This window comes from Panthera tigris, chromosome D4, assembly GCF_018350195.1.
Source record: "Panthera tigris isolate Pti1 chromosome D4, P.tigris_Pti1_mat1.1, whole genome shotgun sequence".
NCBI lineage: Eukaryota > Metazoa > Chordata > Mammalia > Carnivora > Felidae > Panthera > Panthera tigris.
In genome coordinates, this window is record NC_056672.1 from 6,465,825 (window position 1) to 6,610,003 (window position 144,179).

A 144,179-nucleotide genomic window follows, 5' to 3' on the forward strand; every position below is an offset into this window, starting at 1 on the left:
TATACAGCTGTACTTGAAAGGGCAACTGATCAAAAGATTTTCCTACTGTATACTTTTCACTTGTCTTTCTAGCACTGGTTCTGATAATGTCTTCTCACGTGTGCTGACGATCTGCATTCTCACCTGCCTGCTGTCTCGGTCATATCTTGCTATAGCATCTTTGCCTTGTGACCTCGCTCTGTTTACTGTTATTTACCAAGAGTCATATCTAAGAGCTATGCTTCTGTTCACATTGCTCGAAACCGACCTGCTTGACCCCAGTAAATAGCATCTATAGGCGTGCTTCCTAGGCAAGTATTAAAATTAAAACCATTCACGCAATCGAAGAATATGGATAACTGGAACAGGCCCTCTCAAAGCTCTTCTAATGCTTATTTTATGAACCTGCTATAGTTACATTAAAAAAACAGGATGTTAAGCAATCTGCTATGCAAAGAAAGGACTTATGATGGAATAATGATCGTTAACCACTTTTAAAACCATATTAATAAAGACTGGTGTTTCAGTTAGAAATAAGGCATTTCCTTATAGGTTTGGAAGACTGAAAAAGAACAGTATTCTAGGGCCTGCACCACCCAAGCAATCCCATATGGCATAAATACAATAGAAATTAACTTCTTAACCTAAAAAATAATACACAGTAATAAAGTAAAACAAAATTGATAAATCACAAAATTAGGTAATTTAATATTTAGGCTATAATGCGCATTTTACTAAAAATTTGATTCATATGAAGAGTTAAAGGCTATATGATATGCATATCACATAAATTTGATTAATATGAAAGTTTTAAAATTCTCTTGTCATTCTGAAATCTCTCTGAATGTTACTGTCAGCATCATGAAACACTTAGTGCTAGTTATCTTGAAATTAAGTACAACCAACCCAAATCTGGGAGTAAACGCCAAGTATTTTCTCAGATCCGTACTGTGATATTTTTCTCAAATAGAATGAAGCGTGTCACATATAACCCACCCTTTTGTCTGGCTAATCCTGCTGACTTATGCTTACTGTTATTACTTATTCTAATACAGAAAACCCAAAGATCTGTAATAAGTGGTACTGAAAAATTAGAAAAACTTTCATTAGAAATAATTTAAATACCAGAACTGGAGTGGATACAGAAATGGTCATAAAGAGCACAGAGTAGTTGATAGCAGTCTTAGGAAGTGCTTCTTAAAAAATTGAAAGATATGTTTACTACGATGAAAGGCTTTCTCTGCATATCCCTAAATCAGGGTGTGCGCCCCACTTCCTTGGTTAGGTGACAATACAAAAGAAAATAACTTCGGAATATTTATTACGTCGGTATTTCAGTTTTGTAGGAACATGCTAAATGCACGATGAAGAAAATAACACAGTCTCAATAAAGTGACCACGTAATGCCACCCCATGGAGAATGGCTCCCCAGGTTTAGAACTGTAGGTATTTCCTTATGTCTACTCCATAATAAAACTATTTAAATAAAATTTAAACATCAGAAGTTATAGTTGTGATAAAAATTTCACTCGACTTTGAAGCAGAAGTCTTGAGTCATGAGAAAGCACTCTTTCACAGCAAGTTATAGTATTACTGGCAGCATATACATAGGTGACGTGAAACGATCACTATTTCCCAAAGTAAGGAGCCATGGACGTATCGAATGATTTATATAAAGACTACATAACTTAATATACTGCAATATTTACAGAATTGTAGAAATCTAAGAAGACCTTTATCCTCATTTCTTAAGAATATTCATTTGAAGAAACATTTTGGCATTAATTGATACAATAATTACTTACCTATTTCTTGTGCAGAACCAACTGAACAGGTGCAGGTTAATTTCTCTTTATGTATAACCAGAATAAAAATTTAAACACTGCAAATCCTCAGTGAATAATAATTCTCTTGCAAACTCAGAATTTTATAGTAAGGTAGTCATCCCACTCTAAAAACTTCAGAATGTTTATATGGGATTACTCTCCCTAAAACTAAAAAGTGAAACATTAAGAAAGAAAAATTTAAAGCAATCTAGTTAATACCTTTGTTTTTAAAAACAAACAAAATGTTATAAACCTTTAAAAATCCACTTTTCAGCACTTAAGTTTCCGAAATCAAGCATATTATACGATGTGCTACTTGTGACTTGTAAAGTAGCAGCATGGGGATCTCTTAATTGCATTATGTACACAGGTCCTTGAGGAGTCTACAAATAAAAATCATATTCAACTTTCATCACGATATCAGAAATCTTTTAAAATCTAATATACTATCATTTTAGATGTTTTCTGCATTTGGTTACCACTAAAATGCTTTAAAGATAATGTAAAAAGCATTTCTTCCCTTTTCTTCCTTCCCACCAAAAAATTTCAAACTTTATGTATGAGGCATTTTCTTATATAATTTGCATTTCAAAGCCAGCTCCAAAAAATAGATAATCCAAAGCCTTAAGTACAAGTTTAAAAAAAATAGCGTATACCACTGAAAATAAAGTAAGAAACTATTTTCTTTTTAACTGAAATACTAAGTATTTTAAACTTGGTATAAATAACACACACAGACTGCCCCTCTACCATACCACACTCCTTACGTACAGCGTCTAAAGAGGAGTAGCGCTAAAACAAAGGACGACAACAACCAACAATTACATGTATACTCTCATTCTTCTTAGACACATACATTATGAATTTTCTACTGGCATTCTTGAATAAAGTTAACAAGCATACTTTTTCACCAATTTATTCTCATTTCTCCCTTGTATATAAGAATCTCTAACAAAAGGAAATGTCTTCAAGGATTTCTGAAATCCCTAAAATATTCTTTAGCAAAAAAAAAAAAAAAAAAAAAATCCTAACCTATCAGGCATCTCAATAAGCATATACATTTAAAAAACAATCTATTTTATGGCTTATGCTTCAATTTAATGCATGACCAAAGTCCCAGGGATTGAAGAATCTTATTAGCAGCCAAGAGCTAAACGGATGACAATATTCCTCACATTGTGATCTCAAAATTTTTAAAGAAAACTATTCACTATAGTCTTAGAAAAACTTGGAGATAATTCTATTTTAAAAACACACTTACCACGAACAAATACAAGGGAGACAAATAAGAAAATAGATTGTGTTGTATCTTTGTAAACTTGTTCCATTTCAAAATGTATTCTTTAGGGTCGGGGAAACTTCCTATACAAGTGAAACTAAATATTTGTTCCCTTTGCTTTGAAAAATATTTACAGTACATAGAACTACAAGCTAAAAGTGTACATCTGCTTATATTGCTGGCCAGTGATATAAATGAACAAGAACACAAGGTGCTTATTCAATTATCTGAGCATTATAATTTGTATAGTGATGTTATTGTAGGTCAACTATGGAAAAATTAGAAAACATTAATGAACACCAGCCCTTGTGTAAAACACCACACAAGATGCCAAGGTATTATACATTCACTGTGGTAAAAACTGTACATATGTATTCTGCGCATCTTCAACATTGCAAAATTTACATTACAATTTTTTCATCTTTCAAAATTCTGAGTTCAAAAAAGTCTATTTTTTTCTTTTGCCAGAGAAAAGTGATGTTAACTGATTGATTGGGTCTGTGAAACTGCTTATAAAATTCTTTGCTAAGGTCTTTTCATCAATGTCTTTTACTGATGTCCTCGTGAAGAAAAACTAAATTTTGCAAGTTTTGAACAGATATTTCCACATCTTTGCTGGCTAGCATCATGATGTACATAATAATTGTATATGTAATAATAGTCCACAATAATGTGAAATACAAAACTTTGTTCTGTTAAGTCTATTTTGGTCTCAGAGCGAAGTTCATTTCTTTCATCCAGCCATGTTGTCCCTTATTTGATCAACTCGAAGAGCTAGGTCTCTAAAAGAGGGGCGCTGATTTACATTATTGTTCCAGCATTCAGTCATAATCAAATAAATCTATAAAAGAGAAAGTAAACCAAAATTATAATGAACACAAGGTGCCATCTTTTAATTGATGAAGACATGAACGGAGAACTAGCTTAATTTTCCTATGTAGGCTTATGTCATGGCTATGCCTAGATCCACAGTCATATGATTATCCAAAAGCTTAGCAAATTAAATGTCATCAAGTGACGTGAAATCCTTGTGAAAAGGGAATGAAAACATCTGATGAATGTGGATAAAAAATGTTTTGTGGGGGGCGCCTGGGTGGCTCAGTCAGTTAAGCATCCAACTCTTGATTTTGGTGTGGGTTATGATCCCGGGGTGTGGGACTGAGGCTGACTTCAGGCTCCAGGCTGAGTGCAGCCTGCTTAAGATTCCCTCTCCCTCTCCCTCTGCCCCTCCGCCTCTTGAAAACACGGGCTCTTCTCTCTCAAAAAAAAATGTTTTTTGTTTTTTTTTTTTTGTTACCTCATCTGGGCATCCATCTGGTCTTGGTAATCTTCCATTATTCTTTAGGAGTTCTATCAAATGAAACACAATCATCTGTCCTTGTTTGTCATTGCCAATCATACGCATAAATTCCTGCAATATAAATCCACTTTTCAATAAGTTTTTTTTTTTGGTATATTTAATGTGAACCAGAATTCTTTCTCAACTTCTAGTAAATGTGAAAAATTCTGTATATGTATGTTTTACTATATGTTTGAAACCTTTTAAAAACAGATTATTTTGAAGATCAAACCTTCCTTTTAGTCATATTTCAGAAAAGACAGTGCCATTTCCATAACTATAATATATTTGACACAAATTCCCTGAGAAGAGCCCAAAAGAAGTGAGCTAAAGGATGTTTACTTTGGTTTTTTGATAGTTGTCTTAACACATCATATTATATTTCAGCTGAAATAAAATTTAGATTGTAAAAGAGAACATAATAAAAAGAACACAGAATGAATATTTAAGCATAAATGCAATGGAGATAAAATGCTCGTATGTACAAAATTCCTAAAATTAAAGTCTGAACTATGAGCTAGAGAAACATTTACAACAAACGCATCGCTTATTTAAATACAGAGAATTCTTACAAGCTGGTAAGAAAAATTACTAACATAATAAAGGGCAAAAGCACATGAGATAATGCACACACACATATACTGATTTCAAATACCCAAAAACTATGTACTCAATCACACTACTGGGAGAAATACAAATTAAAATCAAATAACTATAACTTCTATCAATTTGACAAAACTGCATAAAATACTAGCAAATGATAAAATGTATGCTCTTATGCACTGTTATTCGGAGTACAATCTGGTATAGCTTTTCTGAAAAACATTGTGAAATAATCAAAAACCTTTGAAAGAGTTCCTAATCTTTTACTTACAATTACACTTTTATTCTAAGATGATAAGAGATAAATATTTATATATAACAATGTTCACTATGTTCATTGAAGTATTACTTAGAAGACTGAAAAATGGAAAAGAACTGAAAAATGGAAAAATGGAAAGGAACTATAGCATGGATATTTACTTATATTAGTAAATATTTACCACAAATACGATTTCGAACTTTTGGATAGCATTTTATTGTAAGGATATAGTTTCTGATATTTTCCTTTTTTAATTATCCTTTATTAAAAAAATATAGAATAGACAGGGAAAACTATTTTTAAACGTTTAACTTTTTCAATAACTTCTGGAATGAATCAATTAATTAGGTTTACTAAAAACCTTTTGAAAATGCAAGTTAATTTAATGGACAAGTTTAGGGTTGTTTTGTTGGATGTTGTCTTCAAATCACCAATAAGAGGGTATAAAATGAGTCCTAAGCTTACTATTATTCTCTGGGAGAAGCTTTTCCCATGTTAAAAAGAGCCGACGGTAAATAAAAAGCACACTGACCGCTGGTGGACTTTTACTCTTCTCGATGTATGTGAAAAGTTCATACAGAACCACTCCAAAGCTCCAAACATCTGAAGCCACAGAAAACTTGCTCTCTGTCAGTGATTCTGGAGCATACCTATAATGTATGGAAAGCATTTATAAGACAGTTTCTTGAATTATAATAGCACTGTATGGTGACAGATGGTAGCTATACTTGTGAGCACAGTGTAACACAGACTTGTCGAATCACTACGCTGTACAACGAATGTAATGAACTAGACTTCGTTAAAGAAAAAAAAATTATGTGATATGCCAACTCTAAATTTAACCTGAAAATCGTTGGATTAAAAAGGGTATAAAGAAAAGTTAACATAAGTAGGCCTAAAGCTGCCATCCTCAAAAACGCTCGCTTGCAAGGTTGACAAGTGACTGGCGCCTGGGAACTAGATTTCTGAAGGGCTGCCGCAGCTCTTAAATGGTAAGGGAGGCTCACTGTGCCTGAAATGTTTCTGCAAACAATATGGTTTACAATGAACACCTGCCTTCCTTCTGGCAGTCTGGAATTGTGGTACATGCCAGGCAGAGAATTACATGTGTCCCGTGTGACTTTTCTGGGACAGGACCCTTGAAAGTTTGTGTTTTCCTCCAGGTGTTGCCTCAGATGGCTTTTCCCTTCACTGATTTTACTTTATATCTGTTCTCTGAAACGCATCACAGCCATGAATATGACTGTATGCTGAGTCCTAGGAGTCCTCCTAGTGAATCATCAAGCCTGCGGATGGTCTTGGGAAACTGCCAAACAAAGATAACTAAGTACCTTCCTGGAACTCTAAAGTACCTGCTAAGTACCTTCCAGGTACTGAAATTTAAAAAAAAATAAAATAAGCTGCTCTTTGCAAGCTAAAACTTGAAATGAATCGAGATAAGTTTCCAACTGGAAAAAAAAAAAAAAAGCTTCTAAACTGGAACAAGACTAAAAGCTATTAATATAAGCACCTGTTAATCAGAAGGGGGTAGGGAGGAGTGCCTGGGTGGCACAGTCAGTTGAACATCCAGCTTCTGCTCTGGTCATGATAAGATCAGATCATGATCTCACGGTTCCTGAGATTGAGCCCTGCATCAGGCTCTCTGCTCTTGGCACAGAGCCCGCTTTGGATCCTCTGTCTCCTTCTCTCCCCCTCTCCCCTGCTCACGCTCTCTCTCTCTCTCAAAATAAATAAACTTAAAAAAAAAAAAAAGTGGTGGGAGAAGGAAGCAAAGTCACTGGGGAAAACAGTGTCATTGTCTACTCAAGTCTCAACACTATCCAAGGGAGGATTTGGGCTAATGGAATGTGAATATCATGGTTCCATTGTTAAGTTATCCTTATTACAGAAAGCAACAAAGATCTGTTTTAGACTGGTGAGATTAACTATATGAATTATGCAAGTTTAATACCTCCTTCAAAATCCGATTTAAGCTTCCTCACTTCCACAGATCCTTCTCTGACTACTCAAGGTCTTAATGAGCTCATGTTACTCAGTTTCTATAGTATTTATTGTCGATAATATATATAAAAAAGCATGGTTAATTCTATAGTAAGTTTTTAAAAAATTCTTATCTTTAAATGTATGTTAGTTTTATCCCACAAATGGAATAAAACATTCTTGAAGACATTCTATTTCACCAACATTTGCAAAACAGTCTCTTCCTTTGGTTTTCATGAAAGCACTGTCTACAATTTCCTCCCTCATCTCCAAGGCTGTTTTCCTCTCTCCCATCACTTATGTAAGGATAAATACAAATCACAAAGGAAAAAAAAAATCAATTCTCCCTGTGGAAAATGAGGGAAAAGACTCTTTCTCCTCTTAGAGCATTTACTTTAGAAATTTATCATTGTAAATTCTTTGTGTCTTTTGAAATATAGGTAATTTTTTTTTTTAAAGCTTTGCTTAAAAGCCTCTTGCCAGCTGTATGATCCAAAAATGTTTCTCAAGAACCTGGGAACCACCTCTCCGGAACGTAATCATCACAGAAATAGCACCCAACCTCCCAGTTTTTGTGGGACAGTAAGAGTTTAACTTCCGGCAGGTGCCTCCTTCCAAGTTGCAAAACTATCTCCTCCCATAAAAATATGAGAAGTCTATCTGTCCTGTGGGTGATGACAATTAGTTAACACAGACAGTCACTTAAGATAAACTATGTGTGATGTCAAGTTCTCTTACTTGAGGACTAGCTATTGTTTATCTTGACAACATGTACGTAATGGGTTGAATCTGCTTGGCCACAGAAGGAGGTGAGATTTCTTTCTTGTCTTTACAGTCTCTTAGCAGATCACTTGTGTGATGCACATGACGCTCAGGGTTAAAGCTTATTCAGTGATAAAACTTTCTTTTCTATCTTTGTGCAGAGGTTTACTGAATTGGGAGGAGATTTCATTTCTAATTATATTTCCCCAACACTTTCCTTCTCCATTTTCTAAGTTAGGGTTTCCCAAGGTTCTATCATCAAACCTCTTTTTGTCAAAACTTTCCATTAGATAATATTCATCCACCTATATACTAATGTCTCCTAAATTTATAACCATATTTTTGAACTTTCTTTTGCGTTTCGACTTACTGAACATTTCCATATTAAATAGATTCTTTAGGCAAAGAGAACTCCATTCCCACTTTTCCAAAACCTGCTGGTTATTTTACTTTCCTTATGCATTGAATGCCATCAACAATTTAGCTTACTTCCCAGGTGGAAATCTTAAGATTTTTTTTTTTTTTTTTAATTTGAGAGCGAGAAAGAGAATGCACTCATATGAATGGGGGAGAGGGGCAGGGGGAGAGTGAAAGAATTTTTTTTTTAATCTTTATTTATTCTGAGAGAGAGAGAGAGAGAGACCGACCAAGCAGGGGAGGGGCAAAGAGAGAGGGAGAAAGAGAATCCCAAGTAGGCTCTAAGCTGTCAACACAGAGCACAACGCACAGTTCAATCTCATGACCTCATTGAGATCACAACCCGAGCCAATATTCAGAGTCAGACGCTTAACTGACTGAGCCATCCAGGCACACCCCAGGAGAAAGAGAGAATCTTAAGCATGCTCCAGCTCAGCGTGGATCTTCCATGAATCCAAAAGCCTGCTTCAACAGAAAAATATTCTAGCAGGAGCATTTTTCCTTTATTTTTAATTTTTAATGTTTATTTATTTTTGAGAGAGACAGACAGAGAGACAGAGCGTGAGCAAGGTAGGGGCACAGAGAGAGAAACAGAACCTCAAGTAGGCTCCAGGCCCTGAGCTGTCAGCACAGAGCCCGATGCGGGGCTCAAACTCACAAACCGTGAGATCATGACCCGAGCAGAAGTCGGACACTCAACAGACTGAGCTACCCAGGAGCCCCTAATATTTCACAGTTTTAACACACTTACTTCTAGAGTTGAACAATAAAGTCAGATTTTTAAAAAACTTTTAGTATACTTCCCAGAAATTGAGAAAAGGAATGACTTTAATGATTTCACTTTTGAAAATCAAGTGGTTTAATTCTTTACTTTCAATAAAATTCAAAAAAAGAACGGGTTTAATGAAGTTGCCAGGTAAGAGATAAATTTTAATGGTACTTCATTGTATACTTTTTTGCTCCTTATCTCAGAAAGAGTCACAGAAATGAATATTGTTATAACAAAACTCTTTCCATTCCTATATACTTATTTACACAACTTTTCTCAGTGTTCACATCTACAAAAAGGCAAAATAAACAGAATTTAAGCTGAATCTGGTCCCATGATAGAAATTAATATTCATACAGGGATATATGAACTAATCGGAGGGGAAAATAGCTCCATTTATCTTATTAAGAAATACCTCCAGGGGCACCTGGGGCGCTCAGTCGGTTAAGCGTCTGACTTCAGCTCAGGACAGTTCCTGAGTTCAAGCTCCACATAGGGCTCTGTGCTGACAGCTTTCGGAGCCTGGAGCCTGCTTGGGACTCTCTGTCTCCCTCTCTCTCTGCCCCTCCCTCGTTCGTGCTCGCTTGCTCTCTCTCTCTCTCTCTCTCTCTCAAAAATAAACATAAAAAAAAGAAATGCTTCCAATAAAAAACTTTAAACAATTATCCAATTTGTAATTTATTTATATTGCATTGGAACACTGTATCCTGATAATAACTTCAATGATAACCCAACCCAGAAGAAAAATGTAAATACTTCTGAGTTTTGTGGTCACAGGAAATTTAAAAGTTAATTTCAATTTACAGTAGTTCCCCCCCCCCCCCCATCCACAGTTTTGCTTTCTTGGGTCTCAGTAACTAGTGGTTAACCACAGCCCAGATGCAGATGATCCTAACGCCACGTCACAAGGCTTACGCCATCCACCTCACTTCATCTCATCATACAGGCACTTTATAACTCACAGAGAAAGGTGAGTTCAGTACAAAAAGATACTTTGAGAGAAAACAAGAGAGAACAATTTCACATAACTTTATATTGTTATAATTATTCTACATTATTAGTTGAAACAATGAGAGTGAAAACACAAATAACCTCTTAGTGTTATTATGGAAATACCTTTGACTTCCTGGACCCCCTAAAACGAGAACCTGGTGTCCCCACACTTTGAGAATTTCTGTTCTCCACCAAAAGTAGATCTCTCTTCCTAAAATATGAATCTCAACATGATATTCCCTTGGATGAGGCCTATAATTTCCTACCTACACACGGTCTACTGAATGAGGCTTGAACTCATCAACACGGCGCACCAGGCTCAATCCCTTTCCGGCCGCCATCACTCCCCGTTTGCTCTGGGACTGTGCCACTCACTTCCAAGTCCCTGCCCCTCCAGTTCTAGTCTTCCTCCTCAGGGAACACCTTTGCTCTTCTCTACCTGGTAAACTATTAATCAATAATTGAAATGTCACTTCCTGGTTGTAGTTTTCTCTGATTAAACCCTCAGGGGAATTATCCACATTCTTATGTTTTCCCATTATATTCTTCATTATTGGACTTATGATATAATGATTGCAATGACTGGCCACACTGCAATGACTGACCACACATTTGATTTTTTTTTTTTTTTTTATCTATGAGCTCTGCAAGGGAAGGGATAATGCGTAGTGAACCTGTCGGCTGAATATGCCTGCCACATCAAACATTTCCTTTTTAGTTCGGTTTTCTTAGTAACCAGGCACATTTGTTTGTTGTTGTTGTTGTTGTTGTTGCTTTTCTGATGCTGACCCTATCTTCATATCCCAAGCTCCTTGTATGGTGTTTGGAACAGTAGAAACTTAATAAATGTTTATCAGATTGTATTTATTAAGTATGCCCAAACTGCTTAAAATCCGTATAACTAATCTTTATGGATTTCTAGTTAATTCCATTTAACTTCTTTAATTTCTCATCCTGGAAAAAAAGAATTAAATTCATGTATCACTGGACATGTCCAAAGCAGATAAGTTTAGATGAGTCTTATTTTCTAGTTTCCTTATACTCTAAAAATAATTAGATGATGATATCACCAGGATATTCCTTAAAACTGTTATTATTATGAAAAATTTCAAACATACACAAATAGAGAACAATAGACATTCATTTCCTGCCTTGTTTTATTAGCCACCCCCCATCTCTACCCCATTGAATTGATATGAAGTGAATTATGGACATGAGAGTATTTCAGTCATAATTATTTCAGTATGCATTTCTAAAAGATAAGGGCTTTTCTTTAAAATACTCACAATGTCATTAAATATTACTCTTCTGTATAAGATTTTATTTTAATACCAGTTAATTAACTTACAGAGTAATACTAGTTTCAAGTGTAAAATATGGTGACTCAACATTTATATATAACACCCACTGCTCATCACAAGTGCACTCCTTAATCCCCGTCACGCATTTAACAACCCCCACATCCCCCTCTGATAACCATTTGTGTGTTCTCTGTATATAAGAATATGTTTCTTGGTTTGTCTCTCTCTTTTTTTTCTCCCTTTGTTCATTTGTTTCTCAAATTTCACATGAATGAAATCATATGGTATATGTTTTTCTCTGAGTTATTTACTTAGCATAATAATCTCTAGCTCCATCCACGTCTCGCAAATGGCAAGATTTCATTGATTTTATGGCTAATACTCCATTGCACATATATACCACATCCTTTTTTATGCACATTAATTTTATTTCTAATGACACTGGGGTGTATAAAGTGAAATGTGAAGTCTCTCCTAATCACATTCCTCAGTAGTAATCAGTATTTCTAGTTTCCATTCTTATTTTTTTTTTCTTTAGAAAGAGAGAGAGTGATCCTCTCTCTTCAAAGAGAGAGAGGATCTCAAGTAGGTTCCACACTCAGCAATAATCCATTTGTTCTAAATCACTTGTGTTTTCTTACCTAATTTCCTTCCAGACTAACAATTTGTAATAGCTGGGATAAGTTGTAAGATTTACAGATACAAAATAAATGAAGATAACTAACAGATATGGATGGGCAATGAACTTAGCAGTAGCTAACTAAATAATCTATATATTTCTAATAAGTCTGATGAATCTCAAATTTTCATAAATGGACAGTTTTAGTGTTTATATTAGTAATTCTAACTTGCAAGTCAGAAACCCAAAATGTAAATAAAACATAAAAATGCAAATAAAACCAAAACAAAACCCATCCCTTAACAGAAACATCCGATTTAAACAACATAATCTTAATAGTATTATTTTAGCAGATAAATAAACCAGAATTAAAGTCTATTTAGATTTTATCACAAATCAAAACATTTAAATACATTTTCAGCGATTCATCCCTATAAAACAAAATGCACCATTAATGAACTAAGACATAAAAAAAGACCTTGCATCGAAGCACAAATCAATAAAAACAACAATGTACTCCACATAAAAAGTCAGGTTTGTATGGTCCTCACAATTCACAATTCTAAGTGAAGATCAAAAATTACCTTTAGCTTTGGGCACCTAGGTGACTCAGTCGGATAAGCATCTGACTCTTGGTTTCGGCTCAAGGTCATGATCTCACAGTTTGAGTTGGAGCCCTGCATTGGGCTCTGTACTGACAGTGTGGAGCCTGCTTGGGATTCTCTCTCTCCCTCTCTCTGCCCCTCCCTCGCTCACTTTCTGTCTGTATCTCTCAAAATACATAAACTTAAAAAAACTACCTTTAGCTTCAAATTGCTATAAAATGTTCAGCTAATGCTAGATTAAAGCACCATCATGGTTAAGAATGCTTAGGGGAGCCTGGGTGCCTCAGTCAGTTAAGTGTCTGACTTCAGCTCAGGTCAGGATCTCCCGGTTCATGAGTTCCAGCCCCACATTGGGCTCTGTACAGACAGCACAGAGCCTGGAGCCTGCTTCAGATTCTGTGTGTCTCTCTCTCTCTCTCTGCCCCTCCCCCACTCACACTCTCTCTCTGTCTCAAAAATAAACACTAAAAAAAAATATTAAAAAAAAAAAAAAGAAAACTTAAAAGCACAAATTCTGAGAACAGACTATCTGGGTTTTGAATCCTAATTCTGCCATTTGTTGGTCTTTTGACCTTGAGCAAGCTATTTAATCTGTCTACACTTCAGATATGCTTAAAATGGACAGAATACATATTCTCCAAGGGTTGCCGTAGAGATTAGATGAGATAATCCATGAAATGCATTTAGCCCAATGTAAGCATGATAAATTTTTGCTATTATTATAAACATATAAATGATAAACTATGAATAATAGTAAATTTTCGTTAAAATATACTCACCAGAATATGGGACTTTCACCAGGTTCTTTCACTTTGTAGTATTCTTTGTCTTGTGGCAAGACTTTGGTTAAGCCAAAATCTCCAATTTTAACCCTGTTTTCATTCTCCACCAATATATTCCTTGTTGCCAGATCCCTGTGGATATACCTTTTTGTACCAAGATACTCCATGCCCTATGGATGAAATAACATTTTTATTTCAGCTAAGTTTTACAAAGATAAATAATTTAAATGGTCTTTCCTCTATATCTTTCCTTAATTATCAAAGAAAAACTCTAGAGGACTTTGTAACAATTACTTTAGCATGTTCTCTTTACTTACAACAAATAGGCAGGATATTAAGTACCTTGCATATCTGAGATGTATACTGCAGAAGTTTTTTATGATCTATCCGTTCTTTATGTTTTTGGAGATAATCTCGTAAACTTCCATATGGTAAATATTCCATAATTAATCTTAAATTACGCCGGCCTTTTAACATACAAAGGGGAACACAATATTTTACTTTGTCACATTTTATTGTTAAATAATAGAAAACAAACATACATAAAAATGACTTAAAAATATATAAACTCTGAGTCTAAGGTGACAAAACTTGATTATAAACTAAGTGATGTAATAGTTAAGAACACAAGCTTTTTGAATCAAAAAGTTTAGAGTAAATTCCTAGCAGTGCTATTGCTGGGTCATAGGGTAGATCTATTTTTAATTTTTTGAGGAAATGAGAAGGGCACCTGTTGGGATGAGCACTGGGTGTTGTATGGAAACCAATCCAACAATAAATTTCATTATTTAAAAAAATAAAAAAATAAATAAATAAAGTTTTGAAAAGAAGCTTTAAAATAGTTATGGTTTAATCTTATGTAACCCTTTCTGCAAACCCAAATAGGCTGATGAAAATTTCCTTTCTCCCCATCTGTAATGAGCAAAAAGTATCTAATTTAAAAAATATTTTCATAGAAGGGTGCCTGGTTGGCTCAGTCAGTTAAGTCTCCAACTCTTAATTTTGGCTCAGGCCCTGATCTCACGGTTTGTGAGTTCGAGCCTGTCATCAGGCTCTGCACGGACAGGTCAGAGCATGCTTGAGATGCTCTCTTTCTCTCTCTGCCTTCCCCACACCCTCAAAAATAAACAAACATTTAGCCTACAATCACCAAGCACAATCTGCAGTGGCATAAACACTTCTCTCCTTGGTCACTGGCATATTAGAAGTCCAGACCTTGAGACATTATAGGTTTCTATTACCCAGGATGCCAAGGACATACCTTGAGTTCAAACTAGGTTTCAATGGGCAACATACCAGCACTGTAGCACACTCCCTTGTACTTGACAATGTTGTCATGCTGCAGGGATTTAAGGATTTCGATTTCTCTTTCAAAGTCTCTCAGGTGCTCCTCAGTACTGTGCTGGAGCTTCTTCACGGCCACCACCTCCCCAGTGTTGTCTTGTAGAGGGTCATACCGGCACATCTCCACACTGCCAAAATTGCCCTAAACGGCACATCACAAGAGGATAGAAATCTCAAGTTTTCCAGAGAAATTACTAATGAAGTTTAATTAGGCGACATTCCAGTAGCTAGAATTAGCAGACATACCTCTAAGCTTACATTAGGCAACTTTCAGAATAAGAAAAGGAAATAATATTTCAACAGGTAGGTAGTAAATCTATAAATTTGATTTCTTCAAAAGGAATTATGGGCTGAAATATAAACAACTTCAAACAAACATTTAAACAAATCATGAACATGATTTATTAAGATAAGCCAAGATAATTCCTAAATCTCTATCACTAATTTCCAGGATGATCTTTGCTTCTTCACAATATACCCTTTGATATCACTGTCAGTGAGCTGGATGGAACAAGGAAGGGTCTGTTACGGACTGAGTGTCTGTGTTTCCCCCAAATTCCTATGACAAGCCCTAACTACCAGTGGGAGTGTACTTGAAGACAGGGCCTGTGAAGAGGTGATCATAAAGTGAGGCCTTACTCCGATATGGCTGGTGCCTTCGTAAGAAGAGGAAAAGACACCAGAGCTCTCTACCACATGAAGACACAGCCAGGAAGGTGGCCATATGGAGGCAGGCCAAGAAGAGAGTATGCAATAGAAACTGAACCCTGCCAGCACCTTAACCTTAGACTTTCAGCCTCCAGAACTATGAGAAATAAATATCTGTGGTTTAACCCCCAGTGTATGGTATTTTGTTACAGCAGCCTGAGCAGACTAATACAAGGTTGATTTATTTGCTAAAAGTGGAACTCGCAGTTGAAAGAATATGGACATTTCAAAGGTCCTTCACACATGCTGCAGCAGACACTTTTGAAGGGGTCACCTTCACTAGATTTAAGCTCTCATAAGCAGTGGAAAAAATGTCAATTTTATCATATTCCTGCCAACACTAACCATTGTTAATATTTCTAAATCTTTGTCAATTTGATAGGCACAAATCAATCTCACTGTTTAAATTTGGAATGCCTCTACTTTCTTTTGGAAGAAGAAGGTAAAGGCAAACACTGTGTGGGAAGAAAGATTTAGGACAGGAAACCAGAAGAGAATGAAAATGTTTGGAATGGGCAGGCACCACAGAAGAAATCAAATAAGGGAGAATAAAAGAACTATCAATTAAAACAGTCCTAAGTACCAGCTAATGTTGGAAATCAATTTGCAATGGAAACAATAAACATTTATTGATGTTTATTGATCTGATTTCTTTCTTAACAGTGTTCGAGAGTTGAAAACACAAATAGAAAAAAATAATTCAGAATTTTATTGTTCCTGCACTAGGAAATGACGGGGAAAGTTAAAAGAGACAATCATGGGAGGGAAGGTGACAGCACTGTGGATAGCAGCGGAAGCAGAGTGTAACCGCTGTACCAGGAGGTGTACCTCCTCTGGAAAACGAGAGTTGGATCTAGAAGGTGGCTCACAGGCTTCAGGAACAAGAAAGGGTCAAAGACACTGGCAATGACAAAGACACCAAAGGAGGATGTATGTGTTGGGAAGAGTCTAAAGATACGAAGTTATAGTCAAGAGGGAGATTTCAGGGTCTGAATTCCATAAGTAAGATTATTATAAGGGATTACAGAATTCAAACTGCACTCATTAACATGTTCACAGACTGAGATTGGGAAATTTAAAAAGGTATTCAATGGATGCCCCAAATAATAGCAGGAGTAAGGTGAAGATGAAAACAAGGAGTACCAAAAGTACTTGAAATGTGGATTACCAACCAAGATGTTGGCCAATGATGAGGAGAGACTAACCATATTCAATACATAGGACTATATATGATGCTGGAGATTCTAACTTTGGAAAAGTAGCAGCAGGGTCCAGATCTGTGTGTCCCAGATCTGCATCAGAGAGTAATAGGTAATAAAGAGGATTTCCAAAAAGCTAGGTTTTAACTGAGGCGACGAGTAAAGAATATAAGTATATGAGGACGTGAGTATAAAAGATCACAAAAATACTCATTTTAGAATTCTGATAGCAGAAGAAAGTTTTCACAATATTTTCTTAACTCTTTTTATGAATATTAAAATATACCATTATTTCTGTTGGTTTAAAAAATATGGAAATAGTCTTGAGTACTCCTTTGAATATTTTTACCATGCTGCTAATTGAAAAGAATAAAAGAATGCAGTACACCAAAAATTGTGCTTTTATAAAATGAAAAAGTGATGTGCACTTTTGTAGAGATGGTGTTTTAGATTGCTTCAATAAGGCAATACAAATAGCTAGACCACTGAACAATCAATTCTTTCAAATAAGCGAAGATGAAATTAATATTATATTGTCAAATGCAGCTAGAAAATATCTACATTAAAAAACTACCACTAGGGGAGTCTGGGTGGCTCAGTCGGGTAAGTGTCCAACTCTTGGTTTCTTCAGGTCACGATCTCAGGGTTCTGCTTCCTTGGCTTTGAGCCTGCCTGGGACTCCGTGCTGTCATTATGGAGCCTGCTTGGGATTCTCTCTCTCCTTACTCTCTGCTCCTCCCCCATTCACTTGCACACACGTGCTCGCTTTCTCTCTCTCTCCTTCTCTCTCAAAATAAACAAATAAATAAATAAACAAACAAACTTTAAAACTGAAAAAAAAATGCTACCACTAAGGACCATACCATTTTCTTTTAGCTTCCTACAAACTAAATTACTGAGAAATACATACGGTTGTAAATATATTTTGAAAATGTCACCCTTACAGTCTCCTCAATTTACATTATGTTTAAAATAATGTTAAATCCAAAGAACTGTGTAAAAAGCTAAAAATGTTATAAAAAACAGGGAGGGGGACAAAAGAGAAGAGACTCATAAATATGGACAACAAACTGAGGGTTGCTAGAGGGGTTGTGGGAGGGGGGATGGGCTAAGTGGGTAAGGGGCATTAAGGAATCTACTCCTGAAATCATTGTTTCACTATATGCTAACTAATTTGGATGTAAATTTTAAAAAATAAAAAATTAAATTAAAAAAAAACTAAAAATGTTAAAAATCAAAAGGAAAAAAGCTCTAAGCTGCAATAATGGGGAATGTTGTAAATATAGTACAGTATATTCACTTACAAAATTATGTTTCAAAAGAATATTAATAATGGGAAAATCCTGATATAACAAATGAAAAATAACGAGAATTATATATATATGTATATATTTTTTTAATTTTTAAAGTTTATGTATTTGAGAGAGACAGCATGAGCAAGCAGGGATGGGGCAGAAAGAGGGAGAGAGACAGAGAATCCCAAACAGGCCCTGCACTGTCAGCATGGAGCCCAATACAGGGCTCAAACCCACACAGCAAGACATCATGACCTGGGCCAAGATCAAGAGTAGGATGCTCAGCTGACTGAGCCACCCAGACACCCTGAGAAAATTGTATATATAGAATGATCTCCCTTCTGAAGCAAAGTTTGTGTGTATGTGTACAGAGACTGAAGTGAAAGAAATGCATCTGTATTTTCCAATTACTCTGCAACAAATACGTGTCGCTTTCATAACCGGAAAAAAGTCACTCTAAGAAAGAAAATATACTTTATAATTCTATAGTCTGATCTTTCCTCCTTGCTCATCTAAATTAGCGATGTTTTAATGTATTCTTTGTTACGTCTCTTTCTTAAATACTAGCACATATCGCTAAAATACGTTCATTATATTCATTATATCCATACACCAAGATCTAATAAACAACAAAGGACTGAAATTAAAAGCTACATTGTGTGGAGAGACAATGAATGTATGAATGCTATATGCTTCCAGAAAAGAGGAAAATTAATGACAGCTGGAGACATCTTAGGAAAATCTTTATGGCATAGATAACACTAATATGGCACTCACTATGTAAGGAAACACTAAACACAAATATTTCTTTCTCTTTTATTTAGGAGTATGCTTAGGTTACAAGTTTAAAGGTGTGTCTGTACATATTTTTACTTGTTTTAAGAAGAGAAAACTGGTGACGAGGGAGAGACTCACAAATGCCACAGACAGAATCTAGGGTAAGGTAAGTTCTGATTCTAAAAATCAAACTTTAAGATTTATTGTATCACTTTATTTATTTTTAATTCTTTAATGTTTATTTAGTTTTGAGAGAGAGACAGACAGAACACGAGTGGGGGAGGGGCAGAGAGCGAGGGAGACACAGAATCCAAAGCAGGCTTCAAGCTCTGAGCTGGAAGCACAGAGCCCGATGAGGGGCTCGAACCCATGAACCATGATAGTGGTTTAGATAGCCAAAAGATAGTGAAGGTACACACTTTGCTGTCTGGAACATTCATTTTCCAAAAATGGGTGAAAGCTTAAGGGGAGGTGTGGCTGTTAGAATACTGCTCCATTACCTCCCAGTTTATACTTCCTAATTCATTTCTACCCCTAAATCAGTCTCAACCGCCAGCTATGAGAAAGCACATCAATATTTAATAAAGAATAAATAAATAAAGGAGAAATACACAGTTTGGATTATATAATAAGGTAAATGAGGAGGGAAACACTATAATGATTTTTTAAGGAAGTTCAAGTATCTATTACTTTTAGAAAATAATGTAAGAAATCAGAAATTTAAATAAAAGAGTATAGTCTGAATAGGCGGATAGTAAATCATAGGTAATTACTGAACTAACTGTAGGCTTGTTATATTAACTTAAACTTTTTTTAAGTAACTCCCATCTATGAATATATGTAGATGCATCACATTTATAGGCCTAAGTGTTCTTTTATAAAAGTACATTTTAATAACATAATTTACATACATACTTAAATCTAGCTGAATTTGAATTAATGCAAATATTGAATGAATTATGCTTAAATTAATGAGACTTTAGGGTAATTATGAATAATAAGGAATTGTATAAAAAACAAAAAAATACCCCAATAATGTCAGATAATACTCCTGAAAATAATTTTATAATATTCTTGTATAGGTAAGTATACTACAATTCACTGCAGAACTGTTTGACTTAGAAATATTTATTGGGTAATTTTATTTTATTTTATTTTTTTAATGTTTATTTTTGAGAGACAGAGAGAGAGAGAGAGAGAGAGAGACAGAGCACGAGTTGGGGAGGGGAAGAGAGAAAGGGAGACACAGAATCTGAAGCAGGCTCCAGGCCCTGGGCTGTCAGCACAGAGCCTGACATGGGGCTCGAATCCACGAACCACGAGATCATGACCTGAGCCGAAGTCAGCTGTTGAACTGACTGAGCCACCCAGGCACCACTTTTCTGGGCAATTTTAAACAAATTCCAATCAAGTACTGAATAACAACATAGTGTTGTATCCTATTTTTTAAAAATTCTTACAACTAATAACCAAAATTAGGTAAGGGCCCTATTAATAGAATTTTACATGAAAAAGCAATCTTTAATTAGAAAACTATGTGATATCTCAAATAATATTGGTACAAGTGTCACTTGTACCAATTCACACATTATGAAAATTTTAGAAGTTGTGATCAGTATGAAATTTAATTTAAATAGTGAATGTACTTATCACACTGTTAGTTGCAATCCACCTCCTCCAGCTAAGCTATAAACTACCAAGACAATGGCTACATCCTATATCCATAGCGACCAGTCGGGCACCTGGAACTTAGTAAGAACTCAAATATTTGTATATTAAAGCCACATGAGGGGCACCTGGGTGGCTCAGTAGGTTAAGTGTCCGACTTCAGCGCAGGTCATAATCTCCCAGTTTGTGAGTTCAAGCCCTGCGTCGGGCTCTGTGCTGACGGCTCAGAGCCTGGAGCCTGCTTCAGATTCTGTGTGTCCTTCTCTCTCTGCCCCTCCCCTGCTCTCTCCCTCTCTCTCACTCTCTCTCAAAAATAAAAATAAACATTAAAAAAAAAAAACCCACATCATTTCAGGAAAAAAACTAGCAACTAGAAGTAACTCAGACCCTCCCAATGATGTCTGGTTCCTAGATTACCCTTTAGATTTTCATGCACTGGCTTAAAAATTTCTGACTCCTAAAGTGAAGGAATCTACAGTGGATTTTGGAATTTGAAACATTGTTTTCCTAGAAAATGCCCTTATTAGCATACAAATGTTCGTATATTCACGTTCATATTGACACCTGGGAAAATACAGAAGTATAAGTATTAAGAAGCTTATTAAAAATACCCACATCAACTGAAGATAATAAAATTTCACTACACATTGTTCCCTTTACTTCAAGTAAGTTGCATTTTATTTTCCAAAACCTTCTGTACAGTCTACCAAAAAACAATCTCTGGGAGATAAAATAATTCACATTAAAAGCTGGGATCTATGGACGAAAGAAATTAAGTGGCTTGTTCAGAACAACAGAGAAAAAATAATTTCAAGGTTTTCATGATTTTGTGACTAGTGACCATGTTACTAATCTAATGACTAATACGTCTGGTCATGAAAATATTTGCATATAACTAACAATAAATCAAGATGTATTCAACCACAAACATGTAAGTAATAAATATGTAAGTCATATTACAATACTTTCTGCCTTTTCCATAAGCAATTTATTGTTCCCAATGTAATCCCTGGTGAGAATAAAATAATCATTTTTTTATGTCTTCACAGTATATGATTTGCCCCAAAAAGACAAAATAGAAGATGACAATAAAACTGAAGCATACTCAAACAAAATCAAATATATGCGTGAGATAGCAGAAATAACATGGAAATAGAAATAGGGAAAGGTTCTGATCTCACAACTACTACGTAGTTGTCTGACCAAAGACAAGTTACTTAACTTCTTTGGACCTTAATTTTTCTCCCTGTGAAACGAAGAGGTTAACTAAGTCTAAAGCACCGTCTCCCAAACTCTTCTGGACAACGCTTTCTGAACTGTCCACAGAGAAATTTTAGGAGTGGGGAATTGGAGGAGTGGATGACGAAAGGTTTATTAAGTTTTGGACACACTGCATACTACCAAGAAATTGATGCTGTCAACACAGAGGTGTGGCCAAGATGCCCAGTGCGGTTGGCAGCCTTTAAGTTCTCTTCCAGTGTTCTCCACCTATGACATTCATGCTCTTCTACAATCCCTTGCCCTTGACTGTAGGCGGAATTTGTCAACTCATTTAAAATGAACAGAATACGGCAAAAGTGATGAGATGCCATCCCTGAGATTAGGTTATAAAAAGACCATGACTTCCACCTTGGGTGTCTGCTCTCAGCTGCCATGCTGTGAGGCAGCCCTGCAGAAAGGCTCACATAAGTGAGCTTGGAGGCAGATATTCTGAGCCTGTCAATAACCATGTGAGCGAACCTGGAAGTAGATCGTGCCCTTGCCAAGCCTTCAGATGAGAATGCAAGGCCTGGGTGACAACTTGATTGCAGTCTTGGGAGAGACCGGGAGCTGGAACCACCCAGTCGCTCCCAAATTTCTAATTCCTAAACTAGGGTGAAAATAAATGTTTGTTGTTTTCCTCTGTTAGTTTTAGGGTAATCTGTCACACAGAAACAGATAACTAATACACCCCAAATACCCACATCTTCTATTTCCAATTTGTAAGCCACATGGTACAGAACTCTACGCTAACAAGCTTAGGGGAAGAAAGAGAGCTTACCACTTTAATTGGACCTGTAAAGAACTAAGCTTTTCCTGGTCTTACTTAAAATATGTAGGCTATGTATGACTGTGTGACTTTTAGCAGATAGAAGACTGTCTTGCTAACGAACATGGTCCAGTCAGACAGATTATTTCTTCCTGATACGACTAGAAAAGGAGATAGGTAGAAAGGCTTACTTAGTTATTCCTTTCTCTACTGCATAACTGAAGTGCCTCTACCAAGAAAGACTCCCACGGTCAAATCAATAGGGGAAATACTAATTATCATCCTCTTAAAGATGTTCAATGCACACTACATGTAAAGTTCTGAGAGGTTCTTCAGTAAAAGGAGCTATTTATTGAACACGGCGTTTCTCCAACATGTGATGACTAAGCCTTTTTTCTATAGATACTTCCTAAAATTTTGCAGAAAGTGAAAATTAGAGAATCTTTAAAGCCTTTATTTTCTGAATAAAATGTTCTATGATTATACGTTAACCCTTTACACTTGATCTTAGCCAAAAGGCCGAGAAGCGATACATACGTTAGCTATGTAAAAAAACTCTGACACCTCACCTTGCCAAGCTGCTGTAGAAATTTCAAGTGTCTCTCTTCAAACTGTGTCGGGTCTCGGTCTTCAAAAGCTCCAGAAAACCCGAGGGTGCCTATCCTATTTGGCAACATGTCATTTTCTGTTAATAGCTCGTAATCTGGAGAGAGAAAGTACATGAGTACTGTGGGCTGGCAGATTACATCGTCTGGGCTAAAAGGTATGTATACAAGCTAACCAAAATAATCAGAATGATCTAGAAACACTAAATACAAATTAATATAGGACAACTCTAATAGTTTAAGCTATATTAACAAAGTCTTTATTACCCATAACTTAACAGGCTTTCAAAAAAGACTTTTGCAAAGGAAAATTACTTGCTAAAAACAGGCAGTTTTAGTAGTATTTTTAAGTAAGATTATATTATTTTGACTTCCGCGGTGAGAATGGTAAGTAGTACTGGAACAGGAAATACCTATGGGTCAGATATATGTACATTTAGCTACATATTTTAAAGGCGGAGCGGGCAAATAAAAACAAACCTACTTCATGTTTAGAAAACCACTCAACTATAAAATATAGCTAAACAAAAAAAAAAGAAAAATTGCTTTTAAAAAGTCAAATAAGCCAAATAAACTTATACAATATACATTCATTAATTGGTAAAGTAAAACCGGGTTATTGAAGAGGCCTCTGTTAAAAAGGGAGAGACTGCTGAATCAAGAAAACTAGAATATGTACGAAGTAGGAAAAGTCATATGAACATAAGAGACTAAGTCTAAAAGGCATCAATGTTCACTATATTGTACACTTGAAACTAACATAACACTGTATGTTAACTAACTGGAATTAAAATTAAGACCAAAAAAAAAAAAAAAGATATCGAGGAACTTCTTGTAAGGGATTACAAAATTAGTAAAGATTTGTTAAAAACTATGAAGATAGAAAGGGGACCCGGAAAAGCAGTAAGACTATTCCATCAATACATACCTGGAGTAAACAAACTATTAAGGTCTCGTATGATGGCTCTGAAAGAAGGTCTAAAATCTGGTTCATAATCCATACAATTATTAATAAGATTTGCTAATTCTGTCCACTTTGGTGCAGGAAGCTGGTGCCTATCTTCATAAAACTGGAGCTTCTATAATGAAAGAACCAGATGAGAAATTGTATAATGTGATAATCAAGCTTTTTTTTTTTTAAACATAAGATAGGCTAAAAAGTATCAAATCATAGGAAAGAAAATCAAGGGTCACAAAGTAAGTCCAACTTCACAGTGGATATAAACTCACTCTTTGAGAATCCAAAGCACTCAGAGGCTTGTCTCCTCCACTGCAGATTTCCCACAAAGTGGTACCAAAACTCCATTTGTCTGTTGCCAAGTTTAGATTTTTAGGATTTTCAATGCATTCAGGTGGTACCCATGGTATTCTCTCCTGAAGAACTTTGAAATGATAGCAATGAAGTATGGTTAAATAGTTCCCACAAGTAAATGATTCTTTAATATGCAAATAATTTCAAACTGATTTGGATAATCTGGTCTTTTTTGCGTGGCTGTGAGTTGTGTGCACCACACAAGCAAATGTACACATTTACGAGCCACAAGGGACCTTTGAGGGCATCTAATTCATTATCTCAGCTTTAACAATGACAACACTGAGACCCATAAAAACTGAATAATTTGCCTAAAGTCACAAAATTTGTTAGCAGCATGGAGAGAATTAGAATCTTAGACAACAAACTGTGGATCAACTAAACTTCCTTTCATTGAGCCATAGTGTTTCAACTTGTGTCCAACTCTCTCTACCCTTCCTAGGAGTTGTGCATTCAATAAAATTTTTTTCCCATAACACTTGTCCTAAATTGCCTTTTGATTTTTGTATTTCTTTACAATGCGTAAATAGTAAAGGTAATGTTAACATCATTCTGAGCTAACGATTCAGGAGCAGTGGCAATTCCAACTTGTACACGAAAATACAAGGACCAACAGACAGATGAATTACTTAATTATCCCAAGATATTCTGAATACGGAATTGATACAGGTGGTCTCTGCTAAGATCATGGAATTTCACAAGTAAAGGTGCTAGGGTCTTTTTTGACCTCATCAGAAAACCGTCATCCAAGGAAGGAGACAGAACTTTTAAATCCACCTTCTGGTAATCTGGTATGGATAAATAGAAAAGTAAATAAAATGATATAGAAGAATGAAGGATAATCTGCTGCATCTTTTAGTATATTTTGGTAAAGCAATATGAATATTTTTGCTAATGAAGAGATTAAAGAGTACAGGTTCCTTTCTCTTTCACCGTATGAAGAAATTTTCTCCTTAATTTCCATTCCAAAGAATGAAATTTCCCTTAATATAGGTTCTAAGATCCTATAACATTTTCCGCCTTATTGTCTGTCTTTACTGTCAGAGAAGCTATCAAGTTTCAATACTGTTGGCTCAAATAGGATACATCAAGGCACAAATGTTGATCAATTGACAGCCTACATCTAGTACATTCAATTAGAGAAACTAGCTAAGATAATGAAATACAGTTACAACATTATTTGTACCAAGAAAACTCCTTTCAACCATGTGACTGAAATTTTTACTTTGTTAAATAGAAAGCTAACAAACACAAAAGATTTTTTTTTCAAGTTTTAAAAAGTCAGAATTAGCTGAATAATTAAACTAAATAAGATCTCAAAGTAGGTAATAGGTCTTCTCAAAATTTTATTTAGTGACTGAAGGAAAGAAAAATTTAGATAATTTATTTGTGTCTCAAAGAATATATCAGAAATTTCACATTAAAAAATGGATAAAATCTGAACTTCCATACAAGCAGGGATTAAAACTGTTTAAAAAATCATTTTACAGTCCATGATAACATGCATATAAGAAAGGAAAAATGGAGACTGGGATGTAACTATAACTTAATTTGGATTGCTAAAAATGGTAGTTGAATTTTATTATTAATCAAGAACATGTCAATAAAAGAGTTTGAGAAAAAAATTAACAACATGCTTTTTGTACCACTGTCCAAATAGAGACGTGGAATCACTATGTCGTTCACCTGAATCTAATGTAACATTGTGTGTCAGCTATACTCAAACAAAAAAAATCAAAAAGAAAAAAAAGTTAAATGAGATTCCTGTCGAACTTACTGTCCTTTGGCAAAACTGTAATACTAATGCCAGGATCACTAAGTTTGATGAAAGGAGGATTTCCTGTCTTTCTGTCTTCTTCTCTGATAAGCAGAATATTTTTGGCACACACATTCCCATGAATAAGGGCTTTTTCTTCCTGTCAAAGTTAAATGCACATTCAAATATCAATCCACAAATATTTGAACACTTAGTATATCCAAAGTCCCAAAATGGATTTAAACGAACAAAATAGGGCAGTATTAACTAATAAACATTAATTTGGAAGCATGCTTTGACATAAAAGAAAGTTTTACGGCAGCACTGTGCTTTTTGTTTTACTTTTCAAATGACACACCAATCTGCACCCATGATGAAACAAAGATCTTAAAATTACTCAGTTCCACTTCATTTGCCAAAGCTGCGATTTTAAACAGTAATGAGTACTGTTCCTGTTCAGCGGCAGGACACGGGTGCACTCTGAGGGGTCCGATCACCGGCGGCCCCTCTGGTATTCTGCTCCTCTGGCAGTGCTGCTTTCTCACCACACATAAGGGCCGGTTGTCCACAGGTACTATAACAAGGTATTTTCTGCAGGGATTTTCTGCTATCCGTAGCTAGCAGAACGTGTTTCTGCGTAATTTTTTGTTAAATTCTCTAAACCCAACGGACACAAACTACAGACTGTCTACCAGCCCTTTTAAGAGAAAGGATGACAAAACTCTTTCAGAAATGATTTTACATAAATAAATATATGCCTAAAATAATCTCTTTCACCAACTAACAGATTCTTTTAAATGACTCAACGTTCATTCACAGATTTCTTTCTTGTTCCTGGGTCAAGATCCTTTCTACATTGCTTCGGAAGACAGAATGTTTTTGATAAAAAATTACACTTATTACTTACTAGAAAATGCATGGCCCATGCCAACTGTTTAGCCACTTCAAGTTTCCATAATATACTTATAGAATTTTTATTCTTTTTCAGGTATGTATCTAATGATCCAAATTTTACAAACTCCTGAACCAGAATATCTGCATTAAAATATACGAACAATAAGGCTCAAGTACAAATACAATAAAAATACATGTAATTTTAAAATTTCATAAAATATATTTATAATATATGAGTATTATAGGTAAAGAGATTGAATTATGCAAAATCTACTAATTTAAAGAAAACTTAACAACGATATACCATTGTATTTTTGGGTTTTAGTTTATTCACAAAAGCAAGACATAGGTATCTAAACAATTACGTATATATATATAATTTATAATATATATGTTATGTACTTTTCTTATAATGTTAATATACATATATAACTACTCCAGCATACCTCCATGTATTAGTACTGAATTATGGCTGCTTTTTTTAAACAAATGAAAGTTTCTCAGAGTTAACTTCTCTTGCCTGATACTACAGTAGCATCCCCAGTTTTTTGTTTTTTTTTTAAGTTTATTTATTTATTCTGAGACAGAGATAGTGCCAGTGTGAGAGGGGGTGAGAGACAGAGAGACAGAGAGAGAGAGACAGAGAGAGAGAGAGAGAGAGAGAGAGAGAGAACACTCCAAGTAGGCTCCGGGCTGCCAGTCCAGAGCCTCACGTGGGGCTGAACTTAAGAAACCGTGAGATCATAACATGAGCTGAAGCCAAGAGTCAGACGCTTAACCTACTGAGCCACCAAAGTGCCCCAGTGTCCCCAGCTTATCTGTGGTTTTGCTTTCCACAGCTGCAGCACCCATGGTCAACAGGTTCAGAAGCAGATGATCCTCCTTCCGACTTCCTGTCAGAAGGCAGTAGCCTAATGCTATGTCACAATGCCTACGTCACTCACCTCGTTCCATCTCATCACATACATATTTTATCATCTCACATCATCACAAGAAGAAGGGTTAGTATAAAATATGGTATTTTGAGAGAGAGAGAAATCACATTCACATAAATCTTTATTACAGTATATTGTTATTACTGTTCTGTTATTATTATTATCTCTTACTGTGCCTAATTTATAAATTAAACTTTATTATATGCATGTACGTATACGAAAAAAACATAGTGTATATAGGGTTGGCTACTGTCCTCAGTTTCAGGCATCCACTGGGGGTCTTGGAACAATATCCTGCAGATAAGAAGGGACTACTGTATTTAGACATCAAAACTTCCTGAAATTCTTCTTCTACATATAAAAATTTATAGCAATGTCTATTCTATTACAGGCATTAAGGAGAATGTGAGTTTGAACTCCATTCATCCTTTTAATTTATGCTGCAAAAAAGCAAAAATTTGTTTTGCATGGCTTTATCTTTAAAAGTATATTTTTAAAATAGTATTATGATATATTTTGCCAGAAAAACAAGGGTTTGCTTCTAAAAAACTCCTGACTGCCTTTAAGACATATAAAAATGTCCAGCCCTGTCAGTATTGACCAAGTTCCCCAAAGCCAAGACTATTTCTACATTAAGACATGTTATTTAATAATTAAACTGGGTTTAGGATTTATTTACAGTCATCTAGTACTAATCTGTAATATAATAAGCTCAGGTTCTCAATTTCAAATATAAATTTATTGAGATTATTTTATTGTTTCTTAAGCATAAACAGTAAGTTCTATAAATGAGAAAAAAAGGACTTCATCTTTTTAATCATAAAAAAGGAAAATTAAGATAAAATAAAAACCAAAAAAATTCAAGCAAAAAATTTCAACATGGCATCGTGATACATATCTTTAAAGAAATTCTGACAGACTTTCACACTGTAATCCATGTTAGCTCATGGCCTAGTGAGCAATTCGGGGCCTATGCTACATACAGGCCTATGCTTCACATTATTTGTTTTAAAATGCGTACTGTAGGTCTTACCTCAAATTGTGATTCTGCCTGATCTAATATTACAATTACTTAGTTCTCACTTGGTATACATCAGTTTTGGACCTTGCTGGGTAACTAAGACAAATTTAATGACTGTTTTGCTACCCATAGTTAATTTAGAAAACACAATCCATATACTGATAATTAAGAGCTGACCACAGGTAAATTTATGTCACAGCAAGTGTCAAAAAGAGAAGGAAATGAAAAAAAAGAATAAATATCTAAGAGTTACAATGAACAAAGCTTAATGAAACTATTTTATGCGGCACTAAAAACCTACTGTGTTTCACAGATACCAACTGACTGTCATAAGTTCCATTGTTTTCTGTGTCGTAAAAGAAAAAAAGTGCCAATTAAATAATGACTTATCATTGATTATATCACACATCCCAATTTCAGGTATTTTTAAATGTGAAAAAAGTGTTTCACAGGATCAGTGAAATATACAAGCAAGCATAAGAACTGGAATTACATGCTCTGAAACACTGTTGTCCGACTTTTTAAAGAAATGTATTCTTTCATCCCCCTTAATGAAAAATTATGAGAAACATCATTAAAAAAAGAGAGAAATTCAGAACCACTCTAGTCAGGGATAAGTGAGCAGTAGTCTCATTACTGCACTTAGGTTTACTCTCACTTCATCAACCCCCTGAGGTACCTAAATACCTCCACAGAAGAGATTTGAAAATCACTGTCTTTGAAAAGACAATCGATTTTCAAAAATATGAAGACATGTTATATAAGCATGGATGCATATTTACTCCACATTACTAATAGAAAAGAGAATTATGTAATTTTCTGAATGTAAACTTGGTTTTTATGAACAGTCTAAATTTAGCCATAGAATATATCAAATATCAACATCCAATCATTTCAGTCAGTTCCACTACAAATTCAACCTACAGTTTATGTTTTTTATGTAATTCCAAATAAATTTGTGCTAAAATGGCCAGTTATTCCAATGACATATTGAACCAGCCACAATCTGTATTGGTATGGTTAACAGAAAAGATTATAAGACATGTTTACTCGAAGACTCTGCTGTTTGGACATTTTGACATAAGGCATATTAACTGTTTTCTGCATTTTAATTTCACTCATTCATTTCCTTTTTTAGAAGACATTGCTGAACAGTTTACGATGTTTTTGGTTTCAACAATATTTAATTCCTTTCAACATGGTTTATACTGATACTTAATTACGATCCTGAAATTGAATTTTCTATATACACAATAGATGCTCTGAGAAAGACATGATATGAACATAAGGAAGCCTGTAGTTTTACTTACTTTCCTCTCCACAGACACATACTCCATAATTTAAAACCAGGTGCTTGTGAGAAAGCTGGCTCATCATGCTTGCTGCTTCAAAGAAAGACTAAGGAAAAGAAAAAAAACATACAAAAAATACAAAAGAATTATTGTTTGTGTCTAAAAATGTTCATAGGTCAGAGAGATCCCGTCTGTCATAAGAGAAATGCACTTTTTCCTTATTCTCAGGACACAGACAAGGCTAATGTGCTGTGGTTCCCTTAGATGGACTTGACACTTCTATCAACCTCGATGCTAGAGTTCATTCAGAGAAAGCCCCTGAGAAAGCCTGGAATAAGAAAATATCAGCGAGAGAGAGCAATAGTGGCACAGGGCAATATGAATGATACAAGATCAGCAGCCTTAGACCCACAGCACCTGGAGGAGAGAACAGAGGCAGACGCCAGAGACACTAAGTAAATGGACGAGAGCTTCAAAAAACTTCTCAAAGAATTAAGACTGATCACTGTGCAGATAAAATACCATGACAACTATGTCAGGCATGTTATTAATATCACTCTAACTCAACTAACCTCTGACTAGACCTTCTGGATACAGCTGTGAAGGATCACAACCACCAACACTGTGGTATCCTGGGTTAGAAAAACTTTCGCTTGTATGCTTCACGTCACCTTCCGCTAACATCATTTAAGACATGTTACTCACCACAAATGTTTATTATGTCATGTTTGGTGATGCTTTGCTATGTAAAGGACCCTGACAACTGACAAGCAGGTTTCTGCTGGCTAGCATCTCCAGATCATGCCCAGAGGCATCCGCATTTCACCTGAAGCATTCTTTAGGACAGTGCCTTTCAAAAATTTTTTTAAAAATAGATTAAACCATGGAAGAAATCTGTAGAAACCCATAAAGCTCTGGAGAACCAAGTTTGAAAGCCACTGGCTTAATATATGCATAAATGTAGTAATACCCATAATACAATATTATGAGTAATTAGTTTAGAAATAAGTTATTATTTTTTTTTTTAATTTTTTTTAATGTTTATTTATTTTTGAGACAGAGACAGAGCATGAGCAGGGAAGGGGCAGAGAGAGAGGGAGACACAGGATGTGAAGCAGGCTCCAGGCTCTGAGCTGTCAGCACAGAGCCCGACGCGGGGCTTGAACTCACGGACTGTGAGATCATGACCTGAGCCGAAGTCGGACGCTTAACCGACTGAGCCACCCAGGCGCCCCGAAATAAGTTATTATTTAAAAAATCCTATAATTCTCTACACCCCCACCCCCAGAAAGCATCCTCAGAAAGGTCCTTGGTATGTATACTTTTAAAAATTACAGTTTTGAAAAGCTGCATGCATGAATGTGCTGTGTCCATATGATTGCATATGTTTAAATGTCATGAACTACATGAGCTATACAAAGAATATACACACCTCTGAATAGTTTCTGTGTGCTTTATCCAGAACTTTTAAAAGAACTTCTGTTTCATGCAGTTGACCATAGTCTCCTACTTCTCTTCTTACACCTTTAAAAATTTTTGTAAAAGTGCCTTGCCCAAGGCTTTCATTCTTTAAAAGAAAAAAAGGAAAAATAAGAATCAGCAAAGATGAAGAAAATATAGGAATTAGGAAATATGTTTAATGACAAAGGGTTTTTAAAAATCCATAAGCAAATATTAACTGTACTTTGTAATAAAAGAACATAGGGATTAATGAATAAAGTGCATTTTGGTTCCACCATGTTCTTAAACCCCCTGAATTAGTTATAACTATCACTTTTTCATAGTGTCAGTGTTTACCTACATTTATTTACATACGAATATTCTTGTTTGCCTTTCATAATAGTGAAAGGCAGTACAGCCTGATCTGTGGAGGCAGAGTGTGGAACTCCTAGTTGCATGACCTTTTGCGGCTGTTTGGTCTCTGTGCTGCAGGTATCCTGGTTTCCTTATCTCAGGAATGGGGATAATCAATTTTGCATATTCTTGTTATGAACAATAAATTAATAAATACATGAAAGCACTTAGTACAGTCCATACCACATGGACTTGATAAGCGTTAGTTATTACTGCTATCACTAGTGTTTCTTGCTTATCCTTACAAAACAGTTGTTGAAAGACTGCACCCTGAAGTTGGGCTGTCGGTGTTCAAACTGAAGCTCTACTGTTACTAGTTTTGTAACGTTAGGTCACGTAGCAAGTCTCTGCTTGCTGTTATTTACAGGAAGATTCAAGTCTTTATAATTCTGTATAATTCCATCTATTGTATCCTTACGGAACTCAGACATCAGTTATTCTTCCTCATTCCACTCTCTGTGTCCCTTAATCTCTTTCATAATTTCCATTTCTTTCTCCCTATCTGCTGCACCTGAAAATTTTTCAGATTTTGCAATTCACTAATTCTCCCTTCAACAATGGATAATCTGCTCCTTATTTTGTTTTAACGTCAATGAGCATATTTTTCACTTCTATATTTTCCTTTCTCCAAATTGTTCTGGTCTTTTTGATAATGTCTTGGTTTTTTCCCCATGTTTTCCACCCATTTGTGTCTTTAAACATACATATATATTTTATAACCTCAATCTGAAAAGTCTGTTATATGAAGTTCTTAAAAGGTCTAATGTAGATGTTTGTTGGTCTGCTGACTCTTGCCTAATTCTGAATTATTTCCTTGAATGTTTTACAATTTTTGATTAAAAGCTCATGTTTATTTTCTTTGTGGGGATTCTGGGTGGCCTAGGGTAAGAGTATGTTCTTCCAAAAAGATTTTGTATTTGCTTCTTCCAAGCATCACAGGGTAACACTTTTATTTTAATGTATTGGCTTAGGGTTTCTCAGACTATGCAGATGGTATAAAGAAATCGAAACTGGAAAGCTTATAGTTACAAATTCTCAGGAGAGACTTTTTTTCTCTAAGAACCCAACAAAAGCAGACAACACTCCTTTTCTTCTCCTTTTCCTAGTGGATGAATTTTTCATACCCATGTTGTTTTACTGGGGATGTATTTATTTGAGGGTCCTGGTTTTATTCTGAGATGGTCTCACTTTTAACTCCTGGTCTTGTGGAGGCCTTACAAGGCTTGGCCCTTCTTCGTGTTGCTTGTGATCTTAATTCCCTTGTTTAATGAAACAAATCCCAACCCCCCAACATCATCCTGCAGCCCAAACATCAGCTCTTATGCACACTTTGTTTTCAGTTCCTTCTTTATTTTTAACTCCATGCATTTCCCTTACTTTCTTGAGAACTTAAGAATTAAGACATAGGTCTTTTGCAGAAGAAGATTTTTAAGTTTTAATTTAAGATTTAAAAAGAAATATTTTTAATTTTTTTAAGTTCATTTATTTTTAGAGAGAGAGAGCATAGCAGGGGAGGGGCAGAGAGAGAGAGAGAGAGAGAGAGAGAGAGAGAGGAAGAGAGAGAATCTCAAGCCAGCTCTGTGCTGTCAGTGCAGAGCCTGATGTGGGGCTCAATCTCATGTACCCATGAGATCACGACCTGAGCCAAAATCAAGAACTGGACACTTGCAGTGCCTGGTGGCTCAGTCAGTTGGGTATCCAACTTTGGCTCAGGTCATGGTCTCACAGTTCACGGGTTCAAGCTCCGTGTGGGCTCTGTGCTGATGGCTCAAAGCCTAGAGCCTGCTTCAGATTCTGTGTCTCCATCTCTCAACTGCCCCTCTCTTGCTTGCACTCTGTCTCTCTGTCTCTGTCTGTCTCTCTCTCTCTCAAAAAATGAACGGGCATGAAAGAATGGGAGGGGAGTGGACACTTAAATAACTGATGCCCAGATGCCCCTTGCTCATTTCTAACTCAAGTTTGGTATCACATTTTCACAAGAAATAAAAATATTTAAACTGAGATAAAATTTTGATAATATAGGTTATAATAGGATAGTTCCAAATGTCACATGAATATAATGTGGGATAGGAAATCAAGAAAACAGTTGTTTTACAAGGACAAAAAGGACAATAATTAGCATCTAATGACTTACAAATATCAAATCTTCATTTCTGATTTTGTGAAACACCATTTGGTTCACATTATTATGCCTCTGTAATGTTGGTGATGTTGGTACATCAGAAACGCCATTGGTTCTAAAGACTAGAAGATTTGATTTATCTGTTTAAAAAAAAAAAAAATGAAAAAAATATATATAACCAAACACACTGAGGATATAAACTGCTCCAAAGGGGTAAAATAAAATGTGTTCTATACATAAGAAGCACTTACAACTTGTTCATTTCTCCAACAAAGAGAAATTTATTTTAGGAATTTATTCATTGGGCTTTGATGCATTTTAACCAGTTATTTCAAACATTCAAAATTGTAATGATTTCCTTAATTAACATAATTTTTCAGGAATTTTAATAACAATTTTTAATAAACCTCTTATTTCAAGGGATTTATAATCTTACTATCGTTATTTTAAAAGTATAGAAATTAAAATTCTAAAAGAGTATGAAAGTTTTTACTTAGAACAACATACGAGATTTGGCAGAGGAGTCTTTCAGTAAGTGATTTTATACCAAGTGATTGTCATTTCTTAAATGTCATTTCAGCATTATGGAACTTCAAGTGACATATAGACTTAAACTGAATAATCCTATCTGAGGATCCTTATACAAGAGAACAAGACAAAATTAATTTGTGTTTGGAGCTGCTTCTCTCATATTTCTTTTGTAATCGATACACTGAAGATGCCTTTTACCATATACACAATCCATGACCAGTATTTTAATACTAACTAGAAAATTATTTTACCTTTCAACTTTGGGGGGCAGCATTTAGTAAACTGGAAAATTATACTGTCGGAGCGAACAGTTTCCATCTGGTAGCAATTCAAAAGATCTTTAAGATTACTGAAGTTCTTCTTGGTCCCGCTGAGGTTGTATTCTCCATTCTCATTTTTTGTAATCAAACAATGCTTATATTCGATGACATTATCTCGCTAAATAAGTTTAATTACAAAGACAGAGGGAAAAATCACAATGGTCGCCACAGTAATTATTGCGACAAAAATGTTATCACAGAAACAACCAACAGAACATTTAGACATATGAACTGTGAATCCTAACACAGTACTGGTATAGGGTGAGAGAAGTGCCTGGTTCCTCAAAAAGGTATCTGATGATAATACAAACCTTACATAATGGCTCAACAGTTGATTTTCTTAAAAAGCAAGTAAGAAAGCAATGATAATTATAATACCATCCTTAAAAACTTCCCATCATTTACAAGACAAAATCTAAAAGTAACTTATAAATAAGGACTTCCAAGAGCAGGCTTCAGCCTCTACCTCCAACCTCACCTTCTACCGGAGCCAACATATAACCTGTTCTAGCTGTATTAAGCGACTTTAAAAATTTCAAGCAAATGTCATGCTGTTCTCTACGTATGAATATACATCCTCTCCTTCTGAGCAATGGACTTTTAGACACTTCTTTTTTATTTAATTTTTATTCTTGAGACAATGCGAGAGACAGAGTGCAAGCAGCGGACGGGCAGACAGAGGGAGACACAGAGTCTGAAACAGGCTCCAGGCTCTGACCTGTCAGCCCAGAGCAGGATGCGAGGCTCGAACTCATGAACCGTGAGATCATGACCTGAGCTGAAGTCAGACGCTTAACTGACTGAGCCACTCAGGCGCCCCTAGACATTTCTTAACATTAGGGTCAAGTATCATCTTTTCTGTGAGGTACTCCCTAACAACCCTGACCCCATTTCATACGCAAAGATGATTGCCCATTCACTGTACCACTACTGTATTTGCATAATTAACTCTCCTGGTGATTTTAATATTTTCAGTTTTTCAGTGTTTGTTTTATGTGCTATACTATGAACTTCTTTATTCACCTATTTTTTGAGCTACTTATTAGCATATTCAACCTCCTTAAAACCACTTATGAAATGAAACTGACAAAATACCCCAAATCTTTCCTACTCCAAAAGCTCTTCCTTAATTGCAACCCTTTTTTGTTATTGTCTATGTTTGTCTATACTGACTAATTACAATGCTCAATTTAGTACTTCTTTGGTATATCTTCCTATTTTTGTTTTCCCAAAAGATACATTTCTTAAAGCAGGGTTATGCCATACACTCTCTAGTATACAGCCCTCATATTAGGTTGAGCAAATAAAGTAAACATAAAAAAAATACATTTTGAATTGATGGTTAAATATGTTGGACTGCTATATATTACAGTAAAAAGATACAATGAAATTAGGATAGATTATTAGTAATATTAAATGCTAAACTTATCAAGTAACCCACCTTATATACTTATGGACAATTAATCTACTCTATATGCTAAATATAAAGTGACTGAATTTTATAAAAATTAAAATAATTGAATAACCAAAACATTACTTTGTATACTTTTGTAAGTAAGAAAATTTTGGAAGCTGCTATAAAGTTTCTCAAGATTTATACTATGAGGGGCACCTGAGTGGCTCAGTCGGTTAAGCATCCGACTTGCACTCAGGTCATGATCTCACAGCTTGAGACTCTGAGCCCCGCATTGGGCTCTAGGCTACGGCTCAAAGCCTGGAGCCTGCTTCAGATTCTGTCTCTCTCTCTCTCTCTCTCTCTGTCTGCCCCCCACCCCACCACACTCACACTCTGTCTCTTAAAAATGAATAAACATTAAAAAAAAATTTTTTTTTTAAAGGGAGGGTTAATGGGGGAGTGGGAGGGAGGGGAAAGTGGGTGATGGGCATGAGGAAGGCACCTGTTGGGATGAGTACTGCGTGTTGTATGAAAACCAATTTGACAATAAATTTCATATTAAAAAAGAAAAAAAAATTTTTAATTAAAAAACAAAAAAAAGGGAAAAAGAAAAAAAAGATTTATACCATGAAACTGCCTTATAAGTAAGAGTATCTTTTTAGATATTTGGGGTAGTAAACAATGTTAGATGAGATTCAAAATTGCCTGTATTAACAGTGTGGTTTCATTGTAGTTTTATCCTTAAAACATATACATGGTAGATCATTATTCTTAATACTGGAAAACCACTAGTTGAACAAATTATGTTTATTTGTTATTGACCTATTTCATTCTAATTCTATAACCAATTACCATAAAAGGAAAATTTGCTTCTGATTCATTTGGTTCTGTGCTTTGGTAAAGATCTCCATTTTTGCAAAAAGAGACTTGAAGAGACTTGGTCAAATTCGACACGCTAGTAACATCCAAATGTCAAAAAATAAAATAAATTTCAGGGGCAACTGGGTGGCTCAGGTCATGATTCGTGGTTCGTGGGTTTGAACCCCCCCGTCAAGCTCTGTGCTGACAGCTCAGAGCCTAGAGCCTGCTTTGGATTCTGTGTCTCCCTCTCTCTCTACCCCTCTCTCACTTGTGCTCTCTCTCTCTCAAAAATAAATAAATAAACGTTTAAAAAAAAGAAATAAATACCAAATGAAAAGACATTATAAATAATTTTATATAAATCCTAGGAATTATATCTTATTTTTTTTAAGTTTATTCATTTATTTTGAGAGAGAGAGTGAGAGCATGAGTTGGGGAAGATCAGAGAGAGAGAGAGAGAATCCCAAGCAGTCTCCTCACTGCCAGCACAGAGCCTGACGCAGGGCCCATCTCACCAACCGTGAGATCATGACCTGAGGCCAAAATCAAGAAATGGACGCTTAACCGACTGAGCCACCCAGGCGCCCCCACATCTTGTTTATTGATACAGAATCTCTGAGCTTAACTAAGCATTATTATTCTAGTTATCATATCCAGAGCTGTCATTCTGAGTATTAAAAAAAAAGAAAAAATTGTAGATAAACATGAGGGGGAAATTATACAGGCTAAATAAAGACGTTACCTTTGCCAGAGGAGGGGAGTGGGATGGGAAATGAAATTTTAAAAAAAAGTTACCATTTATTGTGAAATACTAACCTCGACAGCAAAAGTCAGAAAATATTTATTAAAGTCCTTAGGACTGCATCGAAGTACATAGAGTCCAGTCTGATTACCTGCTTTCTTCAGTTTACTGATGGCAAAATCCATTCTAAAGGTAAAGAAGTAATTTGAATAATATAGCAAGTCCCATGACACTAAGACCAAAAATCTAAGAGATCAAAAGTCAAATCTAAAAGTCTCAGACTTTTTATAAGTCTCCTCTATTTTATATGCTTATCAATTACCTTATAAGGAAAAGTATTACAGTACTTTTTGCGATAAGTTCAAATCAATTTTTAACTATTTCAAAGCTATTTTGCGATAAGTTCAAATCAATTCAAGAGTTTTAAACACAAATAAAAGGTATAGTAAGATACAGAAAATCACTAAGAACATTTTGTTCATTTGAATTTTCTGTCTTATAATTAAAAATTTAGTTTCTTTAAAAACCACGTTCACTCCCAGAAAACTTCATTTAACTATGCAAACAATATATCATAAAACACTTATGTCTTTGCTACCATCGCAATTACTAGTATAAAAATTTATATGCCTTATTTTAGTATTTAATACCAAAGTATAATAGAAGACCTATGGCAAGTGACAAAGAGTACTGATTTTCAAATTTTACTATATGTTTTATTGAAGCTGGACATCTTGAAAGAAAAGTTAAAAGGTCATCTATATGAAAGCAGGAAAAATCTGTTTCATTCATCACTGTATTTCTCATACACAAACCAGTGGCACATATTAGGCACCCAGCAAATGTTCTATAAATAAATGAAAGAATGCTTGAATGGATGGATGAAGAATGAATGAATGAATGGTAGGAGTTTTTAAATACTAAATACGTAAGTTATAGAATGTTCAAGTAGTGCAACTTTTTCATAACAACCATACTTACTATAAACAGATTAGAGGTATAGACAGAAACAAGTCTTAAACATCAGTCCGGATACGTTTTTTGCAAATATTTAATTAAGGGCAGGTTAAGGTCAAGACACTTCCAGACTCTTTCTTCTTTACAAGTCTTTCAAGCCTGGTACCAATCCGAAAGTACATACAGGCTGAGCGATAACTAAAACTCGGGCTAAACAGATGCTGTGCGGGACACTTGGCTTTATCCAGTACTACAGTCAGGGTCTGTCCCTGTGTGGATCCATATGGAACTAGCAGCCACAGGGCACTATTTAGGTACAAAGTTATTAAAACTACATTCAGTTTCAAAACCCAGTCCCTCAGTTGCACTAGCCACGTCGTGAACGCTAACTGGCCACAAGTAGCTAGCGACTACTGTATTGAACAGCACAGAAACAGAGCGCTGTCACTTTCATCCCTGCACAAAGCACTGCACGCCACTCACTCATCTTCGAAACAGGGACATCACAACACATCTTGTGAACACAAGTTTTCAGTAAGAGGAGCCGGATTATCAAAAAATAATGATTACTAAATTTTGCACTGTGGTTCCTCTGCAGTATTTCAAAATTAATGAAATATAAATTGGATGATTTTTTTTAAAAAAAATTAACACTCAAGAGTTACTTAAACACACCTAGGCAGCTAAACACCAGGCTCAATTTAAGCCTTATAGGCTTAAATTAATTAATTAATTAAATTTAAATTTAATCTCAATTTAAGTCTTATAGGCTTCGATACAGAAAGCAAGTGACATCCTAAATGATTCTAATTATTATACAATCTGATTGCAAATCAACTTTTGTTAAGGAAAAGAAAAAACTACTTCTGTGAAATTAAGGTTAGTATTTTGTTCCTAAACTCCTAAACCTACGTATATCACTTCATTGTAAAAAATTCTTTGTCAGTATCTAATTGACTTTTTAAAAAAATTACTTTTAAAGTCTGTATTACTCACAAAATTGGGCCATGACAGTTGCTTTGTATATTTTCAAGCACCATCGGAGGTGCTACTTCTTTACAGAGGTAATGATGTGCATCCGCGGTTAATCTGTAATAGCCATCAATTAATGACACAAAGGATAAAGCTTCTCTTAATGAGCTTAGTTCAATTTCCTAAGCAGAGAAAAGAAAAGGAAATAGTAAGTATCATTTAAAAGGTCAACTGCATGTTACATATTGAAAATTCTCTCCACTCCATGTCATTAGATGAATTCTCTTAAATTAATTTTCTTATAAATTGCTCAAATGTCTTTTATGCCTCCCAATTACCCAATATGAATTATAAATTCTTATGTATGAGATTTTACACTCTTCAAATATGGGCTTATCACATCTTTCTAGTTCACTTTTATCCATAATTTTGCTGTATTTCCCAATACCCCAATTAGACAAATATGCCAGCCATCTCAATTAGAAATCTATCTGGTCTGATATAAAAGTTGGTATTAATTAGAAATAATAAGTATTTATTTTTACATACCAAGTATACACTACTAAGGTTAAAACATTCATGCTGTAAACTCGAATGTATATAGTATAAACTAAAATCATATATAGCTATGCCATGATTGTATCATACATACACGTAAGTGAGCATATAATCAGCCTAAAATGCAACATCTCTTACAATGGAAAAACCCTTATTTAATAGAAGCAACTTCGCCTAAAATCAGGAATAAGATAGAAAGCCCAATACTTAATACTGTGTTGTACTGTATTTAGTTAACATAATTAGGCCATAGAAAGAAATGTAAGACTAGCAGTACCTCTATTTGGAGATTATATGATTGTGTACTTGGGAAACCCAAAAGAATACAACTACTAAACTACTACATCACAAAGATAATTCACTGGGAGATAGGATATACAAATCAATAGCTTTCACAGATATAAAAAGTAGTCAGATTGTGTAATGAGAAAATAGACCCATTTATAATAGCAACACACACATAAAATAGTACCTAAGATTAAACTTAACCAAAAAATGTACAAAATCAATTAAAAGCAGAAAAGAAAATTAGTCAAAGGTTATAAAAAGACAATCTGCAGAAGAAGACATACCAGCAGCTGGTTTACAAACACGTAAGAGCTTGCTCAATCTCAGGTTCTAATTAAGCAAATTAAATATAGCACAGGACAGCAATTTTTATCCATCAGTTTGGTAAAATATTTAAAACCTGATAACATTCAAGGAATCTCCAATGAACATGAGGGTACCGACCTCTCTTCAGGGTAGTGACTTTGTTTCCTTTGGATACACACCCTGAAGTGGAACTCCTAGAACAGGATGCTAAATTTTGTGTGAAGTATATTTCACCACACTTTTAAAGATAAAAAGAAAGACAGGGCACCTGGGTGGCTTAGTAGATCAAGTGACCGACAGCTGATTTTGGCTCAGGTCACGATCTCACGGTTCGTGAGTCTGAGACCCACGTCAGGCTCCACACGAGCAGTGCAGAGCCTGCTTGGGAGTCTCTCTCTCCTTCTTCCTCTCTCAAAATAAACTTTAAAGACAAAACAAAACAAAAATTTTAAAAAAGGGTCTCCTGGGTGGCTCAGGCAAGCGTTTGACTTTGGCTCAGGTCACGATCTCACGGTTCATGGGTTCGGGCCCCACGTCAGGCTCCGTGTGGATGGTGCAGACCCTGGAGCCTGCTTCCGATTCTGTGTCTCCCTCTCTCTCTGCCTTCCCCTGCTCACTTTCTCTCTCTCTCAAAAATGTTAATAAACATTAAGAAAGTAATAACAAAAATAAAGCCAACAAGTCCAAATACCATCCCATAAAGTACATTATGTTACTACAGGATGTTCATATTAGCATCAATAAACTCTTCTAGAAATACTTATTGTTTTATAAACACCACATTTACAGAATGAAGGCATCCCCTGACAGAACCAGGTAAGCAATTTAAGAGCAGAGTATAAGGGAATTTAGTTCCTCCCTTTCAGTTAAAATAAGCAGGCTTTCTTTTTTTCTTTTTTTTTTTTTTTAAATTTTTTTTAACGTTTATTTATTTTTGAGACAGAGAGAGACAGAGCATGAACGGGGGAGGGTCAGAGAGAGGGAGACACAGAATCCGAAATAGGCTCCAGGCTCTGAGCTGTCAGCACAGAGCCCGACGCGGGGCTCGAACTCACTGACCGCAAGATCATGACCTGAGCCGAAGTCGGCCGCTTAACCGACTGAGCCACCCAGGCGCCCCAAAATAAGCAGGCTTTCTAACGACACTTATCATGCTGAGCACTGTGTGATGTACAGGATTATCAAATCATTATGTTGTACATCTGAAGCTAAATAACATTATGTGTCAACTATACTTCAGTAAAAAAGTTTTTTTAATAAAAAACAAAATAAGTGGGTTTTCTGAAGCTGACCAAATAAAGAGAAAGGACCATCTTTTAGAACCAATCACGTGTTACAGCTTAGGTAGGGCTAACCTGGGACTGGTTTACGTTTTGTTATGTGAATCCCAGAAAGCACTGTTTTAATGAGGCAGCATGACTGGCATTATGCACATCCCTACTGATAAAAGGAATGTCGTCAGGACTGAGCATTACAACGGGGAACTGACACAGCCCACAGCAAGGGAGTGGAGGAACTGCTAACTTGCCAATCATAAAAATGAGTGAGAAACACATTAATGCTCAAGACATTCTGGGAAGATTGTGCTGGTAGTGATACAAAAGCTAGCTGTACCCAAAAACTTGCTAAACTGATGTTTACGTTTAGAGTTATATTTAAAACTATCATCAGAATGCCTACAAGAAAATAACTCTGGTTTCAGGACTCTAAAGCACTTATTTCTGACAACTGTTAAACGTAATCATTATGTAACTACAGAGCAAACTCACCAGATTTTTACCATCTTGCTTATGGATAGTTACAATTCTACTTTCATTTGAGCCTTCTTGGTTTCCTTGTTTAATAGTCACATCAATGATATCAGGAAAGTCACAATATAACTGTAAATCCTATAATTAAGAGCATTTGAAATTAAAAACACGCAGAACTAAGGGAGCCATTTTAAAATAAGACTATGAAGGACATAACATTCATTCCAAATTCTTTAAAATAAAAAAGTATTGACAGCAACAGATCAGCATTAAATGGGATTCCCTCCCTCAATAGTCTAACCCTAAGACTTACTGTGTCTTGTTTACCAAGAACTAATTATGCTACAGTACCCTTCAATCCAGTCAACATGGATAGGAACTATTGCCAGAAAGTTGAAGTTTAACCAAGAAAGAATGAACGTAATCTAATAATAATCCAAGAACATAGATACGAACAAACTTAAAACTTGTAGTGTTAAGACTTAAAAAAATAACAAGTAGACATCATCTTAAAATCAATTAAAATTAAACTTTTTCAATTAAACTTTATGATTGTGCTTATTATCAATAATGGTAAAATTTCAAAAAGAGGCAAAACTACCTTAAAAATCACTTTTAGAATTCAAGCCCTTTTGGAAACTGTAAGAACACCATTAGTAATATTTGTCATAAAAAATAAATAAAAAACCATTTAAGAACAATAAGAAAAGAATTATAGACATGACCTTGATGGTTTCACAGTATTAAAAACTTCCACTTTTATCAATGAGAGAAGAGAATCGCAAGTTCATGTTTCAAATGAGAAAAATTACTTTGTTTCTATTGGCATTCACTTAAATTAACAAAGAAGGAGAACATATCATTAAGGATTACCTGTTCTGTCAGTGTCTCACTTTCTTTATGTTTCCCTCTTGACCACTGAATTCCACCGTTTCCAGTTATTACAATGGTTGCAAAAATCTCCTCACCTGAAGGACCTCTTCCAGGTTCTTTTACTTCAAATTGCTCTGTGTAGAAGGCAGACTGAAGTGTTTCCAGATTTATAAGATACTTAAGTTTCAAGTTTCTGGCAGTGGCTTTGCAATGGCTGAACTGCTCAATAAATCTGCGAAATCTATACCTTATTCTCTTCCTTGTCAAAATATGATAGTCTTGGATCTTTGCTCGAACACATTTTGGTAAGAATGTCTTGTAGCTATGGATAAAGAACACACAGAGAAAGACAAAACAAACTGGAACACAAATCTAAAATGAAACTGAAAGAGAAATTAGCACCTTTCTCCACGACAGGTAAATGCAGCAGTGCAGGAAGTAGTCAAGTGGAGAAAGGGGACAGGGCTGGCACCGATATAATATAAATCCTGAAGGTTTTGCCTGAAGACGTGAAAATATACAAAAATTCTGAGTTACCACAAATGTTTAGAACAGGATATGTTAATTTCCTTCCCCTAATGAAATGAAGACTTAGTCTAGTTAATAATGGAGTCTCTAAAAATTTGTTTTCTCTGATCATCTTACATATCATTTTTTGGGCACTGTGTTGCAAATACTTCCTATGATGCCATACACCAAAATGTATCTGAATTCTGGAAACTGTTACATTTTGTTGGAAGCCACTGTTGTTCCTTATGCAAACATATTTCTTTGGTATACATTATTTTCTAGGTCATTTTCAATAACTCCTAATAATTCCTTTGCAATCCAAATGATTCCACTTAGAAATGACTCTTTGGTAATTCTGCCTCTATGTAAAACATCCTAAAGAAGAGAGATAACTTCCCTCCTGCTCAAATATCTGACAAATGAAGAAAATTTTATTTCTGAAGGTACATTAAATTTCCATGCCTTCCCATGTGCTAATCCTTCTTCCCATCACCCGTCTCCTATCTGGTTGGCTCTTACTTATTCCAAAAGTCCCAGCTCAAGCATCATCCAATCCAGGTAACCTCTCTGAATGACTATATTAGATGGTCCTCCCTTTGTCAGACAGTATTCTGTGCACCATTCCATAGTATCACTTATCACTCTATCCTGTATTTCAGTATTTATAGCTAGTACTTGAGCTGACTCATGCTGAGAGCTTATTATTACAACAGAAGACTACTGAGCTCACTGCTAAAGAGCCATCATTAAAGTTTAAGTTATATAAGGCTATAAATAAATTATATTAAAAATATAGGCAATACTCAAAATGTATCACTTCCGAATTATTTTACATTTAAAATTTTATTTAACATTTTACTACTAGGCTTTTGAGGTTGTGTACCCCTCTCATACATGAGGGGTGAAAAAGACCGGCTATTGTTCGTCTCTTCCCAATTCTACATTCTGGCACGTCAGGTCGATACCCTGAAACTGGCCATAGACAGGCTTTACACCACGTATATCAGCAAAGACAACAAACAAATCACATCTTTGGTTTTTTCGAGAACTGGCTGTTACACATGGGCCAGCAAACCCCTGCTTTTCCCTTCCCTAAAGTACCTGAAGCCCCCGGAGGAACACTCTGTTCCTTACTTGAGTAGCACAGCTGCTGGAGACTCACTGATGTGGCAGACAGGGCAGGACAAACTCATAATCACCAATTTCAAACATGCTTGCAGCATTACCACCAGTTTTACAACACTTCTCTGGTTCAACACATTCTCCGAAGTTCTACAGCTACGTCCACCCTCTGAAATTTCCCCAAACCGCCTACCTTTCTTCTGCCTGAACCCTCAGCTGAATTCCTCCTTACTTTCATCAAGCGACTTCACCTCTCTCCTAGAGGTAAAAAAGCTTCTTTAAGCAGAGCCCCCTCAATATCCGGCTAGCAAACCTACAAACATGTGCACTCATTCCCTCCTCCTTCGCACCTGCTACAATAAATGATGTAAAGCCCCTTCTTTGATTTGTATTTACCTGGAGCCTCTCTCTTCCTCTCTATACATCCACCCTCTGGGATGTTTTACCCTCTTGATCCTCTTCAATCCACAAAATACCAATGTTGGCCCCACCTTAAACGTAAAATCTCTTTATCCCACATGTCCCTCCAGCTACGGCCTATCTGGGCTGTTTTTTAGAGTTTATACAGCCATTTCCACTTACTCTTCAATTCACTCCAGTCTAACTTCTGATCCATCATTTCACAGAATATGCTTTTGCTAAAATCAAGAAAAACTTCCAAGTTGCTAAAATCAAATTCCCACATTCGTCTTATTTGTTATTTTTCAGTAGCATCCTCCCGCACTGTTAAGGAGCAGCACCTCTCCTTAAACTCTCTCCCCTTAGTTTTCCTGATTTTATTCCTGTCTCGTGGGATACTCCTCAATCTTCTTCACAGGTTCATTCCCCTTTGCCTGGTGACTAAATGTTAAAGTTCCTCAAGACTTTATTATGGGCCCTCTTCTCTTATTTATACTCTCTTTCTCTCTAGATTCTCTATATCCAAATGACTCTGATATGTGTCTGCAGCACTGACCTCTAAACTCCATATCCGTATCTTCCAAATACAAGTCAATCTACACATTTAATTTCAATGTCCCCAAAGCTGCTTAAACGATGTGTCAAACCAAACTCCTGAGTCCTGCTAATGCCCCTAAAAGATCCTCTTACAGCGTTTCCTACCTAAGTAAACAGCACCAGTAGGCATCCTTGGTGCCACATTCTCCTTCAATCCCCATTATTCCATTCATCACCACATTCCCCTGATTTACCTTCTAAATATTTCTCTTAGTTGCCCATTTTTCTCATTACCAACTCATTACGAACAGCACCGCCTGGAGGAAATACTGTAATAGCCTTACTCTCTGGGCGACCAGCATTTTCATTTACTCTTTCCACTGTCTGATTTGTTTTCTACACTGGAGTCATCGGGATCTTTTAAAAATACAAATTTAATCATTCCACCCTTGCTTAATCCTCTTGCATATTTTCCGAGTGTTATTAACCTTGTCAACATAGCTCTAAGGTCCTAGGTTCTGGTCTAGCCCCTGCTTCACCTCCTGCTAATAACTCTTTGGGTTCTAGTCATACTGATTCTCTTTACTCTTCCTATGCTCCCTTCTGCTACAAGGCCTTTTCCACGAGTCTCCACACAATCCATCACTCCCCACTCTGCCCATTAAATTCTACTCTTTTTTCAGATTTTAAAAGCCACACTCTGAGGGCGCCTGGGTGGCTCAGTCAGTTGAGTGTCCGCCTTCAGCTGGGGTCATGCTCTCACAGCTTGTGAGTTGGAGCCCCATGTCAGGCTCTGTGCTGACAGCTCAGAGTCTGGAGCCTGCTTCGGATTCTGTTTGTCCCTCTCTCTCTGCTCCTAACCCACTCACATTCTGTCTCTGTCTCTCTCAAAAATAAATAAACATTAAAAAAAAAAGTCACACTCCATTTCTTTTCATAACAATTAATTATATATAAATAAGCAAATATATAAAATTTAATAAAAGTCTGGATAGCATAGAGGAGAGCCTCAGGAAGTACAGAATAAACACTGAAAAGATTTAAAAATAGAATCAGAATACAAAATGATTCTCACTTTATCTACTTCAGTCAAAAACATTAGTTACCAGGAGACTTACTAAATTTGGAATGCGATTTACATAAACATTTCACAAAAATGCAAAATACACAGCCATCAATGACTACTTTTTAATAAGGCTTTTGAAAACGTATTTGGATATAAAAAGAGGAGTTTAAAATAACACATACAACAAGGCTTTCTACTTTGATGCCTGGCATAAAGGACCCGGCATACATCCTGTGGGAGGGAATAGCATAGGAATGTGTGATTCCTCAACATGATGAATCCACTTCAGCGTCATACTATCAGAACTAGCTAGATTTGTTAGAAACATTAAATTTTTTTCAAGAGACTTAAAGCTATTAACTCTTGAAGCATAAAAACATTTTTCCCCATGCTTTTCTTATATTGAGTTTTTAGAGAATTCTAAACTTGAGGTTCCTAAAGGCTCTGAAATTGAGCCTTGGCTTAGAAACGATACTATTTTTTGTACTATGAAATAAAATCTGCATCTTATTATTATAGTTGGAGTAGGATTAGAAACTTTATTATTCACTTAGTTTTTTAGGAAAGGGAGTCCAGTGAGATGAGCTGAGTAGCTCAAGTTGCTATGTAAGTGGCCTTGATCCTGGCCTGATATTTACAAACTCAGCAGTCTCCTTTCAACTCTTTGCATTCTCGAGTTCTTTTCTTCCCACCCTTTAGAAACTTAGATTTTAAAGAGCAGATAAAGAATGAAAATACAAAAATCTTATGCATTTCCCTCACTTTCTACACTCTAACACCTAAGCCATCATGTCCAATTAGGAGTTGGCATACAAAACAGCATCTAACACACACACGCACAAAGAGCTGCACACACACGTACAGGTGTACACGCACACCCAGAGGCATGTGCTCACAGACAGGGACACATCTAACACACGGGTACAGACAAAGAGATGCACCTTACATGCGTTTTTTTTAAGTCTGGGAGGGAATATATATTTTATTACACTAATCAGAGATCCATATCCTAGTGGATATTTCTGAGAACAAAACAGTTTATTCCATTCTGTCAGCAACTTATCATTTATCTATTCTCCCACCAATCTTGAATAGTTTAACACTGAGTAGAGTTTCCTGATTATTTCTCAGAAATAAGCACTAAATAGGAATTCAGAAAACATCAGTTGAGTTAAACTATATTAAAAAGGCAAGCAATATAGGAATGATTTGCTTCAGGACAGGCAGATAGTATTTATCTAATATTAACATGTCATGACATAAGAAACAAAAGAAAAATAAATTAGACTACTTCAAAATTTAAACTTTTGTATTGGAAATGACGCTTTCAAGAAAGTGAAAAAATGATCCAAAGAATAGGGAATATATCTGCAAATCATACATATACTAACTTTCATCTGGAAACTTGTAACCAGAATTATGTAAAGAACTCTTACAACTCAATAATAAAAAAAATACTGAGTTGTACATTTATTTATTTTTAAATATTTATTTATATTGAGAGAGAGAGAAAGAGCATGCAGGAGAAGGCAGAGACAGAATCCGACATGAGGCTCAATCTCACGAATCATGAGATAGTGACCTGAGCCAAAACCAAGAGTCAGATACTTAACCGACTGAGCCACCCAGGTGCCCCTTGAACTGTACATTTTAAATAGGTGAACTTTATGGTTAAGGCCTAACAGTCATCTGAAAACAAAACAAGAATACTTAAAAACAAAGAGGAAACACATTAATTAATACTCTTGGTTTTGACCTGAGCCAAAACCAAGAGTCAGATGCTTAACCGACTGAGCCAGCCAGGTGCCCCTTGAACTGTACATTTTAAATAGGTGAACTTTATGGTTAAGGCTTTACAGTCATCTGAAAACAAAACAAGAATACTTAAAAACAAAGAGGAAAACACATTAATTAATACCCTGCAAATTGGGTACGTAACTGTTTTTAAGTTACTCCGTAAAGGAGCGACCAAAACTAGTTACTGAGAGAAGGACTTGAGAAATAAAGGGAGTTTTAACCAGATTCATAACACCCTCAAACTTTTCATCCTAAGTATGCAATATGTAAAACATAGATTTAGTCTTGAAATTAAAGAAAAACTCAAAGAACTGTTATAATAATATGTACCTTTAAAAGGAGTAGAAATTTTACAGCCATTAAAGCTGCGCTGGGCTGTAGGAGCAGTATTTCAACAAATCCTACTAGGCATGACTGTCAAAATTCAACATGCAAACGAGTAATTTGGAGAATGTGGAATGTGGATCACTTATAAAAGAATCTGCTGGATCAGTTATAAGATGAGTAAGATCTAAGGATCGAATGTAAAACACGGTGACTCTAAATGATAACACTATTGTAGAACTGAAATTTGCTAAGAGCGCTTAAACATTCTCACCAAAAAAACAAAAACAAAAACAAAAACGTAAATAAAAAAGATAATCATATGAGGTGATGGATGTGATAATAAACTAGATGGGGGGAATCCTTTCACAACGTATACATATATCAAACCACCATGATGTACACACACTTTCAATCATCTTACAATTTTATAAGTTAATGAAACTTCAATAAAGCTAATATTTTTAAGAGAATCCCCTGGAGAACAGGTGAAGACTGATATTTGTGGACTTCACTTCAGATTTACGGAATCTAAATTCTTGGGTAGCACTTGGGGCGCCTGGGTGGCTCAGTCAGTTAAGCATCCAACTTCGGCTCAGGTCATGATCTCATGGTTGGTGGGTTTGAGCCCCGCGTCAGGCTCTGTGCTGACAGCTCAGAGCCCGGAGCCTGCTTCGGATTCTGTGTCTCCCTCGCTCTCTGCCCCTCCCCCACTCATGCTCTCTTTCTCTCTGTCTCAAAAATAAATAAACATAAAAAAAATTCTTGGGTAGCACTCAAAGATCTTCAAGTTCAACAAGCACCTCAGGTGATACTAATTCAAGCAAAATACGGGTCAATATGTGAGAAATACTGCTTCAGAATTATGTACACACACAATCTGAGGATCTGCTATCAGAAATTATGCCTCCAGGTGTTCTTTTCATCCTTCTGACTTTACTTAGCCTTTTCAAAATAAATGAATCAAATAATTAATAGGTATCAAACCCCTGTGATATTTTGTGTAGTACTCCAACTCTTTCCATAATTTTTTTAAATTCTAAGATAAATCAGTACTTGGGATGTAATGTACAATATGATGACTATAGTTAACACTGCTGTCTGGTATACAAGAAAGTTTTTAATGGAGTAGATGCTAAGAATTCTCATCATAAGGAAAAAAAAGTTCTTTTTCTGTCTCTTTATTTGGTACCTATACAAGATGATGGATATTAACTAAACTTACTGTGGTAACTGCTTCACAAATATATATAAGACAAATCATGATGCTCTACACCTTAAACTTATAAGTGCTATTTGCCAATTATGTCTCAATAAAACTAAAAGAAAAGCCGGAAAAAAGAATTTCTTTTATCTCACAAAGTATGTGTTGTACACAAGGAAGAACAGTTACCCATAGAAGTTTTAACTGTGATAAGATCAAAAAGTATCAACACACAGAAAATACAATTAACTACAGAAAAACTCCCAACTGTTCATATTGATGTATATGGATTTGCATAAGGAAACTACCTGATAGAGCTATAGATGTCCAATGGGGTTTGATCCTTCTCTTTGGCTAGTCTCATCATATCTAACACTGCCATTCCAAGACATTCTTCCTGCGTTTCATGAGTCACCGGTATTTTTATCCATCCATGTAAAAAATCATGCCGCCACTACAGGAAAAAAATTTAGAAGGAAATATACCTTAAATTTCACTATCACATTTTAATCTACTATCGTATTTTAACCTATAATTTCTAGAACATATGCATTTAAAAAGAACGTCACCTCCTTCCTTGATGTCCAATTATTTTGCCATAAAATTTTAGTAAAAGTTTTGTCAATGGAAACTGATTTAAACTGGGTTCCCCATTATACAGTACATATGATGTCAATCTATTTCACTGCTTATATCTTCCCAAGTTATATCCCCTACATAAAAATTACCCAAATTAAAAGACATTAATTAATTAAATATGTCCTGAGTTCCACATATGTTCAAAGCATTATACTAAGGACTGTGTGAGATACAAATAGAAGTCTCCCTCAAGGAGACTAAAATCTAGCAGGGAAGCTAAACACATAAAGTATTATAACACCAGATATCTACACTGAGTGCCACACAACACATGTTTCAAGGACTTGAAAAGAAGTTGAAATTATACCAGTTGAGGTAATCCGAGAAGGTTTCATGGAAAATTCAAAATTTCATGTAGCCTTAAAAGATGAAGAAATTTCTGATACACAAAACAGGGTGATAAAATAGAAGGAATGATACAAAAACAAAGCACAAGGCATATTCACAGGTACAAACAAGTTTGGTTGGGCAGACAACTTATGTAAGGGAATAGTGTGGACTAAACCTTGGAAAACGAAGTTGGAGTCAAACTGAAGGTACCCTTGAATGACTTGATCCTAACAAGCAGCAGACAACCATTTTTTTAAAGCATCAGTTTCTCACAGCACCTTTTCTTAAAGCATCATGCCTCTTCCATTGGTAGCCATACCAACGATAATAAAAAAGTGCTCTAAGGAAATAATGTGTATTCAAGGAGACTCTGTAAAAGGTACAAATATGAGATAACAAGGACCTGATGTAGGGAACAGAAGACACTAAAAGAGTTTGAAAAAAAATGGTAACGTTATCATGATATAAAAAATGAAGAAAAAGAAAAAACAAAAATTTCAAGATTTTGGTCTAGATGATTTAGGAATATGGAAATCAGACTGAACACGTAATGGGAGAAAAGAACAGCAAAACATAAAAAGCACCAATATTCTAAAAAGTAATAGCAATTTTCTTGATAAGAAAGGTAAGAATTACAATATTAGCTGAAATACCAATGTTTAACCAAGGTTTTAAAGAAACAATATGGAGGGAATATACATTTTTTGCTGAGTATCTATGAATTCATTAAAGGTTGTCACAGGGCAGCAATTTATTTATTTACTGAGGTGCTATAAGACAATCCTCAGAAGAAAATGAATTTAAAAGGGACACCTGGGGCGCCTGGGTAGCTCAGTGGGTTAAGCGTCCGACTTCGGCTCAGGTCATGATCTCGCGGTCCGTGAGTTCGAGCCCCACGTCGGGCTCTGTGCTGACAGCTCAGAGCCTGGAGCCTGTTTCAGATTCTGTGTCTCCCTCTCTCTCTGACCCTCCCCTGTTCATACTCTGTCTCTCCCTGTCTCAAAAATAAATAAACGTTAAAAAAAAAAAATGTAATAAAAATAAAAAAAATAAAAGGGACATCTGATTTTTGGCTTTTATTGGCTTACCTTTCCCAAATCTATCTTTCTATAGTAATATCTTATGTACTTTATACTTTAGTGGCTGAACTTTTTTTAGTTATTTAAAAATCTCAACATATCTTATACTTTGATGATGGCACCAGTCAAATCTGCTTTATTTAGTCTATAATATGCATATAATCTCACCTGGTATCAATATGAGCTGGATAAGTTAATTACTACCTTATGTATTTTCTGGGCACAGATTTAGAGAAATAGAAACATGAATAGAAAATTACATGTGGTATTTATTATCTAGATACAACTTAGGATTCTATTGTGAAATTATTTTGCTGTGCTAGGTAAGAAAATTCTTCCTAGGAAGACAAAATTAGAAATCATCCACAATTTTTCTTGATCATAAGTATGAGATATCACAGTATTAATACTACGGTAAAGCAGCTGAATAAACAGTTTAGGAAAATCGTCTTCTTAATGGGATTTAAATTAGCATGCCACCAAAATAAAAACCAGTTCTGCAGCACAGGTGACATAATCATAAAAGAACATAAAGTCATAACCTCATAGTATCTATTCTCAAAAGCCTATCTCTCTTTTTAATGGCTACTGAAACAAAGGTTTTAAAAGCTACTGAAGCTATCTAAAAGCTGGGTGGTGGTCAAATTATTTTTGACAAGAGCACCAAGATCATTCGATGGAGAAAGAAACAGTTTTTTCAACAAATGGTGCTGGAAAAACTAGATATCCACATGCAAAAGAATGAAATTTGGCCTTTACCTTACACCATCAATAACAGTTAACTCAAAATGAATCAACGATCTAAACACAAGCACGTAAGAGCTAAAACAATAAAATACTGCAAGAGAATATAGGGGGAAAGCTTCATGATACTGATTTGGTAATGATTTCTTGGACATGATACCAGAAGCACAGGTAAATACAAGAAAAAAAAATCAGATTATATCAAAATTTAAAACTTTTGGGCATCACAAGACACATCAACAGGTGTGAAAGGCAATAGACAGAATGGGAGAAAAGATTTACAAATCATATGGCAGATCGGGGGTTAGTACCCAGAATACATAAAGAACACTTACAGCTTGACAACAACCTGATTAAAAAATGGGCAAAGGACACAAATAGTAATGTACCCAAAGAAGATGTACAAACCTCCAAAAAGCTTAAGAAAAATGCTCAACATCACTAATCATTAGGGAAATGCAAATCAAAACCACAGTGAGATATCACTTCACATCCATCAGAATGGCTATTATCAAAAAACCAGAAAGTAAGTGCTAGTGAGGATGTGGAGAAACGAATCCTTGGGCAGTGCTGGTGGAATGTGCAGCTGCCATAGAACACAGGGTAGCAGTTCCTCAAAAAAATAAAAAATAGATTTACCATGTAATCTAATAATTCTACTTCTGGATACATATCCAAAGGAATTGAAAGCAGGATCTCAAAGAGATATTTGTACACCTATGTTCACAGCAGTGTTATTCATAAGAGCCAAAAGGTGGAAGCAACCCAAATATTAACAGATAAATGGATAAACAAAATGTGGTCTATACGATGGAATATTAGCCACCCTTAAAAAGGGAGGAAATTCTGACATGCTATGACATGGATGACCTTGAAGGCATTATGTTATGACAAGTCAGTTGTAAGAGAGGAAATGCTGTATAATACCACTTACACGAGGCACCCAGAAGAGGCAAACCCAGAGACAGAGAGCAAAATAGCTGCCAGGGGCCAGAAGAGCATGAGGCATTAAACAAGAGACCTTGTTTAACAGGTATGAAGTTTCAGTCCAGGAAGATGAAAATGTTCTAAAATGAATGGTGGTAATGGTTGCACAATAATGTGAATGTACTTTAATGCCACTAATGTGTCCATGTAAAAATGGTAACTTTTACTAAATATATTTTACTAGAATTCAGAGAAAGTTTCTTATTCTCATAACCCAAAAGAGAAATATCTTCCAGTTTGTTGCTCACAAACTGAACCAGCTTTCTTAGATATCTTAGAAATATGAGCCGTGAGCAAATGCACCCCAATGTTTATAGCAGCACTATTGATAATAGCCAAATTATGGAGAAAGCCCAAATGTCCACTGACTGACGAATGGATGAAAAACATGTGATACATATATACGTATACATACATACACACACAATGGAATATTACTTGGCGATCGAAAAGGATGAAATCTTGTCATTTGCAATAACGTGGATGGAACTAGAGTGTATTATGCTAAGCGAAATAAGTCAGAAAAAGATACACAATTTCACTCATATGTGGAATTTAAGAAATAAAACAGATGAACTTAAGGGAAGGAAAGGGAAGGGAAGGAAAAACAAGATAAAAAGAGAGGAAGGCAAACCATAAGAGACTCTTAAACACAGAGAACAAACAGGGCTGCTGGAGGGATGTTGGGTAGGGGTGTGGGCTAAATGGGTGATGGGCATTAAGGAGGGCACTTGTTGGGATGAGCACTGGGTGTTAATGTCAGTGATGAATCACTGGGTTGTACTCCTGAATCCAAGACTACACTATATATTAACTAACTTGGATTTAAAAAAAAAAAAGAAAGAAAGAAAAGAAATGTAAGCCATGAGGATCTGTGTAGCTATTTCCTATGATATTTGCAAATCGGATTCAGAACTCCTTACTCTGACATTTTGGGAATAAGAAGAGCATATCTTTACTCAAAAGCACTAATAAATTTTTTCTTTAGTTTCTACTCCTCAGTCTTATGGCACATAAAAACAGAAGTTATTTAATGACATAACATTTCAATTATTGTTTAAATTAAGGTAACAATAAGAAAACATTATAAAATGTTCAAATACACTACAAAAATTTAATACAGCAGTATTAATGAACAAATAACTAAAACACAGCTCTTAGATCAAGTATTAACATCTAGCCATCCTCTTATGAGGAGCTAAACACACTAATTGTTAACTCACTTTTATATAGTTTCCTACTTTTCTTTACATTTTATTACTCACTATTTAAGTCTGAAATTGTTCAGGAATAAAAAAAATTTTTTTTCTCTAAATTAATTTCGCTGTCTTATATTCCAGACACTTATATCTACGTGAATCATGTGCTATAACTCAATCTGAACTTTGTGAAATCCTTAAAATGTCACAAAGCATTAAAAAAATAAAATAAATAAAAAGAGCTAATTAAGGGAACCTTTATAAAATAGATTTTATTATTTATAAGTTATAAATAATAAATTAAAAATTAGTGATAAAAAGATTAAAAACTAGTGATAAAAAGAGTCAATTTTGTTACCTTTCTGTACCTGCTAGGCAAGACAGAACATCAATTTTCCCATAGATGAAGATTTTCCTGATGAAGAGCTACAGAACACAGCAAGATTCTTACCATTTAACACATATACAAGTAAGATAATATAATTATACCTGAGCAAAAAGGTAAGACATGACAAAGTCATCAAGAAGAGGAGCTTCAGCACCTCGAGACACTCCATGCCGATAGGTTCTGTTGCTGCCATTACAATACCAGTAAGGAAAGTAAAATCTACAAGACAAAACATTCAGTCAGCCTCCAAACAGTTCAAATATAAACATACTATGTACATATAACCACTTCCAACATACTGAAAGGTATTATCCCGTAATCAGAAAACACAGCTAACAGTGTTAAATACAAGGTAGGGACAAAAAAAAATCTGGGTAAGACCATGATAATAGTATAGACAGAAGATACAAGAAACATAAGTGTAAAATCAATATGCTTTTTGCCTTTTTTTTAAAGTTTATTTATGTATGTATGTACGTATTTATTTAGAGGGAGACAGCGTGTGTGTGTTAGGGGGAGAGGAGCAAAGAGAGAGGGAGAGAGAATCCCAAGCAGGGTCCCACAAACTGTGAGATCACGACCTGAGCCAAAATCAAGAGTCGGACACTTAACCGACTGAGCCACCCAGGTTCCCGTGAGCTGCCTGCTTCTATGCACAGAATGCAAAATCAAGAGGAAACAGAAAAATGTAGAAACAAAATATTAACAAAAAATTATTTTAATATTAATCCAGTGATATCGGTAGAGGAATCTGAAAATGCTAACTGGTATGAAAACAATGGCTTCCTCTTTTAGGAAATGGAGGTTAATCACCACAGGATACCACTTCACACCCGTCAGAATGGCTAGTATCAAAAAGACAAGACGTAACAAGTGCTGGCGAAGATGTGGAGAAAAGAGACCCTCCGGGCACCGTTGGAAGCACTGTAAGTTGGTGCGGCCATGACGACAAACAGTATGCAGGTTCTCAAAATACTAAAAATAGAAACGCCATGCAACCCAGTAATTCCACTACTGGGTATTTACCTAAAGAAAATGAAAACACTAATTTGAAATGGGACAGGCACCCCTATGCTTACTGCATTATAATTTACAAGAGCCAAGATATGGAAGCAGCCCAAGTGTCCATCAACAGATGAACAGATGAAGTGTGGAATACACACATTATGGACCATTACTCGGCAATAAAAAAGAATGCAATGTCGCCAATGACAACATAGGTAGACCTAAAAGGTATTATGCTAAGTGAAAGAAGTCATACAGAAAAAGACTAATACCATATTCCACTTATATGTGCCAACTAAAAAGTGAAACAAATGAACTAAAACATAAAAAAGAAACAGACTATAGAGAAAAAAACGGGCATTTGTTTCGGGGAGTGGAACACAGGTGAAATAGGTCAAGAGGATTAAGAGCTACAAACTTCCAGTGCCAAAATAAAGAAGTCATGGGGATGAAAAGTACAGCATATGGAATATAGTCACTAATACTATAATAACTATGGTGACAGATGACAAGTAGGCTTGCCATGGTGAGCATTTCATAATGTACGGAATTGTCAAATCACTTGGTTGTATACCTGAAACCAAGAGTATGTCAACAACACTTCAGTACAAATGAATGAATCAATGAAACAAGCTAAAAACTTGTCCTTCAAAGAAACAAAACATAACCTCTATTGCTCCATTTACACCTTTACTGAGATATAATTCACGTACCTTAAAGTTTACCCATTTAAATCATACAATTCAACATGTTTTTTAGTATGTTTGAAACATTGTACAAACATCCCACAATCTAATTTTAGAACATCTTCATCCCCCCTAAAAGAAACTCCATACCTACCAACAGCCATACCCAAATCATTCCAACTACTCTCCACCTCTAAGTGACCACTAGTCTATCTCTATAAATTTGCCTGTTTTGAACATTTTATATAAATGGAATCATATAATATGTGGCCTTTTCTACCTCCTTTCATAAGCATAATATTTTCAAGGACTATCTACATTATAGCAAACATTAGTATTTCATTCCCTTTTTAATGCCCAGTTAATATTTGATCGTATGGATAAACCACATTTTGCTTCTTCATTCATCACACGATGGACATATGGATTGTTTCCATCTTTTTGGTATTGTGGATAAGGCTGCTAGGAACAGTATGTACAAGCGTAAGGGCGTGTGTGTTTTCTACATCCATCTTTTTGAAGAACAAACTGTTAAAGTGGCTGCACCAGTTTACATCTCCAACAGCAACATATAAGTGTCCCAATAGTTCAGATCCTTGACAACACGTGGAGAGTTTCGCTAAGTTAGTCTTTGGTATTGCTGACTTGGCGTCCATTTTGTTTAACCAAGAGGCCTGCAGTGACCTTAAACTGACACTAGCCCCTTCATGCAAGTGCACGCCCTACACAACAGCCCACTGAGTCACAAGCAAATGTGAGTTTCTGATAAAACTTCCCCAACACCTTTGTGATCAACAATCTCCCCTGTGTTCCAGCACCTAACCCTTAAAAGCCCCTTCAATAAGACTCCCATGTAGCTTACCAAAGACCAGCTCTTTCTACTTGAATCGACCAAATTGGGCCTTAGGCAAGGAACCCCAAAGCACTCTACCCACAGACCCTAGGGAAGCCGTGTGCCCTGGGTCCTATGTCTCTCTCTGTACCCTGCCTTGATCTCTCCATGTGGCCCCTCAAGGCATGCTGGATACCTCCAGAACCTTTGAGTAATAAACTTTTCTATTTCAATTTCTCTTGTGCTGTTTTTGAAGCATGGCTCACCATCCAACACCCCGTGCCCTATTTCATGAGTAATAATTAGGCAAATTCATAACAACTTGTTATTGTCCATCTTTTATATCTTTGTCATCCTAACGGGTGAACTGGTGTCCTGCTGTGTTTCTGATTTACATTTCTCTAAAGACTAATGATGTTGAGCATCCCTTCATGTGCTTACTGGCTATTTGTATGTCTTATTTAGAAAAATGTCTATTCAAATCCTTTGTTCATATTTTCGCTGAGTTATATGTCACTGTACTATTGAACCGTTAAGAATTCTTTATGTATTCCAGGGGTGCCTGGGTGGCTCAGTTGGTTAAGCATCTGACTCTTGATTTCTGTTCAGGATACGATCTCATAGTTCATGGGATAGAGCCACAAGTTGGGCTCCATTCTCTCAGTGGAGAATTCTTTATGTATTCCAGATGTAAGACCTTGATAAGATATATGAGTTACAAGCATTTTCTTCCATTCTGTGGGCTGTCTTTTCACATTCTTTTTTCTTTTAAAGCTTACTTATTTATTTTTGAGAGAGAAAGAGAGAGCATGCATGTGAACAGGAGAGGGACAGAGAGAGAGGGAGAGAGAGAATCCCAAGCAGGTTCCACGGTGTCAGCACAGAGCCCAAAACAGGGCTTGATCTCACAAACCATGAGATCATGACCTGAGCCAATCAAGAATCAGATGCTCAACTGACTGAACAAACCAGGCACCCTTGTCTTTTCATTCCTGACAGCAACCTTTGATGCACAAACATACATTTTGATGAATCCCAATTAACGTACTTTTCTTTTGTCACTTGGGCTTTTGGTGCCATACTGAAGAAACCAATGCGTACTCTAAGTACAGAAAGATTTACTCCTATATTGCCTTCTAAGAGTTTTATAGTTTTAGCTCTTAGATTTAAGTCTTTGATTCATTTTAAGTTAATTTTTGGGGGGCACCTGGGTGCTTCAGTTGGTTGAGTGTCCAACTCTTGACTTCAGCTCAGATCATGATCTCACCATTCATGAGATCAACCCCTGCGCTGGATTCTGTGCTGACAGTGCAGAACCTGCTTGGGATTCTGTCTCCCTCTCTCTCTGCAAATAAATAAACACTCCCCCTCTCAAAATAAACAAACATTTTTTAAAAAGGCATTTTGGGGTACCTGGGTGGGTCAGTCAGTTAAGCATCTGACTTCAGCTCAGGTCATGATCTCACAGTTCGCAGGTTCAAGCCCCGCATTGGGCTCTGTGCTGACAGCTTGGAGCCTGGAGCCTGCTTCTGATTCTGTCTATGTCTCTCTTTCTATCTGCCCCTCCCCTGCTCATGCTCTCTCTCTGTCTCTCAAAAATAAATAAATAATAATATTCAAAAATAAACATTAAAAAAATTGATAAGGGAAAAAATTTGATAAGGGAAACAATTTTTAATTCTTGAGAAGAGATCAGCAAACTCTGGCCCATAGCCCCATTCTGGTCCACTGTGAGATTTTATAAATAAAGTTTTACTGGAACACAGTCATGCCCATTCATTTACTTCTTATTCATGGTTGCTTTCACACTTTAATAACAGAGCTGAAGAGTGAAAACAGAGATAGTATAGCTTCAAAGCCTAAAATATTTACTAATGGCCTTTTCAGAAAGACTGTAGACCTCTCCTCTACAAACATTCTCAAAGCAAAAGATACACTTACTAACTGCAGAAAGTACAGTCATTACAGGAAGTAATAAAAAAAAATACTCCCAATAAAATATTGGTATTTTGCCAATCTACGGAGCATGTTAACATGCTTCTTTTAAATAATACAACTTTGGGGGCACCTGAATGGCTCAGTTTGTTGAGCATCTGACTTCAGCTCAAGTCATGATCTTGCAGTTTTTGAGTTTGAGCCCTGCATCGGGCTTGCTGCTGTGAGCACAGAGCCCATTTCAGATCCTCTGTCTCCTCCTCTTTGTGCCTTGCCCCCACTCACGCTCTCTCAAAAATTAAAAAATTAAAAAAATAAATAAGTAAAAATAAAATAAATGATACAAATTTGTAAAGTCTTAAAACCTGCATAAAAGTCTTACTTTGGATAGATTTAACCCTAGGTACTTTGCATTTTTTGTTGCTATTAGTTGTTAACTTAAATGACCTCTTTTCTGTTTGTGGTGTACAGAAATAGTTGATTTCTTTTAATGTTTGTTTGTTTATTTATTTATTGAGAGAGAGAGAACGCACGCGCGCACAAGTGAGGAAGAGGGGCAGAATGAGGCGGGGGAGTGAATCTTACACAGGCTCCACGCCCAGTGTGGAGCCTGACATGGGACTTGATCCCATTAAAAATCAAGAGTCAGGAAGAAAAGAAAAAAAGAAAAAAACAATCAAGAGTGAGACATTTAACCAACTGAGCCACCCAACTGAGCCACCCAGGTGCTCCAGAAATAGTTGACTTTTAACATACTGATCATATAGATCTAGCATTCTGCTGAACATTTATTATTGATGCCTATAAATGTGTTTACATTTTCTATGTTAACAATCATAGCATCTCCAGATAATGACTCTTTGCTTCTTTGTTCTCAATTACTAAATATTTTGTGTATTTTTTTGTCTTAACTGTATTTGTTGAGAACTCCACTAAAATCCTAAATAGAACCAGTGGTGGTGGCTATTTTTGTTTTTTATCTTGTTTGTGATTTTAGAGACTGCTTCTGACCTCTTACCATTTGAGAATATTACTTGCTTCTTGCCTTTGGTAAATATCCTTTACCCTTTACCATGGTAAGGATATCTCTCTTGAATTTTAGTTTTTTAAGGCTTCCTTTTCTTTCCGTTTAAAAATCATGAATGAGTCCATGTGCATTTTTACTATGTAACACTGACTCTGCATGGAATGAATCTATTTCATAAGAGCCGCAGATCAAACGTATTTCTTTGTTTTATCATTTTGAGTGGAAAATTATTAAATAAATTAACTAATAATTTGCGGCTGCAAATAACACTGGCAAAATCATACCTCTACTTCACTTCAACTCTAAAAAAATTATATATTTTTTAAAGCTTACTTATTTATTTTTGAGAGAGAGAGAGCACAAGTGGGGAGGGCAGACAGAGAGGGAGAGAGACACAGAATCCAAAGCAGGCTTCAAGCTCTGAGCTATCAGCACAGAGTCCGACACGGGGCTCAAACTCATAAATCGTGGAAGTTGGACGCTTAACTGAACGAGCCACCCAGGTGCTCCACTAAAAAAAATTATTAAAAAGAGATGGGAGATTACATTTTGTTGCACAAAATATTGAATTTCCTAGGAAACCAACAATATTCCAAATTTTATTTGGATTTTATTCAGGATTTTATTAGTAAAGGCCATTCACATCCTTTTTAAAATTTAATTATAATACTAAATGGTAAAGTAGCATCCCACCAGAAAAGCTCGGAGGATTCTAGACAAAAAACATTTATAAACACTTCCCCTAGTCGAGAAAAAGTCTTAAATGAAGCTCTGGTCCCTGTTATTAAGTGCTCTGCAATTTAAAGATATGTCTGGGGGCGCCTCGGTTGCTCCGTCAGTTGAGCGTCTGACTCGAGATCGGCTCAGGTTGTGATCTCGCAGTCCTGAGATCCAGCCCCAGGCTGGGCTCCAGGCCAAGCGTGTGGCCTGCTTGGGATTCTCTCTCCCCCCTCTCTGTCCCTTCCCCCACTCATAATAGATAAACTCAGAAAAAATGTACGTATATGTTTGATAATTTCTCTCACTTTGCCCTTTAACCACTAAATGAGTCACTTTACTGTAGAAAGTACCTTATTCTGTAGAGTACGTTGTGCCTGGTTGATTCATCTACATGGAAGACATGGTTGGGCGGATACCAGGTCCTTTCGGTTTCACTCATTAAAGCAAACATACTATGATACACGGGCGTGATTCCTAGGAAAGAGGTAAGAAAAGAAATGATTACAGACAGCAGCAAGTGCATTTATAGAACATCTGCAATTTGTAACAGGATTGAAATAACAACTCTTATTCGGCACAAGTGCAGTAGCAATTGCCATCTTTTGGTTCAGCATGACTTACAACTCAATTCTTAATTTAATCTTTTTCCCTACATTTTAAAATATGATTGCTGGAACTCTTTCAAGCAGATTTTTAAAAACATTTTATCTAATTTTTTTTAGGTATCTTGCACAGAAAGGTGAATTCAAATCTGTGTGTGTTTTAATTGATAATGAGAGTATCAACTAAACTATTTGGAGATCATTGAATACTTTTAAGAGAACGGCACAACAGTTTTTTTTTAAATGTTAAATTTTACACAGTGCACCAGTAACTATACTTTCTGCACTTTTTACACTTACAAGGAAAATATTTTAATGTCATCTTAAACTGCAGGGGTATATGATTTTTTTTCAAAGATATTTTCGAAGGTACATTAACAAAGGTTTGAAGACTACTGAACTTTTTAAAAAGCATATGAAACAAAAAGCCACACAATTAAATAATGCACATTATCTCCCAGCACATATAGAACATTCACACATAGACACACACATACACATTCCAATTTTTTGGGGTCTAAGAACAAGTCTCCCAAAGTGCCAGAGAATAATCAACATGTTCTCTAACCACATTTCAGCTAAATCAGAAATGAATACTTAAAAAATTTTCTTTTAATTTTTTTAAATTCAAGTTAGTTAACATAATTAATCCTATATATTTGAAAACATAAGCCTCACAAAAACAAACGTTATTTTTATTCTAGTAATGTTTTGATCTTTTCCACTGTAGACAAGAATGACACCAACTCAACACACTGACAATAAAGATATAAAATTTTCATTTGAATTATCAACACAACTGTTTACTCATAGATATATAATAATTTCAGTAAGTTACATATAAAAACAGTATTGAGTAACAACTTTTAAACTGTATCCTTGTACTCTTTCTTGTATTTACACATACTTCTCAATATCCAGAGATTATAGGAGAAATTATAACAGAAATTAAATAGTATTTATAATGAACAATTAATAACATGTATTAAAAATCATGGAGTATAGCTAAAGTGATACTTAAGAGGAAAAATTATAGCTTTAACCTGATTATATCAGAAGATAACAAAGAATGATCTAAGTTATCTAACTCAATACATTAAAAAACAACAGAATAATCTAGAAGACAGTTGAAAATGTGATAGAGCAGAAGTTAACAGAAGATTCAATAAAGAGAATCAAGAAAATAAAAGCTGATTATTTGCAATAACTAACAAAATAAACAAGCCTTTGTCAAATCTGATCAAGAAAAAAAACCACAGATAAACACTAATGATTTTTCAAAAGTATAACTGACACACCTGGGTGGCTCAGTCAGTTAAGTGTTCGACTTTGGCTCAGATCATGATCTCACAGTTCATGAGTTTGAGCCCCATATAGGGCTCTGTGCTGAAAGCTCGGAGCCTGGAACCTGCTTCAGATTTTGTGTGTGTCTCTCTCTCTGCCCCTCCCCAACTCATGCTCATTCTCTCTCTATCTCTCTCTCTCTCTCTCTCTCAAAAATAAACATTAAAAAATTAATAAAAATGTTTTTAAAAGTATAATTATAGGTTATGGAGACAATAAGAGAATAAACAATGACAATAAATTTGAAAATGTAGACAGACAATTTTAAAGCCATATGTAATTTTAAAAAATGGATTCAAAAATAAAAAACTTCAGGGGTGCCTGGGTGGCTCAGTTGGTTGAGCGTCCAACTTCGACTCAGGTCATGATCTCACAGCTCATGAGTTCAAGCTCTGTGCTAACAACTCAGAGCCTGGAACCTGCTTCAGATTCTGTGTCTCCCTCTCTCTCCGTCCCTCCTCTGTTCATGCTCTGTCTCTCTCTCTCTCTCAAAAAAAAATAAACGTTAAAAAAAATTTTTTTTAAGAATTAAAAACTTCAAAAGAACTATAACCATTAAAGAAACTATCTACTTACAAAAATAAAGGAGAAGAAAGGAAAAGGAGGAAAGAGAAGAAATAAGAAGAAAGGAAAAACCACCATGAGGCCCAGATAAAATTTATATACTAGTTCAACCAAACAGGAAGGACAATTCCAACCTTCAGTATACTGTTACAGAGAACAGAAAAAGAGAGAACAGGGAAATTAACATACTTTGTGAGTTTACTTGGACCATGATACCAAAACCAGCCAGATATCATAATCAAATAGACTCACTTACCAAAATAGGTACAAAAATCCTAAATATTTAAAATTTTAGCAAGCCAAATCCTGCAATGATTCTTAAAAAATAAAAAAAAACCTAAGATAAAGTTCATTTATCCTAGAATAGCAGAGATGGCTAAATTGGAAAAATGTAATTCTTCATAACAATGAATCAGAGAAAAATCTGAAAATAGCAAAATGATATATTTGAAAAGCTGTGTGGTGACTACAGTGATATATATTTTTCTATGTGAAGTATTACTTTAAATATTTTATAACAAAAAATCAGAATTAAAAAAGCAAAATAAAAAAGTGAAAATGGCAAAAAAGTGGATATAAATTATTTACAATAGAGCAAATCCATGATTAATAATAATTAAAAATAATTAATAAACATGTGAGAGGATGGTAATACCTAGCGTTGAATAAAATGTGAGTTAAAATTATGTGATATCACTTTATATCCATTCAACTAGCGAAAACAAGAGGGATAACATCTAGGGCTGATGGGATGGTGGGGGACCATGTTACATAATTGCTAGAAATGTCATTTGGAACAGATTCTAAGTTGGCACAAAAACAGACGCTCTGATCAACGGAAAAGAACAGAACAGAAACCTCAGTCATTTTTAACTCTTTCCCTACACACCCAATCAAGTTATTTTTATTTTTATTTACTAAAAGCACTTAAATGTGCTTCTTCTTTTCCAAACCATTATCTAAGTGTGATTCGGTTCCATATCATTCTAGAGCAAGGACAGTCAACATTCCACTAATATTAACAGAGACTCTATTACATAATAAGCACAAAATGGGTACAGGAAATACAAAAAGGAAAAATAGTGCCTAACTTTAAGGATCTCACATTATAAGAGATGAACTCAGAGATGCCATTGGAGAACTATAATTCAAAAGGGTCAGTGCCATGATAGTAAAGACCACAAAAAAACAAATAAGTACAGGGGAGAAATGAAAAATATTCTTTGCTTGGCCAAATTTTATCAAGGCCCCTCTGAACCCTCCCAAACACGGCCCATACATGTTTTTCCTCGTAGAATCAAGTTTTAGCAAGAATCCTGCTAAGTCCATTTAGCAAACCACCTTAGATATCTAATCAAACTCCTCACCCCTATTATCCTGCGGGTGATATCTGATCACATTGACCTGCCTTTAGCAAGAATCATATTAGGCTGGTTCACTCAGAATCCCCCCAGCCTTGATGTCTACTCTTAGTAATTTTCCATTCACCAATGCCCTGTCAAACTTGTCCCTTGGCCACAAAACCCCACTTGTTCAGGCTGTATTCAGAGTCAAGCTCACTTCTATAATGGAGTATCTTCCCTATTACAGTAGTCTATCAAGTAAAATCCATTTTCATCACTTTAACTTCTATTCAGCTCTGATTTTAACAGAGGTAGGTCAGATGAAGTAAAGACTCCAGTGAAAGCTTCTGAAGAGGTAATGCATAAGCTGAAGAAAGCACATGAGGATCTAGCCATTCTATGTAATGGCAAGCCGAGCACACAAAATATCGCATAGGCATGGACGAGCGGCAGCAAATGCTCCTGAAGCTAAATTAGCTATGCAGAAAAGAGAGGTGCTATACAGCAGAGAGCTGCAGACAGGATGAGCAGATCACCTGGCTGGACCAAGACAGGTTTGCTCTGTCTACTGTCCCAGAATAATTATTAATAGCCTGTCTTTACATCTCAAAAGTGTTCCAGTTTAAACAGTGATAATCTATAAAACATTAGCTTAAAATCTGATATGGGTAAAGTCTGAGTTCAGGTATTTACTAGCTAGGTAAACTTGTGGTAGTTAATCTCTCTAAGCTTATGCTTCATCTTCTAAAGGATAAGGACAGAAATCTGACTTCACAGGATAGCTGGAAGGAAAAACTGTGATAATATGGATAAAGTGCTTAGCAAAGTATATGGCACATAACATAGGTTCTACTGTAAAGATCCCAAGGGTATATCCTATCTGGGCTTCGTCAACTGTATAAATAAACAGGTTTTTGTTTCCCCTAACTGAATAAGCTAGAATGAGGCAGATTAGTATTTTTCAAAATTTAACGTTCATAATAACAACCTGGAGATTGTCTTTTGGCTTCCACAGTTTTTGTTGAAAAGCTTGAAAAGCATGATTTTTGTTGAAAAAGAAAAGATTCTTATTCACTGATTCTGGCAAGGGGCCTGAGAGAGATACTGCATTTCTTTTTCTTTTTTCTTTTTTTTTTAATGTTTATTTTTGAGACAGAGAGAGACAGAGCATGAATGGGGGAGGGGCAGAGAGAGAGGGGGACACAGAATCGGAAGCAGGCTCCAGGCTCTGAGCTGTCAGCACAGTGCCCGACGTGGGGCTCGAACTCACGAACCGTGAGATCGTGACCCGAGCTGAAGTCGGACGCTCAACCGACTGAGCCACCCAGGCGCCCCAGAGATACTGCATTTCTAAACAAGCTCCCTGGTATTACTGATACTGTTAATTCACGGACCAACAGACGGATTTAACAGGACACTACATACAACAGAAGATAGGATTAGTCAACAGAAGGCAAGTCAATAAAAAAACAAACATAAATTGAAGCACAAAAAGTAACAGAATGGGAAGAACGGAACAGAGGATATAAAAGGCATGTAAGCCATGTCAAATGGACCAAACTCACATGAAATTGAAGAAAGCGCAGCCAAGAGTTTTCCAAAGCTAAACACACACTGCCCCACAAATTCAGCAAGCTTAGAGAGTTTGAAGGAAAAATAAAGACAAAGAAAAGACATTTCAGATAATTAGGAGCGGAAGGTATCTGTCACCAGCAGACCTGCAACACAAGCAATACTGAAAGGAGTTCTCCAGGCTGAAAGGAAGAGATGGCAGATGGAAGCAGGGAGCTACAGGCAAGAATGAGGAACAAGGGAAAGGATAAATATAAAAGAACAATGATTGTTTAACGCAACAATAATACAAGTGTCCTGTGATGTCTACAGAAGTAAAACACACGGTAAGTATGGTAACAACACCAAAAATAAATAGAAGTAAACGGAGTTGGAATCAGATTTCTGGTTGCTACATTACAAATTTGAAATGGCCAACATTTCAATGTTCAACCAAAATTTACAAAGCAGGCATAAAAACAGGAAAGTATTCACATTTACCGGAAAAATTCAAAATTCCTTTGTTTTTGTCACTTGTTTTGGGTGGCAGTTGTTTATTGACTTTTCTAAACTATAAAGTCTGTATTCTTTGTCATCTATAGTCCTGAAATCTCAGTTTTTTTAATTAGTGGGATTCTCTCTCCCCTTCTCCCTCTGCTACTCTCCCCTACTCGTGTTCTCTCTCTAAAAATAAAATAAAATCTTTAAAAAATAAAATAAATAAATAAATCTAAAGACATTTTAATTTGAAATGGGAAAGATGGAAAAACATAGCCCACGCAAATAGTAAGCAAAAGAAAGCTGGTGGGGCACCTGGGGGGCTCAGTCTGTTACGCGTCTGACTTGGGCTCAGGTCACGATCTCACAGTCTGCGAGTTCAAGCCCCATGTCGGACTCTTTGCTGACAGCTTAGAGCCTGGAGCCTGCTTGGAATTCTGTGTCTCCCCCTCTCTCTGCCCCTCCCCTGCTCGCTCTCTCTCTCTCTCTCTCTCAAAACTAAACATTTAAAAAAATTTTTTTAATAAAAAAAAAGCCGGGATGGCTATACTAATATCAGACAAAACAGATTTTAAGTCAAAAGTTTACAAAAGACAAAGAGCATTATGAAAATTTAAATCCTTAAGAAAATGTAAATATAAACATATACATACGTAAGAAATTAGCCCCAAAAGATGTAACATGTAAACCAAAAAATGAAAACTGAAAGGAGAAATAGACAATTCAGCAATAATACCTGAAAAGTTCAATACACCGTTCTCAATAAGACAGAAAAACGAGTGGTGCCTGGGTGGTTCAGTGGGTTAAGCATCTGCCTTCGGCTCAGGTCATGACCTCTCAGTTCACGAGTTCGAGCTCCACTTCGGACCCTGCACTGAGAGCGAAGTGCCTGCCTGGAATTCTCTCTCTCTCCCTTCTCTCTATGCCCCTACCCTGCTTGTGCTCTCTCTCAAAATAAATACACTTAAAAAATTTTTAAAAAGACAGTAAAACGAGACTGAAGAACAGTAAGAAAAAACAGTAAGAAAAACTGAATTGTGCTATAAATCAACTAATAGACATATACAGAATACAACCCCACAAAAGCAGAATATACATTTTTCACAAATGTAAATGGAATATTCACAAGAATAGGCCATAAGTTAGGTCACAAAAGAAATATGAATACACTTATAAGGACTGAAATCATCCAAAATATCTTCTCTGACAAAAATGGAATGAAACTAGAAACCATAACGAAAGAAAAACTGGAAAATTCACAAATGTGTGAAAATTAACACACGAACAATGGGTCAAGAATAAATCACAAAGGAAATTAGAAAATACATAGAGAAAAATAAAAGCAAAAAAACCAACACATCAAAATACTGGATTCAGCAAAACCAGATAGAGGGAAATTATACTGTAAACATCTATATTAAAAAAGTATAAAGATCTCAAATCAATAATCTCCCTAGATACCATTAGTAACTTTGAAAAAAGGAGACTAAACCCAAAGCCAATAGAAAAAAGAAAATAATAAACACTACAGGCAAAGAGAATAGAAAAGCAATTCAGGGGGAAAAAAAAAAGAATGAAACCAAACATTGTTTATTTGAAAAAAATAAAGAATACTGACAAGCCTTTAGCTAAACTAAACAAGAAAGAAAGAGAAAAGATTCAAATTACCAAAATCAGAAATGAAAGTGAGGACAACACTATCAACATTACAGAAATAAAAAGAATGTAATAAAATATGATGAAAAAATATTTGCCAACAATTAGATGACCTAGATAAAATGGAAAAATCCCTAGAAACACACAATCTATCAAAGCTCATTTAAGAAAAAAGCAGAAACTATAAATAGACCTATACAAGATGAAGAGATTAAATCCATAATCAAAAACTTCCCAAGAGAAGCTCAGAACCAGATGGCTTCACTGGACAATTCCATCAAGCATTTAAAGAAAAATGACAATAAATCTTTCTCAAAATCTTCAAAAAAAAAAAAAAATGAAAAAGTAACAGTTCCTAAACAACTTAATTAGTCCAGCATTACCCTGATACCAAAGCCAAACAAAGACACTACAAGAAAACTACAGACCAATATCCTTCATGAATATAGATGCAAATTTCCTCAACAAAATAGTAGCAAACCACATCCAGCAAAATATTAAAAGAATTATATACCATGTACAGGTGGGATTTATCCCAGGAATAAAAGGGTGGTTCCAGATAGTAAAATAACCAATGTAATGAAAGAAAAAAAATGACCATCTCGATTTATACACAAAAAGTAACAAACTCTATACTCCTTAATGAGTTAAAAAAAATACTTAAATAAGAATTGAAGGTAATTTCCTGAACCTGATAAATAGCACTTATGAAACACCCACAAACAATATCATAATCACCAGTGAAAGACTAAAAATCTATCCTTAAAATCACAAACAAGACAAGGATGCCTACCTTCACCACTGCAATGAGAGTTCTAGCTAGAGCAATTAGGCAAGAAAATAAAAGACACCCAAATTGGGCAGGAAGAATCAAAATTGTCTTTATTGGCCCATGATATGATCTTATATACAGAAAATAGTTAACCCCTCCAAAAAAAATGTCAGAGCCTATAAATGAATTCAACAAAGTTAAAGGACATAAGATCAACAGGTAAAAATCAGCTCTATTTCTATACATGAACAATGAACAATCCAAAAAAGTATAATAAAAACAATTCCATTTACAACAGCATCCAAGTGAATAAAATACCTATAAATAAATTTAAGAGGTAAGACTTATACATTGAGCACTATAAAACACTGCAGAAAAAAATTAAAGAAGACCCAAATAGACAAAAAGATATTTCATGTTCATGGATTGGAAGACTTATTTCAATGAGATAGTAGTAGTCCCCAAACCGACCTATATATTCAAGGTAATCCCTATAGAAATCTCAGCTGTCTTTATTGCAGAAATTGACAAGCTAATCATAAAATTAATATAAAAATTAAAGGGACTAGGAAAGATCAAAACAATTTTGAAAAAGAACAAGAAAGTTAGAAAACTCACACTGATTACAAAACTTACTACAAAACTATAGTGATACAGAGAGTATGGTACTGGCATTAAGACATATAGACCAATGAAACAGAATTGAAAATCCAGAAACAAACCCACTCATCTATGGCCAAATGATGCTTTGACAAGGGTTCTGAGACTACTGAGTATGGGAACTCACAGCCTCTTCATCAAATGATGCTGGGATTTGCATGTAGATATCCATTTGATACTGGCTTCTTACACTTCACTCAATACTTATAAAGTTTACCCATATTGTATCATATATTTGATACTATTTAGCTGAATATCATTCATCCATAAAAGAATAATGTACTGATACATGGTACAACATGTATGAACCTTATAAACACTATATAAAGTGGGGGAAGTCAGTAACAGGTGTATATTCACATGCAAAAGAATGACAGTGGATCCCTACCCTCAACCATCAGCAAAAATGAACTTAAAGGGGCGCAAACCTTAAACTAGGAAACTCCTAGAAGAAACTGCAGGGGAAATTCCTCATGAACTTGATTTGGTAATGAATTCTTAGATATGACACAAAAACACAAGCAACAACAACAAAAATAAACAAATGAGGCTTCATTAAAATTAAAGATCTTTGCTTCAAAGAACACTATCCAGATCCAGACAGTGAAAAGACAAAACATAAAACGGGAGAAAAGATTTCCAAATCATACAGTATCTGATAAGGGATCTAGAAAATAGAACTATTAACAACTCAGTAACAAACAAACATTTTAAAAGTGGACAAAGGATTTGAACAGACATTTCTCCAAAGAAGATACACAGTTGCCAGTAAGCCAGGCAAAGATACCCAAAAGAACTGCTAATCAGAAAAAACATATATATCAAAACTACAACAAGATACCACTTTACACCCAATAGAATGGATAGAATTTTTAAAAGGTCATATAACAACAAGTGTTATTAGGGATGTGGAGTAATCAGAACCCTCACACGCTACTGGTGTGAATGTAAAATGGTGCAGCCACTTTGGAAAACAGTCTGGTGGTTCCTCAAAAAGGAACCATAGAGTTACGATGTGACCCACAGTTCCACTCCTAGGTATATATGCAGAAATGAAATCACCTGTCCACACCATACACAAATGTTCACAGAAACATTATTCATGACAGACAAAAGGCAGAAACAGCCAAAATGTCCATCAAATGATCAACGGTTAAACAATACGTGGTATTATCCACACAACAGCATACTATTCAGCCATGAAAGAATTAACTACTGACAGATGTTACAATATGGGTGAACTGAGAAACTTAACAGAAGACCATGGGGGAGGGGAAGGAAAAAAAAAAAGGTTAGAGAGGGAGGGAGCCAAAACATAAGAGACTCTTAAAAACTGAGAACAAACTGAGGGTTGATGGGGGGTGGGAGGGAGGGGAGGATGGGTGATGGGTATTGAGGAGGGCACCTGTTGGGATGAGCACTGGGTGTTGTATGGAAACCAATCTGACAATAAATTTCATATTAATAAATAAATAAATAGATTACATGCAAAAAAAAAATACGGATGAACTTCATGAAAATTGTATGAGTTTAATGGTCTGGAGTTTCTCTCCAGATCATATAAATCTTTCAACTTTTACTAAAGATTTCCTTGGGGTGGAAATTCTGGGTATTAGAAGCCAGTAATAAAAGGCTACATATTATATGACTCCATCTGTATGAAATATCTAGATAGACAAATTTATTGAGACAGAACACAGATTAGGGGATGCCTAAGACTAAAGAAGGAAGAGGGGGTGAGAGAGTGATAGCCAATAAGCACAGAGCTTCTTTTGGGGTGAAAAAATGTTCTAAAATCAACTGGAGATACTAAAAATTACTTTACCATACACTTTTTAAAAGTATGAAATGTATGATATGTGAATTATTTATCTATAAAGATTTTTCAAGAAAACCACAATGAGATACCACTTCACACCCACTAGTATGTCTATTTTCAAAAAGAAAGGCCGTAACAAGTGTTAATCAAGATGTAGAGAAATTGGGACCTTCATACTCTGCTATCGGAAATGTAAAATGATGCAGATGCCTTGAAAACATGAGGGCGGTTCCTCAAAAGATCAAACACAAAGTTATGATATGACTCAGGAATTCAACTCCTTGTCACAAAAAGCACATGTGGCCTGCATGATTCCACTTATATGAAATGTCCCAAGTGTACAAACTCTTAGGAGTAGATTTGTGGTTGGGGGGAGTTGGGGAAGACATGGAAAGTGACTGCTGATGGGTAAGAGGCTTCTTTCTGGGGGTGGTGAAAACTGACATGATTGTAGAGCTCTGTGAATATACTAAAAATATTGAATTATTTAACAAAAGAAGGAAGGAGAAGGAAAAGGAGGAGGGGAAGACGAAGATAAAGAAGCTCTCAAAAGCAGCTAGGTAAACCACCCATTACCTAACAGTGCCAGAAAAAGGCCAGCACTGAAGAATATAATAAAATCCAGCAGGCAACAATGTAAGTTACAAATTTACATTATAATATCCACCATCCAATAAAAAGTTGTAGGCATTCAAAACAGCAGGAAAATATGACCCATAACTAGAAGAAACATCAATCAGTAGGATAGCAAGAAATGACAGACATGGCAGAATTACCAACCAAGAAAGTTAAATCAGGTACTACGATATATTCCACTTAATAAAAAAAAATGAGGAAAAAAAAATGAACATGATGAGGTAATGGCAATTATTAAAAAGCATCCCAAATAAAACTTCTAGAGTGAAAACTGCAGAAGGTAAGTAGATGAGAGGATACGGCAATTGAAACTTACCATTTTGCCCTTGGTACCCCCAAATTCACGTCCTTTTCACATTAAAAATATATTCATTCCATTCCGACAGCCCCAAAAAGTCCTAATTCATTCCCGCATCAACTCAAAAGTCTAAAGTTCTAAGTCTCACGTGAATATCAACTAAATCTTATGTGAGTGAGACTCAAGGTATTATTCAACCTGAGGTAAACTGCACTCTGGCTGTGAGTCAGTGAAATCGAACAAGTTAAATGCTTCCTAAAACAGACATTTCTGCTCCAGAAGGGAGACAGAGAAAATAAGAAAAGAGTGATAGATCCCCAACAAGTCTAAAACCCAACAGGGCAAGTTCCATTAGACCTTAAGGCTCTATAATAATCCTCTTTGACATGATAAGCTGTGGTCAAGGACCCCTAGGACAGAGGGCTTGCCTACAGGACCCACTGGGGCAAGTCCTGTCCAAGCAGCTTTACCCGGCAGAGGCTGGGCCCCGAGGCTCCAGGCAGCCCAGTACCTAATGGTTTTGGGTGGCTCCATCCTTTGAAATCCAGGTGGAGGCAGCCACGTCCCCTGAGCCTGTACACTCTTCCCTGCTGGAAACAATACCCTCCATCAAAGTTTGCTGCCTGCACCCTCTGGAAGGCAGGGGCTGCACCTGGGGCCGGCAGTGCTCCAAGAAGAGCCCTCAGAGTGAGGCAGCACCAGGCAGCAAGCAGGTCTCCAAGCTCTGGCAGCTTTTGCTCTGAAAGCACTCTGCTCCCCAGGGCGGGCCCCGGCACTAGGAGCTGTGACGGGAGAGGCCTGTCCCATCAAAGCTCCTAGCGAATGTAGAAACGGCTGAGCTACACAAATCTTAAATGGTCCACTGGCCACATCCTTAGTGCTCTCTTCTAACCACTTTCTCACTTTTTGCAACATGGAAAGACTGAGAATTTTACAAATCTTTTCAGTTCGCCTTCCTTTTTGCTTAACGGTTCCATCTTTCTGTTCGCGTTTTACTAAAGCAGTCAGTCAGGAGGAGTCAACCCACACCTTCGAGAGTTTGCTTAGGTAAATACATCTGATTTCTTTGCTCACAAGTTCTATTTTCACCAAAACACTAAAACACAATTCAGGCAAGTTCTTTTCCACTATGAAAAAAAGGAAACTTCATTTAAAATGGAGTAGGAAAAAATAAAATGAAATAAAATAAAATAAAATAAAATTAAATTAAATTAAATTAAATTAAATTAAAATAAAATAAAATGAAATAATAAAATAAAATAAAATATAATAAAATAAAATATAATATAATAAAATATAATAAAATGGAGTAGGCAGCCCTGAAGGGGAAGCTCCCCCACATTACTACCTGCCCTAAGCCTACATCACACTCCCTGACAGGAAGAGGCTTACTTTACACGCCCCAGCAGAAGGAAGACTTGCTCCTGCCCAGCAAAACCCAGCCAATAAGGACTCCGAGAAAACCGCTCCTCCCAGCTTCCTCCTTTCTCCTATAAAAGTAAGCCCTTTCCTCTGTTCTCTGAAGTTGTCTGTGGTTCTCTAGAGTTTGCTGGTCCCAAACTGCCATTCCTCTGCTCTTCCTAAATAAAGTCATTTTGCTGATAAAATAACTGGCTCTTTTGTTTTTTAAGGTCAACGCCACTTCACCAGGGTTGCTTTTCCTCTAATTTCCAGTAACATGTCTCACATTTTTGTCTGAGACCTCATCAGAATGGCCTTTATCATACATATTTCTACCAACATTCTATTCAGATTACTTATGTATTCTCTAAGAATATTAAGACTTTCTCTACGGCTCTCCTCTTTTCTTTCTGAGTCCTCACCAGAATCCCCTTTAAAGGTCCATTCACAGTAAGATAGGCTTTTTCTAACGTGTTCCCCAAAACCCAGTTCCAAAGCTACTTCTACATGTTTCGATATTTGTTACAGCAGTCCCCCACTTCTCAGTACCAACTTTCGAAGCATTCCATTCAGGATGCTACAACAAAAATACCACAGACTAAGGGGCTTATAAACAACAGAAATTTCTCACAGTTCTGGAGGCTAGGAATTAAAAACTCTTGGTTGCCTAATGAGCACCCATTTTCTAGTTCACAGAAACCCTCTTCTGATTCATTTTCTTACCATGTCCTCACATGGAAGAAGGGGTGACAGAGCTCTCTGGGGTCTCTTTCCTAAAGGTACTCATTCCACTGATAAGGGATCCACCCACTGACCTAATCACCTCTTGAAGGAACCAGCTCCAAATACCATCACATTAGAGCAATAGATTTCATCACCAACCTTAGGGAAACACATTCAGTCTGTAGGACGAGCCCAAGGCAGATTTACCTTAAATGTACTCTAGTGACGTTCTCCTTTTATTATGTATGTAAGAACATACCCATCAGTCATATAAGCATTTTAAAACACAAAGAATAATACATTATATATGTACATTAGAGTAGTATAATTGAAACAATGATCTATTAACAAGGAGAAAATATATGTTTTTGAATATTTACCACAAGCTTTAGAAGCAGCAACACAAATTTCTTCTGCAACATACTCCCCAGTTGGAAAATTCAGATATTCTCCATCAGCCTTCTCAAGAGAATGATAAAGATACACCTGTAGGAGTGGATCTATTTGCTTCACAGAATTAGCATTTCCAGGAATATCACCATTCTGATGTACAGGAGATACAGATACTCCTTCCATTTCCGTCATGGTAAGGCAAGCCATTCCCATGCAGAGTTTTTTCAGAACATTTGCCTATTAAGAAAAAACAATAACATTACAAAAGAAAGTGATACTGATAAAGTATCCCTCATGTACAAAGAAGCCTTCCCTGAAAGCACTGACTCTGTTAAATTGGTAACTGAATAAATATCGTGTACTATGTACAAAGCACAGTGAGAGGCATTGAGATTATAAACTTCCTGTGGACAAGGCCTATAAAACTGAAGTTTACAACTTAACTGAGGAAACATAATACAGATATGTAATACTAACAAAATGAACAAACAAAATCAGTCACAGGTAACAGGAGAAGAGATCCAACTAGACAACATAAATTCAAAACAAATGAATTAGTGTGACAACTGCTTACTGGGGTCTGCAGGGGGTAAGTAACATTTCAAACTGGGTTTAAACTTACAAGTTTTATTAGAGGAGTTCATATACAGAGTTGACTCTGTACAACAGATTGGATTTATATGAACGGAAGATGTAGAACATTCCAGGAGAGTAGAACTGTGCTGAGAAACAGAAAGGCACAAGATACTCTAATTAACTGGGCCACAGTGCAGTATTTGAGCACTTATGCCATTTAGGAAAGGACTGAAAGTACAGATGAATATTTGTGGCAAAACTGCAACTACATACCCAGGATACATTTTTTCCTTCTTGAGAGGCCCAATTTTTTTAAGGAGAGCAACATACCCCCAAAGAACTGTACTTCCCCACAGATGAATAGCCACGTGAACCAGTTTCAACAAATGAGATTTAAGTGGAAGTTGCTGGGTGGTACTTCCAGAACCATTCCTTAAAAGAAAGCAGACCTGACCTTCTTTTTTGTTTTTTAATTTTTTTAAGTTTATTTATTTGAGAGAGAGAGAGAGAGAGAAAGGGGCGAGTACAAGCAGGATAGGGGCAGAGAGAGAGGGAGAATCCCAAGCAGGCTCTGCACTGTCAGCACAGCCCGACATGGGGCTCAAACTCATGACCTGTGACATCATGACCTGAGTGGAAATCAAGAGCCGGACGTTCAACCATCTGAGCCACTCAGGTGCCCCACTGGACTCCTTTTAGCTTTTCTCTCTTCACTTTCTTCCTACCTGCCTCCGAGCAGGGTAGGGCAGTCACCTTAAAACCAGGAAGAAAATGCCAAGAGAATAAAAGACCTGGCAAACTTAAGCACCTGAATCAGTGTCAAGAATCACCTTTCTACCACAAAACATCTTATTATTTATAATTGAATGCAATCCTAACTGATAGAGTAAAGAATTAAGAAAAGTCTGAATGTCAGATCAAAGAATTTAAGGGGCATCTGGCTGGGTTTAGTCAGTAAAGCATGTGACTCTTTTATTATTTTTTTTTAATGTTTATTTATTTTTGAGAGAGAGAGAGAGAGAGCACAAGCCGGGGGGGAGGGTGGAGTGAGGGGTAGGGGGGCAGAGAGAGAGAGAGAAAGAATCCCACACAGGCTCTGTGCTGTCAGCATAGAGCCCGATGTGGGGCTCAAACTCACAAACTGTGAGATCATGACCTGAGCCAAAGTTGGACACTTAACTGAATGAGTCACTGAGGCTCCCCACAAAGCACGGACTCTCACTCTCAGGGTTGTGAGTTCAAGCCCCACATTGGGCATGGGGCCTACTTGAAAAAAAAAGGGGATCAAAGAATGTAAACTTTATCCTACAGTCAAATGATGAATTAAAAAGTGAAGTAGAAACAAAAGCTACAGCAATAGTCTAGATAGTAGTAATATCCTTAATTGAAACAGCAATGGTAAGACTTCATGCAACCTGGTAACTGACTGAATCCAGAGGAAGCCAGGAGTCCAGTCATGGAATGAATAAGTCACAGGAATAAAAGGCACAGCACAGTGTATGAAGTCAATGATGTTGCGGTGAGCACAGCATAACACAGAGAGATGCTACTGATTCACTATTCTGTACACCTGATACTAATGCAACTCGAATCAAAGTACACTCAAATAAAAAAAAATTTTAAGCCAGGGGTAAAAGACAATGCGAGGAATTCAAACTTGGAAGATCTATAATACCATTAATGGATATAAGGAAATGAAGACTTTGCCTCTTGACATTGGACATTGGACAAAGGAATAGAATAAGGACTACTCCTTTACACACTTTTGTTTAGAAATGGAAGCAGGACAATTACACCAGACTCTAGGTGGCAGCTAAAACATGAGATTGATATTTGTAAGATTTCCCCATAGACGTTCATTTAAATCATGAGCAGAGCTATGTGAAGGGAGAAGGAGAAAATAATGACAAACACACTCACACAGCATTTCTGAACGTCACTGTACTAAGTGCAGACATTACAGGAAAGAAACATGATTAAGGGATGTGCAAGGTGAAATTTAGATCTATAACTATAAGGACTTTATTATATTAAATACTAGAGTTAATACTTAGTTCTTCAAATATCATAGGACTTCTGGTGAGTAAAAACACAACAAAACAAGCCAGCAACTGTTAAAACTGCAAGATTTTTGAAGTCCAAAAGCAACTGGATATACAAATTTAAACAATTTTAATTTGCTCAAAAATATAGAATTTTTAAAAATTTTCTTGTAACTTACTATACTCAAGTACTGTCTCTTCTATACTCAATTACTGAAATTCATCTAAAATGAACTCTTAGCCATTAAGGGGCAAATTTGCAAGAATTTCATCAATTTGTGCTCACCATTGTTTTGGACCTTATGCTTTCCTTTTGGACTTTTTTCTGCTGAAATGTATCTTTTAGCAGATCTCTCAGTGAGGCCTTAACAATTTTCAAGTTGCAGTCTTATTTGAAAAAAACCTTTCCACTATATTGACAAAACTGTGAGATACTTAGCATATACAACATGATTGACACTGTATACACGGTGAAATGACTCCCCATCACTGAATCAACACATCCATCACCTCATGAAGTTACTTTTTTTAAGTTATCTTAGAAAATTTCAATTATACAATACAGAAAAATTTCAATTATGCAATACAATGTTCTCAACTGTAGTCAATGTGTTATATTAGATTTTCAAAACTTATCTTATAACCAAAAACCTATAGCCTTTTACCAATTTCTCCCAAATTCCAGTCCTTAGCAAGACTTTTCTACTATCTGCTTCTTAGAGTTAGACTTTTTTTTTTATTACACATGTAAGTGGTACCATGCAGTATCTGTCATTCTGACTTATTTTACTTGCCCCTAAGGTTCATCCATGTTGTTGCAAACAATGTTTATTCCTTTTTTAAGGCTGAATAATATTCATGTGTGTGTGTGTGTGTGTGTGTGTGTGTGTGTGTGTGTGTGTGTACATACTTACTTCTTCCTTTCTGATTTGGATGCTTTTGATACAAACCCATATGCTTTACTGATAACAATTATAAAGTCTAGGAAAAATATCTTAAAAACACTGAAGGCAATGCCAAGCAAACAAAAGCAGATACAGCAACTACAGGGGATCTGACCCCTGAGAGAAAGAAAAACAGTGAAGGAGGTCCTCATTTACCCATATATTTTTTTTAATGTTTATTTTATTTATTTTGAGAGAGATCGGGGGGCAGGCAGAGAGAGGGAGAGAAAGAATCCCACACTGACAGCATGGAGCCCAACATGGGGCTCAAACCCACGAACTGTGAGATCATGACCAGAGCCAAAATCACAAGTCTGATGCTTAACTGACTGGGCCACCCAGGTGCCCCCACATCGATCCATCTTTTATCCTGAGGAAACTACACAGTCTTTGTAGTACCCAATAGATGCTGGAGAAAAGGACAGAGCTATTATACAAAGCTGTAGTCTTGCTGGCTGGAAGAATCCGGGAACAAACTCTGGAGGTGGTAAACAGATAGAAACTGAAGGCAGAAATCCTGGAAAGAAAAAGAGTCTTTTTTTTTTTTTTTTTTTTTAATGTTTATTTATTCTTGAGACAGGGGGTGGGGAGGAGGGGCAGAGAGAGAGGGAGACACAGAATCTGAAGCAGGCTCCAGGCTCCAAATTGTCAGCACAGAGCCCGACGTGGGGCTCAAACCCATGAACTGTGAGATCATGACCTGAGCTGAAGTTGGATGCTCAAATGACTGAGCCACCCAGGTACCCCAGAAAAAAAGAGAATCTTGAGGGGCTCACTCCTGTATTCCCATGCATGGGATGAAAATCCAAAAAGCCCAGGGAGAGGCAACAACTAAAAATCTAAAAGATATAGGAAGAGATTTCAACAGCTATCTGATTCTGGAGAATCAGAGTTTGGATGTAGAAGGAATTGGTAAATATTTCAGGCTTTTCACTGAACCTCCAGAAAAACCACACTTGAGGAATAAGAACCACATATCAGAAATAAGGGCAAAACTGAAATGGACAGTCCTAACAAAGCCTAAAACTAAGTCTCCACAGGATCAAGGTAAAGTCCCTGCTAGAACAAAGCCCTACACTTCAAAGAAAGACTAAAATCCACACTGCCCAGAGTTTGTACAAGATATCATCCACAAGAGACAACAGTCAAGTGAAATCTATTTAACATAAAGAAAAATGTGATGTAGAGTCAAGAGATAAAATATATAGAAATGGGACTGACAGCAAACCCAAATGTTGGATTTTCTAAAATGTGTTTACTATGAGACACATGCAAAAGAATCAAAGATAAATGCATGAAGACATAGAAATCATATGACCTATACAATATTGAGCAATCTAACACATGTAAACAAGACAGAAGATGATATTTGGAAAAATACTGGCTAAGTTTTTTCTAAATTTGAAAAAATCAAACCATGAATAAAATCGTTCATGTAGCTCCATTCAGCAAAATCCCCATATAGTCATGTCATAGTCAAACTGCCAAAAATCATAGAGAAAAGTCTTAAAAGTAGCCACTTACATACAGAAGAGCTAAGATAAGACATACAACTGACATCTCATCAGAAACAATCGAGACCAGAAGACAACATGCTGCTAGGGAGGAAAAGGAGCTGTTGAACCTAAAATTCTATAGTCCACAAAAATAACCTTTAAAACTTAAGCTAAACAAATATATTTTCAGATAAATGGACACTGGGAGTACACATCAACAACAACAACAACAACAACAACAACAAAAAACTTTAAGAAATGCTTAAAAAAAACAGTCTTCTGGATTACAGGCAAATGATAAGTGATGCAAATTCAGATTTGTAGAAAGGAATGAAGAAGTCAAAAACAGTAAATATGTGGGTAACTATAACATTCCATTTTTCTTCCCTTTCTTGAATTATTTAAAAAACAATTAACAATTGTTTAAAAGCATAATGATAATAGCATATGGTAAAACTTGTAATAGATGTAAAAGCAAAAGATATGACAACGATAGCCAAAAGGACAGAAAGGAGTAAAATAAAAAGTTTATGTGAGTAAATTCATGATAGCTTGGAAAAATAAGCAACAGTGCTATCAGCAAAATCAGAAAGAATTTTGAAGAACTGATGGAAGACAAAAAGTAGACAGGAACAGATGACAAAGAAAACAAAGTGTAGGAAATAAATAGATTCTATTTAAAATACACACAGAAGAAGGCATTAATAAGCATTAAAGTTTTCTGCACACACATACAAAAAGAATAAATATGCCAAGATAATCAAGGATGACCACACACTGGAGGTGAAGGGGGATAGGAAGAAAGCATAAAAGAGGAGGACAAAAATGAACAGCAAAAACTAACACCAGAAGAAACAAATACAGGGAAGAGAATATTTTGAAAAATTCTCCTTGGGGATTGCCTAGGTGGCTCAGTCAGTTAAGTGTCCAACTCTTGAGTTCAGCTCAGGTCACGATCTCAGGGTTGGAAGATCAAGCCCACATTGGGCTCCAAGCTGGGCTGGGCATGGAGCCTGCTTGGCATATTCTTTCCCTCTCTCTCTCTCTCTCTCTCTTCCCCTCCCTCCCTCTGCCCTTCCCCCTGCTTGCAGGCACACGTGCTCTCTGTAAGTAAGTAAGTAAATAAATAAATAAATAAATAATAAAATAAAATAAAATAAATAAAAATTCTCCTTGGTATCCTCAGAGAGATTCAGAATTTTTGAAAACATAAAGCATCATTACATGATCACTAAAAAGGAGAAGAGAATGAAAATAGTTAAGTTTTAAAAGATGACAATTCAATGAAAACACTGAATAACACAACTGGAGACCAAATAATTTGGAAGACAAAGTCAAGACAAACTCCCAGTTTCCTAGATCAAGAGAAAGAAATAGGAGCAAAAACTAAACAGGGAGCATCAATCCAGGAAGTGTAACTCCAAGAGCTCTAGATGGCAGAAAAAAGAAAACAGACCAGAATAAAACATTTAAGAATAAAAGAAGAAATTTCATTGGTGTTAGAGATGCCTACATTCATATTAAAATAATCTTCTGAGAAGAGATAAACTTTAGTTTTAAGAACGCTTAACTCACAGAAGTCAAAATAAAGGGTCAGAACACCAAAGATGGTAAGGAAACTCTAAACCAGTTCAACATTTGACTCAATACTCAGAACTTCTGCCTATATATATAAATACAGCTGATGAAAACACACATGCACTGAGACTGGTCTATCTTGAAATTCATAAACTCTAAATTCAAACGGGCCTTTAGTGCTGTGCACCTACAATCTACTATTTATTACTTTATTTATTTCCTTAATCTATTTACTCTCCCACTTTTCTAATTAACTACCTCGTACCTTATCCTTACTCCTCTACCACCAAAGCTGCCATTCCAACTCTGACTTTCCACTCCCTATATTTCACTGAAAAATACAATCAAAAGAGGACACCAACAACGCATCCTTTCCAAATGCACCTGGAAAATTTCTGAAAACAAACATGTTCTACCATAAAGCAATTGTCAAAAAATACTAAAGGAATATATTAAAAATATGAACAATGGAGCAAGCAACCATTTTATCAATTTAAGACCCATAATGTTGGTTTAATGTTGCATATACTATGATTAATTTATGCAATTCTTTTTTTTTTAATGTTTATTTTTGAGAGAGAGAGAGACAGAGACAGAGAGACGGAGCACAAACAGGGGAGGGACAGAGAGAGAGGGAGATACAGAATCTGAAGCAGGCTCCAGGCTCCGAGCTGTCAGCATGGAGCCCGATGCAGGGCTCAAACTTATGAACCATGAGCCGAAGTCAGACACTTAACTGACTGAGCCACCCAGACGCCCCTAATTTATGTAATTCTTAAAAATACTGAAGAAATAACAACATTAGAGGATAACATAAAACAGTGAAAGCGACCTTAATCACTACCTACTCTTTATTCTCTGAAACAACACTCTTAGTTTAATAAGAATTCATAAAGTGCTTTAAACCGCAAAATAGGACATAAGATAATCAATAACACTCAATACTCCGGAAATTCATGTTATCCTTAATAACTTCAGTCAAAAAGAAAAAATATATTAAAAAATACAAAGCTCTACATTTGAACTGATGTAAACTTACTAACAGTGTTCAAATCAAAAATCTATTATGGAAACTATGACGACTTATAAAAGTATCACAACATGTACTTTTTAATCTTTATTTATTTATTTTGAAAGAGAGAGAGTAAGAGCATGCAAGCAGGAGAGGGGCAGAGACAGGGAGCAAGAGAGAGAGAATCCCAAGGAAGCATCTTATTGACAGCAGAGAGCCCGACATGGGGCTTGATCTCATCAACCCGAGCTTGCTCTCAACTCTGAGATCATGACCTGAGCTGAAATCAAGAGTCAGGCACTTAAGTGACTGAGCCACCCACGTGCCTCCACAACATGTACTTATTAACCAGTATGTTCTCTTATCACAATGGGATTAAACTAAAAATCAATAACAAAAATGATTAGAGAATTCCCACATATTCAGAAATTTAGCAACACACTTTTAAAGAGCAAATGGTGTAAAGAAGAAATCAAAAAATACTTTAATTTAAAAATGATAAAAATATGAAAGAAATGCAATAAAAGTGTTTACTAGGATATTTAGTCTTAAACTCATATGTGAGAAAAGAAGGTTAAACAAAATACAGAATGAGCTTTTATACCAAGAAATTAGGAAAAGAACAACAAATTAAGCTAAGAACCATAGAAGGACAAATATTTAAGAGCAGAAATCAGTGGGGGCGAACAAAAAGAAAAACAAAGAGTTGGCTTTTAAAAAAAAAGCCATTAATAAAATTGCTAAAACACTAAAATGATTGATTTTTTTAAAAGAGAGAAAATAAAGGGCCAATATCAAGAATTGGAAAGTAGACATCATTAGCAGAGCTTACAATATTAAAAATATATGTTTTTTAAACTTTTTTAAAGTTTATTTATTTTTCTGAGACAGAGAGAGACAGAGCATGAACAGGGGAGGGTCAGAGAGAGAGGGAGACACAGAATCCGAAACAGGCTCCAGGCTCCGAGCTGTTGGCACAAAGCCCGACGCGAGGCTCAGACTCACAGACCGCAAGATCATGACCTGAGCCGGAGTCGGACGCTCAACGGACTGAGCCACCCAGGCTCCCCAAAAAATATAGGCTTTTTAAATTTATTTTTATTTATTTTGAGAGAGAGATGGAGAACAAGCAGGGGAGGGGTACAGAGAGAGGGAGACAGAATCCCAAGCAGGCTCCACACTGTCAGCTCAGAACCCAGTGCGGGACTCCAACTCACAAACCATAGTAAGATCATGACCTGAACCGAAATCAAAGAGTCAAACGCTTAACTGACTGAACCACCCAGAAACCCTGAGATTGACATTATTACTATCAATGGTTGCCAGTAGGGGAAACCAAGGTAGAGAGAAGTTAAGGAAGGTAACTTGAACCCATGAACCGTGACATCATGACCTGAGCCAAAATCAAGAGTCAGATGCTTAATCGACTGAGCCACCCAGGTGTCCCTAAAAATATATGTCAATATAGAAACATCCTCCAATAAGCTTGAAATATTTGAAAAAAGGTTTCCTCAAACACACAACTTTATTAAACTGGACAAAGGAAGGAAAAAACACTGAAAAAGGAAGAAAGATATAATTTCAAACTTTTAACATTTATTAAGTAAATTGAATATTTAACTTAAAACTTTTCCACAAAGAAAATTCATTGCCTATTGACTTTCTTGGTGAATTTTTCCAGACATCTGAAGAATAAAAAAAGAGCTTACACAAACTATATCAGTAAATAGATATTACAAAACAATTTTCCACATATTTTAAGAGTACAGTATGAACATAATACCAAAATGTAATAAAGTTGTGACAAGGAAAGAAAATTATATGTAAATATCTCCTACAAACATATATGAAAAAAATAATGAACAAAATACTAGCAAATTAAATTTAATAATATTTTAGAGACTAACAAATCTTAACCGGGTTAGTGTACCCCAAAAAAGCAAAGCTATTTTAACATTAAAATATCAATCAACAGAATTTATCATATTATTAGAATACATGAGAAAGTAACATATGATCATTCTGATAAGTGTAGAAACTCATAATGTTCAACAATGGTTTGTGATTAGACACTCTCAGTTAACTAGCTATAAAAGCAAACTTCCTCGTTCTTATAAAAAATAACTATAAAAGAACTTAAAATATTTAATGGTTAAATATTGATCTCATGCTTCTTGAATTCAAAAACTTAATTAGCATGTCTAAAATCATGACTTCCACTCAATATTTTATTTTATCTTCATTTTATTTTATTTTATTTTTTGGAGAGAGAGAGCACAAGCGGGAGAGAGGGGCAAAGGAAGAGAGAGAGAATCTTAAGCAGGCTCCATGCTCAGCACAGAGCCTGTTGTGGGGCTCAATCCCACGACCACAGGATCACAACTGGAGCCAAAACCAACAGTGAAACACTCAAGTGACTGAGCCACCTAGGCACCCCTAAAAAAATTTTTTTTTTAGAGAGCGAGCACGCACATAAATGGCAGAGAGTGGCAGAGGGAGGGAGAGAGAGAATCTCAAGCAGGCTCCACACTTAGCACAGAGCCCAACTTGGGGCTCAATTCCACAACCCTGGGATCAACCTGAGCTGAAATCAAGTGTCAGGTTGCCCATCACTCAACATTTGAGTGGAGTTCCTGGCCAGCACAATAAAGCAAGAAAAGGAAATAAAAGGTATAATGATTACAAAGGAGGAAGTAAAACTGATATATTCACAGATGATATGACTATGTATGCAGAAAAATTTAAAGAATATAACAATTACTAAATGAAGTTAGAAAGGATAGTGCATACAAAATCAATATACAAAATTTAATTGATTTTCATATACCAGAAACAAATTTAAAAATGAAGATGATTAAAAACAGTATCATTAACAATAGTAACAAAGAGTCAAGTGTTTAGGAATAAATCTACTAAAATATCTGTAAGAACTCTAATAAAAACTATAAAACACTGCTAGAAAAAATAAAGGCCAGTTAAATAATGGAAGAATAGAACATACAGATATAAGAGTATAGAAAAACTGGGGTGGGTGCTTGGATGGCTCAGTAGGTTAAGTGTCTGACTTTGGCTCAGGTCATGATTTCCCAGTTCAGAGCTTGAGCCTCCCATCGGGCTCCACACTGCCGGTGTGGAGCCTGCTTGGCATTCTCGCTCTCTCTGCCCCTCCCTCACTTGCACTTTATCTCTCAAAACAAATAAACTTAAAAAAAAAAAAAAGACTATAGGAAAACTCAATATTGCTCAGGTAGCAACTCTTCTCCAAATTGATATATAGAGTCAACACAGTCCCAATTAAAATCCTAGCAGCTTATGTTATGGGAATTTACAAGTTAATATCTGCATGGAAAACAAAGGATTACAAGAGTCAAAACAATCTAGAAGAGCCAACTGGAAGGATTTACATTACCAGACATCAAGATTTACTGTGAAGTTAGTATAATTAAGTCAAGTTGGTATTGGCATAAATACAGAAAAATAAGAGTCTCTCTTAAAAACTGAGAATAATAAACTGAGGGTTGATGGGGGATGGGAGGGAGGAGAGGGTGGGTGATGGGCATTGAGGAGGGCACCTGTTGGGATGAGCACTGGGTGTTGAATGGAAACCAGTTTGACAATAAATTTCATATTTTAAAAAAATATAGAAAAATAGACCAAAGGAACAAATAGAGCTGAGAAAAATATCCTCACATAAGATAACCTAACTGAAAACAAATATGGTCAACTGCATTTTGGTGGAAATGTCAGTCTTTTCAGTAAAAGTATGTCAGTCAATGGCTATTAAGTGGCAAGAAGAAAAAGCAATCTTGACCTCCAACTTACACCAATACCCAAAAATGTTAATTTGAGATAGATAACCGACCAATAAGTAAAAGGTCATATAATAGTCCAGAAAAAAATATCTTCATGACAGCTTTTAAAACAGGACATTAAAAAAAAAAAACTACAATAAATAGATGTATATATTAGACTTCTCATATGCATGTAATAATAGTTTCAAGTCACATGAAGCAAAAAAGTAAAGAAAGAAATAGGCAAAACAACTCTAATAGCTAGAAATTTTAATACTGCTCTGTCAGGAATTAACAGAAGTAAAACAGATGAAAAAAATAAGAATATGAAGATCCAGGGGCATGGGTGACTCAGTCAGTTAAGCATCCAACTCTTGATTTCAGCTCAGGTCATGATCTCCCGGTTTGTGAGTTGGAGCTTCGCATTGGGTTCTGCACTGACAGCACAGAGTCTGCTTGGAATTTTCTCTCCTCCTCTCTCTGCCACTCCCCCACTCATTCTCTCTCTCTCTCTCTCTCTCTCTCAAAAAGAAATAAACTTTAAAAAAAAGAATACTGAAGACCTGAACATCATTAACCAACTAAACATTTACATCACAATATACTTAATAACTGCAGAATGTACATCCTTTTCAAGTGTAAATGGAATACTAAGTTATATCATATGCCAGTCTAGTCTATCAATTAAGACTCAGTAAATTACAAGAGATTACATTTGAAAAGCCTGAATTTGTAAGAGTTATGTTCTTGAGAAGTATACAACACTGATGAAAGAAACTGAAGACAGCATAAGTAAATAGAAAGATACATCATGCTCATAAATTGGAAGAATTAGTAATGTGAAAATACACATATTAGCCAAAGGAATCTATAGATTCAATGCAATCTTCACCAAAATACCAAAGGCAGGGGCGCCTGGATGGCTCAGTCAGTTAAGCACCTGACCTTGATACCAGCTCGGGTCTTGAGAGTTCAAGCCCTGTGTTGGGCTCCACACTGGACATGGAGCCTACTAACTAACTAAATAACTAACTAACTAAGTAAATAAGTAAATAAGTAAATAAGTAAGTAAGAAAATAAAATAAAATAAAATACAATAAAATACAATAAAATACAATAAAATACAATAAAATACAATAAAATACCAAAGGCTTTTTCACAGAACTAGAACAAAGAATACTAAAATTTATATGGAAGAATAAAGACCCCAAATAACCAAAGAAATTTTAAGGAGAATAAAGCTGAAGGTATCACTCCATAAAGCTGGAATAAAGCAGATTTCACACTATACTACAAAGCTTTAGTAATCAAAGGAGAATATGGTACTGGCATGAAAACAGACACATAGACCAATGTAATAGAAAAGACAGCCCAGAAACAAACCCACACATATATAGTCAATTAGCCTATGACAAAGGAGGCAAGAATATATAATGGAGAGTTTCTTCAATAAATTGTGTTGGGAAAACTGGTCAGCTAAATGCAAAAATATTAAACTAGACCACTATCTTATACCATACACAAAAATAAATTCAAAATGGGTTAATAACTTGAATTTAAGACCTGAAATAATAGAACTCCTAGAAGAAAACAGAGGATGTAAGCTATACGACTTTGAATAGACATTTTGCCACAGAAGACATAGAGACAGCCAATATGACCATGAAAAGACATTCAACATCACTAATTATTAAGGAAATGCAAATCAAAACCACAATAAGAGGAGCACCTGGGTGGCTCAGTCGGTTAAGCATCCAACTCTTGAATTCAGCTCAGGTCATAATCTCACAGTTTGTGAGTTCCAGCCCCATATCAAGATCTGCAGTGGAAGCATGGAGCCTTCTTGGGATTCTCGTTTCCCTCTCTTTCTGTCCCTCCCCCACTCACGCACACATGTGCTCGCTCACTCTCTAAAATAAACATTAAAAATAAAAACCACAATGAGATATTACCTCACATCTGTCAGACTATTATCAAAAAGACAAAAAAAAAATGAGTGGTGTTAAAAATGTGGAGAAAGTGAACCCCCGGTACACAGCTGGTGGGAATAAATTGGTACAGCCACTATGGAAAACAGTGGCTATACTAGTTTGCATTCCCACCAACAGTACATGAGGGTTGCTTTTTCTCCACACCCCTGCCAACACTTGTTGTTTCTTCTGTTTTTGATTTTAGCCATTCCAATAGGTGAGGTGGTATCTCATTGTAGTTTTGATTTGCATTTTCCCTGATGACAGGTAATGTTGAACATCTTTTCATGGGTCTGTTGGCCATCTGCATGTCTTCTTCCCATTTTTTTAATGTTTATTTATTTTGAGAGAGACAGAGAGAGAGAGCACAAGCAGGGGAGGGGCAAAGAGAGAGGGAGAGAGAGAATCCCAAGCAGGCTCCGTCCAAGCTGTCAGCGCAAAGCCCAACTCAGGGCTGACTTCTTGAACCATGTGACCTGGGACGAAATCAAGAGTCAGACACTTAACTGACTGAGCAACCCAGGTGGTCCCATGTCTTCTTCCCATTTTTGAATTGGGTTATTTGGTTTTTTGGGTGTTGAATTGTATAGGTTCTTTACATAGTTTGGATACTAACCCTTTATCAGATAGGTCATTTGCAAATATCTTCTCCCATTCAGTAGGTTGCTTTATAGTTTTATTGATCGTTTCCTTTGCTGTACAGAAGCTTTTTTTTTTTTTTTTTTTTTTAATGTAGTCCCAACCGTTTATCTTTGCTTTTCTTTCCCTTGCCTCAGGAGACATATATAGAAAAATATTGCTACAGCTGATGCTGGAGAAATTACTGCCTGCGCTCTCTTCAAGGATCTGCATGGTTTCAGGTCTCACATTTCGATCTTTAATCCATTTTGAGTTTATTTTTGTGCATGGTGAAAGTGGTCTGCTTCAGTCTTTTCCATGTAGCTGGCCAGTTTTCCCAACACCATTTGTTGAAGACACTGTCTTTTTCTCATTGTATATTCTTTCCTTCTCTGTCAAAGATTAACCATATAATTGTGGGTTTATTTTTGGGTTTCCTGTTCTATTCGATTGATCTATATGTCTATCTTTATACCAGCACCATGTTTTCATTACTACAGCTTCATAGTATACCTTGAAATCTGGGAGAAGGATGCCACCAGTTTTGTTCTTTTTTTTCAAGATTGCTTTGTCTATGCAAGGTCTTCTGTGGTTCCAAAGAAATTTAAGAATTGTTTATTTGAGTTCTTTGAAAAATGCTGTTGGTATTTTGATAGGGGTTGCATTAAATCTATATATTGCTTTGGGAAGTATGGACATTTTAACAATATTTGTTCTTCCAACCCATGAGCATGGAATGTCTTCCCACCTCTTTGCATCATCTTCAATTTCTTTCATCAGTGTTTTACAGTTTCATAGTACAGATCTTTTACCTCTTTGGTTAAGTTTATTCTTAGGTATTTTCTTATTTTTTGGTGCATCTATAAATGGAATGTTTTCTTAATTTTAGCTACTGCTGCTTCATTATTAGCATATAGGAACACAGCAGATTTCTGTCCATTGTTTTTACATCCTGTGACTTTACTGAATTTAGTTATCAGTTCTAGTAGTTTTTGGCGGCATTTTTAGAGTTTTCTATACATAGTAGCATGTCATCTGCCAAGAGTTAGAGTTTTGCTTCTTCCTGAGCAATTTGGATGCCTTTTACTTCTTTATGTTGTCTGACTGCTGTGGCTAGGACTTCCAGTACTATGTTGAATAAAAATGGTGAGAGTGTACATCCTTGTCTTGTTCTTGACCTTAGAGGGAAAACTCTCAGTTTTTCACCACTGAGGTGGCTGTGTGTTTTTCATATAAAGCCTTTATTATGTTGAGGTATGTTCCCTCTAGACCTACTTTGCAGAGAATTTTTATCATGAATGGATATTGTATTTTGTCAAATGCTTTCTCTGTGTCTACTGAAGGGATCTTATGGATTTTATCCTTTCTCTTACTAATGTAATATATCACATTGGTTGTTCTGTAAATATTTTGCCACCGTTACATTCCAGGAATAAATCCCACTTGGCCATGGTGTATGATTTTTCCAAAGTATTGTTGGATTCGGTTTCCTAAAATTTTGTTAAGGATTTTTACATCTATATTCATGAAAGATATTGGCCTGTAGCTCTCTTTTTTGGGGATGTCTTTTTCTGGTCTTGGTATCAGGGTGACAATGGCCTCAATGACGTTTTCCTTCCTCTTCTTTTTTTGGGGGGAATAGCCTGAGAACAATAGGTATTAACCCAAAAAGTTTGACAGAATTCACCTGTGAAGAAATCTGCTCCTAGACTTTTGTTTCGGGAAGTTTTTTGATTACTGATTCAATTTCATTGCTGGTAACTGGTCTGTTGAAATTTTCTATTTCTTCCTGCTTCAGTTTTGGTAGGTTATAGGTTTCTAGGAATTTATCCATTTTTTCTAGATTGTCCAATTTATTGGCATAGACAGGTTTTCATAATATTCAGTTTTCATAATACTGATATTGTGTTACAATTCTTTGTATTTCTGTGGTGTTGACTGTTATATCTCCTCTTTCATTACTAATACTGTTTATTCAGGTTCTCTCTCTCTCTCTCTCTCTCTCTCTCTTTTGATGATTTCTGGCTACAGGCTTACCAATTTTGTTGATCTTTTCAAAGAACCAGCTCAGGTCATGATCTCACAGTTCAAGAGTTCAAACCCTGCATCAGGCTCTGTGCTGACAGCTCAGAGCTCAGAGCCTGTGTCGGATTCTGTGTCTCCCTCTGCCTCTGCCCCTTCCCCAGGCTCACTCACTCTCTCTCTCTCTCTCTTTCAAAAGTAAAAATAAACATTAAAATAATAATTGAAATTTCTCAATAATTTCTCCAAAGAAAATGGAGAAAACAATTTTATACTTTATTTCTTGGCTATTGGAGAAATAAATAAAAATGTTATTACATAGTAAAAAAAAATAAAAGAAGAAAAACTGTTAAAAAATAAAATTTTTGAAATACAGCTAATGTGATGTTTAAAGGGAAATGTGTATTTTAAGTACTTATGTTAAGAAAGATGATCTGGCATCAATGATCTTCCTAAGTAGCTAGAAAAAGAAACCAGAGAAAAGAGAAGAAAGTAGTAATGAAGAGCAGAGAAAACAGAGCAAATCAATAAAACCAAAAGTTAGTTTTAGAAAAAGATTAATAAGATTTATATCTCTAAGTAGAATGATCAATAATGAAAGGGAAAAAAAACACGCAAATTGTCAATAGCAGGAATAAAAGCCGGATATCACTACAGATCTTATAGATACTAAGTGGAAAAGGGATTACAATGATTTATACCAGTAATTTTAACAAAACTGATATAGGAAGAAACAGAAAACATGAATTGTATCATACATATATCTGTTCAATAAATCAAATTTTTCATTAAACATCTATCCACAAAGAAAACGCCAGGCCAAATCACTTCACTGGTAAAGTCTGCCAAAATTTACGGACAAAATAATACCAATTCTATACAAACTCTTACCAAAAACAGAGAAGCAGGAAATACTTCCCAAATTATTTTATTTTATAATCATTACTCTGATGTCAAAACTAGATGTGAGTATCACAAAAGGCAAATGTTTCTCAAGAACATAGCAAAACAATAGAACATGGAACCAGTAACACATAAAAAAGTCAGAAAATCAAGACCAAGAGGGGTCAATCCCAGGAATGCAGTTGAGAATGATATCTAAATACAATTTCTCACTATTCCCATTCACACAGATTCTAGTTTTGCTTCTTCAATTTAAAGCAAAAATGTATGGTTAGGGGCAAAATGTACAGTATGTGAATTACATCTCAATAAAACTGTTTTTTAAAAAGTACATCTATTCTTAGAAGAAACATAGAAAATGTAAAACAATTCCCCCAGATAGCTGTTAGCATCAAAACAAAGTTTTGTTGTCTTTACCTCTTCTCATTCCTACTTTAGTTTGATCAGTTTCTACCAGATATCTGGCTACCCAAACATACTTTTAAAGTTCACATTTGGCCAATTATGTCTAATGCAATACCTCCCTAAACCATAATCAAACATCCAAGTATAGCGACAGCCAAGAAAAGTTACATAACGTGAATTGCACAAGGGCAGAGAAAGTCCAATTTGAGCTTCTTGTCAATGGTATTGGGAACATCATGTCTTCAACAGAAATCATCAGTTAGTAAAAATTTGGATCTACTTATCAGCAACTATTGTTTAAAAAAGGGCTTGGATATTTTTTATCAGACAGAATTTCCTGAGGTAATGACAAAGAAACGTTGACTGAGAACTATGGTAGGAGGACGCTTCAGGCATAATGTACCTACTCTTCTGTTTCCCTACATTCCTCAAAGGCTAAACTAACATTTGAGGAAAGACAGCTAAAAAGGGAACAGCAAGAAGTATCAATTATTTTTTAGTCTCATCTACTTTTAAGTTATTTGTCAGTTTAAGAAATTGGCTTTATTATACACTTCCATCTAAAATAAGAGGGCCTTTTTCTCAAAACCCATGTTTTGGTGTCAGTATTATTTCCCTTAGTTTTTGTTTCTATCACCTCTTTCATTAAGTAGGATTTTTCTTTGATATGATATTATTTAAAAAATAAATTTTTTTTAAAGTAGGCTCCATGCCCAATGTGGGGCTTGAACTCACAACCCTGAGATCGAGAGTTGTATGCCCTACTGACTGAGCCAGCCAGGTGCCCCTAAAAATGTCTTAATTAGCCTCTAGGCTAACCTTAAAACCACTTTGATATACATTTCATAAAACATTTTCATACTGATTGCTAATTGCTAATATCTGGAATATATTTTAATTAATCTGTTGGAAGTTAGCTATATTTCCTTTAAGTGTATGTTGGTTTCCATTATTCGCTATTAATTATAAAGAATTAAAAGTAGAAAAAATCACTTAAAACTTAAAACCAATGTTCACAGAATGAAGCCGATTTTGGAAAGTATACCACAGTAATCTATAACTGTCATAGAAATTTCCTGGTGATACAGTAAAATATAAAATTCTACTTTATGAATCCTTAATAAAAGAAGATAAAATGTCATTATACTGCACTTACTTATATATTTCCCTTCTCTTTACAAAGGTATTTTAGGAGTAATTCAGCCAAAATGTAGATAAAACAGGTATGTATTAGATTTGTTAACTTAAGAGAAATTCTGGAATTTTTAAACTTGCTCGCTCATGTCAAATTTTCTAGTCTAAATGTATTCCATCACTTTTCTGTTTACGTATTATTGTATCACCTGACTTTATCGCAACTTACTTAATACTCATTTACACATTCAACATTTTCCAAAAGAAAGAGACAATCCTTTGCCTTAAAAGCTCTTCATCTGAAGGGAAAGGAAATAATGTGGACAGATATAAAACAATACATAAAGTGTTGCAGGAACTGTAATATTCGAATACACAGGGGGAAAAGGACAGGACTGTGTACCACATAGGTTTACCACATAAACCTACCTTAATTACCAACTGGACATTCAGAGAAAGGGAGGAATCAACCTGAATTTGAGATTTCCAACTAAGCAACTAGGTATGAAAAAAGTAATGCTACGCACCAAGATAGATAACAAAAGTAAGTTTGAAAGGAAAGAGGATTTTTTTTAATTTTATTTTTGAGAGAGAGAGAAAGAGAGAGAGAACGAGCGTGTGAGCACACAAGCAGGGGGCAGCAGAGAAAGAGAGGGAGACACAGAATCCAAAGCAGGCTCCAGGCTCTGAGCTGTCAGTGCAGAGCTTGACGCGGGGCTGCAACCCACGAACCATGAGATCATGCCCTGAGCTGAAGTTAGACATTCAACTGACTGAGCCACCCAGGCACCCCAGGAAAGTGGATTTTAGATGTTTGGAATATGAAGCACCTATAAGACAATTAAAAGGAAGATTCGCAGTAATCAGCTTCATATATGAGGAATTAAGAATAATTTCTTGGTTTGGGGTTTGGGAGGCTGGGTGTCCAGTCTTAGAATTCACAGAGTAGGACATATGGAAGAAAAATAGCTGTGGAGGAATGATGAATTCAGTTTGGCACATAATGAATCTCAGTTACCAATAAGACACCCAGACTGAGATATCACATAGGCAGCTAGATTTCCAAAGGCTAAGAAAAACATTATGTGCTTTTGTTGGAGATTCCAAAGTCATTAGGCAAAAAGTATACATGCTGCCCAGATGTAAGATATATAAGATAAAAAGAGGGTTGGATATCAAATTCTTAAACCCAAACATTTAAGAATTATTTATAACTGTCAGAAATGGGAGAACATAAAGAAGAATATAGCAGATTCTTGAAATAGTCGAGAAGTAGGAGAAAAGCTGGAAGTGTTCACTTTATGCCATATGTATACTTCTGATTATTGTGCTTTTCTGTATAAATTTTAATAAAAATAGAGTTCCTTTTAAAAAAAGAAAGAAAAAGAGTATCACAAGTTGAATTATCAAATGTTGTGAAGAGGTTAAATAAGATAGAAGGGAAAAAAATCCACTGAATTTAGCAATTAAGAAATTAGCAAAAGACTAGCATAGATAAAGGATGTGAAGGGTAAAGATGGCTTTTCCTTTCATTCTATACTATTATTTTGAATCTTCTAATCTCATGCATGGTGTTCAACTTAGAATTCTTACCCAGCAGAATAAAGTAATTTTCAAACATCCGAATATTCAAAGTTTACCTCAAAGGCAGCATTTCAGAAGTTACTTTCTTAAGATATACCAACCAAACCAAAGGAGTAAATCAAAAAGATGACAACAGGTCCAGAAAATAGATCCAACCCTGGAAAGAAGTAGTTAAGTCACATGATGACAGCTGGGCAGCAGGCCTGAAGCGCACTCAGCCCAGCGAGAGGACTCTGGAAGGAAGACTTCAGAAAAAAGTGGTATCAGACTGCTTGCCATGAAGCACTTACAAACAAACAATACAAAACAACACAACACAACACACCCACAGAAGATATAATAAAGGAAAATAACAGTGAAAAAAAAAGGGAAAAAAAGGTAATTCCAATGGAAGAAAACTTGACAAGAATGGGAATGAAATTACAGTATGCTCCTGGCTCTACAACAAATAATCCTCAATATAACACTGTTACTGTTTTGCAAATTTGGAATCGCCTACAAAGAACTAAAGTGCCCATTAACGTTACTAGACTCAATGTAAATGTTCATTTTGACATAAAAATACAAATGCTTAACGCTGAGAAGTGAAAGCAAGAGGTAGCTAAAGAGAATCTTGGTAAAGGTACATTAACCCTAGAAAGTAAGAAATCAACAAATATTGTCTATGGTTTCTGGAACAAGAAATAAAGTTATAATATACTACCTCAAGTTACAAAGACATCAAATACAGCGAAATGAATAAATATGAGGAGAAGGGGAAGGAAACAGTGGTATAGGTGAAACAGAGATTGAACTACAAAAAGTTAACAGTCAAAGCTAACTTTCTCTGGGAGAAAAGGACTGAAGTCAGAAGAATAAAACTTCTCATTGTAACTGTTTTTGCATTTTAAGCTCTTCTGTGTGATCTGATTTTTAAACCAATGTATATGAAATATCTGGGGAAAAAATTAAGAGAATAATTAGGAAATAAGGAAATCAAGGTGGCATGGCTATTTTTAAGAGTGAAGAGCTGGGGCCCTTGGGTGGTTCAGTCGGTTGAGCGTCCGACTTCGGCTCAGGTCATGATCTCGCGGTTTGTGAGTTCGAGACCTGCATTGGGCTCTGTGCTGACAGCTCAGAGCCTGGAGCCTGTTTCAGATTCTGTGTCTCCTCCTCTCTCTGCCCCTCCCCTGCTCATGCTCTGTCTCTCTGTCTCTCAATAATAAATAAATGTTTAAAAAAAAAAAAAAAAAGAGTGAAGAGCAGAAAAGAGAAAGGGTACCTGCTAATGGTCAAAGAGCAGAAGAGAACAAATAATAATCATAATCATAATCATAATCATAATCATAATAAGCTAAAGCATAATTCTTAAGCTACCAGAGGGGGCAAACAGTGATAATACCAAAGAAAGAAAGGGAAAACAAAGCAGCAAGGTGTTAGCCCTAGGATGGACAGGGACAGGATCAAGAGCACAGGTATGCAATATAAAAGATCTAAAAATACCGGAGAATACGAGCAGAGATTGGTAACATTAACAGTTTACCAATCTGAGATAATAGCAAGGCTTAATTCGAATGACGACATGAGAATGCAGTACTGCTATAAAACGTGGATGACACTGCAGAGTCAAATATATACAAAGAAACCTTAACATGTCTTTAGGTGAGTTCTTCACCTGGATAATAATATAACCTCATGAAAATGTCAGAAAAAGGAATATAAAGGAAAACCAAGTTAGATGTCAAAAATTCTCAGTAACACAGGAATAGGCAAGAAAAGAGCAGCAAAGGATAACTGGAGGGACTGAGGATATAAGCTGTATCATATTAATCTCAGAGGATAAGATTTTTGTTTTTTGTATCAGGATAATAAAGAGCTATGGAAGTAGCAATGTAAATACTTCCTCTAGACCCTAGGGTAGATGTGATGTAATACCTTTAGGAAAGACAACATTCAATGAAGGTAAAGAATAGAAGGAAACATGCTATAGAAAACCCAATTTACAAGGGAAAGGGAAATTTGGAAGGATCCTATAAAAAGGACTGGAAGGCAGTCAACTGAAAAAGTAGAATTAATAAAACAAGAACATGTAAGAACATGTAAGAAAATATTTTCTGGCAGTATGAAAATTTTGAATACAATCAAGTCTATAAAATACGAATTTATAGGAAATGCAGAGAACAGGGGACCACAGTACACTATACCATGAAAAGGTTATCAGCAAAATCTACATTGTGGGAAATTATAACTAGTGTAGTTAAAAATAAAAAAGAGAAGAGACGTAGGAGAAATATAGATTGAGACTATAAAGTCACAATGTGTGGACCTTATTTGGATCCTAGTTACAAAAAATACCCAATGCCATTTTAAAAAGCCATTTATGATATATCAGACAATTAGAAATTTGATTGCTTGCTGAATATTTTAAGATATTAAGGAATTGTAATTTTTTATTTGTAAAGCTTTTTTAATTTATTTTTGAGAGAGAGAGAGAGAGAGAGAGAATGTGTGTGTGAGAGAGAGAGACAGAGAGAGAGGGCAGGGCACTGGCAGAGAGGGAAACAGAGGATCCAAGCTAGCTCTGCACTGTCAGTGCAGAGTCTAGTGTGGGGCTCGAACTCGTGAACTATAAGATCACGACCTGAGCCAAAGTCGGAATGCTTAACCAACTGAGGCACCCAGATGCCCCCAGGTATTGTAATTTTTTAATTTAAAAAAGCGTTCTTATATTGTAGAGGTGAATACTGAAATAATGGAAGAAATGATATGGTGTCTACAATGTGCTTTAAAATAACACCGTGATAGAGAAAGCAGATGGCACAGAAATGGCTCAGGTAATAAGGGCTATTGAAGCTGAGTGATTAGTATGTAAGAGTTCATTTCACCATTATGTCTACTTTTGTATGTTCAAAATTCTCCCCAAGGAAAAAGCTTTTTTTAAAGGATGTTTGCTATATTTCATCTAGCATTTCTTTTTTTTATATAATTTTATTTTGTTTTTTTAATATACATCCAAATTAGGTAGCATATAGTACAACAATGATTTCAGGAGTAGTGCCCCTTACCCACTTAGCTCATCCCCCCTCCCACAAACCCTCCCATAACCCTCAGTTTGTTCTCCATATTTATGAATCTCTTCTGTTTTGTCCCCCACCGTGTTTTTATATTATTTTTGTTTCCCTTCCCTTAGGTTCATCTGTTTTGTCTCTTACAGTCCTCATATGAGTGAGGTCATATGATATTTGTCTTTCTCTGACTAATTTCACTTAGCATAATAACCTCTAGTTCCATTCACATAGTTGCAAATCTAGCATTTCTTAATAAGAGTGTTTTCAGGTTATTCAATCAGAAAGTTTCAGGAAATGAAATCCCAGATTTTGTTTTGTATTTTACAATTCATCTCTCATGTACACTTGAAAGCAAAGGTTGTTCGTAAAATTTATTACAGATTTTTTTCTTTTAAAGATTCTGATCTCGGGGCGCCTGGGTGGCTCAGTCGGTTGGGCGGCCGACTTCAGCTCAGGTCATGATCTCACGGCCCGTGAGCTCGAGCCCCGCATCGGGCTCTGTGCTGACAGCTCAGAGCCTGGAGCCTGTTTCAGATTCTGTGTCTCCCTCTCTCTGACCCTCCCCCATTCATGCTCTGGCTCTCTCTGTCTCAAAAATAAATAAACGTTAAAAAAAAAAAATTCTGATCTCTAAATATAGTACAAGTAGTATTAGGTACTGGCAGGTTTTTAAAAATGAAAAACTGAAAAAAGAAACATGTGAAACTGAAATTTTAGCTGAGAGTAAGATGACAGAGGGTGTTTGGTTCCTCCTTGCCTGTTTTGTAGAAGAAGTATACTAAATAACTTTGTGCTTTTTTATAAAGTGAATATTTAAGTATTTATGTCAAAAATGTTTAAGTTAGCCATTAAAAGAAAAGACTTATAAGATCTTTAAGTCTATAAGAAGGCAGAAAAGAAGGAAAAAAGTAAAGAAAATTAAAAGCAAAATAAGGTAACAAAAAATTTTTAAGTCCAAATGTCAACAAGTACAATAAATGTAAATTAGCCAATTAAAACCACTTTCTAGAAGACAAAGAACGTCAGACTGGATTTTCTTTTTTTAATCAAGGTATACAGTGCTTAGAAGAGACACAAAAACATACAGAAAAGTTAACCAAAAAAGGACATTTTTGTCAAATTGACAGGTGCCAAATGGTACTAACCCTTGTTGATCAGAAGCCAAACTATAAACTAAGGTAACTACAAAATACAAATCAATAAACAAAAGAAACCCTAATGAAAAAAAGAATGAAAGACATGAATAGACCAATAAACATAGGAGAAGACGGTAGATCTCACCTGTAATTAAGTAAATGCAAATTAAGGTGGGATATCGAATTATACCCATCCGGTTGCCAAATTAAGGAGTCCGAAGATACCAAGTGTGAAGGAGAAGATATAGAGCAGAAGGACCCTTCAAACACCTGGTTTTAGAGAGCAATTAGGCTACATTCAATCAATCTGAAGATACAACTATTCTACAAACCAGAAATTCCATTTCTAGTTATAACCCTAGAGAAATGAATGTAGTACTGCATCATGTTCATAGCAGCATTATTTGTAAGAACAAAAAAACCACAAACAGTGCTTCCCTTTGACAGCACAGATACTAAAATTAGAACACTACAGAGAAGATTAGCATGGCCCCTGTGCAAACATGACATACAAATCTGTGAAGCACTCCATATTTTGGGGAAAAGAAGAGAGAGAGAGAGACAAACCAAGAAACAGACTCTTAACCATAGAGAACACACTGATTATTCCCAGAGGGGGAGGTGGGTGGGGGGATGGGTGAAATAGGTGAAGGGGATTGAGAATATACTTAACATGATGAGCACTGAGTAAGGGACAGAATTGTTGAATCACTATATTGTACATCTGAAACCAATATAACATCGTATGTTAACTATACTGGAATTAAAATGAAACTTAATAAAATAAAATAATAAAATAAAACAAATAATCTAAATGTTCATCAGTAGAAAAAAACCAGTATATAAATTGGAGAATCTTCATAATGAGAATATTATACATCAATTTTAATGAATGAACTAGAGCTATATATATGAACACACAGATACATGAATGTCATAAAGATAAGTGAGGTTTAAAAAGCAAGTTGTAGATTGATATTTATGTGTGATGCAATCTATTTAAACCCACAGTTTAATACTACTATATTCTTTATATTTTTATTTATATATTCATAAATTATATTTAATATATAGATATTATGTGATTTATTTATATATTTATAAATTAGTTATATATTTCTATTTATTACTATATATTTTATAAATTACATTTATAAATATATATATTTATATGATATAGATATTTATAAATTATATTTATATATTTACAGGTACTGCTATATATACTAAATATATACTTAGTATATATATATATATATATATATATACACATAAAATAAAAGTTTAAAATAGGCATGAAAATGATACTAACTTCAGGCTAGTAGGTAGTTACCTCTAGTGAGGTAAACAGGGGAGAGACAGGAGTAGCAATAGGTAGATGGGCTTCGACTGTATCTATAATGTTTATTTCTTAAAGAAAATAAGATCCAAAGCAAAAAGTAACAAAATATTGTTAAAAGTGGATGGCAAATACAGACAATTTTATTTTCCTAATTTCCTATATGTTAAGAATATTTAAAAAAGTATTTTTAAATACTGAAATGAAAACAAAGAGGAAGAATATAGTCTTTGGTTTGGGACGCAAGTTTGAAATGGAACTGGGTTTGAATTCTGTCCCGTGTGATGTTACTCTGAAGTCAGTTTAATCTTTCTGCACTCAGTTTCCCTCATTTCTTAAAACAAAGAATAATAATGGCCATGACTTCTGAGGACTGTTGTAATGATTAAACGCAATAATCCACCTGAACTAATCTCATCCAGAGACTAACACTTTCCCTTCTCTTCACACTTTATTAGACAATGCTAGAGCTTTTCTTTTCTTTTTTTTAACATTTATTTATTATTGAGACACAGAGAGACACAGAGCGTGAGCAGGGGAGGGTCAGAGAGAGGAGGAGACACAGAATCGGAAGCAGGCTCCAGGCTCCAAGATGTCAGCACAGAGCCTGATGCGGGGCTCGAACTCACAAACTGTGAGATCATGACCTGAGCCGAAGTTGGTCACCCAACAAACTGAGCCACCCAGGCCCCTCTAGCTTTTCGTTTTCTTTTCCTTTGTTTTCTTTTTTTCTCTTTTCCTTTTTTCCCCTTTCCAATAATATAGGCAGCGAGGATGAAAAAAGTATGGCAATTCATATGTGTTGAAAAATAAAACTGCTGAAAAATGAAACTTCTCGTTGAAGTTTAGTCACACTATCCCCTAAGACATGATGTCTTAGTTTAAATATTCCTGGAAGCAAAACCTCATACAGGATTCAAAAGTAAATTAGATCTGAAATTCAGGAAACTACGACAGAGAAACAGAGAAGTGGTATAAGAAAGGGAAGGCAGCCTATAAACTGCACTCTCAAACCAGCTACCAGAGTGAGCCTAATCCCTCAGAAAGGCTCTAGAAAACAGTATAAAAAGCATAATATCTCAGAATTATCCCATCCCAGGGATGAGCTGTAGTGTTTGTACAATAGCAACCCCTGAAGAGTTAAGTGGCTGAGGGCTACACACAGGAGTGTTAATTTCACAGCACTTCTGGCCTGGCCGCCAGAGCATTGGAAGTATGGCTTCCTACATTTTCAAGAAGAGTCAGCTGGTCGGAGATGCAAACACTAACTCAAGCACACTGAAGCTCCCAGGGGATAAAGGTGGATCACTGACAGCACCAACTACACCCATGCTATACAATGATGCTATTATTAAAGAGAACAAAAGGAGAAAAGGAGACAATGTGGTCTAGGCTCTACTGACTAATTGGTCCAGAACTTGTTCTTCCCTCAACTTCTGCTTGAAAACAGTAACACTAATTTTGATTACATTAATTACATGTAAACTGATTTAATTTTGTATGTTCTTTAGAGACTGAACATTCTTCTTTGGTCAAAAATGGAATGTCCAGGTAACATGGCATAAGAAAAATGAATTCTAGATATAAAATTATTCAAAATATAGGAAAATTAATTTAGGAAAAAAGCTTTAACAGAGATTGTTTTTTAAGTATTTTTATCTCATCTTCACACCATCTAATCCATTACGCTGCTCATTTTGTTTGAATATAAACATTACATTAAAAATGTTATAAAATCAGAAATGGTAGACACTATCACAGTAAGCACATCTACTATGAAACCATGAGTTTGAGCCCCATGTTGGGCTCTGTGCTGACAGCTCAGACCCTGGAGCCTGCTTCAGATTCTGTGTCTCCCTCTCTCTCTCTACCTCCCCCACTCACACTCTGTCTCTCTCTCTCTCTGTCTCAAAAATAAATAAACATTAAAAAAAAATTTCTTTAAACGTAATAGTACAAAAGGACTAATGAAGACGCTTCTGGGATAACACAAGAATCTGACTTATTACATAAGACGTGTGTATCTCCTAAAAATGCAGATCCTATTAAATTCTGTGTGAATGTATTTGATAGGCATTTAAAAGTTCTTACGATTAAGGATGGGATTTTTTTTTTTTTTTTTTTTTTTTTTTGGCATAGCTTGTAATTCAAACTATCTGCTAGAAACAGTATACGGGCAAAAAAAAGAGAAGTTAGTCCTTATTTTTCATTGAATTCTCCTTATTATTGGTGAAGATAGCTAGGTATATTTGTTGTCCATGTGTATTTCTTTATGAATTGTGTCTGGCTTTTTCCTATTTTTCCTTTGTTGTATTTGTCATTTTTATAATTTATCAAAGCTCTTAACATATTTGTCAGAAAAGTAATAAGAAGAAATTTACCCATCGTATATTAAAATTTACTATAGGGGTGCCCGGGTGGCTGAGTCGGTTAAACATCTGACTCTTGATTTTGGCTTAGGTCATGATCTCATGGTCAGGAGAATGAGCCCCGCATCAGGTTCATATGCAAATTTGCATATGCAAGTTTAATACAGATAAAGCATATTGTTAGTTTTTAACAATTTAAATCCAAAAATAGATTAATAAGAACAGACTCAAAGTTAACAAATACCCATTCATAAAGTACAAAAAAATAACACCTCACAATAAAGCCAAAAAGAGTAAAATAAAAACAGAAAACCAAGGTTAAATCCAAGTGTAAAATAAGAATAAAGAAAGAAATTGAATAGAATAATCAAATTAAATAATATGCACAAAGATCTGCTTATATCCCTAAGCTGTTGACTTCCTCATTTTATTTTCAAACACTGGAATACCTTCCATATGCTAAACATTGTACAGAACTTCAAAATAAAGAAACTGATAGAACTATTCCCTGACCTAGAAATCACAGTAGTTTCACAGAGGCCACTGTTGGAACAAAACAAAGGCTGGAAACAGACTCAACTATATACATAATTTAAAATATTAGTATTTCCCATAGCAAAGATAGATTATTTGATGCCAGTGTTAGAACAATCATCTGAGGGGAAAAAGTTGGATCCCATTTTATACCTTGCACTAACACAAATTCCAGATGGATCAAGAAAGCATGGGAAAGTTTCAAGATATAATTTCAGAGTAGAGAAGAGATCGAAGTATAATTTTTTTAAAAAAATAATAAAAGCAATGACTAATAGAAAGAATAGCATAAAAACCAAAAATGGGGGCACCTGGGTGGCTCAGTCGGTTAATTAAGCATCCAACTTTGGCTCAGGTCATGATCTCACGGTTCGTGAGTTCAGGCCCCACATTGGGCCCACTGCTGTCAGCACAGAGCCCATTTCAGATCCTGTTTCTTTCTTTCTCTCTCTCTCTCTCTCTCTCTCTCTCTCTCTCTGCCCCTCCCCCGTTTGTGCTCTCTCAAAAATAAATAAAACCGGGGCGCCTGGGTGGCTCAGTCGGCTGAGCGTCCGACTTCGGCTCAGGTCACGATCTCACTGTCCGTGGGTTCGAGCCCCGCGTCGGGCTCTGTGCTGACGGCTCAGAGCCTGGAGCCTGTTTCCGATTCTGTGTTTCCCTCTCTCTCTGCCCCTCCCCTGCTCATGTGCTATCTCTCTGTCTCAAAAATAAATAAACGTTAAAAAAAAAAATTTTTTTTTTAAATAAATAAAACATTAAAAAATAAATAAATAAATAAATAAATAGAATTTATTTTAATGAATTGATGCTGCATATATTGCTCCATTTCTCAGAAAAACTCCAAAGATATCAGGGACACATCAAATATGGAACACCAACAAAAAAACTGCACAGCATAACGACCTAAGATAGGCAAGGCTAACAGCTACTGTCCAACCTTCAGCACACAGCAACTCTGTTCCCAAGATTGTACTAGGCCCATCAAGAAAAGCAGTGAACAGCAACATCATAGACATAGCATCATAGATTCCTGTGCCAATCCCTGTTTTATTTTATTTTATATTTTTGAGAGAGAGCAGAGCACAAGCAGGGAGAAGGCCAGAGGGAAAGAGAGAGAATCTTAAGCAGGCTCCACGCTCAGCACAGAGTCCAACACAGGACTCAATCCCACGACCCTGGGATCATGACCTAAGCTGAAATCAAGAGTCAACCAACTGAGCCACCCAGGTACATCCAAACCCTGTTTTAAATCAGTGATTCTCAGTCTTGTCCTCAAACTAACACCATAGGCATCACCTGGGAAGTTGTTAAAAATACAAATTCTTAGGTCTCATTTTAGAACTGCTGAGACAGAAACTCTGAGGGTGGTACCTAGCAATGTATGTTTCAATCAGCCCTCTAGGTAATTATGATAAAACCACCAGGTTAGGGAACAATTCTAGTACAGCCAAAGAACAGATGAGGACCCTTCTGGTTGTATTCACATATTTAAAGGGCACTGAGGAGACTTAATGAAAGCAAAAAAGCCTTAACAAGGCTGTCCACGAAGGTTTAAAGGCAAGTGAGGAAAATGCTATTGAAAACTCAATAAAAGGATACCCTTGTTATATAGTAAAGTGTGGCAAAACTAGCACCTACAGTAACATGGGAAACGTAATATATACTTAATGAGTTAAGGAAATTCTAGGTAGAATGTTGAAGAAGCAGCTGGCTTCTTCTAGCTGCCTTTATAATTAAGAGATTAGAGAGGTAAACTAAAGAATGAGCCACTTTTTGAGTGCAATTTCAAGGAAGGGTTCAGAACATCCTTCCCAGCCAGCAGACTATTCTTAAAGTAAGAAAGGGCTTCCCGACAAAGATAATCTACAGTGGGACTGTAAGATCCACAGTTAAAACCTCAGAAAGATCTGGGGCACCTGGGTGGCTCAGTCGGTTGGGCGTCCGACTTTGGCTTAGGTCATGATCTCACGGTACATGGGTTTGAGCCCCAAGTCAGGCTCTGTGCTGACAGCTCAGAGCCTGGAGCCTGCTTTGAATTCTGTGTCTCCTTCTCTCTCTGCCCTTCCCTACTCACGCTCTGTCTCTGTGTCTCTCAAAAATAAATAAACATTGAAAAAAATTAAAAAAAAAAAAACTTAGGAAGATCTAAGCAGCAAATTGATCCTTTCAGACAAAAAATGTTCTAAGGATCATTTAAGGGTATTGTTCCACAGCAGCCTCACAGTTAGCTGAAGATAAGAAAAAGCTCCTCTTAAAAAAGATTTGTAGGTATGGCTTTTGTCTGACAGAGTAGATTATGAACTAATACACAGGAAGTCCGTGAAATTTTTTTTAAAAATTATTTTATTTATTTATTTTTTATTATTGTTTATTTATTTTTGAGAGACAGAGACAGAGCACGAGTGGGTTAGGGGCAGAGAGAGAGGGAGACACAGAATCCAAAGCAGGCTCCAGGCTCCTGAGCTGTCAGCACAGAGCCCAAAGCAGAGCTCGAACTCACAAACAGTGAGATCATGACCTGAGCCTAAGTCAGACGCCAAACCGACTAAGCCACCCAGGCGCCCCTCCATGAACTTTTTAAAGGAGCTACATCAGCTTAGAATGAAAGTGGCAGTAGAACTATATAAAATAAAAGGTGGCTTTTGGACCCTGAAGGACTACAGGCAGGAAGCAAGTTCAGATGGTTACTAAGTTGCAAAGACAGATGAGTTCTTTTGGTGAAACTGAATGATTCAGAAGTGAAATCAATGACCAAAAGAACCAGTCATGGCCCACAAAGAACAACCTCTAGACAGCAGGATTGCACCCTAGTCAAGAAACTGCCAACGTGTTCCCAGCCAGGTTTCAGAATTGCTATATACTACCATGTGTCTCCTTTGTCCCTCTTTTTGAGCAGGAGTGGCCACTGCAATTGACACGTGCCTTTCCAGTCTTGTAGGTTAATTATGTGGAGGCATATAACCTACAACTTGTCTCTTCAGAGGTCTTTTGGTTAAAGAGCAGTCACTGTCAAGAAACCATATCCAAGGTTCCCAAGGAACCTCAACAGCATCTGGACCTGACTTAGTAGATGAGACACTAAATTTTGAGCTGATGTCCTGGTGGGATGTGAATTAGAGGTCTCTGAGAAGGGGGCTGGTGTATTTTTCACGTATTTTGGATGTGGGAGGCATGTGAAGTGCAGCAAAAAAAAGGCAAACTATGGCAACAGTATTGTCCAGAGATAGCCATAACAATCTCTCTCGTCCTGCATGTTTTCTTTCACATGTGACCTTGCCACTCTCCAATTAACAAGTGGAGTTTACTCCCTGTCCACACTGTGTTCACTGAAACATTCGCTTTTAAATCTCAACTCACCATGTAAGAAAGCCAACTACATGGAGACTCCCATGTTGTAAGAAAGTCCAGCCCGCATGAACATGCTCCAGTTAACAGCCCCGGCTGAGATCTCACTCAACAGCCAACATCAACTACCAGTCTTGTAAGTGAAGATACCTCTAGATGATTCTAGTCCCCCACCTTCAAGATACCCTTGGCCAAGTCTTCCCAACTGAGGTTCCAGACATTGTGGAACAAAAACAAGGCATTCTTACATTAACAACTCAGGCAACAACAGATGTTGGCGAGGATGTGGAGAAAGAGGATCTCTCTTGCACTGCTGGTGGGAATACAAGCTGGTGCAGCCACTCTGGCAAAAAGTATGGAGGTTCCCCAAAAAACTAAAAACAGAACTACCCTATGACCCAGCAATCGCACTACGAGGTATTTACCCAAGGGATACATGTATGCCGTTTCGAAAGGACACATGCACCCCCATGTTCATAGCAGCACTATCAACAATAGCCAAAGTATGGAAAGAGCCAATGGATGAATGGATAAAGATGTGGTATATATATACAACGGAGTATTACTCAGCAATCAAAAAGAATGAAATCTTGCCATTTGCAACTACATGAATGGAACCAGAGGGTATAATGTTAAGCGAAATTAGTCAATCAGAGAAAAGATAAGTATCATATGACTTCACTCATATGAGGACTTTAAGACACAGAACAGATGAACATAAAGGAAGGGAAGCAAAAATAATACAAAAACAGGGAGGGGGGACAAAACATAAGGGACTCTTAAGCATGGAGAACAGAGGGTTACTGGAGGAGTTGTGGGAGGGGGTATGGGCTACATGGGTAAGCGGCATTAAGGAATCTACTCCTGAAATCATTGTTGCACTATATGCTAACTAATTTGTATGAAAATTTAAAAAATAAAATTAAAAATAAAATAAAATAAAATAAAATAAACCACGGCATTCTTGGTGTACCCTATGTGAATTACTGACCAGTAAGATCTGTGAGCCTAATAAAGTGCTGCTTTACATCACTACGCTTTGAAGTGGTTATATCACACAGCAATAGCATCTGGAAATGAGCCAGTAGAGGGGAAAATTAATAATGCAGGAAAAAGAGGGAGAAATACAATAGTAAAGTCCTTGAAGGTAAAAGGAGATGGGTTTCTGTACCCAAGCAGGAGAAGCTTAAGATGGGACACTGAGTTCATTCATTGTAAATTTTTTTTTAATGTGTTTTTTTTTTTTAATTTTTTTTTTAACGTTTTATTTATTTTTGAGACAGAGAGAGACAGAGCATGAATGGGGGAGGGGCAGAGAGAGAGGGAGACACAGAATCGGAAGCAGGCTCCAGGCTCTGAGCCATCAGCCCAGAGCCCGACGCAGGGCTCGAACTCACGGACCGCGAGATCGTGACCTGAGCTGAAGTCGGACGCTTAACCGACTGAGCCACCCAGGGGCCCCATGTTTATTTATTTTTGAGAGAGAGAGAGAGAGAGAGACCAAGCACGAGTGGGGGAGGGGCAGAGAAAGAGGAAGACACAGAATCTCAAGCAGGCTCCAAGCTCTGAGCTGTCAGCACAGAGCCTGAAGTGGGGCTCGAACCCACGAACAGTGAGATCACGACCTGAGCTGAAGTTGGACACTTAGCCAACAGAGCCACCCAGGCGTCCCTGAGTTCATTCGTTGTAAAGGAGAAAAGGGCAGAGTTTAGGCACAGATACAGGATGACAAGAGGTGTTACTGATGGTAGATTACGTTATTTAGAAATATGGAGATAAATACCGAAGGACACTGTTAAGAGATTTGAAAGTGGTTTACTGGGAAACAGGAATCAGAGATGGGGGAGGAGCAACACATTGCTGATTTTTGTTATAAACCATAGTACACAGTTTACCATGTTTATTCGTGTTTCTAAAGTAAACAAAGTTATTTTAAAAAAGATTTATTATAGGGGTGCCTGGGTGGCTGGCTCAGTTGGTTGAGCATCCGACTTCGGCTCAGGTCATGATCTCACGGTGAGTTCGAATCCTGCATCAGGCTCTGTGCTGATGGCTCAGAGCCTGGAGCCTGCTTTGGATTCTGTGTGTCCCTCTCTCTCTGCCCCTCCCCCACTCGCACTCTGTCTCTCTCGAAAATAAACATTAAAAAAAAATTTTTTTAAGATTTATTTTATTCCCTCATTGTCCAAATGAGGAAAAAAAACTAAGGCTCAATGATCACGTGACTGGCTCAAACTCACACACTAGGTTGACAGCAGTTAGTCCCCGATGCCCTTATTTCCAAAACAGCGCACTTCTTCACATCACACTGCCTTTCATATTACAAAATATTACCTAGTGACAATTAATTTCGTAATCAGAATTTATTAAAGTCATTTAGTAAGCAGTAATGAATACACTATTCCCAAGGACTGACAGCAAAAAAGCAGGCCAAAATATGTCCTTGGGAAATCAAAATAAGCATTCAAGCAAAACTAACCATCCAGGGACTATCTGAACCTAGTCCACCTTTGATAGCTATACCATATAGGCTTTAAAAACAGATAATGCTTCGTTTTGCCCTCTCCAGCTCTCCTAATCTAAATACTTTTAACCATGTTACATTCACTTCAATAAGTTATCTACAAGGATTTCTCTTTCTTTTTAGAAAGTAATGCCTTGGGGTGCTTGGGTGGCTCAGTCAGTTGGGCATCCAACTCTTGATTTCAGCTCAGGTCTTATCCCAGAATTGTGGGATCGAGCCCTAAGTCGGGCTCTGCACTGAGTCTGCTCAATGATTCCCTCTCTCTCTCCCTCCACCCCTCTCCCCCACTCTCTCTCTCTCTCACTAAAAAAAAAAAGGAAAGAAAGAAATTATTACCTTATCAGTTTATTTAGATTCTGCCAGTACAAATGCATCCAGAGATCACTTGTCTAACCTGCCAGGCTACTGAATGTCTAATAAGAACCAATGATGGGAATGCAAGCTGGTGCAGCCACTCTGGAAAACAGTATGGAGGTTCCTCAAAAAACTAAAAATAGAACTACCCTATGACCCAGCAATTGCACTACTAGGTATTTACCCAAGGGATACAGGTATGCTGTTTCGAAGGGACACGTGCAGCCCCATGTTTATAGCAGCACTATCAATAATAGCCAAAGTATGGAAAGAGCCCAAATGTCCATTGATGGATGAATGGATAAAGAAGATGTGGTATATATATACAATGGAGTATTACTTGGCATTCAAAAAGAATGAAATCTTGCCATTTGCAACTACGTGGATGGAACTGGAGGGTATTATGCTAAGTGAAATTAGTCAGAAAAAGACAAATATCATATGACTTCACTCATGAGGCTTTAAGAGACAAAACAGATGAACATAAGGGAAGGGAAACAAAAATAATATAAAAACAGGGAGGGGAACAAAACATAAGAGATTCATAAATATGGAGAACAAACTGAGGGTTACTGGAGGGGGCGTTGGAGGGGGGATGGGCTAAATGGGTAAGGGGCACTAAGGAATCTACTCCTGAAATCATTGTTGCACTATATGCTAACAAATTTGGATGTAAATTTTAAAAAATTAAATTAAAAAAAATGTTTAATTCCAAAAAAAAGAACCAATGAATGTTGGGGCACCCGGGTGGCTCAGTTGGTTGAGCATCCGACTTCAGTTCAGGTCACGAACTCGTGGTTCCCGAGTTCAAGCCCCATGTCCAGCTCTTATGCTGAGAGCTCAGAGCCTAGAGCCTACTTCAGATTCTGTGTCTCCCTCTCTCCCTTTCTCCCTTTTTCCCTCTCTCTCTCTCTGTCCCTCTCCAGCTCACACTCTGTCTCTCTCTCTCAAAAATAAATAGACATTAAAAAAAAAAAACACTCAATGTCTACTCACTCAAATAATAAGTATAGGGCTAATTCCCACAAGGAACAGCAGTACATGTATAGTGTGATATAAAAGGACACAGATGAATGACAAACACTGTCAAAAATACATCCCAGTCTTTATTATGCCTAAAATTCTCAAATTTAGTCCCAGTGATGAGAGCTTTGTGTAGAAGTCTCCATTATTCACCCAACTGTCAAATCCAAAGGTCATCTCTTACACTAGAGAGAGCAAAATATTAACAGTAGCGATGTTTGCATGGGAAAACCGTAAGTAATTTTCTTTTTCTGCTTTTCTAGATTTCATGTTAGAAAAAACATTAGTATACACTTCTAAGGCCTTTTTTCAGTTCTGATTCTCATTTCTTAGCAGTGATCAACAGTGATCAACATGATAATCATTCCCACCCTCTTAACCTACCCACCCACCTTCCTCTCAGACAGACTGCTCCTTCTTTGTCTCTTTTGTTAATTCCTCTCCTTTCGTCCTGTAGTTATGGGCAGTTCCCAAGCCTCAATTTCAGGTCCACTGCTCTTCTTTCTGAGCACTACAATTCCAGCCTGAAATTTCTCTACCAAGTTCCAGTCATCTAGCTATCTATTTCACTTGACTATCTCACTGTTACCTCAAATTCAACATCTCCAAAATCTAAGTCCAGCTGTCTGTATCTCTTCAACCAGCTACTAATATTTTCATACCTATGTCTGTCAGGATGGCCATTTAAAAAATTCTAGTTCTTTCTCTATCACTAACTAGTTGAGTAATTTGGGACACATGTTTAAATCTCTCTGGGTCTCAGATTCCTAATGCACAAAATTCAGAGGCTAGCCCAGATGTTCTCAGACGTCCTGACATTCCAACACTCTTGAATTTCTTATGGCACTGAAGATCAAAACTTCAAAGTCATCTTTGATGTGTTGTCTTCCTCCCTACCCCCCAACCCCACCACATCCTCCTTTCTTATCCAGTCTATAATGAAGTCTTGTGTGACATCTCCCCAGTCCTATTTTCACTAAATCCAAACACTAGGCCTAGATTATCTTCCTCGCTCTATCACTTTTCTTTCCAATTCATACTATACCTAGCACTGTGCCAGTCTGTTTCACCTAAGATACTTTTAGCAAGCTCTTTCTCCGTCGAAACTTTTAAAGCTTCTCAGCTGCCTATGAGGCAGAGTATATTCTTCTCATCCTAGCACTCAAAGGTATCTGTATTCTGCTTCCAATCTATATTATCAACCTCATTTCTTACTACCCTGCCACACAAACCTTCATTTCACTTAAGTTACTTTCCGTACTGTTCTCTGAAAATGTCATGCAGATTTTGCCTGTTTACCACCTATACAAGGTCCTTCCTCTTACACAAAATCAAATCCTGCCTAGTTTTGATTCTACTTCCTCTCTGAAGCCTTCCTTGCTCGCTTCAACTCTAAATGGTCTCAAATATCTATAACTTTTATTACTTATTTCCCAGTTACATTTTAAGTTCTCAGTGAAAGGAACCTATTTTATATCTTTCTGCATCTCTTTTGGACATAGCAAAGTACCTTTTACATCGCAGGTATTAACAAATATTTGTTTGGTAACTGACTAGAGTTCCTTTTTAATACATAGCATTTATTGAATGTTCCCCATCTGCTCAGCACTCTGTGTGTTCCTCAAAGCATACACAATCAACTTGAAAAGATATGGTTAACACTAGAGAAATAATCATCAAACAACCAAAGCGTAATATATAATTAAACTATGAGAAGATTCTCTGTGACTAAAAAACAGTGGAAATATAGAAAGGAAAAAACTGCATTTAGTGAGAAATAGTTTCAGAAATGAGGTAGAATTTTAACTGGGAGTACAGCCATAGTAACAGTACTAGTAATAATAGTGGTGATAAATAATTATAATAATAAAAGCTAAAACTTAAGGTGCACTTAATGTGCTAGGCACTGGTCTTGAGGACTTCTCATGTATTAATTCACTTCTTTCTCACTACAACCCTATGGAAAAAGTACTAGAGTCATTCTCATTTTTTTCAGATGAGACTGAGACCTGGCTTAGTTATTTCATACCTAGTGAGTAACGCAAACAGATACAGAATTGGGCTTGGTGGAAGAAGGATGGAAAACATAAATGAAAGTTAAAAGATGAAATAGCATAACTATTATTAGAAAATGTGGAAAGCGGCTTGAAACACTACAGCAGAGAATGCCTTTTGAGGGTCCTTAGACCAAAGACTGAATAAACAGGGCAGGGAGCAATGACAGAGTAGAATGAAAGCCAGGAAGAGGAAGTTAAATTTAAGAGGTAGAAAGTGGGAAGCCACTGAAGATTTGGGGACAAAGAAATGCCACAATAAGGAGTATTAGTGACACTTCTATTGTGGATAAACAGAAGAAAGAGAAGCTGGACTCAGAGGTTGCTATGACTTTCAATATTGTAGGCTGAAGAAACAAGTCCTGGGATTCAGGTGGTAAAGTGAAGTAAGCAGAGATATAAGGGACAAAAGAAATATGAACAGGACATGTTAAATAGGTTAATACAAGAGGTAAATGAAAGATGAAAGTTTAAAGATGATGCCTAATTTAAAGCCTATTATGACCAGGAGAGAAGGAAATTACAGAAGGGTATAAAATGATGATTTTTCATTTAGGGCATGGTGAGTTTAAAAAGACAGTAGGGGCGCCTGGGTGGCGCAGTCGGTTAAGCGTCCGACTTCAGCCAGGTCACGATCTCGCGGTCCGTGAGTTCGAGCCCCGCGTCAGGCTCTGGGCTGATGGCTTGGAGCCTGGAGCCTGTTTCCGATTCTGTGTCTCCCTCTCTCTCTGCCCCTCCCCCGTTCATGCTCTGTCTCTCTCTGTCCCAAAAATAAATAAACGTTGAAAAAAAAAAAAAAAAAAGACAGTCAAGGGACGCCTGGGTGGTTCAGTTGGCTAAACGTCCGACGCTTGATTTCAGCTCAGGTCATGATCTCATGGTTTGTGAGATCGAGTCCCACATCAGGCTCTACTCTAAGAGCAGGTAGCCTGCTTGGGATTCTATCTCTCCCTCTCTCTCTGCCCCTCCCACACTTGTGCTCGCTCTCTCTCAAAATAAATAAATAAACATTAAAAAGAAAAGAAGAAGAAGAAGACGATGACAACACGACGACAAGTCAAAAATACGAGCCCAAGAACAGGACTGGAAAAACCAGGAAGTGACTAGAATGACAAATAAGCAATAGGATTAGTTTTAAAATGAAAACACTAGGAAGAAGCTACAAAGATATTAAATAGGAGAGGAAATATACTAAGCCATGATCAGCTGGTACCAGCGGGATATCAATAATTTTATCAATAACTGTATCAATACTTTTGGTGGGGAAGGGAAACAATTTGTGACCAACACTTAAAAATGCAGTTTTTCCACTTAAAAAGACTTTTGTGTGTATCAGAAAAGCCAACCAAAAGCTAAGGCAAAGGTTCCCAAACTGTCCATTCAGGGAGTTCTTAGTAATTTCACAGCACCCCCGAGGCCAAGAGAAATACTTCAAGAGGTAGATTCAAACCATTTAATGTCCTTACAACTTAGTGCTTGTTCAGCCTCCTACAACTTCTTGGAATCAAACTGGACAACATCACACTCTCATTTCCTCTGTCACACTGATTCTCATACAGTAGTTGCTTTTTATGAGAGCAACCTCTAAAGAAACTGCTTTGCAAAGACAGGACATTGTAGAAAGGACTGTGTCAATTTAATGTTGACACTGTGAACTACCTCAAACTAATAGCTCAAGGCTGAGTTCACTGGTGCTCCGGGGGCACCTCAGCACACAGTTTGGGAAACTGGGAGCAAAGGCAAGGGGCCTCAAAAGACCGGGGGGGGGGGGGGGGGGGGGGGGGGGATGTGATGGGGGAGGAGCAGAAGAAAGTTCTTAGCACACTTAACCACAAGAGGGCAGCACAACAGTCGGGAAGGAGGCACAACGGTGGGGGCAGGGGGTGTCAAGAAGGGAGAAGAGTTAACCTTTCCATGAAAAGGCTTTAAGACCTGTTAACCAGTTCCAGACCTAAAAGTTCTTTATCTCCTTCTACTAAAGAGGAAGAAACACTGGTCCCTGGCAGACCACCTCGCGCAGGGTCATTGTGTCCTTCTCTGAATCTCCTCTGCCGCCCAGCCATGAGTAGCCGAGCCTTTAATAGTAGCCAAGCGATGTACTATTTTGCATGCATGATCTTACTGAATCGTCACAACAACCTTCTAAGAAAAGTGGGGCTCAAGGAGAGGTTAAATAATACAACCATAAAGTGGCAGGAACACCAGGATTCAAACCCAGATCTGACACCAGGGCCAGCGCTCTTTTCCTATTCTGCCTCCAAAGCATCCCGCCTTTCAGCAACAGCCGGGGGAAGCAGACACAAGATACCACGTTTCCTTCCCATACCTGAGGCACCTGCCTCGAACCCGAGGAAACACCAGTATAGGAAACAAACTATTCTGTAACTGTCCCTAAAACGCGGGCCATTCAGCTGGAGCCAAAGCAGGCATTCCCGCGTATCCAGTGACCAAGGGCTGCGGCTTTCCTCTCCAGGTAAACACACCCACTATTAAGGCAAGTGCCGGGCACATCCAGTTTGCAGACATGTCGCACAGGCAAGCTAGTGATCTTCACACTTGTGCTAAAAGGTGAGGGGGGTGGGGAAAGGGAGTCCAAAGGTTGATTATTCATCTTCACATCTGCTGGGTGTCACACAAGGCTATTTGCAGTAGCCCAACAACTCGCTCGCACACACTATTAAGAAACCAAACGCAGTCGTCATCGCTCTTATTCCCACTTCTAATTTCCTTCTCCACATTTCCCCTCCCCTCTATGACATATTCGGCCGCTCCTGGCCTTTCATTCAGAGAAAAGGAGTTTCTCCTGACACATTAATCACCACCGGAAAGCAAACTGGGTGAATTCAACCGACGCACCAAACTTAGGCAGATAAAACCATCCAGGAAGCATTCAGTGTGGTAGCAGAAACCCCAGCACAACAGCTAACGTGTTCTCCCAGTAGGTATCTCTGAGTACTTGAAAATGTCCCTCCTTGAAAGATTACCGAGCTCTGGCTGCTGGAGGAGAAAGGGTTAAGGCGCAAGGCTTCCCCCCACCCCACCCCCCCCACGTAAAGCCTCGCTGCTCTTCTAATTCGCAGGAAAAGAAGCAATGAATGTTTCTTAAAGGATCCAAGAGCAACACTAAACACCCCCCGAACTACCCTCCCCGACCCACATTCTAAGTCCAGCACTGCCATTTTCAGTGAGCCCTGCCTGTCTACACACGTTCCCACCCTTCCTACGCACGCAGTCCACACTCGCCTTCACCGCCGCCACGGAGCACCGCAGCCGGGATCTCAAACCCACCTTCGCGGGAAGGGCAGCGGGGACCTTTTTCTTCCGAAGAGCAACAGTTCACATCTTGTTCCCTCGCCTGCTTCTGAAACCTAAAAAAAGCAAGCAGCGGTTATTACCGCAGAAATCCTGGGGAAATAGATGCTCTTCCCTAGGCGGTGCGGACGTCTACAAAATTTTAAAGAGGTTTAAGGGGAGGGGGGGAAGGCGGCTACGAGGCACACATGGATGCAAACAGCAACAGGAAAACACGCCGTTGCAGGCTTCCCCCCCCCCCCCCCGCTTCGAGAGGGAAGATTTTCTTGCCGAGAAGTTTACTGGGCCACTAGCAGGGGGGACAGCGGGCATCAGGAGGTGGGAGGGATGCGGACAGACGACTGCGGCCCCCCAGCCAGAGGCCACGCAGCAATCGCACGCACCAGCTGCACCGATCCCGCGGCGAGGACGCGCCCCCGGGGCCCGCCGGGGCCGCTCCGCCCCGGCGCCCGGCGCCCGCCGCCGGCCGAGATCCGCGGGGCCCCCGGAGTGGGCAGGGGTGCCGGGGTCCTCCAGGCTGGGCCCTCCCGGGCCCTCCCGCGCGGGGTCGGCTCCCACTCACATCCCTCGGCGGCGAGCCCCGGGCCTGGCCCCGCGCTGCCGCAGCAGCTCTCCGCCCCGACGCGCGCCGCGAGTCCGGGCCCAGGGGCCGAGCGGCAGAGGCGGCGGCACCAACTCCCGAGCGAGCCGGGCGCCGGCCCAGCCTGTCAGCGCGCAGGGAAGCCCGTAGGCGGCCGCCGCTGCCCCCTTCTGCTCCTCTTCCTCTCTCCTTCTTCCAGCCCACACCACTCCCACTTCGGGCGGCCGGGAAGCCCGTCACAGGCGTCGTCTCCACCCTCTCCCGGGCCACACCGGCTTCTCGGCGCCTCAGGCGATACTGGTCCGGACGCCCTATTTGCGTCGGAGTCCGCCTGCAGTCTGGCGGCCCGATCGCTGCCGACCGAGACGGTCCCGCGGGCGGGGGCGGGGGCGGGAGTCGGGCACGCGCCCCGGGACTGCGCGTGTGCGCGTGTGCGCGTGTGCGCGTGCGCCGAGCGCCGAGCGCCGAGCGCCCGGGCCGCACTTCTCCGGGCGCGCGCGCCGCGGGGCTGGCGGGCGGCGGCCACGCACGACCCGGCTGCTCGGCCAGGCGGCGGGAGCGCGCGGAGATTCCCGGGGCGTCCCCCGGGCCCGAACGGGCGGGGAAATTGAGCTGGAGCTGGCTAGCCGGGCCGCGGAGCCAGCGGGAGCCGGGCGCCGGGGCTGGGCCCGCCCCTCCCCAGATGGGCGTGTGTGTGGCGGCCGCCCGCCGTGGAGGCGGCTGGGAATGAGTCAGCCCGGCCGGGAAGGCGCCCCCTGCACGCAGCCGGCCACCACACACGTTATCCTCCCGGGCACGGTCGTTCGTTCCCCTTCTGCTTTCGCTTCCACGTTCCTCGTGCCGCGGACCCGTCCTTCCCCAGGCCGGGCCTCTCGGCCCGAGGGGAAGTGGCGCCGAGAGTTGGGGCAGCGTTCACACGCGCAGTTCTGTGCAGGTGCGCCCGACTGCAGTCCCTCACCTCTACGAGAATAGGGTGAGGGTGGGACGAGGCGCCCAGCTGCCTGCGGACTGGCGAATGAGGACAAACATAGCCCACCGTCCCCCAAAGCCCCACTCATTCGTTCAACACATATCCGCATACCATCCACCAGGTGCCGGACCGTAAGGACCCCAAGGATGCTATGTAATCACAACGCGCGTTCTACTTGCTCTACCGGAGCGTGGATTCTGATAAAGTGACAAACATACTTGAAACGCATGATGTGCCAGTGTATAACTGCCACTAAGATAAATAAAACAAAGTAAAGGGCTAGAAAGCGAGGAGGCAGTAGGCTATTTTAGCGAGGGGTGGCCAAGAGAGACCTCCCAGAGTAAGTGACATTTGAGCAGAGATGTGGGGAATGAGAATGCACCAGTCCTGCAACTATCTGGGAAAAGAGTTTCAGGCGGAGGGACTAACAGGGGCAAAGACCCTGAGAAAGGAATGTGCTTGGTAAGTTCAAGGACCCGGAAAAGAGGTCACCGTAGCTGGAGGACAGTGAAGGAGGGAGCAGTGGGTAAGAGATGAGGCCAAAGGAGTAGCCTGGAACCCAACTGTGTACGGTCTTTTTCTCATATTAGCCCTCTTTCAATCTGAAACACTGGATGCATTTATAGCCCCTGTTTCCCCACTCACAAATGATGCTGAGCTTCAGGTCTAACTTGTATTTAATGATTTCTCTAATCAACTCACCAAAGCAACTCCCCCATTTCTTCTTACATAAGACCCATTGCAAAAGGTCTTTCAGCAAATGATAGCAGGATAGGAAATGACTTGAATTCACACTGACTCCTTTAAAGTAAATAATGAACTACAGCCCTCCTTTTCTCCTAAGAGGGAGGGATTTACAGGACAATTGCATTCCTACGGGTTACTGTTCTGTAAGCAAAATACGCAAGCAAAATACGCTGGAGAGTCCTTAATTTTAATTTCTAAAAAGGAACTGGAACTGGTTGTGACTCAGTGGCAAATCGAAAATCTTCAAATATAAAGGCTGAAATTACAAGCAGCAACTATCATGAGAATTCCCTTTTTCTACAAAAGAAAATTGTTACTGGAGTAGAAACCAGAACGCAGGCTCACACAAAGAAGACAAAATGGCCAAGTTGTCTTTAATATCACAGCTAAAGTTAAAATCATCTGAACTGTGGAAATGGAAACATTCTCTTTTGTGAGGAAAAAAAAAATGTCCATTTTAGAACTCTGAAACAGAGCAGAAGCATTCCATGCAGTAAGTGATCTTTCTATATTTTACAATGACATGTTTGTTCAACCAGACATGGTATCTGTTACTGTCCACGGCCTGTTTGCAGGGGGGAGGTCATTTGTAACAGTGGCTATTGAGGGTTTCTTGTGAGGAAAGGGACTCTTTTTTTTATAAAAGTGATTTGGATATGAAAAACAGGTGGACTGGAAAGGAAATACATTATTCTTAAGTTTATGGAATTGAGAAATCTCTACCTACCTGCCCAGAAAGTGACTTGCCCAGTGTCATCATTCAGAGAGTGCAAGCCTCTCTTCTCACTAAGGTAGTATGAGTTTGAAGTCAATACTGCCCTGGAATGTTGAGCTCTTTTCACACTGTAGAGAATTGTCTAGCTCTTTGTGTGATCCCTCGTAGTGGCATAGCTAGAAATTTTCTCCCAGAGCAAATATTTCAGAAACATTCCTCTATTTTTTTTAAGTTTTTATTTATTTTAGAGAGAGCACAAGTGGGAGAAAGAGCGAGGGAAACAGAGAATCCCAAGCACAGTGCAGAACCAGACATGGGGCTGAAACCCATGAGCCATGAATGAGGTCATGACTTGAGCCGAAATCAAGAGTCAGTCACTTAACCGACTACACCACCCAGGCGATCCAAGATTCTCCTATTTTTGATAAGGATAAAAAAGAATTCCATGAGAACAAACTGGACCAAGGCTTTTGTGACATTCTTTCACACAATATGGAGAAATAAGAAACATGGGTTGGAGAATTACACATTTAGATTCAAAACTGATGATATGGCCGTATCTAAAAGTAAAAACTAGCAGCTAATTGTTACCTCTGGGGCAAAGCGTATGGCACACAGCAAGATCCTGCCGTTGGGCTGAAGCAGAAAATGGCAGCCGTGGTCCTTGACTACCACTCCCCAAACCCACCCCTGCAACAAGACTGTGACAGTTTTGTGAGATGGGGCTTTGGCTGCTATCACTTTTTAAAGTTCTTAGGTGGTTTGATGCAACGCCAAGGTTGCAAATACACAGCCAAGGGTTTAAGAACTTAAGCTTGAGAGTCTGGCAGACCCAGGTTTCAATCACAGCTTTGACCAAGGAAGTCGTTTAGATTTTCTAAGCTTCCATTTCTTCATCAGTATAATGGGGATAATAATACCTTCCTTGAAAAGTCATTTTGAAGATTAGATGAAAAAGTATTTTTAAACCCTTTGCACAGTTATTAAATGTGTATTATAGTTGTGATAAGGACAATTTACAGATCTCACCAAGCTGGGAGGTATAAGAAATATGTTGGATTTTATTAGTAATCCCGAAGCATTTGTCACGATGTGTCACATTACACAGAACTGTGTGGGCTGGAATGATAAGGGCTGAGTTGTAACAGAGATAAATGCAAAGACTTGCATTTGTAAATAAAACAAACAAACGGGAGCCTGGGTGGCTCAGTCAGTTAAGCATGCACTTCAGCTCACGTCATGATCTCATGGTTTGGAAGTTCAAGCCCTGTGTCAGGCTCTGTGCTAATAGTGTATAGCCTGGAACCTTCATCTGATTCTGTGTCTCCCTCTCTCTCTACCCCTTGCCTGCTCCCACTCTGTCTCTATCTCTCAAAAATGAATAAACATTAAAAAAATAAAAAACAAACAACTATGCCATTAAATGATGAAATAATGAAAACATTAATCCTAAAATGAGCAAAAAAAAAAAAATGTGACAGCAAAAAAAAAAAAACAAAACAAAACAAAAAAAAAAACAAACCAGGAAAGTCCTTGGAAAGGGAAACAGATTCAAGCAAAGGGTTGGGGATAGACAGAGAGTTACTTTGTTTATTTCCAAGACAGGGAAGATATACTTTTCTGAAGGCAAGGGAAATAGCTATGGAGAGAGGCTGATTTATTCCAGGTCTAGTAATATAAACCAAAAAGCAAAGGCGGGAGTGTGAATCGGGTAGACAGAAAAGCAAGCAATGTTTTTTTTTGTTTTCTTTTGTTGTTTTGTTTTTTACTTTGAATCATCCAGATATTTTAGAATCATTCATTTCAAAGTTTGGTTAGATATGGAAGGATATGGAAAGATATGGAACAGTCCAATACCTCCTCTGCACTTCAGCAGATCCCTGCTGCTACATCAGACCTCTCATCCTTCCTTATAGTCCCAAAGATAAAGGTGTTCCTGGCACACAGGTCCCTCCTTGAGATAACCAGATAAATTTAATTTTGATGCATGAAAACCAAAAGTGTTCCCCTCTGTAAACCAGGAATTAATAGCCTCCTTTGAGTGAGAATAATTATTTGGTGACATATGCAAAATGTCTGTTATAATTATGTTCTACTTTGCAAAAATTTTGTATTCAAAATAGAGGTATAGTTACAAATCCACTAAAAACTTTATAAAAGGATTCATACCATGATTCACTCTTAAAAAACAGAAATCTCCCTGTCATAATTGTTAGTTTATTTATAAAGATTACAGACTTATTTATAAAGTTCTTATTTATAAAGATTATGGATTCTGCCCTCTTTCTCTAGGAATGGCCTTACTTCACCCAGAGCAGCCAGCCAACCTCTAGCCGGTGTTATTCTTCATGACCCTCCCCCAACCCACCAGGCTTCTTAATTGCACCATGAGTTGTCACATGAATCAAGCTGAGCCAATCAGGGTCCCCCTCTTGGGGAAGCCCAAACTGGGATTCAAAGACAGTTGCTCAGACTTTTCTGTTCACTTGAAGCCACTCATGCTCTAACATTAAATCTGCTATTGTGGTGTTACTATCTTTCTCCCTGTACGTGGAGCTGCACAGAAAGTTAGTTTGCTGTGGGGAAAAAAGAGTAATGCAGATGTAAGAGAGGAAAGAGAAAAAGAGAACATACCAAGAATGAGTCCTCATAATGTTTCAGTTTCCTCTTCCTTATAAGGCCCAAAGAAACTTCCTGTATTTGGTATCTTGAAAATATTTCCTTATGACAAATTTGTCCTTTTTACTTAAGCTAGATTTACTTCCATCAGACTACTTGCAGTGAAATAACCTGAAGGAAGACAGATATATAGCATGCTGATGAGAAAAGAAAAGAAAAAAAAAAAAAAAAACCTCTCAAATTATGACAGAGAAGACGTATGTCCTTTAAAAATCCAATTTACTCACAAATTTGCAAGTCTATCTTCAATTATGAAGCCAAGAATAACTATAGAAGGTATTAGTTACAATCTGAGACATTACATAGAACCCATAGGTTAGCCAGAAATAAGCTGCCCTTGAGTATGGTGGCTATTTCCTGCAGGGAAATTTTCATCACCTTCACCGCCTCCTCCCTATCATCACTCCCTCTCAGGGCTGTTGGGTTTTCTTTTCTCCCTTGCTTCACCCAACTTTGTCTTTAACTGAGTTTTGTGAATGTTCTGGGCCATATCTATAGTAATTGCAATGGTCAATCCACTTTAGCTACGTTACTGATCAAAAGAAGATCTAATGTGATATTCAAGCATCATACTGTTGTGTTTAAACACTGTGTATTTCAATTTTACCTATGAAATACACAGCTGGACCAGAGGATGCTACATACAACAGTTCTCAACTTCTAACCCTACAAGACTGCATACCCCCAATGTTTACAATTTGTCCTTGAGTGTATTTGCTCAACAAGCAGACCCCTCCTCACGCCCAGTCTCTCTCTCGATGCCTTCTCTTTCTGAGGTTTGGAGGCTGCACCTCTCTATCTCTCCATGATGAGAGTTGGCCAAAGGGAAAGCCAGCATTTTCCTCCCAGCAGAGGCAGCTGGTGCTGAGGGAGCACCTGCTTTAGGGTGGTCTTACTTTCTCCACATTTTTATCTTCTCATTTCTCTTTTAGACCTGACACCCATCACAGTGGTATATGCCTGAATTTGCTGACTTGAAATTTGTTTTCTTAAAAAAATACACCCTAGGGGTGCCTGGGTGGTTCAGTCGGTTAAGTGCCCTCTCGATTTCGGCTCAGGTCATGATCTCACGGTTTGTGGGTTCGAGCCCCACATCAGGGCTCTGTGCTGACAGCGTGGAGCCTGCTTGGGATTCTATCTCTCCCTCTCTGCCCCTCCCCCCAACTTGCATGCTTGCTCTCTCTCTCCCTCTCAAAAATAAATAAATAAACATTTAAAAAAAAAAAAACCACCAATGTCATTCTGGACTTTTGTTGAGATTATTGTAATTGAATGACTATGAAGTATTTTTTTTAAAGTTATTTATTTATTTATTTATTTATTTATTTATTTATTTATTTTGAGAGAGACAGAGACAGAGACAGAGACAGCAAGAGCAGGGAGGGGCATAGAGAGAGGGAGAGAGAATCCCAAGCAGGCTCCGCATTGTCAGCGCAGAGCTCGAAGCAGGACTTGAACTCATGAGATCATGACCTGAGCCAAAATCAAGAGTTAAATACTTGGGGCACCTGGGTAGCTCAGTCAGTTAAGCATCTGACTTTGGCTCAGGTCATGATCTCGCAGTTGGTGAGTTCAAGCCCTGCATCAGGCTCTGTGCTGACAGCTCAGAGCCTGGAGACTGCTTCAGATTCTTTATCTCCCTCTCTATTCCCCTCCCCCACTCATGCTCTGTCTCTGTCTCTCTCTCTCTCTCTCAAAAATAAATGCACATTAGAAAAAAAAAGAAAAAGAAAAAGAGGTGGACTCAACCAACAGAGCTACCCAGATGCCCCAGTACTTACTTGTCTTTTTTAAACAAGGAGTTTAGTTTTATTTTCTCTGTGCATTTGCAAAACATTTAGGAGCAACACAGAAAAAAATAAAATAAAACCTCTTGTGAAAAAAAAATTACACTAAAAAATGTCCTGAGAGGAATTAGTGCCTTAGCCCTAGTAAGTTACAGCAATTCTGATTGGTCCAAGGAATTGAGAAAGATATTGGGACCATAGAACAGGAGGCAAGAGAATGAGAAATTACTGAGGAAAATGGCCTGGAAGTGGGCCATGAGGGGAACTGGAGGCCGGGAGGTGGGTCTGGGTGGAGGGAGGGGCCCCCACTGGTAGCCATGCGAGGGGGTCTTGGCAGCCCAGCATATCCACGAAGGGGCATGAGTGGAGGAGGCCCAGTGTATCCATGTGGACGCAAAGACCCAGGTGATCCATGGGAGATCCAAACAGAGATCACTGGAGGGACATGTCCATTGGAGGAGGTTCTGGATGAGGCATTCCAGGGGACAGTCGGGTGGTGGCTGCCTCCCAGAGCCTGGGGCCCAGCATGGGGGTTATTCTAAGCCATGAGAGTATGGTGGGCCAGTTGCATCTGAGACATCCCTGGATGAGGCATCCCACCTGGTGGAAATGGGTGAGGATAAGAGTGTCTGTATCCAGGATGTCCGGCCTCTGGGGTTCTTGCTGATGGTGGGCCTTGTCCTCCAGCCCCAGGAAGCATAGGTGGTGAGGGTATGGTTGGGGGTATCCCAGGTGGAAGGGCTCCAGGGGGCAGCAATGGGGGTGGGAGGGACTGAGGAAGGGGCATGCCTGGTGGAGGAAGCCCAGGCCCCAGTGATGATACCACAGAATTGGGGGGTGGGGTGGGGGTGAGGAGAGTGGGATGCATCTGCCAACAGCTGATGAAGGCAGTCAGCCTGGGAAAGTGGGTTCTGGGTTGCCAGAAGTTGTTTGGATACTGAGCTACAGTGCTTACACTTGGAGTCCTTTTTGAAGCCATAGAACACAGTGATTGGGTGGTTACAGAGATACTGCCCTTCATGGCCTCAACAGCTGCATCCAAAGCATCAAATGAAGCAAAACTAATAACGGCATAATCTTCCGAGTTGCCTGTGTCAGCATCCCACATAATCTTAGGGGTTTGCAAGATCACTCCAAAGGTGCTAGAAGTTATCATAAAGCAGCTTCTCACAAATCTCTGGGTCCAAATTGCCAACGAAAATGTTAGCCCCAAAATCCAGGTTCTTGTGAGCCTTGTTCACCTGTAGTGGTTTCCCACTGAGTTTGACCATGTTCGTGAGTTAATGGCATAGTTGGTATCTTCCTCACTCAAGATTCTGTAGCGTTTGTACTGCCCTGACTCTATCCTTGGGCATGTTCCTGGGTGGCTCAGTCATTTGAGCATCCAACTCTTGATTTCAGCTCAGGTCATGATCTCATGGTTCATGGGATTGAGCCCTGACATCAGGCTTTGCACTGACAGCATGGATCCCACTTGGGATTCTCTCTCTCCCTCTCTGTCTGCCCCTCCCCCTAACTCTCTCTCTCTCTTTCAGAATAAATAAATAAACTTAAAAAAAAAAAAGAATTACTCATCTATTATTCTTATTATTCTATTATCTATTATCCATATCAAAGAGCTAACTACATTTGTTGAACAAGCTTCTTTTTTCTGTTTTGATCTCATAAGTAAATGTTCATACATACTACTTGTGGATAATCCAAATAATACACACTGTATAGTGTACAAAGTAGAAGTTCCCCTTGGTCCTCTTCCCCTAGCCCTCTTCACTTGCCAGAGGTAACCATTGATGACTGTCTGGTGTGTAACTTTTCAGACTTTTTTCTGCTACATACCTCCTACAGATGTAGTTTTGAGCCCCATAAATAAAATGGATAATTCTACCCGTTTTTCTGTTACCATTTTTTCACTTATCACATATTGGAGATCTTTCATTCAATATGTATTGCTTTCCTTCACGCCTTTTAACTCTTATACAGGGTCCAATGAAATAGGTGACTTATAATTTATTCAAAAATTCCAGCATTTATCAACATTTAGGTTTGTAATTTTCACAATTGAAAGCAGTGCTAAATTTGCACATCATTATATATACATTTCATGGGCACAAAAGTATTCCCTAGGATAGACAGAGACTGTCTGGGCCAAAGGAAATACATATTTAAATTTGGGGGGCTATTGCCAAATTGACTTTCAAAAATCTCAGAGTAGCATATCATGCCCATTTCTCTATAATCTCACTAACTCTGGATATTATGAATCTTTAATTTTAGGTGATTTTAATTCCAAATCACATTAATTCCAATAGTTCAACAAATATTTACTAAACACCTCTTATGTGACAGGTACCTCGCAGAGTATGTATGTTATACAGCCACTGTTCTACCTCTCCTTGTCTTCCTTTGTCTTTAATATACTTAAAGTAGACATAATAATGCTAGATCATAAAATTCACCAACCATCTAACCAAGCAAGTAATTATTCAATCACATTCAAATATACTTCTGAAATGAGCAGCCTTATACCATTTTTCTTATGGGAAAAATGATTCCTTTGGGAAAATACTGATGACATACAAAGACCAGAGATTTTTACTCTGGTAAAAGTCCTGGGGGACCTTGATCAGTTATTCAACCTTTCTGAACTTCTGTTTCCTAATCTTCCCTATGAGAATAATAGGGGTGCTTACCTTTGAGCACTGATTTTAAGTTATAATGAGATAACAAATAAAAAACACTCAACAAAATCCTGATAATAATAATAGGTGACATCAGAGTGCTTGCAACACACCAGTCATCCGTCAAGGGCTTTTTATGTATTAAATCACTTGAGCCTCACAACAACTCCGTGAAGTGGTTCATTTCGTTATCTTCGTTTCAAAAGTAAGAAACTGAGGCACAAATACTAACCTTCCTAGGGACTTCGTTAAATCCTGCAAAACCAGGACTGAACCCTAGATGGTCTGGCCTCAGAGCCAACCACACTCTACAGTCTCCTGAATAGGCAATCAAGCAATAAATACTATTTCCTTTATTCTTCTCTTTTTAAGGCAGAGGCTGTACACAACCCTATTTAAAGAATATAAATATGATGATGGAAACTGATTCATTAAATTCTTAAGGAATCAGGTAATATTATTTACATATAGTATATAACAAAGGCTCCTACCCAGGGACAGACTCTTGTTTGCTGGAACAGCTCCAGATGCTCCTAGGTTGTAGAGCAGTGATTCTCCAAATGTGGTCCCTGGACCAGCAGTATCAGCACTGCCTGACTTGTCAGAAATGGAAATACTTAAGCCCAAACTCAAAACTCCTGTATAAAATTATGGAGATGAGGCCCAGTCACTTGTGTTTTAACAAGACTTCCAGATGACTCTGATGTATGTAAAAGTTTAAGAACCACTGTTGTAGGAAATCCATGATACGGGTGAAGTGAAAAGAAAAGAAATAGCCTAAGAGCTCAGAGTGACTTTCAAAATAAACAGATGTGCAGAGAAGAGAGGGAAGGGGGAAAGATGAAAGACAAGTGAGGCCCAAATGCCTTGAAGGATGAACAAAAAGAAGAAAATTTTATTTAATATTGTGGCAGTACGTGTAGGGAAATAAAAGATGGATGGCAGAGATCATTTTAAAACATTTTGCTTTGTGTTATAAATTAGATGCACTTTCATGCTCTTAAGAAAACAACTCGATTTTCAAGATGGCAATGGAATAGAAGGCTCCTTGCATGTCTTGTCCCACAAACACAGCTAGATAACTATCAATCATCCTAAAGACCCCAGAATTGACCTGAAGGCTGATGGAACAAAACTCCACAACTAAAGAGAGAGAAGAGGCCACATTGAAGAAGGTAAGAAGTGTGGAGAACTGCTTCAGGAGAGAATTGGATCACTATTGCTGCAGAGAGGAGGGAGCCATGGTTGTGGAGAAGGGTGAGAGAAAGAGAGAGAAGTACACACAGAAACAGACAAGGAGAACACTTGCCCAAAGCCATTGGCTTGGAAAATGAGAGGGGCTGAATTTTGTGCGTTCTTGTAACCAGTGGGGCCTACAGCCTGGAGGGTTTTTTTTGTGTGTGTGTGTGTTTTTTTTTTTAATTTAAATTTTAGTTAGCCAACATTCAGTGTAATCTTGGTTCCAGGAGTAGAATTCAGTGATTCAACACTTACATACAACACCAGTGCTCATCACAGCAAGTGCCCTCCTTAGTACCCATCGTCCATCTAGCCCATCTCCTACCCACCTGCCTCCATTAACCCTCAGTTTGTTCTCTATAATTAAGAGACTCTTGTGGTTTGTTTTCCTCTCTTCTCTTTTCTTCCTTCCCCTTCCTATATATTCATCTGTTTTGTCTCTTAAACTCTACATATGAGTGAAATCATATGGTATTTGTCTTTCTCTGATTGACTTATTTCAATTAGCATAATATATTCTAGCTTCATCCACATTGTTACAAATAAAGGCTGACTTTTAAAGGTCACTGAACTTGGCTGGGATAGAGCCTGGAGGGCACTTCCCTGTTCCTGGAGAGAAGGCAGACAAAGAACCCAGGAGCAGACAATGTGGAAACAGCATCTGAAAAATGCCTGGGGCACACAGTGGGTAGATTATTCACTCTCAGTCAACACTGCCTCAGTCCCAGCACAGTGGGCCCCTACCCTAGAAGACCAGCACAACCCCCTGCCCATACCACATCTTCTGACCAGAGAGCTCTTCAGGGCTTCAGTTCTGGTGGAGGTGGTATCAGGTCTCATTTCACAAGCAGACAAGAGAACACCTATTTAACCTCACCACATTCAGTCCAGGGACCAAACACTGCCCACAGCAGGCAAGGAGAGCCTCTGCAGATGACTGGCCTGAAAGATAGAGCAGCCAAAACATGCAGCACACACCAGAGAAACTCCCTGAAGCACCTGGGCACTACTTGACCTATTCTTCATAAGACCATTACATTCAGGAGTGGGAGGTATAACTGGCTTTTCTAACACAAAGTGGAAGGCAGAGACTTAGACAAAATGCAGAGATGGAGGAATTATCCCAAATGAAAGAACAAGATAAAGCCAGAGATCTAAGTAAAATAGATATAGGTAACATGCCTGAAGGAGTGTTTAAAGCAACAATCATAAGGATACTCAATGGGCTTGAGAAAAGAATAGAAGACATCAGTGAGACCCTTACCACAAAGATAAAGGAGTTAAAAAAAAGAATCAATCAACGACAAAGAACGCAATAAACGAGACTGGAAACAGGCTTGATTCAACGAACAGTAGAGGAAAGAATTAGTTACTTAGAAGACAAAATAATGGAAAATAATAAAGCTGAGCAAAAGAGAGAAATAATAATTTTGCAACATAAGAATAGATCCAAGGAACTCAGTGACTCAATCAAATGTAATAACATTCATATTATAGGAGTCTCAGAAGAAGAGGAGAGAGAAAAGGGGGCAGACAATTTATTTCAGGAAATAATATCTGAAAATTTACCTAATCTGGGGAAGGAAACAGACATCCAGATCCAGGGAAGCACAGAGAACTCCCATTAAAATCAACAAAAACAGGCCAAAACCAAGACATATTATAGTTAATTCTGCAAAATATAGAAATAAAGAAAAATCCTAAAAGCAATATGACAAAAGAAATCTTTAACTTATAAGGGAAAAATCCATAAGACAAGCTGGAGATTTCTCAGTAGAAACTTGGCAAGCCAGAAGGGAGTGGCATGATATAATCAAAGTGCTGAATGGGAAAAATCTACAGCCAAGAATACTCTATCCAGCAAGGCTATCATTCAGAATAAAAGGAGAGATAGTTTCCCAGACAAGCAACAATTGAGTGTGTTCATGACCACTAAACAAGCCCTGCAAGAAATATTAAAGGGGACTCTGAGTGCTTGCTTCGGCAGCACCTATACTAAAAAGGGGACTCTGAGTGCAAAGGAGAGACCAAAGTGATAAAGACAAGAAAATATCAGAGAAAATCTTCAAAAACAATGACAAAACAAGTAATAAAATGACAATAAATACATATCTATCAATGATTAATTTGTAAATGGACTAAACGCTCCAATCAAAAGATTTAGGGGAGAAGTATAGACCAACTTCCCTGATGAACATGGATGCAAAAATCCTCAACAAGATATTAGCCAACCAGATCCAACAATACATTAAAAAAATTATTCACCACAACCAAGTGGGGTTTATACCTGGGATGCAGGGCTGGTTCAATATCTGCAAAACAATCGTTGTGATTCATCACATCAATAAAAGAAAGGACAAGAACCACCTGATCCTCTCAATAGATGCAGAGAAAGCATTTAACAAAATACAGTATCCTTTCTTGATAAAAGCCCTCAAGAAAGTAGGGATAGAAGGATCATACCTTGCGATCATAAAAGCCATATATGAAAGACCCAGTGCTAACATCCTCAATGGGGAAAAACTGAAAGCTTTCCCCACTAAAGTCAGGAACAAGACAGGGATGTCCACTCTCACCACTGTCATTCAACCTAGTATTGGAAGTCTTAGCTTAGCCATCAGACAACACAAAGAAATAACAGGCATCCAAACTGGCCAGGAGGAGGTCAAACTTTCACTCTTTGTGATGACATGATACTCTATATGCAAAACCCAAAAGATTCCACCAAAAAACTGCTAGAACTGATCTATGAATTCAGCAAAGTCGCAGGATATAAAATCAATGCACAGAAATTGGTTGCATGCCTATACACCAAAATGAAGCAACAGAAAGAGAAATCAAGGAATCGATCCCATTTAAAATTGCACCAAAAACCATAAAAAACTAGGAATAAATCTAACGAAAGAGGTGAAAAATCTATACACTGAAAACTATAGAAAGCTTATGAAAGAAATTGAAGAAGACACAAAAAAATGGAAAAATATTCCATGCTTTTAGATAGGAAGAACAAATTATTGTTAAATGTTAACACTACCCAAAGCAATCTACATATTCAATGCCATCCCTATCAAAATAACATGAGCATTCCTCAAACTAGAACAAACAATCCTAAAATTTGTATGGAACCAGAAAAGACCCCGAATAGCCAAAGCAATCTTGAAAAAGAAAACCAAAGCAGGAGGCATCACCATCCAGGACTTCAAGCTGTATTACAAAGCTGTAATCACCAAGACAGTATGGTACTGACACAAAAACAGACACTCAGATGAATGGAACAGAATAGAGAACCGAGAAATGGACCCACAGACGTATGGTCAACTAATCTTTGACAAAGCAGGAAAGAATATCCAATAGAGTAAAGGCAGTCTGTCTCTTCAGCAAGTGGTGCAGGGAAAACTGGACAGCGACATGCAGAAGAAAGAACCTGGACCACTTTCTTACACCACACAAAAATAAACTCAAAATGGATGAAAGACCAAAATTTACAGGAAGCCATCAAAATCCTCAAGGAGAAAGCAAGCAAAAACTTCTTTGATCTTGGCCGCAGCAACTTCTTACTCAACACGTCTCCAGAGGCAAGGGAAACAAAAGCAAAAATGAACTATTGGGACTTCATCAAAATAAAAATTTCTGCACAGTGAAGGACACAAGCAGCAAAACTAAAAGGCAAACAACGGAATGGGAGGAGATATTTGCAAATGACATATCAGATAAAGGGTTAGTATCCAAAATTGATAAACAACTTATCAAACTCAACACCCAGAAAACAAATAATCCAGTGAAGAAATGGGCAAAAGACATGAATAGACACTTCTCCAAAGAAGACATTTAGATGGCCAACTGACACATGAAAAAATTCTCAACATCACTCATCATCAGGGAAATACAAATCAAAACTACGATGAGATACCCCATCACCCCTGTCAGAATGGCTAACATTAACAACTCAGGCAACAGACATTGGCGAGGATGCAGAGAAAGAGAATCTTTTTTGCACTGCTGGTAGGAATGCAAACTGGTGCAGTCACTCTGGAAAACAGTATGGAGATTCCTCAAAAAATTAAAAATAGAACTACCCTATGACCCAGCAATTGCACTACTAGGTATTTATCCAAGGGATACAGGTATGCTGCTTTGAAGGGACACATGCACCCCCATGTTTATAGCAGCACTATCGACAATAGCCAAAGTATGGAAAGAGCCCACATGTCCATTGATGGATGAATGGATAAAGAAGATGTGGCATATATATACAATGGAGTGTTACTCGGCAATCAAAAAGAATGAAATCTTGCCATTTGCAACTACATGGATGGAACTAGAGGGTATTATGCTAAGCAAAATTAGTCCATTAGAGAAAGACAAATATCATATGACTTCACTCATATGAGGACTTTAAGATCAAAACAGATGAATAAAAGGGAAGGGAAGCAAAAATAATATAAAAACAGGGAGGGGGACAAAACATAAGAGACTCTTAAATATAGAGAACAAACAGAGGGTTACTGGAGGGGCTGTGGGAGTGGGTATGGGCTAAATTGGTAAGGGGCATTAAGGAATCTACTCCTGAAATCATTGTTGCACCATATGGTAACTAACTTGGATGTAAACTAAAAATAAATAAATAAACATGGTTAAAAAAAAAAAAGATGTAAGGTGTCAGAATGTATAAAAAAAACAAGATCCGTCTGTATGCTTCTTACAAGAGACTCATTTTAAACATAAAGACACCTGTAGATTGAAAGTGAGGAGATGGAGAAACATTTACCTGGAATTTAAACAAAAACTTTAGAAAAAGAAAACATGTATCATGCAAATGGTTATCAAAAGAAAGCCAGAGTAACAATACTTACATCAGACAAAATGGACTTTAAAACAAAGACTATAAAAAGCAACAAAGAAGGACATTATATAATCATAAAAGGGACAGTCCAACAAGAAGATCTAACAATTATAAATATTTATGAACCCAACATGAAAGCACCCAGATGTATAAAACAATAACTAATGTAAAGGAACTAATCATTAGTAATACAATAATAGTAGGGGGATTTAGCACAACACTTATATCAATTGAAAGATCATCTAAACAGAAAATAAACAAAGGAACAATGGCTTTTAATGACACACTGGGCCAGATGGACTTAACAGATATATGCAGAACATTCCATCCTAAAACAGTAGAATATACATTCTTTCAAAGTGCACATGGAATATTCTCCAGAATAGATCACATATTAGTCACAAAATAGGCTTCAAAAAACACAAAAAGATTGAAATCATACCATGCACCTTTTGGGACCACAGCGCTATGAAACTAGGAGTCAACCACAAGAAAAATTTGGAAAGACCACAAGTACATGGGGGTTAAATAGCATGCTACTAAACAATGAATGGGTCAACCAAGAAATCAAAGAAGAAATAAAAAAAATTACATGGAAACAAATGAAAATGAAAACACAATGTTCCAAAATCTTTGGGATGCAGCAAAAGCAGTCCTAAGAGGGGAAGTATAGCAACACAGGCCTACCTCAAGAAACAAGAAAAATCTCAAGCAACCTAACCTTACACCTAAAGGAGCTAGAAAAAGAACAACAAATGAAGCCTACAGACATCAAAAGGAAGAAAATAATAAAGATTCGAGCTGAAATAAATGATACAGAAACTTCAAAAACAATAGAACAGATCAATGAAAACAGAACCTGGTTCTTCGAAAAAATTAATAAAGTTTGTAAATCTCTAGCCAGACTTATCAAGAAAGAAAAGAGAAAGGATCTAAATAAATAAAATCGCAAATGAGAGAGGAGAAATAGCAACCAACACCACAGAAATACAAACAGTTATAAGAGAGTATTATGAAAAACCATATGCCAACATATTGTACAAACTGGAAGAAATGGGTAAATTCCTAGAAACATATATATTACCAAAAATGAAACAGGAAGACATAGAAACTTGAACAGATTCATAACCAGCAAAAAAAATTGAATCAGTAATCAAAAACTCCCAACAACCAAAAGTCCAGGGCCAGAGAGCTTCCTAGGGGAATTCCACTGACCATTTAAAGAGTTAATACATACTCTCAAATTATTCCCAAAACAGAAAAGGAAGAAAAACTTCCAAATTTATTCTATGAGGCTGACATTACCCTGATACAAAAACCAGATAAGGACTCCACTGAAAAAGAGAACTGCAGGCCAATATCCCTAATGAGCATGGATGTGAAAATTCTCAATAAAACATTAGCAAACTGAATCCAACAGGACATTAAAAGAAGCATTCACCATGATCAAATGGGATTTATTCCTGGGCTGCAAGGTTGGTTCAATATTTGCAAATCAATCAACATGACACATCACATTACTAAAAGAAAGATAAGTACCATATGATCCTTTCAATAGACACAGAAAAAGCATCTGACAAAGTAAAACATCCATTCATGACAAAAACTCTCAACAAAGTAGGTCTAGAGAAAACATACCTCAAAATAATAAAGGACATAAATGAAAAACCCACAGCTAATGTCATCCTAAATGGGGAAAACCTGAGAGATTTACCCTACGGTCAGGAACAAGATAGGGATGTCCACTCTTACCACTGTTATTTAACATAGCACTAGAAGTCTTAGCCTCAGCAATCAGACAACAAAAAGAAGTAAAAAGGCATCCAAATCATCAAGAGAAGTAAAACTTTCACTATTTGCAGATGACATGATACTACATTTAGAAAACCCAAAAGACTCCACCAAAAAACTCCTAGAACTGATACATGGACTCAGTAAAGTCACAGGATACAAAATCAATTTACAGAAACCTGTTACATTTCTGTATGCCAATAATGAAGTGGTAGAAAGAGAAATTAAGAAAACAATCCCAGTTACAATTGCACCAAAAACAACAAAATACCTAGGAATAAACCAGACCCGAGAAGAGAAGGACCTGTACTCTGAAAACTATAAAACACTGATGAAAGAAATGGAAGATGACAAAAAGAAATGGAAAAAACATTCCACATTCATGGATGGGAAGAACAAATATTGTTAAAATGTCTATACTACCCAAAACTACACATTCGATGCATTCCTTATCAAAATACCACCATAATTTTTCACAGAGCTAGAACAAAGAATCCTAAAATTTGTATGGAACCACAAAACACCTCAAATAGGCAAAGCAACATTGAAAAAGAAAGTCAACACTGGAGGCATTGTAATTTTGGACTACAAGTTATTTTACAAAGCTGTAGTGATTAAGATAGTGTGGCACTGGCACAAAAATAGATATCGTGATCAAGAGAACAGAATAGAAAATCCAGGAATGAACCCACAACTATATGGTCCGTTAGTCCTCAATAAAGCAGGACAGAATATCCAATGGGAAGAAGACAGTTTCTTCAACAAATGGTGTTGGGAAAACTGAACAGCTACATGGAAAAGAATGAAACTGGACCACTTTCTTACACCAAACACAAAAATTAATTTAAAATGAATGAAAGACCTAAATATGAGACGTGAAACCATAACAATCCTAGAGGCAAACACAGGCAGTAACCTCTTTGGCATTGGCTGTAGCAACTTCCTTCTAGATATATCTCCTGAGGCAAGGAGAAAAAAAGCAAAATGAACTATTGGGACTTTGTCAAGATAAAAAGCTTCTGCACAGTGAAGGAAACAATAAAACTGAAAGGCAACCTGTGGAATGGGAGAGTATATTTGCAAATGACACATCTCATGAAGGGTTAATATTTGAAACGTATAAAGAATTTATAACTCAATACCCAGACAATGAAAAATCCAATTAAAAAATGAGCAGAAGACAAGAATAGACATTTTCCCAAAGACATACAGATGGACAGCAGACACATGAAAAGGTGCTCAACATTACTCATCAGCATGGAAATGTAAATCACACTACAAGGGGATGTCACCTCAAACCTGTCAGAATGGCTAAAATCAACACCACAAGAAACATCAGGTGCTGGTAAGAATGTGGAAAAAGGGGAACCCTCTGGCATTGTTGGTGGGAATGCAAACTGGTGCAGCCACTGTGGAAAACAGTATGAAGATTCCTCAAAAAAGTAAAAAATAGAAGTATCCTATAATCCAGCAATTGCACTACTAGGTATTAACTCAAAGAATACAAAAACACTAACTCGAAGGGATACATGCACTCTGATTTTTATGGCAGCATTATCTACAATAGCCAAATTATGGAAACAGCTTAAGTGCCCATCGATTGATGAATGGATAGAGAATATCTGAGATAGATACATTACTTAGATAGATAGATAGATAGATAGATAGATAGATAGATAGTAGATAGATACATTACTCAGCCATAAAAAAGTGAAATCTTCCCATTTGCAATGACATGGATGGAACTAGAATGTATTATGCTAAGTGAAATAAGTCAGTCAGAGAAAGACAAATCTCATCTGATTTCACTCATATGTGGAATATAAGAAACAAGGCAATGAGCAAAGAGAAAGGCGTACCAAGAAGCTGACTCTTAACTATAAAGAACAAACTGATGGTTACCAGAGGGGAGGTGGGGGGGGGGATGGGTTAAATACACGATGGGATTAAGGAGGGCACTTGGGATGAGCACCAGGTGTTGTATGGAAGTGTTAAATCACTATATTGTACACCTGAAACTAATATTACACTCTATGTTAACTAACCGGAATTTAAACAAAAACTTTAAAAAAACAACTCAAATTTTCTCTTCAATTATTCGTGGGTATTAAACTCATGATATTTGAATGCAGTTACTGTATAATGCCTAGACTATTTGGGGGTCCCTAATTTTATTAAGGTTATGTTGTTACAATGCAATGAATTGAAGTCAGATAGCATTGAGTACATTTAATACAAATCAAACAAATTCTAAAACCACAAAATGTTGGTGTAGAAGAACCTTACTGATCATAGGGATCACTGAGTAGATACAATCATCAAGTCTAAATACCATGTTCTATACAGTACAGTGTTTGCAAAGATGATGTAGCCCAGGCAATGCACCTATTTCTTACCTGGTAGGATAGGTGTAGGAAGAATGCATTGCATAAGAACGCAAAGACACCCTTGTAGCTATGAAGGCAGAAATATCTGTCTCATTCCCCATTGCATATCCCGTACCAATCAAGGTTTGACACACAGCAAGTGCTGAGAAATATTATTGTATGAGTGAATTAATGAATAAGAACTCTAGTAGGACAAGATGAGGGTTAGTGACCCCTGTACCAATAATACCTCTAATCTATCAAAAACAAATTACCACTTTAACTCCTTGGGCAAAGGTCTGACTATGGAAATAATGTACCTTCAGGCAGGAATCTGAAGCACAGAAGTTTGGCCTGAAGAAAATGAGTACCAGGGCACCTGGGTGGCTCAGTTGGTTAAGTGTCCGAATTCGGCTCAGGCCATGATATCGTGGTTTGTGGATTTGAGCCCAGCAACAGGCTCTATGCTGACAGCTCAGAACCTGGAGCCTGCTTCGGATTCTGTGTCTCCCTCTCTCTCTGCCTGACTCCTGCTCATGCTCTGTCTCTCTCTCTTTCTCTTTCTCTCTCTCTCTCTCTCAAGAATAGTAAACATTAAAAATCTTTTCTAAAAAGAAAAAAAGAAAGCAGCCAAAGGTGACTCCAAGATTTTGGCCTGAGCTACTGTAAGACCACCCTTAACTGAGATGAAGAAAACTGGGTAAGAAGCAGGTATACAAGCTCAGTTTGGGATATGTCAAGTATAAGAAGTTCATTAGGTATTCAAGAGGAGAAGTCACATAAGCAGCTAAATATACTAGACTGAAGTTTAGGAGAGAATATCTGCACTGAAGATATGAATTTGGCAGTCATAAGTATAGATATTATATATATTTTTACATATTTATTTATTTTGAGAGAGAATGAGAGCAGGGGAGGGTCAGAGAGAGGGAGAGAAAGAATCCCAAGCAGGCTCTTCACTGAGAGCAAAGGGCTTGAACCCATGAACCATGAGATCATGACCTGAACCAAAATCCAGTCAGAAGCTTAACTGACTGAGCCACCCAGGCACATCAGATATTATATTTAAAGCCATAGGATTAGGTGATATCACCAAGAGAGTGAATGTGGATTTAGATAGAAAAAGAGAAGAGGTCCAATGACATAGATCTGGGATACTCCAGTGTTCACAGTTTGCAGACATTAGAAGGAGCCAGCAAATGAGATTGATAAGGAGGGACCAGTAAAATAAGGGAAAAATCAATACAGTACAGTGACCTTGAAGCCAAATAAAGTATTATAAAGAGAAGCTATTCACGATTGCATCAAATGTTGCTACATCAACTAAGAAAAGGATGGAGACTATCTATTGTATTGAACAACTGGAGGTCATTGATGATGACCTTAACAAAAGCAATTGCAGATTAGTGAGGCAAAATCTTGATCTAATAGATTCAAGAGAGAACGGACAGAGGATGGTAAATATAGACAAGTATTAGGGGAAGTTTTTATAAAAGAAGAAGAGAGAAATGTGGCAAGTACTGGAAGGGGAAGCAGAGCCAAGAGAAGAATGATTAATTAATTAAGCAATTCTGAGAAATAAGAGCATGTATGTAATCCAGTGAAATGGTTCAGTACAAAGGTAATAATTCATAATGAGGGAAGGAGAAGGGGAATTGTTGGAGCCATGTCCTTGAATAGGAAGGGGAAACAGATCTAGATCACAAATGAAAAGTTTGACCTTACATGGGAGCACAGAGCATTCATCCCAAATACATTACATTTGGGTCCTTTTAGAAGCAGATGCCAGGATAAAATTAGATGTGCAAGAGATTTCTCGGGAGGAACCCTTGCGAAGGATAAAAGAGAAAGGTGGGAAGGTAGGTGGGAAGAGCCTTCAGACCATGATGCAAGTCTGAGATCTGTGAAAGAAAAGAAGAAATAAAAGAGGATTGGGTAGTTCTGTGAAAGGTTAAAAACAGAGTTGCCCATGGACCCTCCTAGGAATATACCCAAGACAAATGGAAACAAATGTCCTCACAAAAACTTATACACAAATGTTCACAGCAATATTATTCATAATAGGCAACAAGGAGAAACAACCCAAGTATCTATTTACTGATGGATGGATAAACAAAATGTGGTATGTCCATATAACAGAACATTGTTCAGCAATGTTCAATGAGCCTTGAAAATGTGCTAAGTGAGAGAAGCCAGTCACAAAAGACCATATATTACGTGACTGCATTTATATGAATTATCCAAGAGGAGAAAAAAATCTATAGAGAACAGAAAGTAAATTAGTGGTTGTCCAAGACTGTAGGGGATTCGCAGTTTGGACAGTCAGAGCTAACAGGCATGAGTTTCCTTTTTGGATAATGAAAACATGCTAAAATTAATTGAGATGTTGGTTGCACAATTCTGTGACTATAATAAAAACTATTGAACTGTAATTGTAAATAGGTGAAGTGTATGGTATGTGAATTATATCTCCATAAAGCTTTAAAAAAATAAAGGAAAAAAAAGAGGATCAGGTAAGAAGAGACTCAGACTGCAGGGCTACTCAGAAAGTCTTGGCTGGGTCAAGAGGAAGTCTTCGAGCTGACTGCCTGTCAGAGGAATCACATGTGGGGCAAAAAGGACACGGCTCTCGTACTCTCGCCATGCTCAGTCACTGGCTGAGAGAGACTCAAGAAGGGAGGTAGAAGTAGGGGGAAAGGGAGGGCTCTCTCTGTAAACTCTGCAGTAAAACCATAAGCATGTCAACTGGAGGCCATCAGCCAACTACACACTTCACGGTAGGTTCCCTTGAGCGGAGAACGTCCACGGCTGCCGAAGAGTAAAAGAAGTCAGGTTACATGGCTACCATACTGACAGAGGAGTCTTCTGTGATTTTACTTTTTCTCTATGCATAGGAAATGAGGTCATCAACTGGCAGTGAATCTGGGTGAGAGTGGGCGCAGATGTTGGGGTTTGAAGATAAAGGTGAAAGGTGAAGTCATCTACAAAAGCAGAAGGTTGAAAGGACCAAGAAAATGTAGCTGGACAATCTGGCGGTGTTAAGAGCCCGCTAGATTTCAAGAATTTAAAATGGGACTCAGAAACATGGTTGTGGGGTTTTCTCCACCCACGTTCAGCTGCTCAGGTCAAAGCTCAGAATGAAGAAACTTCAATTAAAGCAGGGTTGGAGTTTTCCAAGGTGAGTAAGAGGAAGTGAAAACAGGGCAAGGAAGTTGAGGGTGTGTGCAATAACTGATTATAATAGTTGATCATTGAATTTTAATTGGGTAAGCAAGGAAGAGAAGATATGAGGTCAGTGAGGGCAACAGAAAAGTATTAATGGCTTGTCCAGTAGGGGATGGTTGAAGGACTCTTAGCGTTAGGATACTTGAAGGAGTGATCTAGAAACAGAGGAGGTGGAACAACAGAAGGCAGCAGGGTTTCAGGGAAACTTTTGTTGCCAGCTTGCCTACCCTACTTCTATTAATCCAAACACTTTTTTGCCTTTCAAATCAAGGTATGTCTCATGCTCTGGAGATCTTCTGCTGAGTAGGTCTGAGCTCCACAGCCGCAAGGATTCTTCTCTCATACAGCCCCTCGTATATTGTGGTTCACGATTATAGGTGTCTCCTAAGTTGATCAAAAATGGCATTTACATTTCTGTTCTCATCCTCCTTAATGCATTTGGGTAATTACCAAGGCCAAGAGGAAACTGCTGTCTTTTGACTCTGACTCAATTGGTCTGGAAAGAAGCCCAAGCACTGGTGTTTTTAAAAAGTTTCCCAGTTGATCCCAACGGACAGCTAGAGTCGAAACGCAACTGCACATGATGCTGATAAACCCGTTCTTAAAATAAGGTGAAATTTATAATATTGGATTAGAATGAATAAACTGCCCTCACCCCCTCTTGCCCTTTAAGATATGGGAATCCAGCAGGCACTGGATATTTAATTTCTGGGGCATTGCATAGCCAGCCATACCCCTAATCATTTCTTCTCTGGTGGAGATCTGTAGCTGTGTCATATGGTTAGAGGGGAGCCTGATACATTTAGCAGTCCTTGAAAGGACTCAGATCGAGGCCACCGGTTTATTTAAAGAGAGCTACTCCGTTCAGACAGCTTTTTTCCAGAACCTCCTCTGATGAAGACCTCCAGCCTTTTTCTTCACCATTCAGCACCTTGCCTCCCTCCACACAAGAGTCCCCAGGAACGCTGCATGTACCAGTCCAGGTCTATAAGGCAAAGATTAGGAGTTGGAAGAGGAGCTACACAATAATTAAAAGTACCAAGAAAGAATGGGGCGCCTGGGTGGCGCAGTCGGTTGAGCGTCCGACTTCAGCCAGGTCACGATCTCGCGGTCCGGGAGTTCGAGCCCCGCGTCGGGCTCTGGGCTGACGGCTCGGAGCCTGGAGCCTGTTTCCCATTCTGTGTCTCCCTCTCTCTCTGCCCCTCCCCCGTTCATGCTCTGTCTCTCTCTGTCCCAAAAATAAAATAAACGTTGAAAAAAAAAATTTAAAAAAAAAAAAAAAAAAAAAAAAAAAGTACCAAGAAAGAAGCAGAACCTTCCATGGAATCACTGACTGAATTTTAAAATAGAGCAAAAAGTATTCTTACCTTCATTTATCCCCAAGCATGAGGGATGAGTCATCCTACATGGAACTCTAATGCACCAATACCATACCAGCAAATTAACACACATTAAGGGTGTGACTCTTAATATTGACTTGACCCTGAAAGCTACTTCCAGATGCAGTTACTTATATTTCTTCACATGTTTAAAATACTTGATCTTAATACTTAATCCTCAAGGAGCTAGGCAATTTGACTACCAAAGAAATAACAACTGTTACACCATACTTGTCCCAGAGCTATCTAGACAGACTATTAGCAAGGAGGAGAATGGGATTAATATCAGAGCCTCATTCGATGGTGTGTGTGTGTGTGTGTGTGTGTGTGTGTGTGTGTGTGAATTTTGCATTCATTAAAAAGAAGCATAAGTTATGGGCTAAGAAATATTACTCTACAGAGGGATCTGTTTACCATTGCAACATAGTGGTTGGCCCACTTATAAAATGCTGAGTATCTGAAGACCACTATTTCTTTCTCTCTTTTAAGTTTATTCATTTATTTTTGAGAGAGGGAGAGAGAGAGAGTGGGGCAGAGAGAGAGGGAGACAGAGAATCCCAAGCAGGCTCTGCACTATCAGCATGGAGCCCAACATGGGGCTTGAACTCACAAACCATGAGATAATGACCTGAGCCAAAATCAAGAGTCTGACACTAAACCGAATAAGCCACCCAGGCACCCCTTAAATTTGTTTAGAATAGCAAGAATATTTAAAATTTGCCTAATGAAAAATAAAGTTATTTGTGAGCATCTATTTAACTTGGGAAGAACATTCTTAGGCATATTTGTGTTACTATGTGAAATTTCTACAGAGAAATCCACGATACCAAAGAGACCTATGCGTTTGATCAACAAAACTGAAAATGTTGCTTATTTAGCTAGATAAAAGATCTACTTTAACATTAATTTTACTATCAGGCTTCAGACACCTTACCTCTGTAAGAGAGAGACTCTACAACCTGAATTTTTAGCCAAAACCACAGGTACTATCCCTAGTTTTATTTTGTTTTTGTTTTTGCTCTTCATTAATATCATTAACAACCTTGCATCCTTTTCCTTTTCTTTGATTTAATTTAGACAATTTTGAGAGATTACTTTCCTTGGGACTTTTTTTTCAGTGACATTTCTCAAACTTGTTTCATTTTTAAAACCCAGTAAAGGCTTTCCCACTTCCTTTCATATCACTGCTTAAGCCTCAAAAGCCTTAGTACTCGAAGTGGGATCAGACCAGCAGCATCAGAACAACTTGGGAGCTTGCTAGAAAAACAGGAACTTGGGCTCCACCCCAGACGCACTGCATTGGGTACTACATTTTAACAAAATCTGGTGTTATTTTTTATGCACGTTGCAGTTTGAGAAACACTTTGTTAAGTTAAAAGATATATTACTTCTCATAAGA

The 144,179-nt window shown here is 37.3% G+C and overlaps 1 protein-coding gene, 1 non-coding gene and 2 pseudogenes across 8 annotated transcripts; 1 reads left to right on the plus strand and 3 right to left on the minus strand.

The window, feature by feature from the left end:
- Nucleotides 1–1,283: 1,283 nt before the first annotated feature.
- JAK2 (Janus kinase 2) lies at nt 1,284–118,430 on the minus strand. 7 transcript variants are annotated; one of them, XM_042964831.1, is made up of 26 exons: nt 118,165–118,231; nt 117,758–117,837; nt 114,311–114,372; nt 76,657–76,906; nt 62,760–62,883; nt 56,306–56,423; nt 51,147–51,292; nt 43,880–44,201; nt 43,025–43,144; nt 40,128–40,285; nt 38,249–38,360; nt 35,107–35,293; nt 34,337–34,464; nt 31,781–31,915; nt 30,367–30,454; nt 27,114–27,241; nt 26,228–26,366; nt 24,369–24,520; nt 24,067–24,217; nt 23,103–23,236; nt 14,810–14,999; nt 13,856–13,980; nt 13,511–13,683; nt 5,818–5,935; nt 4,382–4,495; nt 1,284–3,925 (listed from the first exon to the last, which is right to left on the minus strand). In XM_042964831.1, the coding sequence occupies exons 4-26, from the start codon at nt 76,880–76,882 to the stop codon at nt 3,818–3,820; spliced, it is 3,396 nt and encodes a 1,131-aa protein (XP_042820765.1). In that variant the 5' UTR covers nt 76,883–76,906; nt 114,311–114,372; nt 117,758–117,837; nt 118,165–118,231; the 3' UTR covers nt 1,284–3,817. The 7 variants fall into 7 exon arrangements, with proteins under 7 accessions (XP_042820765.1, XP_042820764.1, XP_042820763.1 ...); XM_042964830.1 differs by lacking the exons at nt 114,311–114,372; nt 118,165–118,231 and adding an exon at nt 118,344–118,430; XM_042964829.1 differs by lacking the exon at nt 114,311–114,372.
- Nucleotides 22,931–23,064, minus strand: LOC122233354 (annotated as a pseudogene).
- Nucleotides 101,358–101,465, plus strand: LOC122233373. Its single transcript, XR_006210922.1, has one exon. It is a non-coding gene; the product is annotated as a U6 spliceosomal RNA (small nuclear RNA).
- A 7,054-nt stretch (nt 118,431–125,484) lies between the features above and the next one.
- LOC102956718 lies at nt 125,485–126,614 on the minus strand (annotated as a pseudogene).
- Between the last annotated feature and the right edge of the window lie 17,565 nt (nt 126,615–144,179).

Coding starts and splice junctions, on each gene's coding strand:
- JAK2 (XM_042964830.1), bottom strand. CDS start 76,882: ATGGGAATGGCTTGCCTTACCATGACGGAAATGGAAGGAGTATCTGTA. Junction 38,361..40,127: donor AACTGTCATGGCCCAATTTT/GTGAGTAATACA, acceptor CTTTACCTTTAG/AATGGATTTTGCCATCAGTA. Junction 24,521..26,227: donor TACAGTTTTGCCAAAGGACA/GTAAGTTCGACA, acceptor ATCATTTCAAAG/TTCTTCAGGAGAGAATACCA.